This window comes from Salvelinus fontinalis, chromosome 16 (assembly GCF_029448725.1).
Source record: "Salvelinus fontinalis isolate EN_2023a chromosome 16, ASM2944872v1, whole genome shotgun sequence".
In the NCBI taxonomy this organism is placed as follows: Eukaryota; Metazoa; Chordata; class Actinopteri; order Salmoniformes; family Salmonidae; genus Salvelinus; species Salvelinus fontinalis.
Genome location: NC_074680.1, coordinates 18,633,288 through 18,777,466, shown reverse-complemented (window position 1 = coordinate 18,777,466; position 144,179 = coordinate 18,633,288). Strand labels below are relative to the sequence as shown.

The following is a 144,179-nucleotide window of genomic DNA, read 5'->3' as shown; positions in this document are numbered from 1 at the left end:
GTTCCCAACCAGGGGTACCAGGACCCCTGGTGGTACTTGGTCTATCCACAGGGGGTACTTGAGAAGACTCATGACACCATAGTTCTGCTGGTTAAATGTACATGAGTGGGTACTTCAGGGGTACTCCAGTCAGGGCAAAATTAAGTTGGTGGTAGAGTAACTGAAAAAAGGTTGGAACCCCTGTCCTAGACATTTCCACTTCACATTAACAGTACTTACAGTTGACCGGGGAAGCTCTAGGAGCAACGGGTGTGGCTGAAATAACCAAATCCATTAATTTGAAGGGGTGTCCACAGTGCATTCGGAAAGTGTTCAGACCCCTTCACTTTTCCCACATTGTTAATTACAGCCTCATTTTCAGACCCTTTACTCAGTACTTTGTTTTAGCACCTTTGGCAGTGATTACAGCTTCGAGTCTTCTTGGGTATGACGCTACAATCTTGGCTCACCTGTATTTGGGGAGTTTCTCCCATTCTTCTCACAGCTATTTTCAGGTCTCTCCAGAGATGTTCGATCGGGATCAACTCCGGGCCACTCAAGGACATTCAGAGACTTGTCCTGAAGCCCTTTGCCCTGTGTTGTCTTTGCTGTGTGCTTAGGGTGGTTGTCCTGTTGGAAGGTGAACCTTTGCCCCCAGTCTGGTCACTCAACCATGAAGGCATAATTGGTAGTGTTGCAGAGGTTGTCCTTCTGGAAGTTTCTTCCATCTCCACAGAGGAACTCTAGAGCTCTGTCAGAATGACCATTGGGTTATTGTTCATCTCCCTGACCAAGGCCCTTCGCCCCCAATTGCTCAGTTTGGCCAGCTCTAGGTGTCTTGGTGGTTCCAAACTTCTTCCATCTAAGAATGGAGGCCACTGTGTTCTTGGACCTTCAATGCTGCAAATTTTTTGGTACCCTTCCCCCAGATCTGTGCCTCGACACAATCCAGTCTTGGAGCTCTACGGACAATTCGGTCGACCTCATGGCTTGGTTTTTGCTCTGACATGCAATGTCAACTGTGGGACCTAACAGACAGGTGTGCCTCTCCAAATCATGTCCAATCAATTGAATTTACCACATGTGGACTCCAAGTAGTTGAAACATCTCAAGGATGATCAATGGAAACAGGATGCACCTGAGCTCAATTGAGTATCATAACAAAGGGTCTGAATACTTAAGTAAATATAAACTAAATGTAATTCTGAAAATCAGTTCTGTCATGAGGTATTGTGTGATTGAGGAAAACTATTTAATTTATTTTAGAATAAGGCTTTAATGTATCAAAGTGAACGGGCCTGAATACTTTCGTATATATAGTGTATGTTAATTTGGGCTAGGGGGCAGTATTTTCACATCCAGATGAAAAGCGTGCACAAAGTAAACTGCCTGCTACTCAGGCCCAGAAGCTAGGATCTGCATATTATTAGTAGATTTGGATAGAAAACGCTCTGAAGTTTCTAAAACTGTTTGAATAATGTCTGAGTATAACAGAAGTGATTTGACAGGCGAAACCCTGAGCACAATTTGAGCTCAATCTGTTCTCCATGGCAATCCCTTTTTAATAGAAATATGCGTGCAGTTCCTATGGCTTCAACTAGATGTCAGTCTTCAGAGATTGGTTGATGTTTTTCCTTTGAGAAATGAAGTACGGCATTTCAGAATGAGTGTCAAGCAGACTCGTTTGGGGCGCGCGACCTGGAGCCCTCTCCACTTTGATTTTACCCGCTATAGAACAGAGTATATTCCGTCTTAAATTGTATCTATTACTTACGTTTTAGGATACCTAAGGATGGATTAGGAAAGTTGTTTGGACCAAGTTTACAGGTAACTTATTAGATAATTTGTAGTCATGTTGGGCGAGTTGGAACCTGTGTTTTTCTGAACCAAACGCGCCAAATAAATTGACATTTTGGGGATAGAAAGGAGTTTATCGAACAAAAGGAACATTTGATGTTTCTGGGAAACATTGGAGTGCCAACAGAAGATGATCTTCAAGAGGTAAGGCATGAATTATATCGTTATTTCTGACGTGTCGCACCTCCCTGGTTGAAAACTGTTTGTCATGCGGGGTGCTGTCCTCAGATAATCACATGTTTACGTTCGCCGTAAAGCCTTTTTGAAATCTGACATGGATGGATTAACAAGTTAAGCTTTATTTTTATGTATTACACTTGTGATTTCATGAAAGTTAAATATTTATAGTAATTTTATTTAAATTTGGAGCTCTGCCATGTCACCGGATGTTGTCAAATCGATCCCGCTAAAGGGATTTGATCCCTAAGAAGTTTAACTTAAACTTCTTTGCCATGTAAAATGAGCAACAGCCATGCTGATAACTAGCACACTGCACCTGAAGATGTTTTTGAATTAACAATATGACATTCAAGCATATTTCTGTAGATGAAGACTAGTAGATTTATAGCATAGTTTTTATTGGTTTCTAAAAGTAGTCAGATTGTGTGGTCCTTCATATTTGTATGAAGTTCACAAGCACTCCCCCCAATTTTTTTCTTCATTTTTGCAGAATAAAATCACATATCCACACAACACTGAATGTGTCCATTTTTACTTGGCTAACTTTACTAACGTGTTGTGGCATTACCAAAATACTGTTGAACATCCCGTTCCAAGTGAAATCTAGGAATACCGTTTTCATTGAAATGCGGGGATGACATGGGTCCTAAACAGTACTAAACAACCTCTGAAAATACCAAACTACAATACATGGATGGAAGGCATTCACAATTGTTTTGTCACATACTGTAGGAGCAGTATTCTATATTGTTAATCTGGGTAATACAGAACGAATACATCTTTGAGAAGTGGACCTAATTGTCATAACTACATTTCCGAAGGCACATGACAAGTGGGACTAAATACAGAAGTGGATTAAATAAATTAAATCCAAAAGATATAAAAAGCGTAATAGTTCGTGCTAGGCCTTTAATATAGACTACAGAAATGTTTGAGTAAGAAGCGGTTTTCACAGGATAAAAAGATTCTAAACAAAATGGGCCTAAGCATACAGAACAGTACTTACAAATAAATCACTCCATTTGAATTTCAGTCCTTGAACAGAAACATTTATATGTTCTAGAAAAGACATTTAGCCCATTCCAATTTGAAGGAGCAGGATCTGTCATTAAAATGTATAGTCCTTTAGGGATATTCTTTGTAGCAGCCAGTAAAGGTAACTGCTCTGAAAAACAGAACTGGTACGATTGCTTTAAAGAGCTAGGAGCTCCTCACGGTGTCTTGGACTCCTCTTTTGGCCTGTCGGATAAACAGGGAAAATGACTTAGTCATCATTAAATTAGTTTGTAAAAAATCTGATACGACAAGTTTGAAATGTTTGCTCACCCCTTTGTGGATGTGTCCATTTTCTCCTCATCTGGCACCTTTTCTTCTTTTACTTCTATAATAACAAAGCAGCAACAAATAATCATCCTCACATGTTCAATGGGATGTGGTACGTCTGATATAGAACGAAGTAATGATTTTGATACCTTTCTTCTCATCAGCTTTCTTTTCGTCACCTGCTTTCTTCTCCTCACCCTCTTTGTCTTCCTCAGTCTTGGTCCTCTTGGCCTTCTTGAAGCTGGCTGCATTTCTGCGTCCGCCCCCTTGACCCTCAGCCTCATCCTCAGAGTCGGAGAACTCCTCGTCACATGCTATCCTCTTATCGTGGGCACGGACTACACAAAAGCAGAAGACAGGAGTATAAGCATCCCCGTGTGTGTGACATTACACACACCAACTGCATACACCGGGCAGATTACGTATGATACTCACAAACTATAAACATAACATGTAAAGTGCTGGTCCCATGTTTCATGAGATGAAATATCACATTTTCCATACGCAGTGTATTTCTCATAGATTTTGTGCACAAATGTGTTTCTCCCTTCCCTGTTAGTGAGCATTTCTCCTTTGCCAAGATAATGCCTCCACCTGACAGGTGTGGCATATCAACAAGCTGATTAAACAGCATGATCATTACCCAGGTGCACCTTGTGCTAGGGACAAAGCCCCCACTAAAACATGCAATTGAGTCAACACAATGACACGTCAAGTTGAAGGTGCATGCAATTGGCATGCTGACAGCAGGAATGTCCACAAGACTTTGCCAGGGAATGGAATGTTCATTTTTCTACTAAGCCGCCGCTAACGTCGTTTCAGAGAATTTGGTAGTACGTCCAACTGGCCTCACCACATGCCGATGTCAACATTGTGAACAGTGTCCCATGGTGGCGGTGGGGTTATAGTATGGGCAGGCTACAGACAAATACAGAACTGCAATTTGAATGCACAGAGCTACCGTGACGAGATCCTGATCATTGTCGTGCCATTCATCCCCCGTCATCACCTCATGTTTCAGCATGATACACGGCCCCATCTCACAAGGATCTGTACACAATTCCTGGAAGCTGAAAATGTCACCAAACATGTCACCCATTGAGCATGTTTGGGATGCTCTGGGTCAACAGTACAACAGCCTGTTCCTACCAATATTCAGCAACTTCGCACAGCCATTGAAGAGGTGTGGGACAACATTTGATTGGCCACAATCAACAGCCTGATCAACTATGTGAAGGAGATTTTTCACAATGCATGAGGGAAATGGTCACACCAGATATTGACTGGTTCTCTGACCCACGCCTCTACCTTTAACAAACAAGATATGTGCCCAACAGATGCAAATCCGTATTCCCAGTCATGTGAAATCCATAAATTAGAGCCTAATGCATTTAATTCAATTGACGGACTTCCTTCTATGAAGTGTAAAATCTTTGAAATTGTTGCAAGCGTTTACATTTTTTATTTAGTGTATTTGCAAACTGGGCAAAGAACTTACGCAAGATGTGTTTGCAATGAATCATAACTCAATAAAAATAACTTACTGGAGATGCGTTTGTTCGGGTCTTCCTCCTCCTCGTCTCCACTGTCCTCCTGCACAGCATCTTCTGGGATGGCCTGCATCTGAACACCCGGGGCATGGGGCAGCATGCGCATGTTCTCAAACAGACGCTGCCTGAAGTGACACACATACAGGTGACATTAAACTAAATGACATCTCAACTATAATAGTGCCAAAAATACACTCAATGACTCACATCAAGGATCACATGTATAACCTAAGTGCAGTAATATGACATTTGGTAAGTGAAATTACCTGATTAACATAAATAAACTACACAATCAAAGGTATGTGGACATCTCTTCAAATTAGTGGATTCGGCTATTTCAGCCACACCCGTTGCTGACAGGTGTATAAAATCAAGAACAGCCATGCAAGCTCCATAGACAAACATTGGCAGTAGAATGGCCTTACTGAAGAGCTCAGTGACATTCAACGTGGCATCATAGGATGCCACGTCCCCAACAAGACAGTTTGTAAAATTTCTGCCCTGCTAGTGCTGCCCTGGGCAACTAAGTGCCGTTATTGTGATGTGGAAATGTCTTGGAACAACAACGGCTCAGTCGCGAAGTGGTAGGCCACAAGCTCACAGAACCGGACCAGAGTCCCGAAGCGTGTAAAAATCTGCCCTTAGTTGCAACACTCACTACCGAGGTCCAAACTTCCTCTGTAAGCATCATCAGCACAAGAACAGTTCGTCGTGAGCTCAATGAAATGGGTTTCCATGGCCGAGCAGCTGCCCACAAGCCTGAGATAACCATGAACAATGCCAAGCGTCGTCTGGAGTGGTGTAAAGCTCACTGCCATTGGACTCTGGAGCAGTGGAAACGCGTTCTCTGGAGTGATGAAACACGCTCCATCTGGCAGTCCGAAGGACAAATATGGGTTTGGCGGATGCCAGGAGAACGCTACCTGCCCCAATTCATAGTGGCAACTAAAGTTTGGTGGAGGAATAATGGTCTGGGGCTGTTTTCATGGTTTGGGCTAGGCCCCTTAGTTCCAGTGAAGGGAAATCTTAACACTAAAGCATAAAATGACATTCTAGATGATTCTGTGCTCCCAACTTTGTGGCAACAGTTTGAGGAAGGCCCGTTCCTGTTTCAGCATGACAATGCCCCCGTGCACAAAGCGAGGTCCACAAAGAAATGGTTTGTCGAGATTGGCCATGTAGTGTAGCTTATATCTATCTATACTAAAAACCAAATCTAGAGACGTCACTTCATGACAGGAAAAAATATTTTTCTAATGATGTACAGTAGGTCTAAAGAGCACAGTAAAAGGTGTGGTCAAGGACTCACTTGATCTTCTCCAGGTAGTCGTTGGTGTTCTGGTTGGTCATGTTAGAGGGGCTGATGTGCAGTTTGAAGTCCGGCCCAAAGTACTCAAAGTAATCATTGTATGGAAGCTCTGTGGAGAAATACGAATGTGTTATCAACACGGTGGGCAATGATGTCTGCTTTAATGGAACCTATCCTTAAACACTCATGCTCCTCTGACCTGTCAAAAAAAACTAACTGTAAAAGATAGTAACACTAGAAAGTAAAAATACACAAATCAAATGGTGCAGCAGGAGAGATCACCATTGGGTATGGCGCTGTCCAGAGCCACGGCTGTCTCATAGGTCCAGCAGCGGGCCACGTTCCGGATGGTGTAGCCTCCACCACCCAGCATTAGCAGGGGCAGGTTGAAGCTCTTCATGTACTCCACACACTTAGCATGGCCTTTGATGGTGAGGTTAAAGCAGCCAAGCCTGTCTCCTGAGAGGGAGTCGGCTCCACACTGAAGAACCACAGCACTAGGCTGGTACATCTCCATCACCTTAGCCATGATCTACACAGATATAAAATTACAAGATATGTTTGGCTAAACGGAAACAGGGCGGTCTATTTGAGTTACAGGGAGGAAAGATGACACATTAAAGGCTTTTATTTATTTTTTTACTTACAGGTTTGAATATGGCTTCGTAAGACTCGTCATCTATACCATCTCTCAGAGGGTAATTCACAGCATAGTACTTGCCCTTCCCGGCGCCAATATCCTTGAGTAGAAATAACAGTCAGTCAACTACAAATGTGGACAGTTAATTGACCCTTAAGATGAATGAGAACATATATTTTACAGCAACAACCTGCGGAAGAGTTACAGGGGGGAGGAGACAAATCCACCAATAAAGCAAATGGGAAACTACAAACAGGCCATGAAATTTAAAGTATCCTTTGAATGCCATTTAATAAACAATGCCTGCCAATTCTCATCCACTGCCAATATCGGTAATATACTATTGCAATGCTTAAAAGCTAAATCAATGCCAGTGGGCTGGACAGATCATAATATTGTGACCATAACCATGAACACCAAGGTACCAAAGAAACCCCCTAGGATTGTGGTCAAGAGAAATTTTACAACATTTAATCATGAGCTATTTGTAAATGATTTGGCTGCTGTACCCTGGGAGCTGATTTATCTAGAGGATGATTTAAATCACGCTACAGAATGTTTTATTGATTTGCTCACTGAGGTAATGGACCATCATGCCCCTATAAGAAAGAGTACAGTTGGTGCTCGTCCATCTCCATGGATTGATGAACTGGGTGAGGCTATTTCTCAAAGATATGGGCAAAGTCTTAACAGCCAAGTCAAAATTAGAAATTGATTAACAGAATTACGTAATTATGCAGTTAAATTGAATCGAAAGAAGGCTTTTACAACAATGCTTTTGATTGTTAAAATGATTCTAAAAAGGTATGGAACACAATTAAGGGCTTACTTGGTACATCTCTCATCATACCCATCTAGTGTGGAGGTTGACGGGAGAATAATAACAAAACCAGTTGATATTGCCAATCATTTTGCAGATTTTTATTATAAAAATATTTTATTTACTGAGCAACAATATAAACATACATTCTCCCAAACAAGCTATTGTCCAATGGACATATTATGAGCAAGATCTGCTCTTTTAGTCTGCAAACAGTGTCAGTGGAAGAGGTGTTAAACCTATTGAAGTCATTACCTGATGGTAAATCTACAGGTTATGGTCTCATGGACAATTTTTTACTTCGCTATGCTGCTCCACAGATAGCAGTTCCACTGAGATACATATTTAATTGGTCACTGGAAAAGGGGATGTTTGCAAATGTATGGATTAAACCGGAATGGCCGATTAATTAGGACCGATTTCAAGTTTTCATAATCGGGAATCGGTATTTTGGGGCGCCAATTTCCCTTTTTTTTTTAACTAAGCAAGTCAGTTAAGAACACATTCTCATTTTCAATGACGGCCTAGGAACGTTCTGCCTTCAGGGGCAGAACGACAGATTTTTAACCTTGTCAGCTCGGGGGATCCAATCTTGCAACCTTACAGTTAACAAGTCCAATGCTCTAACACCTAATTACATTGCACTCCACGAGGAGCCTGCCTGTTACGCGAATGCAGTAAGCTAAGGTAAATTGCTAGCTAGCATTAAACTTATCTTATAAAAAAAACAATCAATGACTGTCATTGCTCCAATGTGTACTTAACCATAAACATCAATGCCTTTCTTAAAATCAATACACAAGTATATATTTTTAAACCTGCATATTTAGCTAGAAGAAATCCAGGTTAGCAGGCAATATTAAATAGGTGAAATTGTGGCATTTCTCTTGCGTTCATTGCACGCAGAGTCAGGGTATATGCAACAGTTTGGGCCGCCTGGCACTTTGCGAACTAATTTGCCAGAATTTTACGTAATTATGACATAACATTGAAGGTTGTGCAATGTAACAGGAATATTTAGACTCAGATGCCACCCGTTAGATAAAATACGGAACGGAATAAACGTTTTGTTTGAGGTGATAGTTTCCGGATTGGTCAAAGGTATATGGTTTAGAGAGAAATAGTCGACGCGTTATAATTCCTGTAATAACTTGCGGCTGAACTTGAAAGGGGTTCCTTCGTTATTTCACGGTTCATGTCTTCCATAGAGAATGTCTTGATCTACTTCAAATAAGGTCTGTGTTTCGGAGGAGCAGACTGACAGGGGACCATGCAGACAAGCTCTGCTTTCTGCACTACAACCTAAAACTTAACTGGGAATATTGAAGACCCATGAAAGCTGGTGGTTCATTTTAACATATGTTCTCATGTTATTTGAGACTAAATTGATTTTATTTATGTATTAAGTTAAGTGTTCATTCAGTATTGTTGCAATTATTACAAAAATGTGTGTGTGATATATAAACACATGTTATTTAATTTATAAATCTGCCGATTAAAAAAATAATAATAAAAAAAAAAAAAATCGGCATCTTTTTCCCTCCAAATAATCGGTATTGAAAATTCATAATCGGTCCACCTCTAGTATGGAAGCATGCGAAACGGTGTCCTATTCCGAAGGGTTACTCCTGCCAATAGTCGACAAATTAGTCTACTCCCGACACTCAGTAAGATATGAGGGTATTGTGAGAAGACAAATATGGGAGTACATGGAAAAGAATGATCTGATTACAGTCAGCTTGCTTATCTCAAAACATTCCACTACATTGGTTGACATGACTGACCAGTGGCTCAATGCTATGGATAATGGCAAGTTTGTGGGTGTACTATTTTTAGATTTCAGTGCAGCATTTTATTTAGTGGATCGTGATTTAATTGACAAAATTAATGCATTATGTTTTTAAGGAGGTAGCATTGAATTGGGTACAGTCATGTCTAACTAACAGGAAACAGTCCACCTATATCAATGGTTCATTTTCTACCCCTCATGTGTTAAACTGTGGAATACCGCAGGGCAGCTGCCTAGGCCCACTTTATTTAATATATACCAACGACCTTCCCTATGCCATAGCTGAAACTCAAGCTACTATATTTGCAGATGATACTACAATGTATGCAGCAAAACAATCGGTTCAACAGGTACAGCAAGCTTACAAGGAGATTTGGAGAATATCAGGGAGTGGGTTTGCCAGAACAAACTTTTTAACACCAAGAAAACCAAAGTTATGTTGGTCTGTTCCACTAGGAAAAGGCCAAAACGGCATGGGATACAATTAAGTATGGGGGGAGTACAAATTGAAGTGGCAGAAACCAAACTATTGGGAGTGCAGCTAGACAACTGCTTATCATAGTTGTCTCAAATAACTAATCTATGTAACAACATTTATTAAAAATGCATAATCAGAAGGATAGCTAAAAATTTACCAGGAAATATTCTTAAGCAAATAACACAGGCAATAATTGAGAGTCAGGTGAACTACTGTTCTGTGGTCTGGGGAAATGCATCGTCAAGTGAAGTTAGGAGGCTGCAGAATGCCCAGAACAAAGCAGCAAGGATTGTTTTAAGGTGAAGATATGGTTCTTCTGTTGCAGTCACGCGCAATGTTCTTGGTTGGTCATCAATCGACAACATGCTTATTTAATTTAATAAAATACATAATTTAAAACGACCAAGTTCTATTCACAACGGTATTCAGTTCGTAAGAGACAGACATTCCGTAAATACTAGGAAAAGATTGTCCACCATCTATGCGTTGTCCAGACAGAAAAGAGAAAGGCAAAAGAACATTGATATAAAGCAATAAAATTGAATAAATTAACTGATACATAAATGTTGTGGGACTATAGTAGATGAAGAAGCAATATTTTTTAGATTGAGTTTATTGGGTCATTATATTATGTATGTTTGTAATAGTGTGTTATATGTGAAAGTGTTCGTATTATAAAGTTTAAGGACTCTTAGACGATTAGTCCAAATGGAGACTAAAAGAGATCAAATATCAAACTCACCCTCAGGTCTCCGGTGCCGGGGAAGTACTCTCCATACTTGTGGAAGGATACGGTCATGACCCTGTCTGTGGTGTAAAACGCCTCCTCCACTCCATCTCCATGGTGGATATCAATGTCTATGTACAGGACTCTCTGGTGGTATCTGGGGGAGAGAAGATTCAGCATCAACAGAATGAATGATACTTCTAAATGTGGTGTACCTATGGGGTCCCAATGTGAAGTTACTATTTAATTCAGTAGGCTACAATATTTCCTACGTAAACTTGATTAAGTGCTGTGGGCCTGTTTGACTCACTTCAGTAACTCCAGAATGGCGAGCACAATGTCATTTACATAGCAGAAACCTGACGCCTCAGACTTCTTGGCGTGATGGAGGCCTCCAGCCCAGTTAATGGCAATGTCTGTCTGCTGTTTGTTCAGCTTCACAGCTCCAGCTAAAAACACAGGACAAGAAGTCAATCGGAGAATCAATATCTATATTGTGTTTTGTCAATTACAGGACGAGGACAAGTAAGCCAGAAAAATATTCCATCTATCCAGGCAAAATGTGTCATCCAACGGGGTAGCCTACACATCAGGGTTTCCGGTGAGAAAATGTGTCCGGGAATATTTTAAATAAATCGTCCATTTGAGAAATTTAATCAGACCCATATGTAACCAATTAAGGTATCCACTCAGTGCTCAAAATGACAAATCATATTAGATTATGGCAATTAATCTTAACATGCAACTCCTGTAATGAAGCAGCCAAAAAAAATGTCAAAATCATTTGCCAAAATGCAATTAGCAGGAAAACACCACACCTGAGAGCAGCTCCATACATAAAATTAGAAAGAGGGCGAATCTAAAGATGCGCCAGCTAGGATGGGTTGCTAGTGACTAGAATTGTGCCTGAAAACCAATAGAACAGGAGAGAAACGGCATAGCGGTGGGTCCAATAGGGAAGTTAATTGAAATAAACTTGCCAAATCATAGTTACTCCTGTCTATACAGAAATAAATAAAATACTTCACCAGAACGCTTGGGGAAGGAATAGGCAAGTGTGGCAATAGGCCAAGCTGATTCTTGAGTTGCAGCTGTTGGTGAAAAGCATCTACAATGTGTGAAAATAATGCGTCTTGAGTAAGTTGAGACAAGGGGAGGGGTGTGTAGCGAAGACACAGGAGTCTCTCTACAGAATGGCTCAGCTGTCCTCCGCCAATTCATTGTTTTATTGTGTGAAATGTTCACCCTTTGATTTCTATTAAATCAATTCTCCATTACATGTCACCAGTAGAAAATGTAACGTTATTCCCCGTCACTTGGTTACATTAATGTGTTACTGCATTGTATTAAAACTAGTGAGAAACAAGTTTGGGTTCATTTCATAACCATCATTTACAAGACTTGTCAATGTTTTCATTGTCTTTTGTTTGGAGTGCTCCATGTGCGCAGTGAGTATGTGTCTGGTTTCTGTCTTGATAATGTTGAGGGAGCGTGCGCACCCGAGTACCTGGCCTGCTGCGCAGAAATGTAGGAAAGTTCCCATTTGGGGATGTCTGTCTTAACTCACTACTACATCCACCACTAATAAGTGAAGCTTCTAAGTCATTTTCTTTACCACACAGTAAATTTATATATTTTTTAAAGTATTCCTTTTTTCAGGACACTATCTTAATTTGTAAAAAAAGAAAAGGACCTCACAGATCTTCACTGTAAAGGGTTTAAACACTGTTTCCCATGCTTGTTCAATGAACCATAAACAATTAATGAAGATGCATGTGGAACTGTCAATAAGACACCAACAGCTTACAGATGGTAGGCAATTAAGGTTCAGTTATGAAAGCTTAGGACATTAAAATTCACCAAAAGAAAGATGCCCAGGGTCCCTGCTTATCTGCGTGAACGTACCCTAGGCATGCTGCAAGAAGGAATGAGGACTGCAGATGTGGCCAGGGCAATAAATAGCAATGTCCGTACTGCGAGATGCTTAAGACAGCGCTACAGGGAGACAGGACGTACAGCTGATCATCCACACAGTGGCAGACCACGTGTAACACCTGCACTAGGAATGAGCGTTACACCGAGGCCTGTACTGTGGAGCGGGATCGATTTGGAGGTGGAGGGTCCGTCACTATCTGGGGCAGTGTGTCACAGCATCATCGGACTGAGCTTGTTGTCATTGCAGGCAATCTCAACGCTGTGCTTTACAGGGAAGACACCCTCCTCCCTTATGTGGTACCCTTCCTGCAGGCTCATCCTGACATGACCCTGCAGCATGACAATGCCACCAGCCATACTGCTTGTGATTTCCTGCAAGACAGGCATGTCAGTGTTCTGCCATGGCCAGCGAAGAGCCCGGATCTCAATCCCATTAAGCACGTCTGGGACCTGTTGGATCGGAGGTTGAGGGCTAGGGCCATTCCCCCAGAAAAGTCTGGTAACATCCCACAGCAAGAACTGCCAAATCTGGTGCAGTCCATAAGGAAGAGATGCACTGCAGTACTTAATGCAGCTGATGGCCACACCAGATGCTGACTGTTACTTTTGAATTTGTGTGGTGCGTGTGTAACCTTTAACTTGGCAAGTCAGTTAAGAACAAATTCATATTTACATTGACGGCCTACCCCGGACGACGCTGGGCCAATTCTGTGCCGCCCTATGGGACTCCCAATCACGGCCTGATGTGATACTGCCTGGATTCGAACCAGGGACTGTAGTGACTGCTCTTGCACTGAGATGCAGTGCCTTAGACCGCTGCGCCCATGTGTGTGTTAACTATTTAACTGTACTAGAATGCTTAAAAGGCCTCAAATTGTAAATACTGGTTATCAGTATCAGGGTTTTTTTTGGCAAGGAAAATATTGGATATCTGTCAGAAATGTCATATCGGTGCATCACTAGTTCAACCCACTCCTTTCTTTAGCCACCAATGGATCACAGTGTATCAATGTGTCCATATAGCAGAGGCGGGTGATCTCGGATTAGTTTAATTGATAATTTAAAAATTTTAGCATTTTAATTCAGACTTTTCTGATTAACCACCTGACAATGGTTTTGAGAAACTTTGTTATTGAAATTAAACAGTTCCACGAAAATGTGCATGTGAAAATCATTACTGGCACACAGATCGGTAGGATAAACTGAAAGCTTCCCCCAACTTGAAACCCACACACCATCTATGATGTCTTTATAAAATAATTGCCTCCATGTTGTCATGGTCAGATTCTGGCTACTTTGAAGTAAGGCAAGACAAGCCTCATAATATGAAATAAAACATTTAGTTTTCAAACAATTAAGTATGTTTTTAAAATCCATACTGCATCCAGCTCACATTGTAAAGTGGTGGGTAACATCCTGTTGCCTGCACTTGAATGGGAGGCCTGCTTCAAATACCAGGTGAGAAATCATATTTAAAAAAAATAGCCCTTTTAATTCAGGCACCAAAACTGTTAACATGCAATTGCATTTATAATTGTTGCACAATAAATGGGGTTTATCAAAAGCATGTTTAAGTCCAGCAGTAAGTGGCTGAGGAGCTGCAGCACAAAGGCTCTGTATGCTGTGCGCGCCTGTTATAGAGAAATAAAGATGCATGACTAACAAAAATACACCCGCCAATGTAATTCCACTTAAGTATGCATATTAACCTATAGACCGATAAACAAATGGTCATATGCATTGCCATCAATGATTAAAAGCATTATTTTGCAATGGGATATTTTAGTCAGCAACAGTATTATTCAAAAATCGGCTTTGAATTTTTTTGGGCCCAAAGGCCAGTACTTACGCCTAACAGAAACTCCGCTAAACGTGAATATGACAGATTAACTTACCAACAGAGCCTCCTGTTGAGAGCTGGCAGAACTCAAACAGGCCATCAAACACAGGGCAATCCTCTCCAACGTTAACTGTGTGGGAATTGCAGAAAATGTGTTAATTTACAATCCATGACAGCAGCAAAAACAATGACAACGCTTTACTAGATGCTTTCCCCCCCAAAAGTGTGACTTTTCATGGACTACATCTAAAAGGTATAGGTATATTGAGACATGACATCTCTGCCCCGAACTCACATCTCTGCATCTGTTTGCTGTACTCTGACATGTTGTCCGGCCGAATGGAACGCAGGAACTTGATGTAGTCGTCACTGTGGTACTTGGTCATCTCCTCTCCATTGGCTTTGTGAGGTCGCTGTACAGAGACATGGAGAAGACCAATTACTGACACCTTAAAAACCAGGCACTACATTTTCCAATTGGGAACTATTGAGTTGCAGGCTTTCTGCTGCGCTTACAAATCTTTAAGGTTTTCAACATACGTATATCTCCATCTTTCTGTAGAGACCATAGTTCAGCAAGAGGTTGTGTGTCATGCGGATACGGTGTGGCTTCATGGGGTGGCCCTGGCCATAGTAGTAATTCCCAACATCACCTTTGAATGAAGAGGAAAATAGTGAACATAAGCAGACATACAATGAATGCATCATCCTAGCTTGTTGTTCAGTACAGCATAGTCTGGCTAACGTTAGATTGCAAACCTTTAAAGGCAACATTGCAATGGAACTTTTGCGTTGATTTATAGTAACAATTCGGACCACAACATATGCACAGCCGCAGACAATGGACGGCCACTAACGTGCAAACAATCTGGTAATGCAACGGAACTGAGTGCATTTTTTATAGAGACTCGCCATGATGGTAGCAAGCTTTAATGCGTCCAGGAAGTGAAATGGGTAACGTTAGCTAGTAGTAGCTAACGTTGCTAGCTATCTTAGTGGTTTGTGGATTCCAATGCTTGCATAGCTAGCTAATGGGTCCTGCCAATGTGTTCTCCCTTTGTCCAAGCTATCTAACTAGGTAGCAAGCTAATCGACGACGTGGACAAGTAACTTGACGTTACTACACATTGGATGATAATGCGGAATTAGTGAACATTTTCTGAACGATCAATTTAACTTACAGAATTTGAAAATGCCTCGCTCTTGCACAAAGGGAATCTGCACGTTTGCACATCGGAGCTAGATAACGTTAGCTGGCTAATCTGACCACAAATTGAACCATTTGCACCACTCTAACAAAGTACAATTAGTCAATGTATAGGCAAATCAGTACTTACCATCATAATAGTAGCAAACTTTTTTCTTTGTTCCTTGAGAACTCAGCGCCATTTTACCTTATTTTACAGCACAGACTACAATTAGCGAAAAGCGGCAGCTGTACTTCGGAAAACGGATGGATACAATCGGATAATTTGTAGAACGTCACTTGAACCAATCAAGTAGTAGTTTACAATGTCGAGGGGCGTTGCAAACAGATCCCGCCACAATAAGCACTGTTTTGGATTCCAGGTTGGGAAACATGTTTTACTTTTGCCACTTATTTGTTAAGAGTCTTTTCTATGTTTTACATCACTTTTTATTGCATGGTCATCATCGACATCTCATATGCATTTCGGGTAAGAAGAAGTATCAATGGCACTATAGATACATGAGCAGAGTAGGTCTAACATTTGTGTTTTTTGTAAGGGCATCATCATCCATGGATTTATAGTCTTCAAACGCATAGAAAAAATATACAAATAGAATATAGAAAAATCTAAACAGTACAAATCGAACAAAAAACATGAAATGACAAAGGAATGAAAAGTATGTAAAAGTACAGTGGTATCTTCCTTGAGTTTAAAAAAATGTCACACTATAAATGCTTTAATTACATCCTACAAATGTTTAGGTGTGTATTGAAAGTAGATCAGGTATGGTTCTCAGATAGAGAGTATCAAAAGCATATAAGCTGGGACCATATCTCTCTGTGTCTTAACGGTTAAAGTTAATGTCCTTAATGACCTCTCCTCTCCTTTCCCCATGTCTGTCTGTCTTATGGCTGTTCCTGGTACTGCCCCTCTGTGGCTGTGAAGAAGTCCTCCAGAACACTTCTCAGGTACTCAAAGGTTGGCCGGTTCTCTGGGCTCTCATTCCAGCACAGGTTCATGATGTTGTACAGACCCTCAGGGCAGTTCTCAGGTCGGGGCATCCGGTAGCCTTTCTCCAGGTTTTGGATCACCTCTGGGTTACTCATTCCTGACAGTGGGAAGAGACAAGAGATGGGGATGCAGACTTGTTAATAATGTGGCCAATGTGTTGGGGTTTTGCGGGCAACACCTTTGTAGAGAGTATGTGATGTTTGTGGATTATACAGGTGCTATGTGGAGAATGTGTGTATGTGAAGTCTACATGCATTGCATATGAAATAGACATGTATAATATTGGATTATTGTGGAGGTGCATCAGTGAAATACCTGGATATGGGATACGGCCATATGTCACTATCTCTGTCAAGAGGATCCCAAACGACCACACATCTGACTTGATGGAAAAGGTTCCATAGTTTATAGCTTCAGGTGCTGTCCATTTTATGGGGAATTTGGCACCTGATAAGGAAACGTGACATGGGTTTAATTTTGGGTTCATGTTCATTTCAAAAGCACCCAATGGATTGTACATGAACACTTGGTGGGGCTATAGTATATAGAGCGCATGGCTTTGCAGAAAGCACTTAGAACATTCAAGCACATCCATTTTTTTCTAGTTTAAAGGAAAGTCATGCTACCCTCTCTGGCTGTGTACTCGTTGTCCTCAATGAGTCTTGCGAGTCCAAAGTCAGCGATCTTACAGATGAGCTCATCAGACACCAGGATGTTTGCTGCTCTCAGGTCCCGATGGATATAGTTATTCTCTTCAATGTAGGCCATTCCCTCAGCCACCTGCAGAAGGCAGTACATCATAAAGAATTCATCATACTTGTTTAAAAAATATATATTTTACCTTTATTTAACCAGGTAGGCCAGTTGAGAACAAGTTCTCATTTACAACTGCGACCTGGCCAAGATAAAGCAAAGCAGTGCGACACAAACAACAACACATTGTTACATATGGAATAAACAAACGTACAGTCAATAACACAATAGAAAAAGTGTCTATATATAGTGTGCAAATGGCTTGAGGAGGTAAGGCAATTAATAGGCCATAGTAGCGAAGTAATTACAATTTAGCAAATTAACACTGGAGTGATAGATGTGCAGATGATGATGTGCAAGTAGAAATACTGGTGTGCAAAAAAGTAAATAAAAACAATATGGGGATGAGGTAGGTAGATTGGATGGGCTATTTACAGATGGGCTGTGCACAGCTGTATTAGTCGTATAGGGTACACATGGTATACACTGTCCAATGAAATGCTTACTTCCTTCTCGACAATGTAACAACAATAAGAAATAATAAAAGATAATAGGAACATAAAGTAACTGGCTCAGTAGAAGAGAATAAACATTTTGGCATAAGTATAATACAGGAAGGCACAATTTATGAAGGATACATACTGTGTGTGTATAAGAGACAGACAGGACAGCGGTAGATTCCTGTGACAAGGAGGTTCCCACTTCCCCAGGTCAGATCTCTGCTTCTCACCTCAGTGCTCCACCCAGTTTTCACAGGCAGGTTATGAACCCCTAACAACCAGCTCTCTTTCCGGCCCACCCTAATGCCCCAGCTGTGCTATCTACATCTCGTGTGTGTGTGTGTGTGTGTGTGTGTGTGTGTGTGTGTGTGTGTGTGTGTGTGTGTGTGTGTGTGTGTGTGTGTGTGTGTGTGTGTGTGTGTGTGTGTGTGTGTGTGTGTGTGTGTGTGTGTGTGTTTAGGAAGACATTAGTGCATATTTCAGATGTAAGAATCTCACAGATACGTGTCATGTGGCTCCGAATCCCTTGGCAGAAAACCGAGAGGTGCGTATGTGATATGAACTTCATATCATCATTATGCATCACTCTGGAAGTTTAAAAAATCTACATTTTCACTCATTAGCTCTTGAGGTCATGTTGTTTCAGTGTTCTTACTAACTACATGCTTACAGCAATGTATGGTGCTGAATGCCATTCAGTGTTCTTGCCATTACTCAGGAACATTCTTTTGCCGTAATACGTTCACAGTTCATCCATAGAGTAGGCTGTTCTTTTGCCACAGGCGGCTTTGACAGCTTTGTTAGTTGAAATCCCTGTAACCCCATTACACATCTATGTGGCTCAATGTCCATTACTGTAAATGAGAGTTATATAATTTAACCATAACATTACGTTAGTGTAGCCCAATTAGATAAGATGTTGGTGTAATTAGATGTTCTCCCATCTTTGGCCCGATATTTGGCCCCATCTTTGGCCGTAAACTACTTCTAAGTAAGTTGTTCTTCTAGAACGAGAGGCTCAAACAGCAATACAACTGCTTTTTTGATCTTATGAAGCTTGGTGCAAGTGTGATTTAGAGTAGGCTGTAGGTTTGTTTTATTATGGAATATGCATTACGTCTCTCAGGTATCAGGATATCTGTCACTTCGATTTGTGTTACACCTATAGCATTGCACTGTGATAGGGGTGAGCACCTCAGTGGTGTTGACACAGTTAGATTTGTGACAAGGTGTATAGACTTATGTTTGTTAGTAAACCTCACACAGTGGTCTCCATTGTTACCGGGAGATTATAGTTAGCCTCATAATAGCAAGAGCTGTTTCCTGTAGATGAGGGCCATACAGAGAATAGAAACTGAAAGAGCGAATGGAGGGGAAAGAGTGAGAGAGAATTTTGGAGACAGACACTCGTTAAAAGTGTAGAGAGCTATTGGGATTGACGTAAAGAGCAGGGAACTTGCCTGAGAGGCCATATCTATGAGGGTGTTGATGGGTATGTTGGATCCCTCAGACGACTTGAGAAAATCTACCAGAGCGCCTGTAACAAAATGTGATCAAGTTATTAAAATGACATATGTTTTGAGCGGCATTACATCAGATCTCCTTTGTTTAATTATAAACAGATGTTACCAGTCACCAGCACTTAATGCAATATTGATGGAGGTGTAATTATTTTAAGATACAAATACTTTTAAGTCAGAAAACTCTATGTTCAGTGAAAGGCTTTGTGAGAAAGATTAATGACACTGCAATTAAAACTATATTTAGATATGTCTCAGACATACTGTAAATAGCTGGCCTTAGACCCAGAATAGATGTTTAAATTAGGAAAATAACATTCTCAGGAAGTGCGTTCACCGTCAGTCAATGTGATGCATGGCCTCTATTCGACAGGCCATGGCTCCTCCGTCTCTACATTGTGTTTGATTAAAACCGAACAATACCACAGGACCTCAGCCAGCCAAGGCAAGCAGCAGGAAATGCCTTAAGAAAAGAGGATTGACTCTTCCAGGAAAGAAGGGCAACAGGCTCCTGTGCTTTAGTAAAGAAGGACTCCTTTGATGTCTGTGTGCCAAAGGAACGGTATAAGCCAAGGTTGCGAGGAAAGTTAAGCGTGCCACACCTGTTATTTTCCAGTTGTATTGTCTTCAATGATAAAAAATGAGGGACAAATTGAGAGGATGGGAACATCAAGCCTTACTTTCTAGTGACAACAGAGGCAACAATTGTGTCTGTGCATGTGAATCACAAACAAAGAAACAGTTCATGTTAAGGCACTGTTGGTGCTCTACAGGCCTCTCATAGAGGACAATACAAAGGCCCTCCATTCACTGGCTCAGAGCACTTACATACTGAAGCTGTTGTTGCACCAGTGACAGAGCCTTTTCAATGTTCTTTGTTACCGTCCCTCCTAATGTCAGGTCTTCAAAAAGGCAACAACAACCTTTGAAGGGAATGTGGGATCACATTAAAAAACATGCAGGTGACATAGTAACTGTAGTCAGAGATTATGACCAAAGCTTTTGGAGAGAGCATACTGGTATCAAAATAAGTTGTTGTATTAAGCAGGGGCGTAGGCACCGGTGGGACCAGGCCCACCCACTGAGGAGCTAGGCCCAAACACTCAGATTGAGCCACGAAAAAAACGATATATATATATATATATATATACAAAAAATAATAATCCAAACGGGACATTATTTGTCTTTTTGCCTAAGCATGAAAACACCATCAGATATAATTCATAGCAAGCAGTGCACTGGTTTAGTCAGGTTTGATTAAATATAACAGAACCAATGATGTATGTTAACCCTGGATTGCTGCATTGTTTCACGTCAGATGGCGTCACTCATCCACAACGCTCGTCCCTCAACCGATCTTTATTGTTGGACGTGGAACTGATTTTCACATTTGAATGTTGAACATTCTAAAAATGAAAACATAGTTCCTAATTCCTAATCACTGCGCTCTCGTATGACTTTCCATCGAATAGGAATAATAACTAGCTAGTTAAATGTTTACAAATGTTGTGACAGTGATTTAATAGTTTGAAATTGTGATAAAATAAAAAACAAACCGGTGGCTTTCGCCTGCACAAATTCTGTGCAAGGACGTTGGTCGTCTGTGCATTGACTTCATCAGCTGTGTAGCTAACTGTTGTAGCTAGCTAGCTTACTTCCTTCACTCACATAAAAAGCTTGCTTAGCCTGTTTAAAATGCCCTGAAGTTGTAGAAATGCAGCCCCACAATTAAGGGGAACTGAATGTTATCAGAAATCAGTCCGTAGATAGATCAGCATGCTTCTCAACAATCTTATCGTTGGGTCTGCTGAACACAGCAGCTGACTTGGGAAGCTACTGCAATGACTCGTGGCAAGAACAGATGCTTCATGAAAACTCATAATAATATAAGCATTAGCACTACTAGCTACAGTAGCTTGCAAGCTAGCTTTTGTTGGAAGAAAAACATTGTATGTGGAGCACGAAGCAGGTAGCTGGTAGGTTAGCAGCATCGTTTCAGTCAAAGATGATTTCAGTGACTGGTTCAGCAAGCTAGCAAACTAACGTTAATGTTGGACAAATTTATGATAGCTTTCATGCCCGTCGTCAAACTTCAGAAATACTGCTCATTGAAGCACAATAATCCTTAGCTAGATTTAAAATGGGGCGACTATGACTTCCTCACCAACAAAACATAAACATTATTGACATATTTATTGTTTTAGCTTAGATTAATTCAGACCATTTTGAGGCAGAAATTGGGTTCAGCAGACAATGTCACCTAGGTAATATTTTCTAATGTTATGGCAGCCCATTGTAGCTCGAATACTTTTGATCTATACCATTAGCCTTTGCAAGATATGCGACAGAACAGTGCGTGCAGAATCAACGTGCTATCTGATGGAAGACAATGTGGATTGCTGATGATATGTATTGGCCATTGAGAGGCTTTGAAGCCACCAGCCATCTTGGCACTCCCCAGTAGGAGCAGTCCGCCATAGGAATGAATGGAATTCTATAGTAGTTCAATTAAATGTTTTATGGACAAAATTTCATGTATTTAATGATGTATTTGATGATTTTGTTGTTGTAGGACAGATTTTGTTGTTGTAGGACAGTAACATCAGTAATCTCTACAAATTATACATTTTAAGGAAAAGGTTTTATATCTTTAAAAAAAAGTTTTTTATGTTTACCTCACATGTCTACGTGTCACGTTCCTGACCTGTTTTCCTTGTTTTTGTATGTGTTTAGTTGGTCAGGGCGTGAGTTGGGGTGGGCATTCTATGTATTGTGTTTCTATGTTGGGTTTAATGTGTTGCCTGATATGGTTCTCAATTAGAGGCAGGTGTTTGACGTTTCCTCTGATTGAGAACCATATTAAGGTAGGCTGTTCTCACTGTTTGTTTGTGGGTGATTGTTGCTGTGTCTGTGTTTGTTGCACCACACGGTACTGTCTCGTTCGTTCGTTTGTTCGTTCGTTCCTGTTCGTGCGTTCATTGTTTTTTATGTTCACAGGTTCAGGTCTGTTTAACGTTGTTTGTTGTTTTGTAGTTTATTCAAGTGTTCTTCGTGTTTCGTCTTCATTTAATAAATCTTTATGGATTCAACCTACGCTGCATTTTGGTCCGACCCTTACTCCTTCTCCTCGTCCGAGGAGGAGGCATTAGACGATCGTTACACTACGTCCCTTCCCCCCCTATTTTTGCCTAAAATGACATACCCAAATCTAACTCCCTGTAGCTCAGGCCCTGAAGCAAGGATAGGCATATTCTTGGTACCATTTGAAGGAAACACTTTGAAGTTTGTGGAAATGTGAAAGGAATGTAGGAGAATATAACACAATAGATCTGGTAAAAGATAATACAAAGAAAAAACTAACCATTCTTTTGCATCTTTGAAATGCAAGAGAAAGTCCATAATGTATTATTCCAGCCCAGGTGCAATTTAGATTTTGAACATTAGATGACAGCAGTGTATGTGAAAAGTTTTAGACTGATCCAGTGAACCATTGCATTTCTGTTCAAAATGTTGTATCAAGACTGCCCAAAATGTGCCTAATTTGTTTATTAATAACTTTTTATGTTCAAAATTATGCACTCTCCTCAAACAATAGCATGGTATTATTTCACTGTAATAGCTACTGTAAATTGGACATTAAAAAATGCATTTCTATAGCTTCCAAAATATATTTTACAATAGTGGGTGAGTGCCAAGATGGGGCACTGTGGCTTCAACACAGTGCCCTATATCAGTCATCTCGTCTTTATATAAATGATTGAACAGAACCGATGACCTGTAATGACATTCACTATCATGGGATGGGTTGCCAAAAATAACTAACTTAAAGCCACACCCCCAATAAGCTACAAATGTGACCGCATTGAGGATATGTCACTGTGCTTCTATATGCTAGTTAAATAAAGGTTAAATAAAAAATATGCACCATGCCACTGCTTATTTAATTTCTTCATTTAGCAAACAAGACAGCTCACAATCCAGTGCCTTTGTCAGTAAACACACCTATATGTTAGCTTTAATTAGCTTAAAAAATGTAAAATTGTCTCTCAGCCTCATGGCAAAATGTGTAGTATAGAATTAGATGATCTATAAATTGCAGGAAGTTTGTTGTCCACCAGAAATTTTTACAGGCCCACCCACCAACAAATTTCTGGCTACGCCACTGGTATTAAGACTTGTGTTTTCAATGTCAGCTAGTCTGTGTACAGGGCAGTGCACCTGTAACCATGGTGCCATTTTTATTGGTCTGGCTTTGCTTTGCTCCCCGTTTACAGACAGCCTCTCTCTTTCTTGTGTGAAAAGAGAAAGAGAGTAGTCACTGGACAGTGGCTGAATAGCCTAGTCTGACTGGGGGAATAGGGGGGCTGTAGGGGGGGCTGTGTTGCGGTCTGTCTGTGCTGACACTGGAATGGAGCCACGTGCTCATGGGGGTGGACACAGGTCCCATCACTGAACAATGAGACAGTGAATCACCACTCCCCTATTTGACGTCTCTCTTTTCCAGTCAGAACGGACTTCCCTTTGGTGTGTTGACATTAGAGGCACCGGCCAATACGGGAAAAGAGAATTAAAGTTCACGTTTGCTGATTTGATTATTTAAGTTGAGGAAAGTGCAGCAGGGTCACCAAAATAGGCTGAAAATAGCCTCTAAGAAGATTATCCACTCTAAAGAAGGAGATGTATGGAAAAACAAGGTTAAATTTGTACTGCGTTTCTGAAGATCACATGTTCCATTTAGAATGAGCGTTTAAGTAAATAACCGTTAAGCCATAACTAGGAGTATTCATCTTATAATTGAATAAGAAAACATTACATTTTAATCTTGCATCTATAATAAAATGCTTTTTTGGATCATTTAACATTGTCAGTGGACTGCAGCATGCCTGGGAAAAGACTCTGACTCATGAAACGCATTCTGGTAAACACCCAAGCCACTCTTTTGTTACTCTCACTCTTATCAACATAACAGTTTAACATGTTTGATCACGAAAGCCGATGACGATATCCTGGCTGAAAACACTCTTTTGTCTCCTCCAGGTGTTTCGCTAGAATCTCCCTTGATGACTCTGTCTTAGCTGTTCACTCTTTCAGCGCCCGGGATTGAGAGTCATCTAGGTTGACAGGCACAGACATAGGCATAGGCTTGCTGAGCAGCTGTCATGGAATAGAGTACAGTAGAATAGAAGAACAACTGAATAGAATAGGATCAGACCATTAGCCTAATAACAATGTAATCCTAGACAGTGACACCCACCGTTCTCCATGAACTCTGTGATGATGTAGATGGGCTCCTGGGTAACCACGGCGAAGAGGCGCACCAGGCGCGGGTGCTGCAGCGCTTTCATCAGGTTGGCCTCGGCCAGGAAGGCAGCCATGGACATGGTGCCCACCTTCAGGTTTTTAATGGCTACCCGCCTGTGGTTGTTGTACAGACCTGCAGCATGGAGGAAGGCCATTGGTGATACAGTAAATATACAATTTACTGCAGTAATATCACAGTGATATTACTCAGTAGTATAGTATACAATGTGTAAGATGGAGTGATTTGAGGGCACTCAAGTTTGCAATAGGTCACAATTTGCAGAGTTATAGCATATGCTGTTATGGTGAGAATGAACTTTATTTGTTATTGAAAGCATTCTTCCCTACTTTTATCTATAACTGAAATAATTTCGGGAAAAGGAATGGTGGTTTGTTTTTTCCAATCTGACATGCATGGATACTTTTTGTTGTTGTCAAACAACAATCCCCCCTATATTGTTGGTGTATTCATTCGCTGAGAGAAACAAATACTGTATGTTGCCAAGATCGCATGAAGGAGGAATTTGGAAAATACAAAGTCCCATAGCAGGATAGTTTTGAATGTTGCTTTGTGTTCACACACATGGAGCTGGACAAAAGGAAGATCTCCCCCTCCACTGGAAAACTAGTGTGAAGTCATCAGATTACATCAGCAGATATTCTCAACATCAAAACACTGGAGTTTATTTTTTAATGGTTGATTTTAGGGTCACAGTGGGAGGTGATAGTAAATATTGTAATATGAACTAATATAGAGAGAGCCTCTGGTGTGGCTAGAACTTCAGCCCAGCATGCTCACTGGCTCTCTTGCGTAATGCAGCTAATACCTGACATCAATCCCAAACGGGCCCTACCAGCTCAAACAAGCACTGCAGTGATGGCAGTATTTAGGAAATTACACACAATGCAGAACTAAAGCCTAAACTAAAGCTGTTCTGGCAGACATAGAGAGAGACAGGACCAATTGAGCAACTGGTTGCTATATATCTAGTGCATCTATGCAAACCAACACACGCATTGGTAATCTGAAAATATCAACCACTGTGGTTGTACATTGCCTTCAGAATGTATTCACACATTTTGTTGTATTACAGCCTGACTTTAAATTGTTTTTTCCCCCTCTCACCCATCTACACACAATACCCCATAATGACAAAGTGAAAACATGTTTTTAGAAATTTTTGCACATTTATTGAAATTGTCAGCAAGACAATAACCTAAAACACAATGCCAAATCTACACTGGAGTTGCTTACCAAGACGACATTGAATGTTCCTAAATGGGCTAGTTACATTTTTGGATTTAAATCGGCTTGAAAATCTATGGCAAGACTTGAAAATGGTTGTCTAGCCATGATCAACAATCAAGTTGACAGCGCTTGAAGAGTTTTTTTTAAAGAATAGAGGGAAAATATTGTACAATCCAGGTGTACAAAGCTCTTAGAGATATACCCCAAAATTCTCACAGCTGTAATCGCCGCTAAAAGTGCTTCTACAAAGTATTGACTCAGGTGTGTGAATACTTATGTAAATTAGATATTGCTGTATTAAATTTTCAATAAATTAGCAAACATTTCTAAAAACATGTTTTCACTTAGTCATTATGGGGTTTGTGTGTAGATGGGTGAGAACAAATCTATTTAATCAATTTGGAATTCAGGCCTAAACTAAAGGCAAAATGTTGAATAAGTCAAGGGGTATGAAAACTTTCTGAAGGCTCTCACCCATCCAGACTTCTCCAAACTGCCCAGCCCCGAGCCTGCGCTCCATTTTGAGGGACTCCCGGGGGATCTCCCATTCGTCCTGCCACCAGGGTTTCTGGGGCACGCGGGACTGGCACGGCTTCATCAGCCGGGTGCACAGACCATCCGCCTCACCTGCAGACACACACAACACAGGCAGGGTCAAAGGTTGAATAACGTCAAGTTATACAGTTCACATTTTGAGAAAGACTCTGCTAAGATGTGCTAAGGTGCACTATGGATGGTATGATAATGGTATTTGGTACCAATGCTTTCTGTATTGTTTGGCTGATGTATTGTGTTCTGACTGGAGGCATCGCTCCAGGAGTTCAGACAGGATGTGAGTCATAGCACATACGTGAGTGATGCTGGACCAGCTCTTTCAGGGAGTTGAAGGATATCTTTGCGGTGATGTAGAAACCACCATCATCCAAGTTCCGGATTCTGTAGTGCTTGACCGTGTCTCCAGTGTCGGGATCCAAGTCCCTGACAGATAAGGAGAAGGAGCCTTGGGTTGTCTCACTCTCTCTGACCATGAAGGAGCCCTGTGTATTCCCCGGAGCTAGCAGGAGCCTCATGGCATCGTTTCTGGAGAGGTTCTTGAAAAACCATCTGAAGCACAAAAAACAGGCATAGAGCTTCAAACATAACCACATCCCTTTCCCTTGAAGGTTGTTGAGTATGGGGAGATGGTGTTGGTTGAGTGAGACGATGTTGGGTAATGTATGTGTGTGCTTCCTGCATGACTTAAAGTGAAATGAAATACAGTTATTTGAGTTTGAATTGAATTCAACTGAATTGACTTACGTCTCCATCTCCATTGAGTTCAGGGGGGCAACAAAGTTGTATGGGATGAATCCCTTCTGGCCTGTGATGAGAGACTCTGCCATGAACCACTCCGGGTCATCCCTGGACCGCAGACATAACAGTAACACTTGCTCACTATCTCATACTTTTCAAGCACTGGCAATGTGTCATGCTCCATCAAACAACTACACACTTTTGCACAACTACACAAATATATCACATCCTCTAAAAAGTAAATTGCATCACACAACCCTCCCATCCCTATTCTTACTTATTGAGGATTTTCAGCTTGTCTCCCTTCTCAAAGCCCAGGTCATCATTGTGGTTTGGTTCATAGCTGTATATGGCAATCACCAGGCTATCTGTACAACCATAACCAGCATGGGTGAGGAAAACATAAACAATAATGATTAGATTTGATCCACCAGAAGAAGGCACATCATTACCCACATATTCATTTACAAGAACATACCTGGTAGAGGGGAAGAGGGAGGCGTGAGATGAGAGGGGTAGGGGATCAGTTGATCTGTGTACTGATGATACCAAAGCAGGGTATGGGTTAGTAAAATAACCTGGGTTTCCACATCTGAATTCAAAGATTCTCATTCAGAGTACAAACTATGGAAGTTCAAGTTGTTACTTGCATGAAAACAGTAAAGAGAAAAGTTTGGGGGTTTACACTATCATGATAGGAAACTTGACTTAAGGTAAAAAACATAAATTCCTTAAAGTGAGGCACGATATTAAGAGAAGATTTTTAAAGACACCCTAGCTTCATGTTTACTTTCTGCTGACATACTGGCCAACAACAACATTCACATGTGCTATTCTCCTCTACTTCCAATCTACTAGTATATCTCCTGTAATTCAGAGGGAGGAAGTGAAACAGAACATTTAGTGAATGGTTACAGTCCCAATTAATTGCACACACAAAAGCCAACTTCCCCCCAAATTATGTAAATTGCCAATTCCCATTTTTAGCTACCCAGAATCATTGAGAGAGTTTGATTAAGTACAGCGGGCTATGGCCCGTGATGTGAACGGACAAAAGTGGTGAGGGAGGAGGGCCCTTCTCAAATCTAACAGTAATCTGCACCGCTCGGTCATGTTGTCAACAAGGCAGCATCGTTCAGAAACATGCAACATCTCGTTTCCATAAAATATATGTTCAAATTCTCAAACTAGTTTTCATTGGGTCGACAGATAAAGCCTTTTTTATCAAAATCAATCACTTCTGTATGTGAAAACACAGAATCCTACTTGTTACTCCACATGCTTAACCTACATGACTTTTGTTTTAAGCCGACTTCGCCGTCAGCCAAAACGGGGCACCTAGCTCACGCCATAGAGGCATCTTGGTTCCAGTAGGGCTGGGAATTGCCAGGGACTTCAGAATACGATATTAACATGATACTTAGGTGCCGATACGGCGATTTTATTGCGATTTTCATGTTCCAAACATATTGCTCACTACAGTGCCTTCAGAAACTATTCACACCCCTTGACTTTTTCCACATTTTGTTGTGTTAAAACCTGCATTTCAAATTGATTAAATTGAGATTTTGTGTCACTGATCTACACACGATACCTCACAATGTCAAAGTGGAATTATGTTTTTAGAAATTTGTACAAATGAATTAAAAAGGAAAAGCTGAAATGTCTTGAGTCAATAAGTATTCAACCTCTTTGTTATGGCAAGCCTGAATAAGTTCAGGAGTAAACATTTGCTTAACAAGTCACATAATAAGTTGCATGGACTCACTCTGTGTGCAATAATAGTGTTTAACATTCTTTTTTTAATGACTACCTTATATCTGTACCCCATGCTTTTTCTGTAAGGTCCCTCAGTCTAGCAGTGAATTTCAAACACAGATTCAACCAGAAAGACCAAGGAGGTTTTCCAATGCCTCGCAAAGAAGGGCAGCTGTATTGGTACTGTCTTGGGTGACGTTATTAAATTTCACTTTGAATGGTGTATCAATACACCCAGTCACTGCAGAAATACAGTTGTCCTTCCTAACTCAAATACTAACCTAAATGACAGAGTGAAAATAATAAATAATATTCATCCTGTTTGCAATAAGTTACTAAAGTAAAACTGCAAAAAATGTGGCAAAGAAATGTACTTTATGTCCTTAATACAAAGCGTTATGTTTGGGGCAAATCCACATCACTGAGTACCACTCTTCATATTTTCAAGCATGGTGGTGGCTGCATCATGTTATGGGGATGTTTGCCATCGGCAAGGACTAGGGAGTTTTTTTTTAGGATGAAAAGAAACGGAATAGAGCTAAGCATAGGCAGATCCTAGAGGAAAACCTGTCTCAGACACTGAGTGACAAATACACCCTTTAGCAGGACAATAACCTAAAACACGAGGCCAAATATGCACTGGAGGTGCTTACCAAGACGACACTGAATATTCCTGAGTGGCCTAGTTACAGTTTTGACTTAAATCGGCTTGAAAATCTATGGCAAGATTTGAAAATGGCTGTCTAGCAACTTGACAGAGCTTGAAGAAAATAATAATGTGCAAGTATTGTACATTTCAGGTGTGCAAAGCTCTTAGAGACTTGCCCAGAAAGACTCAGTAATCACTGCCAAAGGTTATTCTAACGTATTGATTCAGGGGGTTGAATCCTTATGTAATCAAGATATATTCGTGTTTTATTTTTACAAATGTTCGAATTTTTCTTTCACTTTGACATTACAGAGTATTTTGTGTAAATTGTTGACAAAAATTCATTTTAATCCTTCTTTGTAACGCAATTGTTTTGGTAAAAAGTCAAGGGGTGTAAATACTTTCAGAAGGCGCCGTATATGTCTGATGCAGAGAGACGAGAGAGCATGCGGCAGGTAGCCTAGCAGTTAAGGGTGTTGGGCCAGTAACCAAAAGGTTGCTGGTTCAAATCCCTGAGCTGACTAGGTGAAAAATCTGTCGATATGTCCTTGAGCAAGACACTTAACCCTAATTGCTCCTCTAAGTCGCCCTGGATAAGTCTGCTAAATGACTAAAATGTAAAAACTAGTTTTGATCAGTCAGGGAAATAAAAGTGCTGAAAACATGTTGGCTCACTATTTAAAAAGAAGATGGAGGACAAGCTATTGGATGAAAAATACTTTTTTGGAGCAGGTACAGCCAACTAGCGCAATCTAACACTACCTAAAAATGTATACTCTGAGTCAACTATCAATATAATATCGTCCAAAAACAATATTACAATCTGATCCTACCCCCTCCCCATCACTAAGTTCAAAATAAATGCAATCAATGCTAACCCGCATTAATAGAACTCCCTCATTGTTCCGGCCAAACGCCACGCCCACAAACGTTGGTTTCTTTTTCGCAAACTCCTTTCCTGATCCCTCTAGAATGTGAACACATTCTGACTGTCTGATTGGTCCCAGAATACAATCGGTTGGGCCAGAGCCAGCAGTGTTTTCGAAGTACGCAATTGGCTTTGGATACTCTGATTGGTTAGAGACAATCTAATTGCTGATTACTTTGTTTTCATCGCAAAGATGTTACCACAAACGACATTCAATCATGGCAGATTCAGACTGAAGTATGTAACGAACGATAGAGCAGCGAAATAATTCAGTGTGAGTCATCAGGCAACAATTCCCAAGCATTGACTTGCACAACACTCTTTTAGGTAGACCGTGGTTGCAATAAGTTATATTCATTGATATGTCAATTAAATGCATATCGGAGATGTTTGTGTGTTTTTCTTTTTTTTGAGACCACGTAAAACTATCACACCCTTTTCCTCGCCTTCCACACTACTTCCCCAGCCACGTTCAGACGCTATGCCGCTGTCTACACACACAAACACACACACGCTCACCGGGTTAGCCGACTGGGTGGGAATCGGGCAGTTGCAGTTGTCACACACTTCGTCTAGGTTCTCTACCCAGTCATCATCATAATCTGAACTACAGTTGCATCCCATTTTACCTGAAACATAGTCAAGAGTTTGTCAGTTTACATCACTACATAATAGAAGAGATTGATTGACAAAGTATGAGAAAAAAAAATGGTGCTTGATTGAAACAAAATAGTTGCTTAGTGCCCCATACTTAGACTTGGCTCCCAAGAGAGTTGGTGAACTACATAGCTGTAGCTTATTATATTACCTTCTTAAAAAGTGAAAAGCTGTTCAACCTCAAATCACTTGGAAATGTAAACTCAAATCAATCAAATGAAGAGTGTACATAAACAAATGAATTAACATTAATAAGCAGAACTTTTTGCCCAGAACATGTCTTTTATGTTAACATCCTGTAAACATCTAATATCCCTTAAATCCCCAGCCCTGGAAAAACAACTCAGGATGTCCTGATATGGCTAAATCTTTGAAGTGAGAAAATAAAGTAAAAATCTTGGCCAGACAAAAATATGAAATTGTGTCAGGATGTAAACCTACATTATTGTGTCTGTGTAGCTTCACATCAATACACAACAACCAGCGGAGTTTAGCAGGATGTCAAAAATCGCCCACCGCAAATTAAAATACGCCAACACATTGGCATGTACGCCTCGTCTCCTAGTAGTGTGATGAGGATCTGCATGGCACTAAGAACTGATCCATAGACTGTGCAGCTTGCTGGGATATGACAGACTTAAATCGGTAACAGATACAGTGAAGAGAATTGCAGATATAATTCAATGTGACCTTTTTTGTTGAGAAACCAAATTGCTAGACGTTTCACAAAGTAACCTACATTTCGTGTTATAGTTATTTGTCTTCATTTGGGAATGAATCATAGTCCAGATAGTCCACTCTACCCCTCAGCAGTGCAGTATGACCCTGTGTTCTCAGGCCCGCTCCAATCCCATTGGTTGGCTCACGTAACAGGGTCAGTGGGCTAGTTGGAGTCGCCGCATGTCCCGAGGGCACAAATCCGTGAGAAAATCTGACGGGTCCGGAAAAGCCTGACCCCGTTAGCAACAGTCCACCCCTGCACTGGGACGGAATGGAGGGGGACGAGAGGGGTCGCTTTTGGGTGACATCTCTCCTGCCTTTGTCTGACAGGCTCTCAGAGAAAGTAATCTAAACAAAGTCAATATTTTCCATTGAGTGGATGCCCTCTTGATTTAATCTCTTAATTATATTCAGCTGCTGAGGGGCTGCCCTCCTCTCAAGGCCCAGTGTGTAGGCTTTGGTTGGTTGACTTTATTATCATTATGTTGTGCTGCATTTGTTGAGGCATTGATGTTTCTTTCACATGAAATGCTATGTGTGGTGTGATCCACCCTGAAGGTCATTTATAATGAAGGTTGGAGAAGGGTTACACAGAGGTAGACACTAACACTGCTCTTTAGGCTACATTTTAGTGGTATGACTAACCTGTATTAATGCATTACATCAACAAGATGTCCTTCCATCTGTCAAAATGCTCTGAAAATAGTAGCCCTCTTGAGCGTTGCTGCTTTCATGAAATCATCAAATTTTCCAAATGCATATTAAAAACCTTAAACAATTGTCTGTCAAACTGTAATAAAAGCATAATAACCACAAGAATTGCAATTACCTAACCAGATGTTAATTTTCCTAAATTTTTCCTAAATGACTTGTTACCCCCTTGTATTTTGTATTGCCTTTTAAGCTAAATGTAATTTTTTATAGTACATTAAACATCTTCTCAATATTGACTATAGCCTAAACATTTGTGACTGCTCATTTACTGTAAAACACAATTGTATACATTGTTGCACATCCTGATTCAAATTACGCTCTCAAAGGGAGACCACGTCAATATAGATGCATATAGAAAGTTTAAGACCTACCTCATTAAACTTTAAGCCCAATATAATGCTCTTCAACAGGGTGTCAGCGATGTCACTGGTCTGCAGCCAGAGCAGCTTTATCCATGACTAAGAGACCTCGTCTTCATCAAATATGAACATTATCAAAAAAAGCAACTAGAAATATAACGTTACTTTTGGAGAGAAAATAAACAATAGGATGTTGAGTGAGGTTTTCAGGCCGGGAGTTTTGTATGTGAAGATCTCATCACTTACTCATGCAGTACCTTCAAAACACGCACACCACGCACACACACACACACACACACACACACACACACACACACACACACACACACACACACACACACACACATACACATACACATACACATGCACGCACGTACACACACCTCAGTGGAGAGAAAGCCACCCAAAGGGCTTCCTGTCGTTGAAAGGTTGAGGGTTGTTCTGCAGTGGCTCTGACAGGTGCTACCCATGCAGCTGTGTGTTTAACAGGGAACGTTGGGCTCCTCTGTAAATGGGTCAGGACAGTACCTCTCTCCTAGTTTGTGAATACGTGTGAATGTTCCATCAGTCACAATTGGGTAGGATTGGTGAAGTAGAGTCTCAGGCAGCTGATAGACTCCATTTTGATTCAGATCTTTGTATCTGCGTATCGCAATGAGACTGTGATTACGGGGAAACCTGTGTCATCGACATTAAGTTGTAATTGCCAAATGAGTCATTGCCTGCCACCCCAATTGACTATGCAGAAAAGTGTTGTCATGTTCATTTTCAAATGGAGAGTGATTCCCTGGGAGTTAGAATACATTTTACTTGATTCTAAATGTCCTCTGAGAGGACAAAAGCTATAAAACCCATCAATTGTTTGGTTTGTTTAGTCTCAGGAAATCAACAATGACATTCAAGGCCATTTTGTTTATTTTATAATCACATCATATTTTCTGTGCTCTGGTCTGGGATGACAGATGTTATTTCATGTTATTTTGGTCAATGGTGTGGTTTATCACTGATCTACAGACAGTCAGTTGTTGATTGGTTTACTTGGTCACAAAACAATCTGAAAACGGCTTTGATTTTCACCATTCATTTCTTGGTTGATATGCTTACAAACATCCACACACCTACACAAACCCTCAGGTGATCTCTCATAAATAATTATTTACACACCATCTCTGTGATGTGCACGACTGTGGGCTGTAGAAGACCACAGCACGACCCTGTTCCACTGTCAAATGACAAAGGTGTAGAAGCATGTGATGAATATGAAGCTCCAGTCACATCCCCCTCTCTTGCAGGGAGTGTTACGGACCACATAGATCTTTGTTGCGGTGGCAGGCTGCAGCTCTAGACTCTATAGCATGTACTGACAGGAAGTCAGCCCAAACATGTACAGGAAGTGCACTGAAATAGGCGCAAGTGTGACTGCTACAGGAGAGATTAATACACACATTAAACCAAATTAAAATTAAGGAAACATCGTTTTGTAGTTTTACTTTCAAGTTCTAAGGTGACCTGTGTGGCTGGCTTCTTTTTTGTGTGCCGGTTTATCAGAGAGAAGCAGATTTGTGCTCATGGGTCTTTCTATAAAGATGTGTGACATTGGGATCAAAATTCAAAATGGTTTGAAACAAAAATAAAAACGATTTTCATGCAGCTCCACATTTGTACTCAGAGGAATAAAAGTGAATGTATGCAAATTGGAACAAATTGGAACATAACTCGACCTAAACAACAACAACAGGCCTAGGTCTATACATCCTTTAAGCAGGGTTCTTAAAGACATTGGCAAGTCAAATCCAAGGACTTTCAGGAACTTTTATAAAGCACTTCATTGTAATTTTCAAGGATCTCAATGTAATACAATTGTATTATTGATATAATTGTACACATAGGGCCTAATATAGAACCCCCCCCCCTAAAAAAAAAAGCATGCAAAAAGTTTCAAGAAATTAGGCCATTAACACATTAAGAATAATTTAAAAAATGTAGGCCTTGTCAATGCGTTGATATTCAAATTATTCGTACATTCTAATATATGTGAGCATAATGTGGACATTGCCTGACTAAATATATTGGATGCATACATGGCGATTTCCTGTTGCCTATGTGGCGGACGCAGGGACACATTAGCATTCATCTCACCATCGCTGTTTTTATAATGAGAAAGTGATCAAAAAACAGGTAAACAGTATTTGTATGTAAAGCCATGTTGAAGCCAACAGATGCTGTCTTCTTCCTCATAATAACCACACATGATTTTACCGCAACAGAGTAGCGCAATACCCTTCAACTGAAGCAGCGGGAAACAAACGAAAGTATCCACGTCTCTCACAAAAACATATCACAAATTAAATCGCGGTTAATTATAAGGGAGTAGGAGACTTATAAATTGTCTACAATAAGGACTTCTCAAGCACCAAATTGAGGATTTGATTTTCAAGATATGCCTAATCCAGTAGCCTAATGTGTTGTTGTCATATCTGGAATAATTCATAGGAATAGAATTGGGTGTTGCGCAACAGTCTATCCTACACGATTGTGCACACTAGACTCGGTGTTCAGTCCTAGGCACAGAAACATGAACTAATTTCCTTAATAATGCTTTCTCTGTTAAATCTAATGAGGCCCTGTTCTAAATCAAGCAGACAACAACAGATGATCAACATCAATTTGCTAGGGATATTAGATCCAACCTGGATCCAGGCACAACTGTCTTCACCAGTGTAATGAATGAGACACCAACATGTTCTTGCCATTTCCTCGTGAACATCTTTTTTACAGCACTTTGGCTATCACAACAGCTGTTCATCACTTCACTGTCATTTGGAAAATTCCATCCGCAATCAGATGATGTGTGAAAATATCACACCTTAACTAATCAGATGGATACCAAATGTGCATTAAAAAAGTATTATGCATACTTAGCCACGGGAAGTAGGGGTGCTGAGGGTGCTGCAGCACCCCCTGAAAAATGAGAATATTTAAATATATATATATATAATAAAATAATCACAGAAGTAGTGCACTGGGTCTTTACTAGTCCTGTATAAGCAGGACAGATATAGCCACCTGTAGCCAGGGCAAAACATTTCTGAGATCTCTACAAAAAAACTGTTCAACAGCTAGATCCAGGATTTTTACAGGGTTCAAGTTCAATGTAATTTAACTGATTACTGCTTAATATATTATATAAACAATAACTTACACTGCCATAATTGCAAGGACAGACAAGTAATGTTTTATGTCACATGATTTTTTGACAAATCCTTCTTGACATGATAAAGGGTTAAACATAGGTTTTAAATCAACTCGTTAACTTGATTGAATATAGCTATGATCCCCCCCAATATTTTCATGTAATGACATGAAAAAATTTGGCAGATTATTATCAATGACTTATCAACAGCTGGAACAAGTTGTCTAGTGTAGGAAATCCTCACTGGTACCCTCGTTTATAGAAAGACCCTCATACAGACACACCATGTACATTTTCAGTTAAGAGTAGCAGTTTTCAGAAGAGTAGGAGTCATTGATTCAGTGTAAACATGTTTAATCAGGTTTATGTGGAGACAAGTAACATGCCTGCAGTAGCCCCGAGAAGCAGAAATATCAGCCAACAGAGATTGAACTTCACTCAACTTTCAAGAGCTGTGTTCACCAACCGGTTGATTTTCTAGGGGCTGTTGGAGGTAGTTGCACCTGATTCAGATGCCCTGCGCGCCGGGTTAGTCAAACTGTTGCAATTTTGAACCATTTGATGTGTCACGTTCCTGACCTGTTTTCCTTTGTTATGTATTTGTTTTAGTTTGGTCAGGGCGTGAGTTTTGGGTGGGCAGTCTATGTTTTCTATTTCTATGTTGGGTTTTTGTGTTCGGCCTGGTATGATTCTCAATCAGAGACAGGTGTGTATCGTTTGTCTCTGATTGAGAGTCATACTAAGGCAGCCAGGGTTTCACTGGTGTTTTGTGGGTGTTTGTTTCCTGTGTTAGCGTTTGGGCCACACAGGACTGTTGCAGGTTAGTCACGTTTGTTGTTTTGTTAATTTGTAGTGTTTGTTGGTTTGCCATTAAAATCATGAATACCTCCTACTCCGCATCTTGGTCCGATCCATGCTCCTCCTCGTCTGATGAGGAGAACGACATTGTGCCTTCAGACACATCATGTAAAGGTTGTCAATCTCTGCCTTCCCGGCAGGTCCAGAGAGCAAATCAAGTGCACTGTAGGCTATAGGCCTACCGCTGGCCAATCGGGTGGCTCAGATGACCGTGTCTGCAGTAATGTACTGTAGCAGGCATAAAAGAAAGCTACAGCAAAGTTGATACTGTGAGATTTCAAAACATTTAATATAGGGCTGTCAAATGATAAAAATAATTAAATCGCATTAAATTCTGTAGTTAATCGCACATTGGACTGAAACACAAAAAATATTCTATATGTCACGGCCGTCGTAAAAAGCGGACCAAGGTGCAGCATGGTGAGCGTACATATTCCTTTTATTAAGAAGGACGCCAACAAAAACAATAAACAATACAAAAACGACCGTGAAGCTTAAGGGCTATAGTGCTACAAACAAAGACAACTACCCACAACCAAAGGAGGGAAAAAGGGCTACCTAAGTATGGTTCCCAATCAGAGACAACGATAGACAGCTGTCCCTGATTGAGAACCATACCCGGCCAAATATAGAAAACCAAATCATAGAAATAAAGGACATAGAATGCCCACCCATATCACACCCTGACCAAACCAAAAAAAGACATAGAAAAGGCTCTCTAAGGTCAGGGCGTGACAGTACCCCCCCCCCCCCCCCCCCCTTCCCAAAAGGTGCGGACTCCGCAAAACCTGAACCTATAGGGGAGGGTCTGAGTGGGCATCTATCCGCGGTGGCGGCTCTGGTGCAGGACGTAGACCCCGCTCCACCACTGGCCCACCCCACTTTGGTGGCGCCTCTGGTGCGGGGACCCTCGCTGCGGGCCCCGGACTGGACACCCTCGCTGCGGGCCCCGGACTGGAGAACGTTGCTGGATGCTCCGGACTGGAGACCGTCGCTGGAGACTCTGGACTGGGGACCCTCACTGATAGGAGGAGACGTATAGACAGCCTGGTGCGTGGGGCTGCCACAGGGCCCACCAGGCTGGGGAGACATACAAGAGGCCTGGTCCTTAGAGGAGGCACAGGATGAACCGGGCTGTGGGGGAGCAGTGGAGATCTGGTGCGTAGCCTTGGCACCACTCTTCCAGGCTGAATGCCCACTTTAGCCCGGCACCTCCCGAGCGCAGGCACAGGTCGAACCGGGCTGTGGGGGAGCACTGGAGATCTGGTGCTTACCACGTGCACCTCTCCTTTTGGCTGCATGCCCACTTTAGCCCGGCACGTGAGGGAAGCTGGAACAGGCCGCACTGGGTTCTCCTGGCGAACTGGGGAGACCGTGCATAGAGCTGGCACAGGATAACCCGGGCCGAAGAGACGCACCGAAGACCAGGAGCGCTGAGCCGGCACAATCCCTCCTGGCTGAATGCCAACTACCACGGCAACTGCGGGGAGCTTGCAGAGAGCGCACCGGGCTATGAGAGCGCACTGGAGACACACGGCGCAGAGCCGCATAACCTGGTGCGTGACTAGTCACTCTCTCCCCACGGTAAGCACGGGGAGTTGGCTCAGGTCTATAACCTGACTCCGACAATCTCCCCGTGAGCCCCCCCCAATATTTTTTGGGGGTCTGCCTCTTGTGCCTGCTTTGCTGACTTGCCTCATATCGCCGCCGCTCTGCCTTAGCTGCCTCCAGTTCCTCCCTTGAACGGCGATACGCCCCAGCCTGCCTCCAGGGTCCCTTACCGTCCAGGATCTCCTCCCATGTCCAGGAGTCCCTTTCACCACGCTGCTTGGTCCTTTGGTGGTGGGAAGTTCTGTCACGGCCGCCAAAAGAAGCGGACCAAAGTGCAGCGTGGTAAGCATAAATATTCCTTTTTATTTTGGAATGTCGCCAACAAAACAATAAACAATACAAAAACGACCGTGAAGCTTACAGGGCATAAGTGCCACTAACAAAGACAACTTCCCACACAGAAAGGAGGGAAAAGGGATACCTAAGTATGGTTCCCAATCAGAGACAACGATAGACAGCTGTCCCTGATTGAGAACCATACCCAGCCAAAACAAAGAAATACAAAAACATAGAAAATAGAACATAGAACATAGAATTCCCACTCAAATCACACCCTGACCAAACCAAAAAGAGACATAGAAAAGGCTCTTTAAGGTCAGGGCGGGACACTATAGCTTTCGGCAGCTTTCGTCTTTGGTTGCTCTGACTCTGTTGCTTCATCAGGTTGCTGTGCAGGCCTCTCTTCCTTCATCAAGTTGCTGACCAAAGCCCACATCTCACCCCTCTCAGGTCTGGGAAGGCAATTCAGGTCCTTAAACCTTGGGTCGAGTGCCGTGGCGATCTTCAGCCATGTGAGGTTGGTGTCTTCTCCACTTGCGTTTCTCCAGGTCTGTTGTGAATGTCAGCTTGAATCTTACCATTTAGACAGGGTCATCATCGGAGCTCTCCATTACCTGAAGGAGATGGCAGAAAGCAGGCAACAACACTGAGCAGGAAATGTACTTCTCTCCTCCCAGAAGTTCAGGCAAGTACCTGCAGTGAAAGATCATTCAAAATCACTTCAGTTAATTGTGAAAGACTTGTTATACATTGTCATGACGTTGGCCTATTTGGGTACAGCAAGCCACATCCCCCTCTCCCTGCCTCTCCCTGCCCCCTACAACTACGCTGCTGTGGTCAGAGAGAGGTCGTAAATTCCTGAGGAGAAGACCCTGCCACATGGCCACACAGTATAAGAAGCAGAGTAAATTTTAATAGAGAACAAGGGAATTTCTTCCATCTCACAGAACTTGAGGTACAAATTTCATGTTCCGGAGAAAGTATAAAAGATCGGTGAAGAATCCAGCTACGGGCCTCCCGGGTGGCGCAGTGGTCTAGGGCACTGCATCGCAGTGCTAACTGCGCCACCAGAGTCTCTGGGTTCGCGCCCAGGCTCTGTCGCAGCCGGCCGCGACCGGGAGGTCCGTGGGGCGACGCACAATTGGCATATCGTCGTCCGGGGTAGGGAGGGTTTGGCCGGTAGGGATATTCTTGTCTCATCGCGCTCCAGCGACTCCTGTGGCGGGCCGGGCGCAGTGCGCGCCAACCAAGGGGGCCAGGTACACGGTGTTTCCTCCGACACATTGGTGCGGCTGGCTTCCGGGTTGGAGGCGCGCTGTGTTAAGAAGCAGTACGGCTGGTTGGGTTGTGCTTCGGAGGACGCATGGCTTTCGACCTTCGTCTCTCCCGAGCCCGTACGGGAGTTGTAGCGATGAGACAAGGTAGTAATTACTAGCGATTGGATACCACGAAAATTGGGGATAAAAATTAAAAAAAAAAAAAAAAAAGAATCCAGCTACGAACTGGTCCGTTTGTTACAACTTGGGGAAGCTCATGGGAGACGGTGTGGCCACATTACCATAACACTATTTATATAATAGCCTCAGATATGAGGTTTACATCTAATTGTTGTATAAGATGAACGAGTGAGTATGATACTGTTTGTAAAATTGTGTAATATGATTTTGGACTGTTTAATGAAGGAAAATCCAATTCCCTTTTGATTTGAACTAAATCAGAGGACCGCCCCTGAGCCCAGTTAGGGTCAGGCATCCTGGGACAGCCCCTTTTCTGCAATTCCGAATAAAACCCAACTTTGAGAAATTATCACCAGACCATGTTTTTCTCCATTAGGAGGGGACGAAGGTTGCAGACCATTGCTGAATCTTTTAACCATACCACGTGGTTAAACTCTTAGACTATCGATACCGACAGAATAAGAACAAGTCTTTGATATTGATTACTAGTCTGCAGCTAGGAATTCGGTATCATTGAACACGAAGAACAACAACCGCCGAAACATCCATTCTACAACAACACGAATGAATGTCACTCTGAACTATCCACTCTAACCACGACAGAGAGAGAGAGAGGACAGAAACTCTCCAACAGAAACTAACTTTTCAACAGCGATCAAGACGACACACTGAGCGTAAATATACGTATATATTGATTGCAATTGTTCCCAAATGAGTGAGCGTTCATGTGCAAAGGATTAGCATTTCAATTGTTATAATTATTAACTCTGTAGTGACTTCTCAGTCGACCCCCACTTCCCTTTGGTCTAACAAGCCTCCATGCCGGTTTAGCCCACTAGGGCACATTCTCCTATCATTTCTTGTAACCATATTTACTTTATTTGTTTATGCATTTCTGTGAATTACTTAGTTAGTAATAAATAAATGATTTAAGACAATTGATGTATGGATGACTCATAGTGAAGACTGGGTTCGTGCAGATAACCAACAATTTACGGCGTTTGGAATGAGACTAATGTGAGGTAAAGTAAATAATAAATTAAGACTATTAATCAGATATGAAAATATCTGAAAGGTTATATTGGGAAATTATAACTCATACGTAACTCATACGTTTAGTCTTTTGATGCTATCCGAATGATATCCCCCAAGCATTTGTTCTCCACGATGTGGACTGGCCAGCAAGACGAAGCTATTGCTTGTGTTAGCTTGCTGCTCCTCGACTTGTCCATAGGCCGCTCGCGCGCACACTCTTCTAGCTTAACCTGCCAAGATGTCCTCCATTGCTACTTGCAACGTTACTTATAACGTACCAGTCAAAAGATTGGACACACCTACTCATTCAATGATTTTTCTTTATTTTTGCTATTTTCTACATTGTAGAATAATAGTGAAGACATCAAAACTATGAAATAACACATAAGGAAAAATGTAGTAACCAAAAAAGTATTAAAGAAATAAAAATCTATTTTAGATTCTTCAAAGTAGCCACTCTTTGCCTTCATGACAGCTTTGCACACTCTTGGCATTCTCTCAACCAGCTTCACCTGCAATCCTTTTCCAACAGTCTTGAAGGAGTTCCCACATGCTGAGCACTTGTTGGCTGCTTTTCCTTCACTCTGCGGTCCAACTCATCCTAACCATCTCAATTGGGTTGAGGTCAGGTCATCTGATGCAGCATTCCAACACTCCTTGGTCAAATAGCCCTTACACAGCCTGGAGGTGTGTTGGGTCATTGTCCTGTTGAAAAACAAATTATAGTCCCACTAAGCGCAAACCAGATGGGATGGCATATCACTGCAGAATGCTGTGGTAGCCATGCTGGTTAAGTGTGCCTTGAATTCTAAATAGATCACTGACATTGTCACCAGCAATGCAGCCCCACACCATCACACCTCCTCCTTCATGCTTCATGGTGGGATCCACACATGCAAAAACCAATTCTGTGTCTCTCAAAGTAGTGGTTTCTTTGCAGCAGTTCAACCATTAAAGCCTGATTCATGCAGTCTCCTCTGAACAGGTGATGTTGAGATGTGTCTGTTACTTGAACTCTGAAGCATTTATTTGGACTGCAATTTCTGAGGCTAGAAACTCTAATGAACTCATCCTCTGCAGCAGAGGTAACTCTGGGTCTTCCTTTCCTGTGGCGGTACTCATGAGAGCCAGTTTCATCATAGCACTTGATGTTTTTTTGCGACTGCACTTGAAGAACCTTTCAAAGTTCTTGAAATGTTCCAGAGTGACTGACCTTTGCGTCTTAAAGTAATGATGGACTGTCGTTTGCTTAGTATCCTGTATCCTTAGTATCCTGCATCCTGTAGCTCTAACTCCAAAAAGTTCTGGGACACTAAAGTCCATGGAGAACAAGAGCACCTCCTCCCAGCTGCCCACTGCACTGAGGCTAGGTAACACGGTCACCACCGATAAATCCGTGATAATCGAAAATTTCAACAAGCATTTCTCAACGGCTGGCCATGCCTTCCTCCTGGCTACTCCAACCTTGGCCAACAGCTCTGCCTCCCCCGCTGCTACTCGCCCAAGCCTCCCCAGCTTCTCCTTTACCCAAATCCAGATAGCAGATGTTCTGAAAGAGCTGCAAAACCTGGACCCATACAAATCAGCTGGGCTTGATAATCTGGACCCTCTATTTCTGAAACTGTCCGCCACCATTGTCGCAGCCCCTATTACCAGCCTGTTCAACCTCTCCTTCATATCATCTGAGATCCCCAAGGATTGGAAAGCTGCCGCGATCATCCCCCTCTTCAAAGTGGGAGACACCCTGGACCCAAACTGTTACAGACCTATATCCATCCTGCCCATCTAAGGTCTTCGAAAGCCACGTCAACAAACAGATCACTGACCATCTCGAATCCCACCGTACCTTCTCCGCTGTGCAATCCGGTTTCCGAGCCGGTCATGGGTGCACCTCAGCCACGCTCAAGGTCCTAAACGATATCATAACCGCCATCGACAAAAGACAGTACTGTGCAGCCGTCTTCATAGACCTGGCCAAGGCTTTCAACTCTGTCAATCACCACATTCTTATTGACAGACTCAACAGCCTTCGTTTCTCAAATGACTGCCTTGCCTGGTTCACCAACTACTTCTCAGATAGAGTTCAGTGTGTCAAATCGGAGGGCCTGTTGTCCGGTGTAACGGCAGTCCTCCTCCTTTTCATCAGACGAAGAGGAGGAGTATTGAGGGAACCAAGGCGCAGCGTAGTGAAAAGACATATTTATTTAACGAAAACACGAACTTGATAAACTAACAAAAACAACAAACGGTGTAGACAGACCTAGACGACGTACTTACATAAAACAAGAAAAAACGCACGAATAGGAACATAGGCTACACAAACCGAACAAACCGTAAACAGTCCCGCGTGGTGTACAAACACAGACACGGAAGACAATCACCCACAACGAACACTGTGACAACGCCTACCTAAATATGACTCTTAATTAGAGGAACGCCAAACACCTGCCTCTAATTAAGAGCCATACCAGGCAACCCAAAAACCAACATAGAAACAGAAAACATAGAATGCCCACCCAAACTCACGTCCTGACCAACTAACACATATAACAAACTAACAGAAATAGGTCAGGAACGTGACATAACCCCCCCCATAAGGTGCGAACTCCGGGCGCACCAGCACAAAGTCTAGGGGAGGGTCTGGGTGGGCATCTGACCACGGTGGTGGCTCAGGCTCCGGGCGAGGTCCCCACCCCACCATAATCAATCCTAGCCTCCATCTCCCCCTAAAAATGTCCACCCTCATTCTACCCCCACAAAATCCTCTTGGTAACATCACTGATAGGGACAACACCGGGACAGAGAGATAGATCAAGACAGAGGGATAGCACAAGACAGAGGGATAGATCAGAATATAGAGGTAGCTCAGGATAGAGAGGGAGATCAGGATCGAGGGGCAACTCCGGACTGAAGGGCAGCTCCGGACAGAGAGACAGCTCTGGACTGAGGGGCAGTTCTGGGTATATAGCCGTTTCTGGCTGAAGAGCAGCTCATGGCTGACTGACGAATCTGGACGCTCATGGCAGGCTGACGGCTCTCGACGCTCATGGCTGGCTGAAGGCTCTGGACGCTCATGGCTCACTGACGGCTCTCGACGCTCATGGCTGGCTGACGGCTCTCGACGCTCATGGCTGGCTGACGGCTCTCGACGCTCATGGCTGGCTGACGGCTCTCGACGCTCATGGCAGGCTGACGGCTCTCGACGCTCATGGCAGGCTGACGGCTCTCGACGCTCATGGCAGGCTGACGGCTCTCGACGCTCATGGCAGGCTGACGGCTCTCGACGCTCATGGCAGGCTGACGGCTCTGGACGCTCATGGCTCGCTGGCGGCTCTGGCTGCTCATGGCTCGCTGGCGGCTCTGGCAGATCCTGGCTCGCTGGCGGCTCTGGCAGATCCTGGCTCGCTGGCGGCTCTGGCAGATCCTGGCTCGCTGGCGGCTCTGGCAGATCCTGTCTGGCTGGCGGCTCTGGCAGATCCTGTCTGGTTGGCGGCTCTGGCAGATCCTGTCTGGTTGGCGGCTCTGGCAGATCCTGTCTGGCGGGCGGCTCTAGCGGCTCCTGTCTGGCGGACGGCTCTGTAGGCTCATGGCAGACGGGCGGCTTTGCAGGCTCATGGCAGACGGGCGGCTTTGCAGGCTCATTGCAGACGGATGGCTCAGATGGCGCTGGGGAGACGGATGGCTCAGATGGCGCTGGGGAGACGGATGGCTCAGATGGCGCTGGGGAGACGGATGGCTCAGATGGCGCTGGTGAGACGGATGGCTCTGGCCGGATAAGGCACACTGTAGACCTGATGCGTGGTGCCGGAACTGGAGGCACCGGGCTAAGGACACGCACCTTCATGCTAGTGCGGGGAGCAGGGACAGGGCACACTGGACTCTCAAAGCCTACTCTATACCTGGTGCGTGGTACCGGCACTGGTGGCACCGGGCTGAGGGCAAGCACATCAGGATTAGTACGGGGAGAAGAAACAGTGTGTACAGGGCTCTGGAGACGCACAGGAGGCTTAGTGCGTGGTGCCGGAACTGGAGGCACCGAACTGGATACACGCACTACAGGGAGAGTGCATGGAGGAGGAACAGGGCTCAGGAGACGCACTGGTAGCCTAGTGCGTAGTGTAGGCACTGTAGGTACTAGCCTGGGGCGGGGAGGTGGCGCCGGAAATACCGGACCGTGGAGGCGTACTGGCTCTCTTGAGCATTGAGCCTGCCCAACCTTACCTGGTTGAATGCTCCCGGTCGCCCGACCAGTGCGGGGAGGTGGAATATCCCGCACCGGCCTATGTAGGCGAACCGGGGAAACCATGCGTAAGGCAGGTGCCATGTATGCCGGCCCGAGGAGACGCACTGGAGACCAGACGCGTTGAGCCGGCCTCATGACACCTGGCTCAATACCGAATCTAGCCCTACCAGTGCGGGGAGGTGGAATAACCCGCACTGGGCTATGCACTCGTACAGGAGACACCGTGCGCTCTACTGCATAACACAGCGCCTGCCCGTACTCCCGCTCTCCACGGTAAGCCTGGGAAGTGGGCGCAGGTCTCCTACCTGCCCTTGGCCCACTACCTCTTAGCCCCCCCCCCCAATACATTTTTGGGTGTTACTCACGGGCTTTTTGGGCTTCCGTGCAAGACGCGTCCCCTCATAACTCAGGTTCCCTTCTCCGGTAGCCTCTGCTCTCCTCAGTGCCTCCAGCTGTTCCCATGGGAGGCGATCCCTACCAGCCAGGATCTCCTCCCATGTGTAGCAACCTTTCCCGTCCAATATATCGTCCCAAGTCCATTCCTCCTTCTTTCTCTGTCCCTTACTCCGTTTACTCCGCTGCTTGGTTCTGGAGTTTTGGTGGGTGATTCTGTAACGGCAGTCCTCCTCCTCTTCATCAGACGAAGAGGAGGAGTATTGAGGGAACCAAGGCGCAGCGTAGTGAAAAGACATATTTATTTAACGAAAACACGAACTTGATAAACTAACAAAAACAACAAACGGTGTAGACCGACCTAGACGACGTACTTACATAAAACAAGAAAAAACGCACGAATAGGAACATAGGCTACACAAACCGAACAAACCGTAAACAGTCCCGCGTGGTGTACAAACACAGACACGGAAGACAATCACCCACAACGAACACTGTGACAACGCCTACCTAAATATGACTCTTAATTAGAGGAATGCCAAACACCTGCCTCTAATTAAGAGCCATACCAGGCAACCCAAAAACCAACATAGAAACAGAAAACATAGAATGCCCACCCAAACTCACGTCCTGACCAACTAACACATATAACAAACTAACAGAAATAGGTCAGGAACGTGACATCCGGACCTCTGGCAGTCTCTATGGGGGTGCCACAGGGCTCAATACTCAGGCCAACGCTTTACTCTGTATACATCAATGATGTCGCTCTTTGTTACGCACACCTCTGAGAAGAGGGAACGCAACACCCTGCTACAACTCAACTCCCCGTGAAGTGAAAGAGGTATGGACTGTAGGTGCGAGTAAGGATGACAAAAGTCAGAATTTACCGTTTACTAGGATTTATTTCCTTAAACGGTAATATGGGGAAAAGGGGCTGGACGGAACCAAAGCAAAGAAAGTAAATATCTAAGCTTCCCCCTCTCCTATCTAACCTGCCTACCCACTACTTACCTATCTTAGCACCACCTGGTGCCCTAACCAAAATACAGGGGGTGGTCCGCCCAGGTTTTACCTAGTGTGCCTAGACAGTGAATATACTACGGGTATATGTATGCCCGCGGGCCTCTTGCCTAAGCACTCCCAAAGTGCCTTCTCCTTCCCCCCTGAGAACAAATGAAACAGAATAATTATTTAACAATTTTAACAAACAACACAAACACTTTACAACAAAACTGAGTAAACTAGCTCAGGCCACTAAAGAAACTTTGACAAAGCAACAAACACTATATCATAATCTAATTCTCCAGCAAGGATATATATATATATCTGTCTCTGTCTCTGCCCCCCCCCCTCCTCCTGAACAGAACACTGGCTTTTATATAGCTTCATGAGTCTAATTGGATACAGCTGCATCTTGACGAGGGGGCGGGGTTAGCTCTCTAATCATCCATTATCCATTGAGTCGACCAATCAGCTGGTTGGGGAGGCTTCCAGGAAGCCATCTCCTGAAACACACACACTCAAATACAACACAGAAACTGGGGAATGTAACACTCTTGCTGCTGGTGATTCTCTGATCCACCTCTACGCAGACGATACCATTCTGTATACTTCTGGACCTTCTTTGGACACTGTGTTAACAAACCTCCGTGGCCTCCAACTGCTCTTAAATGCAAGTAAAACTAAATGCATGCTCTTCAACCGATCGCTACCAGCATCTGCCCGCCTGTCCAGCATCACTACTCTGGACGCTTCTGATTTAGAATATGTGGACATCTACAAATACCTAGGTGTCTGGTTAGACTGTAAACTCTCCTTCCAGACTCACATTAAGCATCTCCAATCCAAAATTAAATCTAGAATCGGCTTCCTATTTCGCAACAAAGCATCCTTCACTCATGCAGCCAAACATACTCTTGTAAAACTGACTATATTACCGATCCTTGACTTTGGCGATGTCATTTAAAAAATAGCCTCCAACACTCTACTCAGCAAATTGGATGCAGTCTATCACAGTACCATCCGTTTTGTCACCAAAGCCCCATATACTACCCACACTGCGACCTGTATTCTCTCGTTGGCTGGTTCTCGCTTCATATTCGTCGCCAAACCCACTGGCATCTACATCTATAAGTCACTGCTAGGTAAAACCCCGCCTTATCTCAGCTCACTGGTCACGATAGCAGCACCCACACGTAACACGCGCTGCAGCAGGTATATTATACTGGTCAACCCCAAAGCCAATTCCTCCTTTTGCCGCATTTCCTTCCAGTTCTCTGCTGCCAATGACTGGAACGAATTGCAAAAATTACTGAAGCTGGAGACTCATATCTCCCTCACTAACTTTAAGCACCAGCTGTCAGAGCAGCTCACAGATCACTGCACCTGTACATAGCCCATCTGTAAATAGCCCATCCAACTACCTCACCCCCATACTGCTATTTTTTTTCTATTTCTTTGCACCCCAGTATCTCTACTTGCACATTCATCTTCTGCATCACTCCAGTCTCTATCACTCGTGTGTTTATTACTAAAATGTAATTATTTCGCCACTATGGCCTATTTTTTGCTGTATCTCCATTATCTTACCTAATTTGCACACACTGTATATAGGCTATTTTTTTTCTATTGTGTTATTGACTGTATGTTTTGTTTATTCCATGTGTAATTGTGTGTTGTTTGTGCCGCACTGCTTTGCTTTATCTTGGCCAGGTTGCAGTTGTAAATGAGAACTTATTCTCAACTAGCCTACCTGGGAAAAATAAAGGTGAAATTATTTATTTATTTTTTTAAACTGCAAGCGTTGCAAAGCAATCACTAGACTGCTATTCAGTGGAGTGGGTGTGTGGTCCAAGTCTGGGTTTAAGGGTCTCTTTTCCAGACTTAAAGGATACACATTCAGCATGATGGGCCAGAAAAGGTTGAATACATTTGCCATTCTGGCTTGTTCAAAACAACTGGAAACTCGGAACTGGGAAATATTAGACTTCAGTGAGTACAAGACAACTGGGAACTCGAAGAAAAAAAAACGAACTCCAACTGGGAAAATACGTTTTGAATGGTCATCCAACTCGGAATTCCAAGTCGGGAATTCGGGGCTCTTTCTAGAGCTCCGATCCTGAAGATCACTGTCGTCATGATTCAACCCTGTTTTTTTCCAGAGTTCCCAGTTGTCTTGAAAGCACCATAAATCCAGAGATTGACAGACTTTAATGACAAAGTTTGATGACAAAATTTGCCCACGAAGGACCGCCGCACCACCATCCTGTTCAAGTGAGTACAGCATAACAAGGTGAGTCCAAAAATGTATTGTGTGCGGCTGCATAAATGATGTATTATGCCAGGGAGATATGTATATTGTATATAAGAAAGTAATACTAAGTGCATGTTGTGTAGAAAGCTGTTAGTAGCCCATGTGCATCACCCTAATAATATGGTCCCCTTCCCACTCCTAACTTATCCTACTGTTCTGACTTGGTGGTGCACATGTAGCCTATAGCCTGTTTTAGAGAAATGTCATCATCGAATATTGTAAGAGCTTTCATTGTCTGCTTATATTCCCCCTTTATTCATCCTACAGTTCTGACTTGTGTACAGGGAGATTGCTGTAAGAATGGCCCATGTTCTGAATTCTGCCACTGTACATTTCAAAAGTGCTGAACAAATAGGTATATTGACTACGTCCATCCTAGCATGCTCATTAATATCTTAATCAAACTGACTGGTTGCCTCTTATCCGCTCGTCGTCCCCTTATGCCATAGTTTGTACATCTCAATTGTCAGTAGAAACCACATTTGTTTAAGCAAGTCAGCCATATCAGTTATGTTTTTTTTTTAAACGGCAGTAAATGAGGCTGAATTAACTGTTTTGTTGATAACCAGGTGTAGCAGTGGCTGAAAAGAAGGCCCTAACAGTTTGTGAGCACCGTTTGTCACCGTTATAGTGCAATTAATGTATTGTTTAGTGTTGTGTTGTGTAGTGGCTTTGCTGGAAAGCATCGAAAACCATTTTTGCAGTTTGCTCCACCAAGATTTGCATGCGTTAACTTCGACAGCCCTAGTTTAAAACCATGACAAGAGAGACTGTCAACGAATACAACAAAAGAGATGCTGTTTTTATGAGTGAGTTAATGTTTAAAGTTCTTACTCAGTACTGTCAACACTTTGTATTCAACATTTGTATAAGCCATAAAATGCACGTTCTTCCTATTTCCACTCAGTGCTAAATAAAAATAAAAAGGGAATTATTTGTATGCTTACTCAGCTGTGCTTCACAAGTAATACAACAACAGATCTATTACCGGTGTGATCATATAGCCAGGTTTTCTCCAGATGTTACGCTTGCTATTCAGGCCAAAGAGTTCCATCTTGATTTCATCAGACCAGAGAATCTTGTTTCTCATGGTCTGAGAGTCCTTTAGGTGCCTTTTGGCAAACTCCAAGTGGGCTGTCAAGTGCTTTTACTGAGGAGTGGCTTCCGTCTGGCCACTCTACCTTAAAGGCCTGGTTGATGGAGTGCTGCAAAGATTGTCTTACTGGAAGGTTCTCCCATCTCCACAGAGGAACTCTGGAGCTCTGTCAGAGTGACCATCGGATTCTTGGTCACCTCCATGATCCATGATCAAGGCCCTTCTCCCCCGATTGCTCAGTTTTGCTGGCAGTCCACTCTGGGAAGAGTCTTGGTGGTTCCAAACTTCTTCCATTTAAGAATGATGGAAGCCACTGTGTTCTTGGGGACTTTCAATACTTCAGAAAAGTTTTGCTAAACTTCCCCAGATCTGTGCCTCAACACAATCCAGTCTCTAGATCCAGCTCTACGGACAATTTCTTCGACCTCATGGCTTGGTTTTTGCCCTGACAAGCATCTTCAACTGTGTGACATTATATAGACAGATTTGTGCCTTTCCAAATGCCTTTCCAAATCATGTCCAATCAATAGAATTTATCACAGGTGGACTCCAATCAAGTTCTCGAAACACCTCACTGATGATCAATGGAAACAGGATGCACCTGAATACTTGTATAAATTAGGTATGTTTTATTTTTTTTATACATTTGCAAACATTTCTAAAAAACGATTTTGGTTTGTCATTATGGGTATTGTGTGTAGATTGATGAGGATTTTTTTTATTTCAACCATTTTAGAATAAGGCTGTAATGTAACAAAAATATGTAAAAAGGGAAGGGGTCTGAATACTTTCCAAATGCACTGTATATCCTATAATTAATTAAAATGGTTCCAATTGGCCTAGTTATCAATCTCTCTCTCACGTCATTCATGAGGTAATCTCAGTGTAAACTAGTATGTCATGTCACCCATTTTGTAGAATAATTGATGACATCGTTATGAATTCATCCATTTATGCTGTACCCCTTAGGGCAGGGATCATCAACTAGATTCAGCCGCGGGCAGATATTTTCTTGAGAGGAAGGTAGGGGGGTCGGAACATAATTACAAATAATTTGTAGCCTGCAAATGGAACGCAAGAAGCACAAACCGATATAATATTTGACTAAAACGTAATAATTTCAAACCTTTGCATATGATCACGTGTCTCTCTATAATGGGTGGAAATACTTGGGAACAGATTTCCCAAATTAAAATCACTTGGAGCTGATTTCCTGGGTTTTTTACAGTTTATGTGCAACAATGGAAAAAAACTTTTTTTTTTTATGGCTCAGAAAACTTGGGGGCGCAAATAAAACAACCAGTTGGGGAACCCTGCCTTAGGAGGTTTTCTAATAGGATCAGCTTACACCACGTAATTTTTAAGAGACAAACGCCTGATGTAGTTGAGAGGAAACGGCTGCATTGAAGCTATTTCTGGATGTGAAAGGTTATAGCTGACTGAGCACTCAGTGAGGTCTCAGGTAATGACTCAGGTCATTTACCCTGTTCTAACTTTTTTTAACCTTTAACTAGGTAAGTCAGTTAGGAACAAATTCTTATTTACAACGATGGCCTACCTTAATTGACAGACAGACAACAATTTTCTTTTCTCAAGTGTATTTTCAAGTTTGTTGCAATTTTTTGTGCATTTAAACAAATACATTGAAAAACAAGCATCTTGAAAACCGCTCTAGTCTGCCTCTAGTCATTTCCCTCATACATTAAATGGATGGCCTTGAGATATTCCTGCATTAGCAGAGTAGAACTCAGTACGTAATCAATATAAAGCACTTACAAATCTACATTTTGCTTTGTGTATATTCAGCAAACATTTTGTAACATCAATTAACACCCACCAAATCCTGTTCAACATTCACTCCCTCAAATGTCCCCCCAAAATTCTTTCAGTTTCTCCCCTCTCTTCCTGAGAACAATATCTTTAAATACATCTAAAACTTTGATACAGTTTTTTACTTGGACAACATTGCAGTAGGCCAAGCCTATAATCTACTGTAAAGCACAATGACAGCACATTGGGCTGTGATCTGTCTACAACATCTGGATCATCTAAAGGAAAATAAAAAGCATGGAGTACTACATAAGGCATCGCCTCCAATAATGTCCTATCACTGAAGCCATGACCCCATGGAGGTCCTTGCTATTTTTGGTCTCAGAAGAAGAGGTGACAGAATGCTGGAATGTGACCTACAGCTTCCTGGGGAGTGTGGACTGGGACTCTGCCAATGCAGAGGGGAGAGAAATGCTTCCCATTGGGCTGTCAAATGTCCCTGGTGGTGTGACTAGTGTTAAGGTGTCTGTATGAAGAGATACATACTTCCTCCTGGGTTGTGATTAAAGTATGGGACTCGTGTTAATGAGTGTTAGCGCTGTGACCATTTTTTCTTTCTCTGAAGAAAGACAATTCCCCTGTGCACCGCTCAAGAGACATCTCTAGTTACAGTACCACTATGGCAGTCAGGCCTATTCTATGTCAGTGGGTCATCATATCTAATTATCTGAATACAGTGCAATTGATCTGACACCATGGCAATCCAAACTCAAACTATATCCATTACAGAGCCACAACTCATCACTATCTTCCCTGTTCATCTACTCTGACCTATCAGTCCGCACCTTCCCTGAGGTGCATTGGAAAGGTGCAGCTTTGCTATGGGTGTGTGCCGTGCGCCTACAGGGCTCTACTATGGAGGCCTGTGTCTCTCTCACGTCAGGGCTAGGGCACGGATCAGAGGAGTCATTTCCATTTCCTCCCACTTGGCTAATTACAGTCTGCATGCTCTGCCAGCCATTCTTCTTCCCTCATGTCATAACAGAAACCTGTGCAGTGGAAAACCCCTGATTACCCTGCATAGATTAGATAGAGGCTTTAATACAGTAAACCAAGCCTCGCAGGGTGGTATGTGTTTTAACAGAGGGAGAAGCGTCGGGAGTTGATGTTCATCTTGGTGAGGCCAAGGTGTTTGAGGGGGGTGGACAGAGCAAAGGCAGCCTTCATGGGGATGTCACAGAGCAGGTCGGACTCCTCTCCACACTCCTCCAGCTCGTAGGTGGCGTCGTCCAGCATCTCCTTGTGGCGGTGACACACCTGCTCCACCTTCAGCCGGTGGATCTCTACGCGCAGACGGATCAGCTGGCGTGCCAGACGGTTATCCTGGAACCGCATCTCCCTCTGAGTATGAAAGAGAGAGGGAAGAGATTAGCAATCAAATATCAATTCAAGCACTCAATCCCTTGGATTAGGTTTTCGTCATTGATGTGTGTAAAGACACCAACACATGATCTGTGTAAAAAATTATTTGTTCTATTTTAGGATTTTTCAGCTCTGAAATTAACACAGGGTTCATGTTGTTTTAGAGTGTTTGCATTGTTTTGGATGCAAAGATAGCACAAAGTCATGCTGAAATCAGAGCTCAACCTGAAAACAGGTTTATTTTCCATAGATGTCTCCATCACATGACACTGGTGGCTGACACATAGACCCTGCACTATGGCACACTTGCGTCATGAGGATGCACAAACCAGGCAAACCAAACCAGTGAAACTACCTACCTGGTAATTATGTTTGCCAAATAGTCTAATTGTGTCCGAGTCAAATTGACTTGAGTATTTTCATTGTATATCTGATTCTAAATATCTAGGACGTTATGCAGAAATATTGCAGCCTTATTAATTTCTAACATGTCCAAGTAAAAATAACTGAGTCAGAGTTGGAGAAAAAAAGAGACAATATCTGCATTAAAATAAGTGCACTCACCAGCTCTTTTCTAAGAAAATCCAACGCATCATCAATGGTATCGAAGCCACAGATATTGCGGATGGTTAGATCTGAGTTCTCATCCCGCATAATTTCAGGCAAAAACACATATTTCTCTGCAGTCTCTTGACTATTATCTAAACCATTTGGGTTCTCCTTCCACGGTCGGCTCTGCAAGCGCTCCTGCCATTCAAAGTAGGATGGTCTGCGGGTTTGCAACTTTAGTTTTTCGGTAAGTACTTTCACATTGTTCAAATCCTCAGCGTTTCCCTCTGCATCTCCTTCGCTGTTGTCCTCGCCTCCCAGCTCCTTGAAGTCCATTGCAAGTGCACTAGACGTTTTAAATGGATCTGCGTAAAAAGACATCATAGAGGCTGCAAAAACTTTTGAATGAGTTATTCACAGAGCAGGATATGTCCCTTGAGTGTTCAGTCAGTGGGCTTGCCAGTTCTGGATTGGAGTGTACTCGTGATCCTTACTTTATTTATAGAGTGATAAGGATAAACAAAAGTTACCGCCCCTTATTGAGCGAGGCTGCGAGGGAGAAGAGGTGTAGGCCATGCAAGTGTGCAGCCTCCCTCAAGTATCCATGTGACCACACGTTGGTGAAAGAAAGAGTTAGCGGTGTCTACTTATGGCAGCACTCAGGTGCAACTTTTAACATTGGAATGCAATGATTTGATTTGACATATCTATGGTTCAAAGGCTTTAAAAAATCCTACTGGAAAATGGCAATGGGATAAAAGTGACATGGATTTATCCATATCTCTGAAACTTGTGAAGTTAAGATGACACCTAGATATATTTAGCATTTATATGGAATGTTTGTAATTAAAATATTTCTTATCTGATTAGATTTGAATTCTTTTGGTGTTACCAATTCATTTTTATTAGGACAGGTACAGTAGCTATACATACAAATTATGTATCAGTGCATGATCCTGGCTGGAACAGCTGACAAACTGTATAAAGATTTCACTTACTAGGACTGTGATATGTGGTTGTCTTACTTAGGTTGTATGTCGCTCTGGATAAGAGTGTCTGCTAAATGACAAAAATGCAAACGTAAACTCAGAAATAGGATTGGAATGTTTTCCTTTAGGGCAATGTCTCCATCTAGTGGTGATATTCTAACACGCACAGGGAATCATTTTGACTTGCTCAATAATGGGCTGCTGGTAAAATGGATGGGATAGCAAGCAGCTTGCTGCATGTTTTACACTATATGTGAGTGAAAACATTACTCTCTGCCACCTACTGTTTGACCTCCGGATGATCAATTTTCTATCAAAGACTAGGTCAACACACAGGAAATGAGAATGGTATTCACAAATGTTGACCAATACAGTGACTTGCTTTAGGTTGGTGACCTGAAGTTACTAGATGAGTAATGTAAACTAACTAGTCTGGGATGGTTCAACAACAGCTTGAAAGAGACAGCTGATTTCACTCATAAAATCTAGTATGATTTTTATACATACCCAACTCCAATGGTCGAATTAAGCAATAAGGCCCGAGGGGGTGTGGTACATGGCCAATATACCAGGGCTAAGAGCTGTTCTTAGGCACAGTGTAAAACACGCCCCAACCACGAGCCGTTCACTCCTGTACCGTCGGGCACACTGTATGGGAGTATGAGGTCTGATGCCAACAGGCTCAGAGACAGTTTCTATCTACAAGCCATCAGACTGCTGAACACTTGAACTGGACTGACCACCTGCACTGACTCTCTGCACCTCAGCACACATGCACTCACGCATACTGATATACACTCACGCATAATGAAATACACTCACGCATACTGATATACACTCACGCATACTGATATACACTCACGCATACTGATATACACTCACGCATACTGAAATGCATACTGACATACACTCACGCATACTGACATACACTCATGCATACTGACATGCACTCACGCATACTGATATACACTCACGCATACTGATATGCACTCACGCATACTGACATACACTCATGCATACTGACATACACTCACGCATACTGATATACACTCACGCATACTGATATACACTCACGCATACTGAAATGCATACTGACATACACTCACGCATACTGACATACACTCATGCATACTGACATGCACTCACGCATACTGATATACACTCACGCATACTGACATACACTCACGCATACTGATATGCACTCACGCATACTGATATGCACTCACGCATACTGACATGCACTCACGCATACTGATACACACTCACGCATACTGATATGCAGTCACGCATACTGACATGCACTCACGCATACTGAAATGCACTCACGCATACTGATATACACTCTTATTATGATTGCTAAATGCTGCACAATATAAACACTTGCCCCCTAAAACGTGTTAATATTGGACTATAAATTAATTTGTTTATTCTATTGTGCTATTTACTTTATGTTCCTATTCTTATCTTTTATTTTCTCTTATTGTTGTTGCATTGTCGAGAAGGAACCTGCCAGTAACCATTTCGTTGGATGGTGTATACCATATGTATCCTGTAGGTGACAGTGTTGTAAGTTGAGCTTCACTCCGTCAAAGGAAATATAGTATTTTTTCAAGCAAAGTTATCTACATATATTTCAGGATTTCCTGTATCCCTGGAAATTATCAGAATTTCGTGTAAACGTAGTTTGGAAAACATAGCTCGTCCCAAAAAAGTGGTCTCGGCACAACTTACCCCGGGTATGGGATAAGTTGAGCGGCGGGATAGGGTAAGTTAAGCCACCTACACATTTCTGTACTGAATGAATTATTACCATTAACTTTTTAAAACCATATCTATCTTTAGAACAGAATGGCTGCGGTTCCGGATGTTCTGGAACCTGACTTGCCGTGGCTATTGTTACGGAGATTTCTGAGCATGTGCAGGATTTTTGTTTATGTAGCTACTGCTCCTCTGCCCATCATTGACATGGCTGGACCCTTCTAGCCATGACCCATTGAGATGCAGTGGGAAACTTCATGTTGTACACTAAAGATATAAACTCAGCAAAAAAAGAAACGTCCTCCCACTGTCAACTGCGTTTATTTTCAACAAACTTAACATGTGTAAATATTTGTATGACCATAACAAGATTCAACAACTGAGACATTAAACTGAACAAGTTCCACAGACATGTGACTAACAGAAATGGAATAATGTGTCCCTGAACAAAGGGGGGGTCAAAATCAAAATCAAAAGTAACAGTCAGTATCTGGTGTGGCCACCAACTGCATTAAGTACTGCAGTGCATCTCCTCCTCATGGACTGCACCAGATTTGCTAGTTCTTGCTGTGAGATGTTACCCCACTCTTCCACCAAGGCACCTGCAAGTTCCCGGACATTTCTGGGGGGAATGGCCCTAGCCCTCACCCTCCGATCCAACAGGTCCCAGACGTGCTCAATGGGATTGAGATCTGGGCTCTTCGCTGGCCATGGCAGAACACTGACATTCATGTCTTGCAGGAAATCACGCACAGAACGAGCAGTATGGCTGTTGGCATTGTCATGCTGGAGGGTCATGTCAGGATGAGCCTGCAGGAAGGGTACCACATGAGGGAGGAGGATGTTTTCCCTGTAACGCACAGCGTTGAGATTGCCTGCAATGACAACAAGCTCAGTCTGATGATGCTGTGACACACCGCCCCAGACCATGACTGACCCTCCACCTCCAAATCAATCGCGCTCCAGAGTACAGGCCTCAGTGTAACGCTCATTCCTTCGACGATAAACGTGAATCCGACCATCACCCCTGGTGAGACAAAACCGCGACATGTCAGTGGAGAGCACTTTTTGCCAGTCCTGTCTGGTCCAGCGACGGTGGGTTTGTGCCCATAGGCGTCGTTGTTGCCGGTGATGTCGGGTGAGGACCTGCCTTACAACAGGCCTACGAGCCCTCAGTCCAGCCTCTCTCAGCCTATTGCGGACAGTCTGAGCACTGATGGAGGGATTGTGCGTTCCTGGTGTAACTCGGGCAGTTGTTGTTGCCATCCTGTACCTGTCCCGCAGGTGTGATGTTCGGCTGTACCGATCCTCTGCAGGTGTTGTTACACGTGGTCTGCCACTACGAGGATGATCAGCTGTCCGTCCTGTCTCCCTGTAGCACTGCCTTGGGCGTCTCACAATACGGACATTGCAATTTATTGCCCAGGCCACATCTGCAGTCCTCATGCCTCCTTGCAGCATGCCTAAGGCACATTAACAGAGATGAGCAGGGACCCTGGGCATCTTTCTTTTGGTGTTTTTCAGAGTCGGTAGAAAGGCCTCTTTAGTGTCCTAAGTTTTCATAACTGTGACCTTAATTGCCTACCGTCTGTAAGCTGTTAGTGTCTTAACGACCGTTCCACAGGTGCATGTTCATTGTTTATTGTTCATTGAGCAAGCATGGGAAACAGTGTTTAAACCCTTTCAATGAAGATCTGTGAAGTTATTTGGATTTTTACGAATTAGCTTTGAAAGACAGGGTCCTGAAAAAGGGAAGTTTATTTTTTTGCTGAGTTTAGGTGGTGGGTGACGGCGAAAACAGTGAAGCTGATCGATCTACGTTGAAGGAGGAGCTGATTTTTTTTGTTTATGACAATTACATATTCTTATGATTACTGTCAAATTTGGAAGCACCTTCAATTTGTGCACATATTCTCTGAAAAAGTATATTTCAACACAATTTTTTTTAGTAAACCAATCAGAACTCCCGTATTTTTTTCTCAAAGTTGCCACGATGTCACGTGTCCTACTTATATCAGTACACTCATAACAACTTAACCATTCCGAAACCTCTATTCGATCAAAAAAATCTCACATAGCAAATAAGCCATACATTTTTTGTTGTTGACCAAATTCGACACTATCTCATTGACCTCCACAAAAAAACTCCTTGCTTGGTGGGCGAAACACTAAAAGAACACCACCTGCTGGAGGGAGACACATTTTCCGCTGAGTTGGGCCTCGCTCTTCCTCTTCGTTATCAGTGAATTTCAGAGGTGGGACCAAGTCACAAGCAAGTTTCACGTCGAGTCAAGTCCAAGTCGTGCATTCTAAGAGCAAGTCATGCCAAGTCGCGTATACAGGTAATGACTTGTTTAACTACAAATCTTGGTCTATTTATTGAGGATACCAGACAGCCCTTTTCATTATTTTGTCTACAACACATATTGATTATGTAATAATTAATTTGAACAACAAATGCCAAATGCAAGCTTCATAAGTAAATGATCAATTTCAAGCTATTTTGACATACCAAAAGACCAGTAGGCCTAAGCTAGTAATTGTTGCTTGATGCCCCATTGCATCCAAACCTTTTGGGAGCTTCATATCCATTTATGGCAATTATCTCTCCCTACAGTTTGATGTTTGCGCTGCACCCGATATAGCTGTACAACAAATCAGCAATCTGTTTGCTAGCTCAGTGGTTTTCAAACTTTTTGACCCCTGATCCCCAAAAAGGAGCGGTTCAAAGCTTGCGAACCCCGCGTACGCACAGGGCAAACACAATCGCTGTGCAAATGTAGCCTGTCATTACAGCCATTAACAGTGATGCCTTTTCAAAACGCAAGATACAGAAATGAACTACGTTTTACATCTGCATTTTGAGCTGAAAGTCATTCATGTTAACAGTCAATATCAACTAGGGATATCATGTCTTACATTGTCACTTCTCTGGAGTACAGAGTAAGCAGGATCATACAGAGACCTGCCTTGCTGTTGACTGCCATGGTGTGCTTCTTTTTTTGTGCTTTTTATTTCGAGATTTGCTAAGCACAATTATGTCTATGTCCAGTTTGAAGGAGCGTCTGTGTGAGCTGTTGAGACAATACGAGAACCTTTACAACTCTTCGATGCGGTTGTATACGGACAAGCAAGCAAAAGTCAACAGCTGGAGGGAAATATCACACAATTTGTACACCGATACTGATATCAAAGAAACATGTCTACTTTGCGTTTGTATGTACTCGTCATGCAGCCGAGTTAGGATAGCCTGAACATGTAAAAGTTGTGATGGTGTATCTAGCTAGAACGGTTCAAGAGTTTTTAAATTATTATTGGTAGTAATTATATGCACATTTTTGCACATTTAAGTAGTAATAATTTTTAGTGCAGACCAGAGCTGTGTAGTTGTGGTCATTAGTTGTGTGGTCAGAAGTTGTGTGGTTGTGGTCAGTATTTGTGGTCCCCAAATGTGTTCAGCAGTTGGGTGGTTGTGGTCAGAAGTTGTGTGGTTGTAGTCGGTAGTTTGCGGTTGTGGTCAGAAGTTGTGTGGTTGTGGTCAGTAGTTGTGTAGTCATGGTAACTAAATGTGGTCAGCAGTTGTGTGGTTGTGGTCAGAAGTTGTGTGGTTGTGGTCAGTAGTTGTGGTCCCCAAATATGTTCAGCAGTTGTGTGGTTGTGGTCAAAAGTTGTGTGGTTGCAGTCGATAGTTTGTGGTTGTGGTCAGAAGTCGTGTGGTTGTGGTCAGTAGTTGTGTAGTCATGGTAACTAAATGTGGTCAGCAGTTGTGTGGTTGTGGTCAGTAATTGTGTGGTCAATAGTTGTGAGGTTGTGGTCAGTAGTTGTGGCCAGGTGGTTGTGGTCAGTATTTGGGGTGGTCAGTAGTTATGGTGATTTAGATGTGTGGTCAGATGTTGTGGTCAGTAGTTTTGTGGTTGTGGTCACTAGATGTGGTCAGCAGTTGTGTGGTTGTGGTCAAATGTTGTGTTGTTGTGGTCAGTTGGTGTTTCAGTCTAGCTCAGTGTTTTCTGTGGTGGTGGGACAGCCAGCATAAAATACGTAGCATAGGGGTTGGTAATGTTCTCTAGTTGCGCTGTGATTGGCTCAGTGTTCTGTCACTCATGGGAACACTACGTCACCGCAAACTCTAACGCTTCAAACACGCTGACAGTGTCCTTGCGCAAAATAGTATGCAGCATCATCTGGATATGTATGCAACAAAAGTTCAACATTCACCTTCTGCTACCATTTCTGTCAAGCCGTCTACATATACAGTGCATATGTTTGATAAATCCAACTTATGCACCACACCGAACGCACTGCAACTGTCTCTGCAACGCAACGCTGCAAGGCAAACTCAGGGTTTTATTGGAAATGAATGTTATTCTGGGTGTACCAAAATGCAATGACGCTGTCGGTGTGTTTGAAGCGTAAGAGTAGAGCTTGAAAATTCAAACCCTTCGGTGCTGCCGTAGAGTTACATAAGAAGTGCCCATCCAAGAAGGCTCAAGGTCATTGGCCACAGATAAAATGACGTCAAATCACATTGTATCTACCGTAGCTTTGATTGGACTGATCATGTCAACATCATACTTTCAAAATCTTAGCTAGCAAACTCGCAGTCATCATCTTGAATCAAGTCAACAATCTACTGGCAAATCCTTTTCATTCCTTGTCATATGAAGAGAAATTATAGATAAAATGTATCGCTGCTCATCGGCCATTGGACATAAACAAACATTACATGTAACAGTTTAACTTTAGTCCGTCCCCTCGCCCATACCCGGGCGCGAACCAGGGACCCTCTGCACACATCAACAACAGTCACCCACGAAGCATCGTTACCCATCGCTCCAAAAAAGCCGCGGCCCTTGCAAAGCAAGGGGAACCACTATTTCAAGGTCTCAGAGCAAGTGACGTCACCGATTGGAATGCTATTAGCGCGCTCCACCGCTAACTAGCTAGCCATTTCACATCCGTTATATACACAACAAGTTGGAAATCGCAAATTCAACAATGAGTGGTTTGGAAGGAATCAGTGGCTAACTGCAAGCATTGCAAAGCAATCACTAGCCTGCTATTCAGTGGAGTGGGTGTGTGGTCCCAAGTCTGGGTTTAAGGGTCTCTTTTCCAAGCTTAAAAGGATAAACATTCAACGTTGGTCATGCTGTCAATCCAGCATGACTTCTGCCGCTTTCAAAACAACTGGAAACTCAGAACTGGGAAATCTGACTTCAAGTGTGTTCAAGACAACTGGAAATTCTGAAAAAAAAACGAGCTTAGACTGGGAAAATACTTTTTCAACGGTCATCCAACTCGGGAATTGCAAGTCGGGAACTCTGGCCTCTTTCTAGAGCAACAACTTGAAGATCACTGACGTCTTTGATTCAACCTTGTTTTTTTCAGAGTTCGCAGTTGTCTTGAAAGCACCATAAATCCAGATAATGCCTGACTTTGATGACAAAATTGGCCCACGAACGACTGCTGCGCCACCTTCCTATTCAAGTGAGCACACCAAGGTGAGTACAAAAATGTCTTGTATGCTGCTGCATAAATTATGTAATATGCCTGGGAGATACACACCTACACCCAAACAAGGGCACTGCGTTCATCCACCTCTGGCCTGCTCGCCTCCCTACCTCTGAGGAAGTACAGTTCCCGCTCAGCCCAGTCAAAACTGTTCGCTGCTCTGGCACCCCAATGGTGGAACAAACTCCCTCACGACGCCAGGTCAGCGGAGTCAATCACCACCTTCCGGAGACACCTGAAACCCCACCTCTTTAAGGAATACCTAGGATAGGATAAAGTAATCCTTCTAACCCCCCCCCCCCCCCCCTAAAAGATTTAGATGCACTATTGTAAAGTGGTTGTTCCACTGGATATCATAAGGTGAATGCACCAATTTGTAAGTCGCTCTGGATAAGAGCGTCTGCTAAATGACTTAAATGTAAATGTAAATGTAAATACAGTTGAAGTAGAAGTAGATGTCCTAACCGACTTGCCAAAACTATAGTTTGTTAACAAGAAATGTGTGGAGTGGTTGAAAAATCAGTTTTAATGACTCCAACCTAAGTCTATGTAAACTTCTGACTTAAACTGTATATACACTTGTTCTGAAAGGCCCCAGAGTCTGCAACACCACTAAGCAAGGGGCACCACCAAGCAAGCGGCACCATGAAGACCAAGGAGCTATCCAAACAGGTTAAGGACAAAGTTTTGGAGAAGTACAGATCATGGTTGGGTTATAAAAAAATATCAGAAACTTTAAACATCCCACAGAGCACCATTAAATCCATTATTAAAAACATTTAGGGAATTACTTTATAGGCCTAAAGACTTCCTCATGTAATTTCTCTCCTGTTCTATTGGTTTCATATCAACTTTCTTTCTTTGTCCAGAAGGCATAATCCTAGTCATATTAGAAACTTATCCTAGTTGTTGTGTCTTCAGATTTCCATAATAATCTATATTAAGCATTTGGCTGACCAGTGGGCAAAGGCTGGGCCCCTACGAAGATGGGTCGGCCCGGTTTTCTGATTGCCTGAGCTGAGGTGGCGCGAATTAACATTCAAAGTAAAGCACACATAATCAAAGAGAGTGAGACCCGCTCTGACTCTCCGTCAGTCACTAAGTCAGAACAGAAAAACAGAAAGGTACAGTAGCGAAAAAGTTAGAGACTAAAAAAAGGGCTTTTGAGGCCGAAGCTGCTAAATTTGTGAAATGAACCGACTTACTTGCTAAAAGTTCTGGTTCAGCAGGTCCTAGTGCTGTGTCTGTGAGAAATGACAGATCAGCTACTGTGGTGCAGAAATGACAGATCAGCTACTGTGGTGCAGAAATGACAGATCAGCTGCTGTGGTGCAGAAATTACAGATCAGCTGCTGTGGTGCAGAAATGACAGATCAGCTGCTGTGGTGCAGAAATGACAGATCAGCTGCTGTGGTGCAGAAATGACAGATCAGCTGCTGTGGTGCAGAAATGACAGATCAGCTACTGTGGTGCAGAAATGACAGATCAGCTACTGTGGTGCAGAAATGACAGATCAGCTACTGTGGTGCAGAAATGACAGATCAGCTGCTGTGGTGCAGAAATTACAGATCAGCTGCTGTGGTGCAGAAATGACAGATCAGCTGCTGTGGTGCAGAAATGACAGATCAGCTGCTGTGGTGCAGAAATGACAGATCAGCTGCTGTGGTGCGGAAATGACAGATCAGCTGTTGTGGTGCAGAAATGACAGACCAGCTACTGTGGTGCAGAAATGACAGATCAGCTGCTGTGGTGCAGAAATGACAGATCAGATCAGGCCAAGTGCACTTTTACAAATTAATATTCGTTTTTAATTTGGAATTTTCTGGTGGTGCTGCAGCACCCTGCGACCCCTTACTTCCCATGGCTATGCGTAAGTGGGGTGGGGCCAATAGGTGCCTGCTTGTTCATGAAAGTATAGCCAGTGGTGGAAAAAGTACTCAATTGTCATACTTGAGTAAAAGTAAAGATACCTTAATAGAAAATGACTCAAGTAAAAGTGAAAGTCACCCAGGAAAATACTACTTGAGTAAAAGTCTTAAAGTATTTGGTTTTAAATATACTTAAGTATCAAAAGTAAATGGAATTGCTAAAATGTACATAATTATCAAAAGTAAAAGTATAAACCATTTCAAATTCCTTACATTAAGCAAACCAGATGGCAACATTTTTTATTTGTTTTATATAGGCAGGGACACACTCCAATACTCAGACATAATTTACAAACAAAGCATTTGTGTTGGGTGAGTCCGCCAGATCAGAGGCAGTAGGGATGACCAGGGATGGGGCGGTAGCTTAGCCTAATGGTTGGACTAGTAACCGAAAGGTTGCAAGATCAAATCCCAGAGCTGACAAGGTACAAATCGTTCTGCCCCTGAACAAGGCAGTTAACCCACTGTTCCTAGGCCGTCATTGAAAATAAGAATTTGTTCTTAACTGACTTGCCTAGTTAAATAAAGGAAAAATAAATAAATGTTCTCTTGAATTGGACCATTTTCCTGTCAAAATGCAACGAGTAGTTCTGGGTCTCCAGGGGAAATGTATGGAGTAAAAAGTACCTTGTTTTCTTTTGGAATGTAGCACAGTAAAAGTTGTCAAAAATATGAATAGTTAAGTACAGATACCCCAAAAAACTACTTAAGTAGTACTTTTTACTTAAGTACTTTACACCACTGAGTATAGCCTACCAATATTCAAAGGTGGATTGATGGACCATATAGCCTAGAATACAGAACTGCTGCCATATTGCTTAAACCCCATATTTCAACGTGTTGACAGCCAATTGTCATATTGGGCATAGGTCTACTAATAGTTACTAATAAAGTTTAACATGTTAACATTTTCCCATCCTATACACAGGGCCGGATTTCCACATTTGGGGCCCTGGGGCACTGACTCCGGGGTCGTTCTATTCAAATAATAGAAGAAAACAATATTATCGTTTTTTTTTTTTTGTAAAACAGTTTTTGCCATAGTGCAGAGAGAAATATATGCAGTTATATAATGCTATTTCTACACATTCTTTCATGAGGCTTAGAGAAAATGTTGCCGTTTTAAAGCAAATTTTCTGCAATTCTACACATTTTGCCATGAGGCTGAGAGAACATTTTGCGGTTTCCAATCTAATTTCCCGCAATTCTTCACATTTATCAAAAATAAATAAATTGGGGGGGTTGGCGGCCCCCTGGAGGCTGGGGGCTCCAGGGCACGTGCCCTGCCTGTCTGTTCTGTAATCTGGCCCTGCCTGTCTGTTCTGTAATCTGGCCCTGCCTACAATCACTCAGTGAATGTTGCGTCAGGGTTTCTGTGTATGCATGCATGGCTGTAAGTCGCTTTGGATAAAAGCGTCTGCTAAACGGAATATATTATTATTATTATTACTGTTGTTATTATTTTTTTTTATTATTATTAAGTTTGCTGTATATAAGGATGTCTCACTAACCAAAGCCCCCTCCTAACTCTCTCTCCTTCCCTGCCCATTATGGAAAACCTATTGGGCTATTCCAGCCTCTTCTCTAGTACAGGCCAGAGACAAAGGATTGACATAATTGTGAGATACCTTGTGTGTGAGTCTGTATGTGTTATTTTGTGTTTCGCAGTATGCTGCTATCCATGTCCGCAGCACTGTGCGAAAGGAACAGAGGATTCTTATTGTTTTCCTCCACATGCTTTTTGTCATGAACTGCAAAGAATTGAGGACTTTCAGCATTCATTTGCAGCAGTGATGAATCTGGTTCAGACAGTACATTTGGAGGTGTACTGCAGACAACGAGTTGTAATGGAGGGGACATGTGGGCCTCACATACTGTCACTTAGAGAAATTCCACTCCCACCAGCTGCTTTGCTTTTTCATGCAGTTCTTTGGGGGGAGGCAAGACTTTCTTTTTCCGCCCAGATCATAGAACCCTGAGGGGTAGTGTTGAGTGTAATGTGTAGGGTGAGACAGGCCCTTATAATGGTGTGTGTGTTTCATATCAACGCCATCCGGGTCCTCTGGAACAATCACCCTCAAGTGTAAGGTACTGTGTGTTCTCTAGCTGGACATTGAGGTACAGTAGCAGGGTGGTAGAATACACACAGGCTCTACATACACACCCAGCATTTTATTTTGGCTAGTTAGTGACTTTTTGTCATTCATACATATCCCCCTCTGCTCTCGCTCGCTCCCCCCCTCTCTCTCTTGCTCTCGCTCTCTGTGGTCTCTCTCTTCTCTGGTAAGTGTGTCCGAAATGTATACATTTTTCTACAGATCGCTTAAACTCAGTCTGCAGGACCAGTGGGGTCTCTCATCGCCTGCACACAACTACGCTCAAATGGAGGAGCTAGTAAGTGCCACACACACACACACACACACACACACACACACACACACACACACACACACAGATATCCTGTCGTTGTTGCATTAAATCTAAAAATCAGAGACAATCATCACAGACTATAATCCAGGTCTTCACATGTGACAGGAAAACAGAGCGCTGGGATCAGGAAGTCCACAGAGGGGGTTGGGAACAGAGCAACATGCCTATGGGTCACTGGGCAGACACAATGGAAGGGTCAAGATTCAGATCAATTCATCCTGCTGAGACCACAATACCAGCCCTGCAGCCTAGTACATGTGGTTTCACTTACTACATTATGACTGTGTAGTGTATACAGTATATGTGGGAAACAACATGAATCCCTGCTAAGCTATATAGTCAGCTTCCTGTGAAACCCTTGACATGGTACATTTAGGCTACTGTAGTTCTAAAACATATGATAACCTGGGAATCGCTATGTCAAGACAACCTAATGGCACTGTTAGAAGAAATCATATTATTTCAAACCAAAAAGGGTTCAATGGCTCGCTTCATATATGGCCCTCAAAAGGTTGTATATATAGAACCACAAATCACCCTCATTGTTTAGCAGTGAACAATATGTATCTGTGTTGTGTCTTCCGACTCATCTCCCCCTGCAGCAGGACAGGTAGAGACTGAGTCATGTGAACAGAGACTACTCTGTGTGTCTTAACCTTTAACTAGGCAAGTCAGTTAAGAACAACTTCTTCTTTACAATGATGGCGTACGCCAGCCAAACCCTCCCCTAACCCAGACGACGCTGGGCCAATTGTGCGCCGCTCCATGGAACTCACGATCACGGCCGGTTGTGATACAGCCCGGGATCGAACCAGGGTCTGTAGTGACATCTCTAGCACTGAGATGTAGTGCCTTAGACCGCTGCGCCACTCGGGAGCCCACACACGCACACAAATGGAGTTGCAGTCACACAGATACGTTCATGTCACTACAATGCCATTAATGTTGTCATGATGCACTTTTGTCTTTAGATGGCATCTACAGTATCAAATAGCAAAATTGTGTTTCCCAGGTCATCATGTGCAGCAGCCGGACCCTGAAGGGAGCCAATAGGAAACGCTGTTGGGAGGATGCGCTCCTCCTCCAGTTGGTAATTGACATTTCTGGGCTGGGTTACATCGTTGACACCCGTTCCAAGCAATATGCTCAGCAGACCAGGATGACAGAGTGCAGGTTCGAGTCCAGATCTAGCTACAGCTGTTGGAAGAGACTGCACTGCCAACTGGAAAGGTGTCTGTGTGTTTGCCTGTTGTGTGTGAGTTCTTTCATGTGTTTGTGGCTACGTATGTCTAACGTAGTTGCCAGGCTGTTTCTGCTTCAGCCAACCCCTTTTTTTGTCATGCCAAACAATGCCACATTTGTTTGGCTGAATAGCTCTATACCTATTGACTGAATAGTTGTATGAGTGTATCCCCAGGAGAAAGGTGCTCCAGGAGAGTCTGATAAAGCTGGTGGAGGCCTGTGGGGATCCCTCCCACAGTGTGGACTGCTTACTGAGCAAGCTGGAGAACTCCCAGTTCTTCCATGGCCTGCATAATCACCCATTGAGCATGTTTGGGATCCTCTGAAAACGACGTGTACGAAAAGCGCGTTCCAGTTCCCGCCAATATCCAGCAACTTCCCACAGCCATTGAAGAGGAGTGGGAGAACATTCCACAGGCTACAATCAACAGCCTGATCAACTCTATGAGAAGGAGATGTGTCACACTGCATTAAGCAAATGGTGGTCACACCACATACTGACTGGTTTTCTGTATTCCCAGTCATGTGAAATCCATAGATTAGGGCCTGATTTAATTTATTTCTATTGACTGATTTCCTTATATGAACTGTCTATCCAGTAAAATATTTGAAATTGTTGTGTTTATATTTTTGTTCAGTGTATGTTATGTAACCCTCTATAGTGCTCTGTGTGTGTCCAGGAATGGCCACACTGTTCTAGTCCATGGTTCAGAGGGCACAGACACCACCCTTCTGGTGAGCTCTTTGGCCCAACTCATCCTGGACCCAAATACACGCACACTGGCCGGCTTCCTGTGTGTGTGTGTGTGTGTGTGTGTGTGTGTGTGTGTGTGTGTGTGTGTGTAAGGTTGGCCATGCGGTTGGATTATAACAGTGAGGAGGCAACAGCAGATATTGACTTATCTTTTCCAGAGTGAACATTTTTATTTGTAGATGGAGAAAATAGACTGGCGAAAACTGTATTTACAAAAGAAAATAACAGTGGTTGATGATCAAAGACAATCTGAATCAAAATATGTGGAACTCTATTAAAGAAAAACCCAGGTGTCTCAAGTATAGCTTTAAAACTGGCAGCATGCTGACCTGTTCCCTGCCTCTCTCAAACAATGAAATAGCAGGGTTCTTATAAGGATACCCACAATGCATCCGCCAATGGGAATACGTTTCACACAATGATTAATTAACAATCAAATCAAATTGTACTCGTTACATGCTTTGTGAACAACAGGTGTTGGTTAACAGTGAAATGCTTTCTTACGGGCCCTTCCCAACAATGCAGAAATAATATAAAAGTAAAACAGAAAAATAAAATCAATAATACTGTAAATACACAAACCCAAGGGGCACCAGTACCGAGTATATGTGCAGGGGTAAGAGGTAATTACGCTAGATATGTACATATAGGTAGGGGTAAAGTGACAGATAGTTAACAGTAACAGGGGCGGCAGGGGCGGGGCGGCAGGGTAGCCTAGTGGTTAGAGCGTTGGACTAGTAACCGAAAGGTTGCAAGTTCAAATCCCCGAGCTGACAAGGTACAAATCTGTCGTTCTGCCCCTGAACAGGCAGTTAACCCACTGTTCCTAGGCTGTCATTGAAAATAAGAATTTGTTCTTAACTGACTTGCCTAGTTAAATAAAGGTAAAAATGAAATAAAACAGCAGCGTAAGTGATGAGTCCAAGTTACTGCAAATATGGTTAATGCAGATATTCCAAGTTGCTGTTTGATTAACTATTCATGGATTGGGGGCAGACTTGATGCATTGGTACTGCTTTCCGTGTGGTAGCAGAGAGAACAGTCTATGACTTGGTGGCTGGAGTCTTTGACAATTTTTCGGGCCTTCCTCTGACACCGCCTGTAATAGAGGTCATGTATGTCAGGGAGCTCAGCCCCAGCGATCAAACAGGCAGAGCGTCAATACACAACTAAGATCGAATCCTACTACACCGGCTCTGACACTCATCAGACGTGGCAGGGCTTGAAAACTATATTGAACAAAATTAGAAAGTGTTTCATGAGCCATATTTCATGAGCTGAAATTGAAGATCCCATAAATGTTCCCTATGCACAAAAAGCTTATTTCTCAACATAAAAAATGCCACAATTTGTTTACATTCCTGTTAGTGAGCATTTCTCTTTTGCCAAGATAATCCATCCACCTGACAGGTGTGGCACATTAAGAAGGTGATTAAACAGCATGGTCATTACACAGGTGCACCTTGTGCTGGAGACAATAAAAGGCCACTAAAATGTGCAGTTTTGTCACACAACACAATGCCACAGATGTCTCAAGTTTTGAGGGAGTGTGCAATTGGTATGCTGACAGCAGGAATGTCCATCATAACTGTTGCCAGAGAATTTAATGTTAATTTATCTACCATAAGCCTCCTCCAACTTTGTTTTAGAATTTGGCAGTAGGTCCAACTGGCCTAAAAACCACAGACCATGTGTAACCACGCCAGCCCAGGACCTCCACATCCAGCTTCTTCACCTGTGGGATCATCTGAGACCAGCCACCCGGACAGCTGATGAAACTGAGGAGTATTTATGTCTGTAATAAAGCCCTTTTGTGGGGGAAAACTCATTCTGATTGGCTGAGCCTGGCTCCCCAGTGGGTGGGCATGGATCCCAAGTGGGTAGGCCTATGCCCTTCCAGGCCCACCCATGGCTGTGCCCTTGCCCAGCAATGTGAAATCCATAGATTAGGCCCTAATGAATTTATTTCAATTTACTCTTTGAAATTGTTGCATGTTGCGTTTAGATTTTTGTTCAGTATATCACAGATTACAAATGGAAGTCGGGAGCTGCCCAGTAACGCGAGCCTACCAGACGAGCTAAATACCAAATATGCTCACTTCGAGGCAAACAACACTGAACCATGCATGAGAGCACCAGCTGTTACAAATGACTTTGTGATCACGCTCTCTATAGCCGATGTGAGTAAGCCCTTTAAACAGGTTAACATTCGCAAGACCGCAGGTCCAGACAGATTACCAGGATGCATACTCAGAATCAAGGGCAACCATTACAATATACACCTGTTCATATTATAAACATAAATGTATTTCCATAGTGCACACATTTTAATAAAGATTCTACACAATGCTTTAAGCATAAATAGAACCAGGGATATAAACATGTACTGTACGTCCCCATGGGATAAGCTACTACGGCAATACTAGTAAGAAACTATGCGCTCAAACACGCCCCATTTTCCCGTCAATTCTCAGACCAGGAAATTAACAGATAACCCTCTTCAATTAATGAGGAAAACAAGGTAAGCAGCTACATTTCTTAAGCTTAACCCTCATAATTTAATAGTCAAACATGAATACATCAGTTGTACTTCCTGATCATAAATACATGAACATAGAGTTACATACTGGGCAACGCACAACAATGGGTTTTGAGCGCACAAACCTATTGACAGCGTTCGACCATAAACTCTCATGTCTGCTCTCGTTTGCAGGTGATCAGCAACAATCAAGAGGACATCTCTACCCCACATTATTATCAATAAAGAAATGTGCTTCTCATCATCCGTAAATCATCGTCAGTGTCTGGTAATTCATAATTTCTTTAGATCAAGTGATGGAGCACATGGACTGTGTGTGGCAGCTGGCCCGGCAGTTCCCCCTGGCCGCGGGTTTCTCTGAGCCTCTGCTGCTGCGGCTGGCCAATGAGGTCTACACTTCAGACTATGGCACCTTCCTCTGCAACAGCGACCAGGAGAGTTGAGACGTGTGACACCTGGATTCATCCGTTGTCCAGACTCCTTATATCCACAGTTCTTGTCCAAGCATATAGTGTATCCACACTAAATCCGCATCTGTCTGTACCTTTCCACTTGCTCTTCATGTCTATTGTTAGGTGTGCTGCAGGGGCGAAGGAGAGAACCCACTGTCTGTTCCAGTCCCTCCTGAGGCCCTGTGAGAGGGAGCGTTACTCTAACCCCCAGTATGAGCCCACTGAGCTGGTCATCTGGCCCTCCGTCCAGCCACAGTCCCTGCAGCTCTGGAGAGGTGAGTTACAGTAATACAGGCAGATCTGGGGCTGCTCTCCCCTTCAGCAGCCCTCTGACATACGCTGAATGTTGGATGGGTGAATCGAAATAGCTATTACATTTAGAGTATTTACTAAAACAGTTAATCGATGAGTAATACACACCAAAAAATATTTAATTATTCCCGAATAACATGTCTCTTTCTGGATGTGTCTAAGGTCTGCTCCTGAGGTGGACCCAACATGCTCTTCACCTGAGGGAACATCGGGGGAGATACGAAACCTTGTCATTGAGTGCCGTGAGGAAAGTTGAAAACATTGATGAAGAGAGGATAACAATACAGTGACACACAGAGACACTGGAGGCTCATCCTGGTTGATAGACTGTTGAGGGAGAGAACAAATCTACTTTTATTGCAAGAGATTTCTGCTCCTATGGACATCAAATTGCATCGCATACTGTGAAAGTTCCTCATTGTTAAAAATGTTTCTCTCATGATGACACATATCTACTCTAACTACCTTTTTTATACTGTTTTCACTGCAAGTCCAGATTTTGTTTTCTAGAATTAAGAGATCAGGGAAAATGTAATGTGTATTATTGTTCACTATCACACATTTCACAAGATGAATTCAAACGATTTCATAGCTTATTTCTTGCAGGACTAATGTGATGTCCTTTTAACCTTAGCCTAGTACTATGATGCATTCCAGGACAAAACACATATACACTACCGTTCAAAAGTTTTAGAACACCTACTCATGTTGCTTACAGTATCAGGCTACCTACAACACATACAGTACCAGTCAAATGTGTGGACACACCTTCTCATTCAAGGTTTTTTTAAAGTTTTTTTTTTACTATTTTCTACATTGTAGAATAATAGTGAAGACATCAAACTATGAAATAACACATATGTAATTATGTAGTAACCAAAAAAGTTCTAAACAAATCAAAATATATTTGAGATTTGAGATTCTTCAAATAGCCACTCTTTGCCTTGATGACAGCTTGCACACTCTTGGCATTCTCTCAACCAGCTTCACCTGGAATGCTTTTCCAACAGTCTTGAAGGAGTTCCCACATATGCCGAGCACTTGCTGGCTGCTTTTCCTTCACTCTGTGGTAGAACTCATCCCAAACCATCTCAATTTGGTTGAGGCAGGGGGATTGTGGAGGCCAGGTCATCTGATGCAGGACTCCATCACTCTCCTTCTTGGTAAAATATCCCTTACACAGCCTGGAGGTGTGTTGGGTCATTTGCCCTGTTGAAAAAAAAATGATAGTCCCACTTAGCCCAAACCAGATGGGATGGCGTATCACTGCAGAATGCTGTGGTAGCCATGCTGGTTAAGTGTGCCTTGAATCATAAATAAATCAGACAATGTCACCAGCAAAGCACCCCCACAACATAACACCTCCTCCATGCTTTTTGGTGGGAAATACACATGCGGAGATCATCGGTTCACCCACACTGCGTCTCACAAAGACACAGCGGTTGGAACCAAACATCTGCAATTTGGACTCCAGACCAAATTACAAATTTCCACCGGTCTAATGTCCATTGCTCGTATTTCTTGGCCCAAGCAAGTCTCTTCCTCTTATGATGTCCTTTAGTATTTTAGTTTTTTATTTCACCTTTATTTAACCAGGTAGGCCAGTTGAGAACAAGTTCTCATTTACAACTGCAACCTGGCCAAGATAAAGCAAAGTACTGCGACACAAACAACAACACAGAGTTACACAAGCGTACAGTCAATAACACATTAGGAAAAAAAGAAAGTCTATATACAGTATGTGCAAATGGCGTGAGGAGGTAAGGCAATAAATAGGCCATAGTAGCGAAGTTATTACAATTTAGAAAATTAACACTGGAGTGATAGATCAGCAGATGGTGATGTGCAAGTAGAAATACTGGTGTGTAAAAGAGCAGAAAATTAAATAAAATCAATATGGGGATGAGGTAGGCTTGGGTGGGCTGGGCTATTTACAGATGGGCTATGTAAAGCTGCAGCGATCGGTTAGCTGCTCGGATAGCTGATGTTTAAAGTTATTGAAGGAAATATAAGTCTCCAGCTTCAGCGATTTTTGCAATTCTTTCCAGTCATTGGCAGCAGAGAACTGGGAGGAAAGGCAGCCAAAGAGGTGTTGGCTTTGGGGATGACCAGTGAAATATACCTGCTGGAGCGCGTGCTACGGGTGGGTGTTGTTATCGCAATAGTTTCTTTGCAGCAATTCTGTCACGGCATTCAAGAGAAGAAGATGAGGACCAAGGTGCAGCATGTTGCGTGTTCATATTTAATTAAATAACAACCGAACACTAAACACGAAAATGACAAAAGAATAACCGAAACAGTTCTGTTTGGTACAGGTACGAAACAAAAAACAACTACCCACAAACACTGGTTGGAACAGGCTACCTAAGTATAGCTCCCAATCAGAGACAACGATAGACAGCTGCCTCTGATTGGGAACCACACCAGGCCAAACACATAGAAACACAACAACATAGAAAAAAGAACATAGACTGCCCACCCTAGTCACACCCTGGCCTAAACAAAATAGAGAATAAAAAGCCTCTCTATAGCCAGGGCGTGACAAATTTGACCATGAAAGCCTGATTCACACAGTCTCCTCTGAACAGTTGATGTTGAGATGTGTCTGTTACTTGAACTCTGTGAAGCATTTATTTGGGCTGCAAATTCTGAGGCTGGTAACTGTAATGAACTTATCCTCTGCAGCAGAGGTAACTCTGGGTCTGCCATTCCTGTGGCGGTCCTCATGAGAGCCAGTTCCATCATTGCGCTTGATGGTTTTTGTGACTGCACTTGAAGAAACTATCAAAGTTCTTGAAATGTTCTGTATAGACTGACCTTCATGTCTTAAAGTAATGATGGACTGTTATTTCTCTTTGATTATTTGAGCTGTTCTTGCCATAATATGGACTTTTACCAAATAGGGCTATCTTCTGCACAACCCCCCTACCTTGTCACAACACAACTGATTGGCTCAAACGCATTAAGAAGGAAAGAAATTCCACGAATTAACTTTTAAGAAGGCACACCTGTTAATTGAAATGCATTCCAGGCGACTACCTCATGAAGCTGGTTGAGAGAATGCCAAGAGTGTGCAAAGCTGTCATCAAGGCAAAGGATGGCTATTTGAAGAATCTCAAATATAAAATATATTTTGATTTGTTTAACACTTTTTTGGTTACTACATGATTCCATATGTGTTATTTCATAGTGTTGATGTCTTCACTATTATTCTACAATGTAATTTGTAAGTCGCTCTGGATAAGAGCGTCTGCTAAATGACTTAAATGTAAATGTAAATGTAGAAAATAGTAAAAATAATGAGTAGGTTTTCTAAAACTTTTGACCGGTAGTGTATCTTATTGTTTTTGTTAATACATTTTTCTTTATTCTGATTTGGTTGATGTGTGTTTCTGTTGGGTTTTAAAGACAGGAATCATCAGTCCTCTTCCCAGCATTTGACTTATACACCACACGCTACACCTGAGGTGACATATATTACACCAAACTGTAATAAGTAGCATAATGCTTGTTGTCACTTGTCAAATATATTTTGATCCCTTCTCTGACTCTGAAGTAAGCCTCTACGCTCCAGTCCTGCTCAAGCCAAACTCAGCTAAACATTTCTACACAATACAAATACACTGTGAGCAGCTAGTCAGCATGTTTGCCCACATGTATTGCCTTGCAGGCTGGATATTGTAGTCCTTTACAATTGAGTCACGCCCTCTTGCGCTCTTACATCACAACAAGGAAAACCACATATCCCAGCATGACTTTCATCAGCCGTTTATCTAGCTTTACCCAATGGATGCTTGGTGCGCTTAATCTGTGACCAATCTGTGACCAATCGGAGGGTAATCTTTTAATTCTAAGAGTTAACTACCATGAAAACCGTTTTACCAACGCAATTTTCATAAATTCGTTTGTAACATAGCGTGAAATGCGATTGTGCGATCTGTAAAGTCTTCAGTTTGGGCAACAGGTGGTTGGCATAAACAGAGACTTATTGCAGGTTTTTGTCAGCACACAGGTAACATGTTGTTTTGTATCCATTCTACTTCTGAAAGATAACGCGTGGTGTTTCAGTCAATATGAATTGTATAAAGTTTATGTTTTAAAATGGGCTAAACAACAATGTTACATAACTAACCTATAGCCTATCACGGTCAACTAACCTCTTCATTGTTGTACGGATGTGTAACTGAAAAACAGCTTCTATCTCAAGGCCGACTGTTAAATAGACCACTAGCTGGCCTCCATCCAGTACCCTGCCCTGAACTTAGTCGCTGTTACAAGCAGGGTACCACCCGGTTACTCACCCCTGCACCTTCGAGGCTGCTACCATATGTACATAGACATAGAAAACTCGTCACTTTAATAATGTTGACATACTGTTTAACCCATTTCAAATGTATATACTGTATTCTAGTCAAGGCCATCCTATTCAACTATTGCTGTACATTTACTATTCTATCCACGTATTCTTCAGATATACTACATATTCTATCCACACTAGGTCCATAATGTCTATACAGCCCATCACACACAAACACAGACACACACACATATATACATATATATATACACATATATGCTTCACCCCCACCTACATGTACAAATTACCTCAACTAATATGTACCCCTGCACACTGACTCGGTACCGGTTCCCCATGTATATAGCCTCGTTATTGTTATTCTTATTGTGTTGCTTTTTATTATTACTTTTTATTTGTCTACTTGGTAAATATTTTCTTAACTCTTCTTAAACTGCACTGTTGGGTTAAGGGCTTGTAAGCAAGCAATTCACGGTAAAGTCTACACTTGTTGTACTTGGCGCTTGTGACAAATACAGGTTGATCTGATATATATATATATAAATACACTCTGGACTCCTGCATTGCTCGTCTTAAAATATTTCTATATTTCTTAATTCCATTATTTTACTTTTAGATTCGTGTGTATTGTTGTGTATTGTTAGATATTACTGCACTGTTGGAGCAAGGAACACAAGCATTTTGCTACAACCGCAATAACATCTGCTAACGTTACATATGTGTATTCGACCAATAAAATTTGATTTGATTTTTCCATTGCACTGTTCAAATTGTAATTTTTGAATTAATCCATAGAATGAACCGTGGCTATGGCCTAAATGGTGTCATTCCTACTAAGTGAGATTGATTTGCCGGATGAAATAGATAACATAGCCTATTGTCTTTGATCCAACTTTTTCCACAGGGGCAACAGCTCCCCATGCTACCGGGTTTGCGGTTCTGTATGCCCTCCGCGGCAGCTCTATTCGGATCGTTCTGCCATGGCTGTCGCAGCCGGGCGCGTAGTTTGTCATTCCGCGGCTTTAGTGGGTCACCCCGACAGAACAGCCGGTGGAACAGTCAGGATTCAATTGACCTACCTACTGCGGAGAACCCACGAATTCTCATCACAGGTTAACTATTTTTTATTATCTCAAGTAGCAAATAACACTTTATGGCCCATAGTCTATAGATAGGCCATATAGGATGTATATGTGTTTATGAAATTGTGTAAAATCTGTATTTTTTTAATTATACAAGCATAGGCATGCTGTCATTCTAGTTTTTGTCATTTCGAGTTGTTTTCACTGTTCCGTAAGTGGCAATCCTCTTTTCCTTAGTACAATAGGCTGTGAGTAGACTGGGGACAAAAAGGCCCCAGCAAGTGACCACGGGCAGAATAATAGACTGAGGCCAGTTTTTGTCTGTACATAAAGCTTTGGTGAAAACAAAAAAGGTTGCAGCCTGGTTGAAGCAGAATATGACAAAACATCCAGCCCTACTTTTTTCTGAAATTGTACATAAGAAACACATTTTCACCATATATTCTCTGAGACCTTTTAGCAAATACAAAGTGACAATTGAGATGGTGTTGCTTCATGAATGCTTATGAATTCTGCATTGTATTATCCATTATTTTTCTCTTCATGGTTAAGGCGGCCTTGGCCAGTTAGGTGTGGGGCTTGCAGAAATCCTGAGGTAAGAAAAAACTAAAGAGCAATCTTTTCTTCAATGCTGATTTCTTCGATGTTGATAGCCTGAATATTCCACAGATTGTAGAATTCTCACTTAACATCTAGTTTACCTTCTGGGGTTGGGCTCCTATCCAATTAAATTCCGTAAATTCCAGGAATTAACTGAAATGTCATTTTTTAATTGAATATCAATGTGTAGGAATCAGTACGGAACAGAAAACGTTATCCTATCGGATATTAAAAAGGCTCCACCAGAAGTGTACAGAAGTGGTAAGTTTTCTTAGTTGGACCGATCAACAATTCTCTATTGATCTCAATGTTCATGCACATCTCCATACTGCGCTTCTCAAATCCTCTTCTTTTCTGGAGAAAATAACATGTCCCCTGCCTTGAAGGGGAAATCTGTAGTTTGTCAATCTCTTCTCCTCTCCCTCAGGCCCGTTTGTGTATGCTGACGTGTTGGACTATAAGAACCTCAGAGAGTTGGTGGTGAATAACCGCATCACCTGGCTGGTGCATTACAGCGCTCTACTCAGTGCTGTGGGAGAGGCCAATGTGGCCCTGGCACGCAAGATTAATATCACAGGTCAGCTCCAAATTCACACACACACGCTATTGCAGTATCCAGGGCAGTATCACAGTATCCGTTTTTGCAAGGTTTGTATGTTTTTGTCTAAAGCTTCACTCCTTGCTGTTCTTTCTAGGCCTTCATAATGTGCTGGACCTGGCTCTGGAGAGCTGCTTACGTCTCTTTGTCCCTAGCACCATCGGAGCTTTTGGCCCTTCTTCTCCCCGTGACCCCGCACCTGACCTGTGTGTCCAGAGGCCTCACACCATTTATGGGGTTTCCAAAGTGCACGGTGAACTGATGGGGGAGGTGTGACCTGTTATGTTCACACACACAAATATACACACATCAACACACAAACAGTCATAGATGCAGTCATAATGCGACCACATTGCTGTCAAATGCACACTCTTGCATACACTCAACCTGCCGGTCCTCTCTTAAAGCAAGAGCACACAACCTGCCGGTTCTCTCTTAAAGCAAGAGCACACAACCTGCCGGTCCTCTCTTAAAGCAAGAGCACACAACCTGCCGGTCCTCTCTTAAAGCAAGAGCACACAACCTGCCAGTCCTCTCTTAAAGCAAGAGCACACAACCTGCCGGTCCTCTCTTAAAGCAAGAGCACACAACCTGCCGGTCCTCTCTTAAAGCAAGAGCACACAACCTGCCGGTCCTCTCTTAAAGCAAGAGCACACAACCTGCCGATCCTCTCTTAAAGCAAGAGCACACAACCTGCTGGTCCTCTCTTAAAGCAAGAGCACACAACCTGCCGGTCCTCTCTTAAAGCAAGAGCACACAACCTGCCGGTCCTCTCTTAAAGCAAGAGCACACAACCTGCCGGTCCTCTCTTAAAGCAAGAGTTTTCACATGTATATTTTTCAGAGAAAGTAAGTCAATTAATTAACGTAGTGCAGATAAAGTGAAATATGCTTTTGCTGGTTATTTGCTTTGATTGTGTTAAATCTCTCTCTGTTAGTATCTTCATCACAAGTATGGACTGGACTTCCGCTGCCTACGCTATCCTGGCATAATTTCAGCTAACACACAGCCTGGGGGAGGAACAACAGGTAACCCAAATTTATCATATAATCATTTATTAAAGTATTAATGCCATAGGGATATATTCCAATACATTCTGTGTACTTTTTTGCTCTCCTTTCCCATAGACTATGCTGTCCAAATTTTTCACGATGCACTCAGCACAGGTCACCACGAGTGCTATTTACGCGCTGACACACGTCTGCCCATGATGCACATTGGTGACTGCCACCGTGCGACTGTGGAGTTCATGCAGGCCCCGGAATTCCAACTGTCACTGCGCACATACAACATCGCTGCCATGAGCTTCACCCCTGAGGAAGTTGCCATGGAAATCCGCAAGCACCTGCCCCACCTCAAGGTCACCTATAACCCTGACTCTGTCCGCCAGACCATTGGTATGTTCATTGTTCACCTTATTGGTGTGTGTCTGACTGTCTGTGGAGTGTTTTTAATTGTTATTGAACCTCAAGATGTGTGATTTGAATTAAGCCATAACAGAAGTATATGGAACGTTTTCTCCTTCATGGTGTATAGGCTAGAGTAGATATACATTGTATTTTTGTAGTAGTATTAAATATTGTACGCCTTACATGTCAGCCTTTCTCTCATCCTTGACCTCCTACAGCATTGCTATTTCAAATCGAATCAAATCAAATGTTATTTTATTTGCTCTGGGTTTGCTTCACACGGTCCCCAGTCATGAATCATGTCATTATTGGGTCTTATGAAAGTTGTGATGTGTAAAATAACTCTTGACCATGATTGTTCCCTGGTGTGTAGCGGACAGCTGGCCAGTGAGGTTTGATGACTCCAATGCACAGAGAGACTGGGGCTGGAAGTCGACCTATGGGCTTGAGGAGCTCGTCTCAGACATGCTAAGCTCCATCCGTGACAAGAAGACCAACGCCGGACTGCCAGTCAGCTAGCGGGCCCCACTCACAGACACTGACCTGCCAATCACTATTCCCTTAAATCCACTTCATTCTGGGTCTGCCTATCACAACAGACCCTCTTTAACCATAATTTCCAAACCAGGAACCTTTTGTATGTCAGCAATATTCTACAAATAAACCAGGGACTATTTTCAAACCAGGAGTCTTCAGCCAGAACCACTCAACTTGCCACGACAGTGGACACTGAAACCACACACGCACACACACACACACACACACACACACACACACACACACACACACACACACACACACACACACACACACACACACACACACACACACACACACACACACACACACACGGTAGGCAACAAGCACACGCTCTCATAATAGCAGCCTTACTCATTTTAGGGAATCATACTGTCAATCATTCTCTTCTGTTGTGACTTTCTTCAGTTTATGTTGTTTTAATTGTGATAGCGATCATTTAAGTACCATAGCAGGTTTAACATAAGCCTCAAACCTCTGGGGGAAATAGGCTTCAGGCAAATAATTGTACATATAGTTAAGTCAAATCAAATCAAATTATATTTGTCACATGCGCCGAATACAACAACCTTACAGTGAAATGCTTACTTACAAGCCCTTAACCAACAATGCAGTTTTAAGAAAAATAAGTTTTAAGTAAAAAAAAAAAAAAGTTAACAAAAGTAAAATAAAAGAAAAAAATAATTAAACAGCAGCAGTAAAATAACAATAGCGAGCCTATATACAGGGGGTACCGGTACAGAGTCAATGTGTGGGGGCACCAGTTAGTCAAGGTAATTGAGGTAATATGTACATGTAGGTAGAGTACCCCTACCATCAGTTTACAGTATCTCAAGGGGTTGGCTTTCATTTCCCTCTTGGCCTGCTGCATTAGGGTAGTATAGAGGGCACAGTGAAATGACACAGCAGCAGTGAGAGATATAGGGAAACCTATCAGGCATAATGGATGCAGAAGAAACAGAAAATCCACAATGTTTATAAAAAGGCCTGCCTTTACAACACAACTTCAGAAAATGTTCAAATATCTTCATATTTCTTTACAGGCACAGTGTTATTTTGGGTACAAATGGGTACCAAATATATTCAGAATTGAAGCCTTATTTTTAATGAAAGACTTATTAGAAATATATTTGTGGGTAATGAACAAAATTGCAGTGTACTTTTGATCAGAAATTGAATAAATCTCTTAATTTGCTCATTCTGTTTTGTTATTTGCTGTTGGGGGACTGATTTATTATGGCAGTATTCTAGGCTACTAAGCGGTAGGCCTACTGTGTGTTGATGAACAGACCTTGGCCTACAAGCATTTCGCTACATCTGCAATAACATCTGCTGAATATGTGTGTGTGACCAATAACATTTGATTTGATCATTCAATAATTTTGAATTTCATCATAGGGTTTCATAACTCCAGCAATATTTTGAGCTACAATCCAAAGAGAACTGTGGTGAAAAATATATTACATTTCATTAGGTTTGATTGATACATAACATACATTTGATTGTTAGAATGTAACATTGAGATAGAATGTTGCTTACAGTATCAGCCTACCGACAACACATACAGTACCAGTCAAAAGTGTGGAACCACCTATTCATTCAAGGTTTTTTAATTTATTTTTACTATTTTCTACATTGTAGAATAATAGTGAAGACATCAAAACTATGAAATAACACATATGGAATTATGTAGTAACCAAAAAAGTGCTAAACAAATCAAAATATATTTTCAATTTGAGATTCTTCAAAGTAGCCACCCTTTGCCTTGATGACAGCTTTGCACACTCTTGGCATTCTTTCAACCAGCTTCGGGGAAGGTATTGGTATGTGTTAGTTGTAGGTGTGCCCATGGGGCTGGGGATCAGAAATGTCCTGTGCAAGAGAGGCAGTTTGATGTTTCCAGGGTAAGAGTAGTGCAGAAGTTGTCATATGCTGAGGCAGTGAAGAAAGTAGAGGAAAATGGGTCAAGGGGGAGGGATCCTGAGAGGAGTGGTGTGAGTAGTAGATCTGTACCAGTACAGAGGATTAACCAACAAGTGATATATGTTTCAGTTAAGATGAGATTTTTTGCATTTATAGAAATGGTTATCAACTGTACTGCAAGGATGGAACGTAAGTCACAGAAAATTGAGGTTGTGGTGGCAGCTGCAGAGAGGTATTTAGGTGTGCGAGATTTTGCGTCAGAAGAGTTACAGGGTGTGTTAAGTGGTGGTGTTCCATCCTTTCAGGCTGTAGGCCTGAAGTAGGACTAAATAGATTAAAATAGTGGAGTAGGGTGGTGTTTATTTTTGTATTTTATTATTAGTATATATTTATTTGTGAGTGTAGTTAGATGGTAGGGTATTTATTTATTTTTCAAGCAATGTATAAGGGAGTTATACTCCAGTCTAGTAGGTGGCGGTAATGCAACATTTATTGGATGTCAACAGCCGTTAAACCTCATCGAAGAACCTGTTTTTATTATTATTATTATTTTAATTAACAATTAATCAATACACAAAGTACATGGAACACAAGTATATGTAAAGAATATACAAAGGACAATTGGGCTAGGGGTACAGTATCACATTACACAAGGACCTAAAGGAACATACATACACTTATTCTAACAGCTTTTTTGTTGGTAGAGTATTTAATTGTCTTAAAATATAGTTACATTTTTTTTTTGTAAGGTAATAAATCGTGGTGTTTTGTTAGTAAATTTACATTTGTGAATATGAAATTTGGCCAAAAGAATAATGAAATGAATTACATAAAATAGTTTCAACTTATTTCTATTGTAGGAAAATAATCCAAACAGTGCATCTCTCCACAATAGTGTAAAATCTTCATAAACGTGTTCAATTATAAATCTACTGATGTCTTGCTACAGTTTCCTTACATGAATACAATGCCAAAAAATATGCAACACTGTTTCGGGGTGGTCATTACAAAAGGTACAGTTTGAATTGATGTTTTTCTTAAACTTCTTCATTTAGTGGTTGACAGGATAATATTTATGAATACTTTTAAAATAAATGTCCTTAATTTTGTTATTAAGTAGGTATGTGTGTGGCAACATGTAAAACTTTTTTCCAAAATATATTGTCAATAAAACCATTCCAATAAGGCATGACATACGGTAAAGATACAACATCCTGTTGAAACAAGACTCATATAGCTCTATTGTTGTTGAATAGACCAACAACAAAAAAACTTTCATAATGATGAGTCAACAGGGTTAATCGTAGTCAGGTCCTGAGGGTCAGGTCTTGACACGTTCCTGAAAAATAAAGCAACACCTGAGGGAATGGCATCTTAAACAATTGCAAAATCTTTAGGTGTTACAGGGATCTTGTAAAGTGAAAATAATTTCTTATAATTGAGTAAAAGACCCTCTGCATTTACAAGTTGGCGCACCAATAGGATATTATTTCAGAACCAATATTCTAAAAACAAAGAAGTATTTTTATACAATATATCCTGATTATTCCATATATAATATCTGTGTGGAGAAAAATGATGCTTAGAAATTAAGGACCATGACAAGAAAACCTGCCGATGAAAAACAGTTTCACTGGAACTTTGTCAATATTATAACTGCAAACCAACATGAAGTAAAGGCCACCAAAAGTAGAGAAGACATGAAGAATAAAGTTCCACATAGACTTGTGTCTTCTTAGGACTTGTTTTATCCAATTGATCTTAAAGGTATTATATAAGGTAGTAAAGTCCAGAAAATTCACCCTACCAAAACTCATAAGTGTTCATTACAGCAGTTTTCCTAATGTAATGGGTAAGGTTTCTCCACAGACAGTTGAAAAGCATCTGGTCTATCTCTTTACCGTCAAGATATAAAGATAGAGCGGCATATGCTAGCCTACAGTTACCCTCAGCCTTGGTTATTAGGACTCTTCCTTTCAAAAATAAGTCCCTCTGTAGCCATTGATTAAGCTTCTTCTGGGGGTTTTTAATAAGAGGGTTAACATTTTGTAAGCCTCTAGACTTCTAGTCCTTAGTAATAGTTATGCCTAAATATGTAAGTTCTTCTTTCACTGGAATACCATAATATTTATTTATTTCACAAGGCAAGTTCTTATTTACAATGACGGCCTATCTCGGCCAAACCCTCCCCTAACCAGGACGACGTTGGGCAAATTGTGCGCCGTCCTATGGGACTCCCGATCACGGCCGGTTGTAATATAGCCGGGGATCGAACCCGGGTCTGTAGTGACGCCTCTAGCGCTGTGATGCAGACCAGATGCATTGGGAAAGGATTCTATCACATTAATCGTTATGGGAATCTGACTAGCGTCTTTCAGAAAAAGTGTAGAAGAACCTGTTGTTCTCGTCATCGCTGCTTCCGTTCTGCTAAGAAGGAGGAGCCCTGTCGCGCGCTGTATCTTGGGGTTTTGTTAGCAGGTCCTGGACAGCGCTGTGAGCACGTCTTTTTCCAGACTCCACCAAACACCCACTTTTACATCTTTCTCAACTTATAACATGGACGCGGGGTTCTTCCGCGTAAGATATTTAAAGTTGTACTATTACTCGTTAAATGGTGTTCCAAATGTATAATATATTCGTTTGTATTTGTAAGTATGTGCCATTGTAGACGGACGAGCTCGTGCGCCATTCCGCTGCAATGTAAAGATGGCGGCTGCGTTAGCTAGCAAGTTATCCAGCTAACTGTTAGCTAACTGTTAGCTAGCTAACTAGCTTAGCAATATATACGTTGGATTGAAGCTAGCCGATAAATTGTGCGAATGTTGTGTGTTCCCATTTTCAAATGATTGTCATTACTGATGTAGTTAAGGGTGATAACTACAATCATGTGTTATCTAGTATAAGACTTGGTTGCAAAATGGCTTTGTATAATTCTAGCCATACTACTGTAACGTTAGTCGGGCTGTGCATGTTACAGTGCTCGTACTCGGGCCTTATCGCACATCGCGAATAACACTAAGGTTAGCTAGCAACATAAACTGACGTTTATTCTGGCTAATAAGTGATCATATTATGGACTTAATTTCTACATAATTTACTTGTATATGTGTCATATGTTTCTAAAGTCGGCTAACGTTATGTTTAACTGTTGTGACGTAGCTAACATTAGCTGACGTTATCTTACATCGAGGCGGAATTGAGTGTTGCTGGTGGCGCGATTTAACGATACTGCAAAAAACATCGAGTCACCATCAATAGATAATTGTAAGAATGTCAATTCTGAAAACGTTTACCTGTAAATGTTTGTCCAGTACAACTGCTGTCCTTCCGCGCGATGGTGAAATTCATACTTTGAATAAAACATTTCTAAAATATAATTACCGCCTTTTCCCTAATTTTAGCACAAATTTGGAAAAAGTCTGTTGTATTAAATTAACGTTTATATTAAAAGTAGGAATTTCAGCACCCCGTTTATGGACCGCAGTTGTACAGGAAAGCCTATTGACCGATTGTGACTCAATGAGTACGGTTAACGTTACATGCCCACAAAAATGCGATTATTGTGGATAGTCAGATTAATATATATTTTTAAACGATACCTTACTTTGCAAGAAGAACGGATTCCCTAACAATCCTCTTTACATGGGCACTTCTGAAATCAAGCTACCTGGTGGCACACTGTTAAATGCAGAAAATTGCCACTCAAAATTAACGTTATACCACAGTGACCAGGTTATTTTTGGGAAGTATGTATGATTGAGTTAAGACATAGAAATAGTCTCCACATACAAACTTAAGAGTCATCCATTGTTCCGAACTCCCTAAACGTGTGCTAAAGAGGCAGGCTTGCACAACTGTGCTGGGCACATGGGCAGATCAAATACACTGCTGGAGCGCTGATTTTAAGGTGTTTACATGTCCTAATAATTTGAGATTGCTTAGAAAACCAGTTTAAATTGGTGTATGCGTAGTTCGATTTTGACCGTACGCCAATTTAAGATGAGCAAAGTATGTTTACATGACTTGCATAATCCGCCTACTGCCATAATCGGTTGGATATAGAATTATTCCTGTGCGTGTACATGTAGGACAATGTTGTTGCTAGCAAATCGCGTGGCCAGTTATCAATACTCTACGCTGCCTCGATATAAGAAAACGGAGTTTAGCGTTCCTCAGCTAAGTGTCTGAGGCAAGGACAAGAACAAACCTGTATTGTAATAGTTGAGACAGATGTTTTGTTCTTGTTTCTTACAGGGCACAAGTGCAGAACAGGACAATCGCTTCAGCAACAAGCAGAAGAAACTTCTAAAGCAACTGAAATTTGCAGAATGTCTGGAAAAGAAGGTATAAACAACACTCATCAAAGCACATCTTTTAATTGAATTGAAATGCCCCCACAAGTAAATATGGTAATTTCTATATTGCCTAATTTGGTTTAAAGGAATGCCCTTTACCTACTTCCCCAGAGTCAGATGAACTGGTGGATGCCATTTTTAAATCTGCATGCAGTTTAAAGGAAGTTGCTAAATAGCGCTGGCGGAATGACTGGTTTTCTATGGGTATCCATGCTAACAGATACCCATAGACTTCCAGTCATTGCACTATTGCTAGTTAGCATTGGCTCACGAAACTACCCCAAACTTACTTCGTACTAGACTCTGAGACATAAAAATGGAATCCACAAGTTCATCTGACTCATTGCCAAAATCTCTACATATCCCTTTAAGTGTGCAATGGGTTGAAGTTAGGCATGTGTTTGAACTACTTCCTGATTCTTCCTCCCCTAGGTGGATATGACCAAGGTGAACCTGGAGGTCGTCAAACCTTGGATCACTCAGCGAGTGACGGAGATCCTGGGGTTCGAGGATGACGTCGTCATAGAATTTATATTTAACCAGCTGGAAGAAAAGGTAATACTATTGACTCCAATTCCTCCCTGTTCTTGTATGTACATCAGATGTTATTTATATTAACTTAATACAAGGCAAAGAGAGGTTGATTTAATAAAGTGTATTGATAAGACACAATATAAATGCAGATGGGGAAAGAGCGACCACCGGTGTACAATATACATAATTTGAATGACCCAAAGTTTTTGCTGTGATATGTGACAAAAGTGCCTTTGTGCCACAGTTTTCTAATGATGATGTGATTTATGATTCAAAAGGCCTGAACCATTATGGATGTTATACCTTGCATCAGAAGTATAGCACCAACACCTTATTAGCTCTCTGCTGAGCCCAAAGTGTCACTGAGCCCAACTCTCCCTGATGCAGTGTGTGGTTTGAGGTGAGTTATGTTCAGGGATCAACATGCTAGTGATAGAAACACTTGGACAATGCCATGCCATTTTCTCCATATACTTTTGAATCGCACCGCTAGTTTTTCTTTATCTCCTCTAGCCTGTCTTTGGATGGTGAAAAAAATTGGCTGAGAATAGAGTTGAACTGTTAGACTATTGATCGTCATTTAATTAGTTCATATTAAAATTACATCCGTAGTATCTTCAATCTGGGCTGTGGCAAAACGGTGCTTTAAACATTATTACCTAGCCCACTACGTGATTTTTGAATACTACATTGCACATGGACCCTGTTCTGCATAAATAAATCAGTGCACTAGATGTCCAAGTTTTCCTTAGTTTGTTACATTTCATTGCCCCTCCTTGAAATTGTCACGTTGGGAAATCTAATCTCATGGTTAAAATTATACTCGTGCATTCTACCACATTGCCCCCCCCCCCCCCCAAGCTTAAATAGCATTTGGCATATAAAACATTACTTCAAGGGGAAATTACATATAATTAACTGGATGAAACCCCAGACATAGGAAATGTTGAAGGGTATTGATAGCCTTCTAGTTATTCCACAACTGTTTTTTAATGAACATATGACTCCCAACAACCCTAGGATGCTTTATGTTCATACAAAGGTGTTGCTGGAATCCTGTAAGTTCTCTTACTATTTGTTTTAGTGAACCTAGCCTAATACTGGGAGGGAAAATACATTCAGCTGCCTCTTACCGATTTTATTTAGTTTCTGTGCTGTTATTTTTTGGGGGTGGGTTTTCTAAGCTAAATGCTTTAACCTCTCTAGGCTAGATGGGACGCTACCGTCCCACCTGACCAACATCCAGTGAAAGTGCAGGGCTCCAAATTCAATCTACAGAATTGTAAATATTTACATTCTTAAATATACATGCAATATGTCAAAATAAAGCTTAACTTCTTGTTAATCTAGCCACGGTGTCAGATTTCAAAAAGGCTTTATGGTGAAAGCAAACCATTCTATATCGGTGGACAGCACCCCATCAAACACAGACAATCATATTTCATCCCGCCAGGCGCGATACAAAACTCAGAGATAACGATATAATTCATGCCTTACCTTCTGTTGGCACTCCAATATGTCCCATAGACATCACAAATGGTTCTTTTGTTCGATTAATTCTGTCGTTATAGCTCCAAAATGTCAATATATTTTGGCGCGTTTGATCCAGAAAATCACTGGTTCCAACTCGCGCAACATGACTACAAAATATCTAAAGTTTCCTGTAATCTTTGTCCAAACATTTCAAATAACTTTCCTAATAGAACTTAAGGTATTTTTTAACGTAAATAATTGATCAAATTTAAGACGGGATAAACTGTGTTCAATACCGGACGAAAACAGTGGGGCAAACTTTCAGGTGGCGCGCCCCAACCACAACAGTACAATAGACCCGACCCTCGTTCTGAACAGCCCTACTTAATTTCTCAAAGGAAAAACATCAACCAATTTCTAAAGACTGTTGATATCCAGTGGAAGCGATAGAAACTGCAAGCAAGTGCCTTTTAGAAATCTAGATCCACATAGAAAACCCATAGAATAGAGTGACTTCCCCCAAAAAATTCTGGATGGTTTGTCCTCGGGGTTTCGCCTGCCAAATAAGTTTTGTTTTACTCACAGACATCATTCAAACAGTTTTAGAAACGTCAGTGTTTTCTATCTAAATCTACTAATAATATGCATATCCTAGCTCCTGGGCCTGAGTAGCAGGCAGTTTACTTTGGGCACGCTTTTCATCCGGATGTGAAAATACCGCCCCCTAGCCTAGAGAGGTTAAATCCACAGTAATGATAAGAAAAGTCCTTAATTATCATTGTTAGTGAGCTAAGGGGGTATCTAACTTTTAATTCTTGACCTACATGTTGAAATAAAACCCCTTTCAAATGTCTTGTGCACTCATTATTGCTTGTTCGTCTCTTGCAATTTAGATAAATGATATAACAATAAACTCAAGGTGGTTGAGTCTCAAGCACTAGGGAGTCGGAAGCAAGCCAAGGGAGCGTCTCTTTCTGCAGGAGACTCGGGCGCTCCATACCCACTGATCCTGCGGGACACGCTGAGGACACCGGGACTGTACTCGCAGTGTTGGGTTTTGATGCACTCTGTTTTGTGGATATCTGTTCATCTCTCAAAGAGTAGACTGGGGAGACCGAGAACAATAGGGCAGGGAAACTAGTGGGAAGACTGGCAGGGAAAGATATCTGGTCAGTTATTTTCTATCATAATTGATGAAAATGTTAGTGATGGCTGGGGGATTTATTTTTCAGAGTATTTTAAGGGAAACTGCCTTAATGCATGCAGTGGGGGTGCTTATACATGGATGATGTTCTAGTTTTGTCTCCCCTCAGCTATTCTCAGTTTCAGGTTTCAATTACCTAACTAATGGGGTGGCGATAAAGATTTTGAATTGCACAATTTTATCACAGCCTCAAGTCAACAGAACAAAGTTTGTTTCCATGAAGCAGTCTGTGTTGGGGCACAAGGGTCATACTGTAGCTATTGTTTTGTTATGAAGATGGCTGCTATTATTTAGCAGGCAGGTGTAGCTTAGTAAGGAAACAAGGGGGGGCAGTCGCCTGAGCGAGACCCCCCTCCCCCTCCTTTTACTCTTGTGAGTTCTTCCTCCGTGTTAAATTGGTGTTTTGTCTTTCTCTCTCCCTTGGTGTGTGTGTTGCAGCACCCGGACAGTAAGATGATGCAGATCAACCTGACGGGCTTCCTGAATGGGAAGAATGCCAGAGAGTTCATGAGGGACCTGTGGCCTCTGCTGCTCAGCGCTCAGGACAACATCGCCGGTATCCCCTCCGCCTTCCTAGAGCAGAAGAAAGAGGAGATCAAACAGAGACAGGTAAGCAACCAATCACAACCTTGTCAGGCACGTGTATTTGTACTGGGCTGAACTTTTTAGACACGTGATAATTTTTTGCAAGATATTGACATTTTCTAACACTGGTTATACTTAATTCGTGGTTAAAACAAGTGTCGGGGTAGAGAACATCACTTCTAAAATGAGATCATATGGGCCTCCCGGGTGGCGCAGTGGTCTAGGGCACTGCGTCGCAGTGCTAGCTGCGCCACCAGAGTCTCTGGGTTCGCAGCCGGCCGCGACCGGGAGGTCCGTGGGGCGATGCACAATTGGCCTAGCGTCGTCCGGGTTAGGGAGGGTTTGGCCGGTAGGGATATCCTTGTCTCATCGCGCTCCAGCGACTCCTGTGGCGGGCCGGGCGCAGTACGCGCTAACCAAGGGGGCCAGGTGCACGGTGTTTCCTCCGACACATTGGTGCGGCTGGCTTCCGGGGTTGGAGGCGCACTGTGTTAAGAAGCAGTGCGGCTTGGTTGGGTTGTGCTTCGGAGGACACGTGGCTTTCGACCTTCGTCTTTCCCGAGCCTGTACGGGAGTTGTAGCGATGAGACAAGATAGTAATTACTAGCGATTGGATACCATGAAAATTGGGGAGAAACGGGGATAAAAAATGAAAATAAAAAATGAGATCATATGAATGAATACATACTGTGCTAAATAAACACAAAACTAAATGAGAAATATTTTCCAACATTGTTGTACTTATGATAATAGATAGGATCATTACACCTACTCTACCATTCAAACGTTTGGGGTCACTTAGAAATGTCCTTGTTTTTGAAAGAAAGCACATTTTTGGTCCATTTAAAATAACATAAAATTGATCAGAAATAGTGTAGACATTGTTAATGTTGTAAATTACTATTTTAGCTGGAAACGGCTGATTTTGAATGGAATATCTACATAGGCGTACAGAGGCCCATTATCAGCAACATCACTCTGGAAGTGTGTTTGTGTTCCAATGGCACGCTGTGCTAGCTAATCCAAGTTCATAATTTTAAAAGGCTAATTGATCATTAGAAAACCCTTTTGCAGCTATGTTAGCACAGCTGAAAACTGTTGTGCTGATTAAAAAAGCAACAAAACTGGCCTTGTTTAGACTAGTTGAGTATCTGGAGCGTCGGCATTTGTGGGTTTGATTACAGGCTAAAAATGGCCGGAAACAGAGCTTTCCTCAAACTCGTCAGCCTAGTCTTGTTTTGAGAAAGGAAGGCTATTCAATGCGAGAAATTGCCAAGAAACTGAAGATCTCGTACAACGCTGTGTACTACTCCCTTCACAGAACACCGCAAACTGGCTCTAACCAGAATAGAAAGATTGGGAGGCCCTGGTGCACAACTGAGCAAGAGGACAAGTACATTTGTGTCTAGTTTGAGAAACAGGCGCCTCAACTCAACTGGCAGCTTCATTAAATAGTACCCACAGAACACCAGTCTCAACGTCAACAGTGAAGAGGCGACTCCGGGATTCTGACCTTCTAGGCAGAGTTGCCAAGACTAAGCCATATCTCAGACAGGCCAATAAAAATAGAATATTAAGGTGGGAAAAGAACAGACACCGGGCAGGCCAGCATCCTGGAGACTGGTGTTTTGCGAGTACTATTTCACAGGAGTGACGGTTGCTGAGAATGGGCCTATGTAGATATTCCATTAAAAGTCAGCCGTTTACAGCTAAAATAGTATTTTAGAACATTAGCAATGTCTACACGGTATTTCTGATCAGTTTGATATTTTACTGGACAAAAAATTTGCTTTTCTTTCAAAAACAAGATTTTCTAAGTGACCCTACACTTTTGAACTGTAGTGTACATATTAACATACATTTTTAATATGAGCCTCAAAATAGTGTGCTATAAGCGCAACACTTATGAATTAATGAGTTCCTATTTTACCATTAAATAATGAACTTAGGTTATTTAAGTTAATTATTTATACAGGCAGCCATAGGCTGCATATTGAATTGGAAGGAAGCTTATGATTGTGTAATTATGTATAAGTAGGATTAATCATTATTTTAATTGAAATTCTAAGTCCAAGTGCCTTAACATATAGCCTACCAATTGCAATTGGCTGTGTCCAAAACATTGGTGTCTAGTTGTCATTCAATACGATGGCCTTGACAATGTGTGTGCCATTATCGTTGTGCACACTTGCTGCTCCTCATTCAGGCGGCTAAAGCTTCTCGCAACACCAGAGCGATGTTTTGTCCTGTGTGATCTATGGGATGTAGCCTATGATGTTTACAAGCAAAGACCTTTTAAGTTGAAACTCCTCTTCAATAAAGTGTACTGTCAAACGAATCTAGGGGGTCGGTTGTTCTACTACCAAAGGTCTGCTGTAGTCGTGTAATAATTATGTGTGCGATCTGTTTCAACTTCATTTTGTTATACAGTGTTGGGATGGAGACTTGGGAGAAATATGTGCGAGATGGAATCTTGTATCTCCTGTCTAGCTTGTTAGTCATCTTCTTGAAGCAGTCTTTGCTGACTGTGTAAATCGGAATCATGTCTTTGTCTATGAGTACCTCAGTGATTTCTATCACAAATGTGGCTGCGGCATGGTGTCCGTTAACCGGTTATGGTCGGCCTTTGGCCTATTAAAAAATTTAAATAAATAAAAAAGCCAATAAATAATAGTTTCTGGCCAAATTGCAAGGGAGAATGTAAAAATCCGTTGCAAAATAAGGCTTTTTATTGATGGAAATGCCAGTCGATGTGCTCAAACTTCAAAGGCAGATATACTTGAGGCTAATAAATCCTCAAGCTGTTTGGAAATTTGTGTGTTTCTATTATTACTCACGCAAACGACGCACAGTCTTCATGAGGAACTTCAGCTAAGTGTACCCTGAAAAATTGGCAAAGATTGAGTTGATTATCCCTGTTTCCGGTGTACCCCACCGAGAGAGGGATTCTTTATCCAAAACGGAGTACAGGCGTCCTCAAGAAGTGTTTGTCAGGCCTGGTCCGAGAAGTTCTGCTGCTGCCCTAGGCAAAATCAACACATGCCGCCTTTGTCGTGTATAGTATGAAGATTTGGAATGGATTGACAGAGTAATGTGTGCATTTGTTGAGCTTATTCAGTTGCACTTGGAAACGAAACATGGTTGTCAACTATTCACATCGGCGTTGCAATCACTAGGCAGCCAACTGCCTATAGTCGGTAACAGAGTTATCAATAAGCCACGTTTATCACATACCACACGAGCCATGACCCCCACGATAGTTCAAATTACAATAAACAACATATATAAACGTCATCCTGTAGAACTAAGAAGAGAGAATTTCGGCTTTCGAAATGAGTACTTTTATAAATGCATGGCGCGGGCCTTTTTTCAGCCTTATGTAAATTAACATTTGTTATCAAATTTGATTGTCCAATGTCAGCTTTCTAGTTTCTTCAGTTTGTGGCTTCCTCGAGTGTCCTCTTTCCACTGCTGTGGAGCTGAATCGCAGCGGTAGTGAGGCGGGCCGGCCCGGTCATGGCTAGACGAGATCCAGCTTTTGTCAAAATAATGGCAACGGCGGATTTTTTTCAATTTTAGCTAAACCTAACCCTTTTCCTAACCTTGACCTAATTCTCCTAACCTGCTACATTCAGCTAACCTGCTATGAAAAGTCAAGTCTGATGTTAATTAGACAAAAGTTGGATCTCTTCTAGCTGTGACTGGCCGACCCTGATATTCGTAGACAGCCATGTTTTTGTTATTTTATTAGGCCTAATTAAATTGTTCATGCCTGGGCTAAATTAAATTAGAGGCCTAGATTGAATTTGAAAACAGCTGTTTTATTTATTAACATTTTCATACAAATAGTCTATAGGACAGGTCACTCGCAAATTATATTATATAAATATATTTTGAGTTTGTTTACTGTGTAGGCAACTTGTTCTTCTAGGCTAAATTATTTTTTATGTTCTCTTATAATTTATAGCAGGGATGAAGACGTAACAGGCTATGTTTTGCTTTTCAATTAAAACCTGTTATGGTGACATAACATCGTTCTACTTTATTTTATTACCACGTTACAGGATAATTACAATAATCTAAATATGCTTTTAAGCACCGTGGGTGGATGCCCTAATAATTTAAGCACACAATGCACATGGATGTCCGGTAAGTTAAAATCTTGCCGGTTGCCAAATTTTCCTAACGACAAACCCTGGTCTACGGTGGGGTGTTTTCTTTTCGTTAGCACTAGCAGCACTCATGTTTCCAACACACTTTGGAGGGGAAGCACTTTCTCTCCTCACCTGCATCTAACTGTGCTTTAAGGGGACACTTGTGATTGACCAGCATGTGTGAGTGAGCACAAGCTTGTGATTGGTCAGCATCCTCTGCGTGTAAAGCGTGAACGGAGTCTAGCGCATCTCATTGGAGAAGGCACCATAGTCTAGTTTTTGTTGTATCAAAGAATCTCAGCTTCATGCGAGATAGATGTTGCACATGTCAATATTGCTATTTTGAATTGATTTCGATTTAATCGTGCAGCCCTAATTTGTACAGTGTTTTACTGCTTTGGCCTCGCATGCTGTTGTCTGTTGCAGATTGAGCAAGAGAAGCTCGCCTCTCTGAAGAAGATTGATGATGAGAAGAAGGAAAAGGAAAACAAAGAAAACAGAGAAAGGGAGAGCCCCAGAAGGTGAGAACCGCATTAAATAAAAGCACTTGAAAGTCGACCTCAATCAAAATGTGAAAGATAGTTCATATGGCGTTGGCTCTTATGGATCTCTTTTGGTACAGGAGGAAGTCAAGGTCACAGTCTCCACGGAGACGATCTCCAGTGAAGAGGGAGAGGAAGCGCAGTCACTCCCGCTCACCGAGGCGTAAGCCAAGTCCCAGCAGCTCCCCTCCACCACCAGCCCCAGCTGTCACCCTTGTCAGTGTTACCCTGCCCCAGAGCACTGAGGAGCCCCAGCCTGAGCCAGACACCTCAGAGAGCACCATACCTGAGCCAGTCATTCAGGAGGCCTCCTCCACCAGGTAAGGGAAAGGTTTGGGCACCAACTGTATCTGGAAATATGCAGGGATGGGGATTTGTCCGGATTGTTGATTCCATTCTTGACATCAAATTGTAATCTAATTTGTATTATGTTTTAATTTTCCAGTGATGTGGTGAAGCTGGACACTGTGGTTGTGGTACCTGACTCTGTGACTGAGGTCAAAGAACCCTCCCCAGATAAGGCTCCTAAAAAGGAGAGGCCCAAGCCCAGGGAAAGGGAGAAGGACAGCAGGAGAGACAGGCCCCACCACCGATCTCGCTCCCATTCCCGCAGACGACCCAGATCACGCTCCAGATCTTACTCTCCCCGGCGGAGGCCGAGCCCCAGGAGACGGTTGTCCCCTCGTCGTAGGAGCCCCCCCAGACGTGGCCCCCCAGGCCCCAGACACAGGCGCAGTCGCTCCCCTGTCCGCAGGTGAGTGGAGGGCCATAGAAGTGTAGCAGAATTGCCTGTCACTGAAGCTGTCATTAACAGCCTTTTGGAATTAACGAGCTACCTTACCAAACAGCAGTTGTGGTTGATTTGTTCTGTTCGTCTCCCATAGACGGCGCTCTCGCTCCCCATCATCCTCTGGGAGCAGCTCTACGTCTCGTTCACCTCATAAAAAGGCAATGAAGAGAACGTCAACCACACCACCCAGGAAACAGCCCCGCGGCCATGCAGCTGACCCCTCCCTCAGCCCCTCCAGGAGAAGAGCCCCTAATGGCAGCCCCTCTGGGAAGACACAACGCTCTGCCTCCCCGCGGGCCAGAAAGGGCCGGGCCTCCGCCTCCCCATCCAGATCAGCTGGTATGTTAGCTCTACTTACTTTTCTCCATTCCATAATGAACAAAATTATAATTGCTGCATGTGAAGTGTTGGTCCCATGTTTCATGGGCTGAAATAAAAGATCCCAGAATTTTTCCATACGAACAAAAAGCTTATTTAAAATGTTGTGTACAAATTAGTTTACATCCCTGTTAGTGAGCATTTCTCCTTTGCCAAGATAATCCATCCACCTGACAGCTGTGGCATATCAGGAAGATGATTATACAGCATGGTCATTACACAATAAAAGGCCACTAAAATGTGCAGGTTTGTCACATTACACAATGCCACAGATGTCTCATGTTGAGGGAGCCTGCAATTGGCATGCTGACTGACACAATCTCCTAGAGTTGTTGCTACAGAATTTAATGTTAATTTCTCTACCATAAACCGTCTCCAATGTTGTTTTAGAGAATTTGGCAGTACGTCCAACCGTCCTCACAACTGCAGACCACGTGTAACCACGCCAGCCAAGGACCTCCACATTCGGTTTCTTCACATGCGGGATTGTCTGAGACCAGCCACCCAGACTGCTGATGGAACTATGGCTTTGCACAACCAAAGAATTTCTGCACAATCTGTCAGAAAACGTCTCACAGAAGCTCATCTGCATAATCGTCGTCCTCACCAGGGTCTTGAACTGACTGCAGTTCAGCGTCGTAACTGACTTCAGTGGGCAAATGCTCTCCTTCGATGGCCACTGGCACGCTGGAGAAGTGTGCTCTTCATGGATGAATCCTGGTTTCACCTGTACAAGGTCAGATGGCAAACAGCGTGTATGGCTTTGCCTATGTGAGTGGTTTGCTGATGTCAACGTTGTGAACAGAGTGCCCCATGGTGGAGTTATGGTATGGGCAGGCATAAGCTACGGGTAAAGAACCCAATTGCTCTTTATCAATGGCAATTTGAATGCACAGAGATACCGTGACAAGATCCTGAGGCCACTTGTCGTGCTATTCATTCGCCGCCATCACCACATGTTTCAGCAAAATAATGCACGGCCCCATGTCGCAAGGGTCTGTCCACAATTCCTGGGAGCTGAAAATGTCCCAGTTCTTCCATGGCCTGCATACTCGCCAGACATGTCACTCATTGAGCATATTTGGAATGCTCTGAATCGACGTGTACGACAGCGTGTTCCAGTTCCCGCCAATATCCAGCAACTTGGCACAGCCATTGAAGAGCAGTGGGACAGCATTTAACTGGACACAATTAACAGCATGATCTACTCTGCGAAGGAGATGTTGCACTGCATAAAGCAAATGGTGTTCACACCAGATACTGACTGTTTTTCTAATCTAGGGGCCTTCCTTTTTCTTAAGGTATCTGTGACCAACCGATGCATATCTGTATTCCCAGTCATGTGAAATCCATAGATTAGGGTCTAATGAATTTAAACTCAGCAAAAAAAGAAACGTCCTCTCACTGTCAAATGCATTTACTTTCAGCAAACTTAACATGTGTAAATATTTGTATGACCATAAGATTCAACAACTGAGACATGAACTGAACAAGTTCCACAGACATGCTGACCAGACCGGACACGTCGCAAAATAATTTTAGAAATCCATGTTATTTAATTATTGCCCCCACACTGCTCGTGCGCGCCACGAGCGTCTCCGTTACCAAGGGCTAAAATAGAAGTCGTTCCTATTTCTGATGTAGATCGCACTGCAAGTCCTGCCTCTCCCATCTCCTCATTGGTTTAGAGAAGCAGGTACCCACGTGCCATCTCCTGATTGGTTATACCCACGAGATGATTGAAAGACGAACTGTTTTGACGGTAGTCGTGGTAATACTATGAAAGTTTAGATGCGATCACCATATAAGTTCAACGATGAAAAGGCCTGGAAGGAGGAGAGATGACTAGAAACGATTCTGTTGGCTGTTTTATGTGTGGATTAATTTGTCAGAGTAGAGGACCTTCTGCAGTTCAGGTAAAATAACAACTCAATGTTTATATCCCAGGACAAATTAGCTAGCAACAGCAAGCTAGCTAAATAGGACAAATTAGCTAACTAGCTAAATTGCCGTACATGTTTAATGCTTTTTGACTTGTCCCCAAATTAATGTCATTGGTTCAGAGTTTGTTTTGATATTTTAACCTGCGTGTCGTGATCGCGTTTGGTGTAGGGGGACAAAATAAATTTATGCACGATGGCGCACGCGCGCAGCCGGTTTGGGTTCCGTGTAACAGAAATGGAATCATGTGTCCCTGAACAAAAGGGGGTCAAAATCAAAAGTAGCAATCAGTATCTGGTATGGCCACCAGCTGCATTAAGTACTGCAGTGCATCTCCTCATGGGCTGCACCAGATTTGGTAGTTCTTTCTGTGAGATTTTACCCCACTCTTCCACCAAGGCACCTGCAAATTCCCGGATATTTCTGGGAGGAATGGCCCTAGCCCTCACCCTCCGATCCAACAGGTCTCAGATGTGCTCAATGGGATTGAGATCCGGGCTCTTCGCTGGACATGGCAGAAACCTGACATTCCTGTCTTGCAGGAAATCACGCACAGAACGAGCAGTATGGCTGGTGGCATTGTCATGCTGGAGGGTCATGTCAGGATGAGCCTGCAGGAAGGAGGAGGATGTCTTCCCTGTAAGGCACAGTGTTGAGATTGACTGCAATGACAACAAGCTCAGTCCGATGATTCTGTGACACACCACGACGGACCCTCCACCTGCAAATCAATCCCACTCCAGAGTACAGGCCTCGGTGTAACGCTAATTCCTCGGTGTAACGCTAATTCCTCGGTGTAACGCTAATTCCTCGGTGTAACGCTAATTCCTTTGACCATCAACACGAATCTGACCATCACCCCTGGTGAGACAAAACCGCAACTCGTCAGTGAAGAGCTCTTTTTGCCAGTCCTGTCTGGTCCAGCGACGGTGGGTTTGTTTCCATAGGCAACATTGTTGCCGGTGATGTCTGGTGAAGACCTGCCTTACAACAGGCCTACAAGCACTCAGTCCAGCCTCTCTCAGCCTATTGCGGACAGTCTGAGCACTGATGGAGGGATTGTGCATTCCTGGTGTAACTCAGGCAGTTGTTGCCATCCTGTACCTGTACCGCAGGTGTAATGTTCGGATGTACCGATCCTGTGCAAGTGTTGTTACACGTGGTCTGTGGACGATCAGTTGTCCATCCTGTCTCCCTGTAGCTCTGTCTTAGGTGTCTCACAGTACGGACATTGCAATTTATTGCCCTGGCCACATCTGCAGTCCTCATGCCTCCTTGCAGCATGCCTAAGGCACGTTCACGCAGATGAGCAGGGACGCTCATCTGTGTGAACGTGTCTTTTTGCGAATTATCTTTGAAGGGCAGGGTCCTGAAAAAGGGACGTGTCTTTTTTTGCTGCGTTTATTTAGACAGATTTCCTTATGAACTAACTTGAAGTCTTTGAAATTGTTGCGTGTTCAGTTTTTTTTTTTTTCAGTGTAAATGTAGCTACAGTGCCTGCAGAAAGTATTCATACCCCTTGACTTATTCCACATTTTGTTGTTATAGCCTGAATTCTAAATAGATTTAAATGTTTTTCACCTATCTACACACAATAACCCATAATGACAAAGTGAAAACATTTTTTAGCAAATTATTAAATTATAATACAGATATCACACCCCTGAGTCTATACTTTGTATAAACACCTTTGGCAGCGATTAAAGCAGTGAGTCTTTTTGGGTAAGTCTCAGAACTTTGCACACCTGGATTGTACAATATTTGGTCATTCATTTTGTAAATATTTCGAGCTCTGTCAAGTTGATTATCATTGCTGACAGCCGTTTTCAAGTCTTGCCATAGATTTTCAAGCTGATTTTTAAGTCCGAGCTATAACTTTGCTGCTCGGGAACATTCAATGTCGTCTTAATAATCGACTCGTGTCTATTTGGGCATGTGTTTTAGGTTATTGTTCTGCTGAAAGGTGAATTTGTCTCGCAGTTTCTGTTGGAAAGCAGACAAACTGTTTTTCCTCTAGGATTTTGCCTCTGCGTATAGCTGTATTCTGTTTATGAAACGCTTAAAAATAGTTATTGCTGATTAATAAGAATACCCTAACAATGCAGCCACCACCATGCTTGAAAATATGAAGTGGTACTCAGTGATGTTAGATTTGCCCCAAACATAACGCTTTGTAATAAGGACAAAAAGTTTGTTTCTCTTCCACATTTGTTGCAGTATTACTAAAGTGCCTTGATGCAAACATGATGCATGTTTTGGAATATTTCTATTCTGTACAGGCTTTCTCCTTTTCACTTTGTCATTTTAGGTTAGTATTGTGGAGTAACTACAATGTTGTTCATCCATCCTCAGATCACAGCCATAAAACTGTAACCGTTTTAAATCATCCTTAGCCGCATGGTGAAATCCCTGAGCAGTTTCCTTCCTCTCCGGCAACTGAGTTAGGAAGGACACCTGTATTGTTTTGTAATGACCAGGTGTATTGATACACCACCCAAAGCCTAATTAATAACTTCACCATGCTCATAGACATATTCAGTTTCTGTTTTTTTATTTTTTACACCTACCACTCGGTGCCCTTTCCAAGGCATTGAAACACCTCCTTGGTCTTTGTTTGAATGTGTGCTTGAAATTCACTACTTGATTGAGGGACCTTACAGATAATTGTATGTGTAGGATACAGAGATTGGGTAGTCATTCAAAAATAATGTTAACCCATTATTTAACATGTAATGAGTCCATGTAACTTATTATGCGATATGTTAAGCACATTTTTACTCATGAACGTTAGGCTTGCCATAACAAAATGATTGAATACTTGACATTATGGGTTGTTGTTTATAGATCAGTGACATCTACATTTTAATCAATTTTAAATAGTCTGCAGCACAACATTTGGACAAAGTAAAGTTTTTTTAATAGCTTCTGAAGGCACTGTATGCCCCCTTCTCTTTGATCCTTGCCCTAATGTGTATTAAAGCTGCAATATGTAACTTTTTGGGTGACCAGACCAAATTCAAGTAGAAATGTGAGTTATAGCCAGTTAGGGGACAACGCACCCATTTGTCATACTTGAGTAAAGATATAGATACCTTCATAGAAAATGACTCAAGTTAAAAAGTGGAAGTCGCCCAGTAAAATATTACTTGAGAAAGTCTAAAAGTATTTGGTTTTAAATGTACTTGAGTATCAAAAGTATAAATAATTTTCTTGTTTTTAAAATGTACCGATTGCCAGGGGGCACATTCCAACACTCAGACATTATTTACAGAAGATGCATTTGTGTTTAGTGAGTCCACCAGATCAGAGGCAGTAGGGATGACCACGTGTTCTCTTGATAAGTGTGTGAATTGGACCATTTTCCTGTCTTGCTAAAAGCATTCAATATGTAATGAGTACTTTTGGGTGTCAGGGAAATGTATGTAGTAAAAAGTACATTATTTTCTTTAGGAATGTGATGAAGTAAAAGTTGTGAAAAATATAAGTAAAGTACAGATAACCCCCAAAAATTACTTAAGTAAAAACACTTCAAAGTATTACATAAGTAATTTACTCCACTGGTTATAGCAGTGTCATTCTCATTGAAAGCAAGTCTAAGAAGCGGTATATATGTTCTATGTGCGCCATTTCTATGTCAAGTTTGAGTCTTTTACTTTCAGTTTTGTACACCAGCTGGAAATGCTTTTGTTTTGTTTATGGAAAATATATTTTACAGCAGTTTAGATGGTTCAATAATTCTCTACACTATACGTGTTTGTTTTCTCACACAACCTGAAATTAGGCGAACTATTCCAATTTTAGCAACCAGGAAATGACGGCACCATTTCTGCATAGTGCAGCTTTAAACAGTTTCCGGGTGGATATTCTATATTTTGGTATTTTTTTAATTAGTCCACTGTTGATACAGTCCCGGTGTTGTGCATGTCAAGTTTTAAAGATATTGGCATTTTGCATTATCATGATGTGACCAGTGACAGTTTAAATTTTGTTTTGTTTTTTTGTCTGATATCTTTAACGTGACTGCAGACATGCAAAACATTTTGGGACTGTATCGACAATGGTCTGTAATGAACTCAGCCCTATCCAACTTCCTCACCTTTCAAACATGGGATTCCCTCACCTCATAGTGACTGTCTTGTCACATGATCAGTCAGTGGGAAAGTGATACACAACCATTCCTGGATGCTCTTTTAGAGGATGGATTTATGTCTATACAGTCAGTGACCTGGAAACTGTTTACATCATCTCAAATCCCTGGATAGCTTTATTCCTAGGCAGGCCTGGTTACAGAAGTGAGACACTTTGTGAGGCCTTACTGGCAGGCCTTGGCTAATGGAAACTGCTGAATCATAAACCTATTTTCAGGCTGCAGCAAGCATCCTCTTCAAGCATGCCGTCACTCCTACTACTAGTGTTATACAAGCATCCTCTTCAAGCATGATGTCACTCCTACTAGTGTTATACAAGCATCCTCTTCAAGCATGCCGTCACTCCTACTACTAGTGTTATACAAGCATCCTCTTCAAGCATGATGTCACTCCTACTACTAGTGTTATACAAGCATCCTCTTCAAGCGTGACGTCACTCCTACTACTAGTGTTATACAAGCATCCTCTTCAAGCGTGACGTCACTCCTACTACTAGTGTTAAACAAACATCCTCTTCAAGCGTGACGTCACTCCTACTACTAGTGTTAAACAAACATCCTCTTCAAGCGTGACGTCACTCCTACTACTAGTGTTAAACAAGCATCCTCTTCAAGCATGACGTCACTCCTACTACTAGTGTTATACAAGCATTTGTAGAGTTCTTGCTGGAAAGATTCTGGCAACTAAAACAGTTTTGATTTTCAGGTTCAAAGAAGAAACCAGGAACGCGAAACAATTCACCGTCTCCTGTTCCGAAACCCAGGCAGTCTGAGGCATCAGAGTCAGGTGTGTTTGCCTTCTAGTGCCTGTCTGTCTTGGTCTGGTGTGATGCACCGTGGGTGAGGGTGGATATTATTATTTTTTTGCGGTTTTCCATAGCTCTGAATGGAGACTCACTGCTTTGCGTTTCAGAGGGGGCTACAGCCGATTCTGTGCAGCAGCGACGTCAGTATCGCAGGCAGAATCGGGAAACGTCTTCAGGTTACAAGCGTTTTAATTTTGTGTTCCCCACCTCACCCCATCTCTTTTTTTCTAACCCACTCTGTGTCCGTCTCGTCTTGCACCCTCGTCTTGTGGGTCTTGAAGTTGTGCCCTAATCCCCATCTAGGTGCTTTTTTTTGTATATATATAAAATAAAACATCCACATGTTGCTGCTGGGAAATGACGTGTGCTGTTTTCTTTCGGATTGGTAACAGAGGCTGGATCATCATCATCCTCAGAAGGTGAGGGGTCCAAGAGGCCGGGTGGGGGGCCAGTGGCGAGGAACGGGGATGTCAGGCGGCGGCGCAGTCACTCGCCCTCCCCCAGGAGACGACACCGGGACGGCTCCCCCAGGTCAGCTACGGACAGTTCTCGCATGCAGTCATGAATATAGATTTCGGACCTTTTTCCCATACCAACAAGACACACACACACACACTGTCTGTCCCACATGCATTCCTCATGTAAGTCTTTGTTTTCCCTCTACAGAAAAAGACGCTCTCCTTCCCCCGGAGGACGCAGATCTCCCCCAAGACGTCGCAGATCTCCCTCTCCTCCTAGGCGCAGGTAAAAGACTTAACGCCGCCTTGTTTTAGGTTCCCTCATTACTGAGAATTCTCCAGATTTCAGTGCACCACACCTGAGATTCAAAGAATAACTTGTCTCTCTGTTTCCCCAGGTCTCCCTCTCCACCACCTCGCAGACGCTCCCCCTCCCCCAGACGGTACTCTCCCCCCATCCAGCGGCGATACAGCCCCACTCCCCTGGGCCCACAGAAAAGAAGGCTATCAGGGTCTCCCTCTCCCAAACGCCTATCCCCGGTGCCCAAGCGCCGTCCCTCCAGGTCCCCTAAGCGCAGGAGTCCCCCTCCCCAAAAGAGACGCACACCTCCCTCATCCACCTCTCCCCCCAGACACAAGAGAAGCCCCATGCTCCCATCCAACCGACCAGGCCGGGACACTCGCTCCCCCCCTCCTGCTCACAGTAACCGCCTGTCCCCTTCCCCTGCCAACCGTGGCCGAACCAGTCCTCAGGGGCGCTTTGACACCTCTCCACCTGGCCAGAGGCCCCCCTCACACGGCAACAGGGCAATCCGCAGGGTGTCCCGGACACCAGAGCCCCGCAAGAACCAGAGGTAAGCAGCCTCTAATTGGTCTTATTAGCGTAATAGCTTCTGCTGCACAACAATAACTCCCACCACTATTTTTAGATGTACGCTGAGTGTACAAAACATTAGGAACACCTTTCTAACATTGAGCTGCACCCCCTTTTGTCCGCAACCGCCTCAATTCGTTGGGGCATGGACTCTACAAGGTGTTGAAAGCATTCCACAGGGATGCTGGCCCATGTTGACTCCAGTGCTTTTCCATAGTTGTCAAGTTGGCTGGATGTCCTTTAGTTCATGGACCATTCTTGGACCATTCACATGATACTGTTAAGGATGAAAAACCCAGCAGCGTTGAAGTTCTTGACACATTCAAAACCGGTGCGCCTCACACCCACCATACTCCGTTCAAAGGCACTTAAGTAGTTTGTCTTGCCCAGTTACCCTCTGAATGGCACACATACACACTTCATGTCTCAAATGTCTTGAGGCTTAAAAATGCTTTAACTTGTCTACTCCCCTTCATCTACACTGGTTTAAAAAAAAAAAAAAAAGGAACAAAAGGGGGATTAAAGCTTTCACCTGGTCAGTTTGTCATGGAATGAGCAGGTGTTCCTGATGTTTTGTACGTTCAGTGTACGTTCCAGATATATCACACGTTTTCTCTCCGGTTTCTCCTTATCAGAGTCTCTCAGAGCCCCCAGCCGATGAGGAGAGTGTCATCAAGGTCACTGTCTGGTTCCCCTAAACCAGGAGCCCTGAAGCGGCCAGCTTCAGGCTCCCCCTCTCCAGGCCACTCAGCCAGTGGATCCCCACCTGCACCCCCGGCTAAAAAGGCCAGCAGTGGCTCTGGCAGCCCTTCTCCAAACAAGGTGAGTCTTTTAAAGCTGCTATCTGTTAATAGTATGGCGTGAGATTAAACATTTTGTTTGACCCAACTAAGTGGCTAGATAGAGGATTTCTCCTGTGAGTAAAAGCTGGTGTGTGTGTTTCTGGGCACCAATACCATAACTTGTTGGAAGACTGAAGAGGTTTAACCAATGAAGGTCATCATGCCTTCTGCTTGGCCCCGCTCACTAAATGCCAACGAAATACTTACTCACTCGTGGTATTGCTTTGTAATCCCCATCTCAGAATTCTGACACCGAGCCTGGAGGAAAGAAAAACAAGAAGAAGAAGAAGGAAAAGAAACACAAGAAGGAGAAGAAGCATAAGAAGCACAAGAAACACAAGAAGGAGAAGTGTGATATGCCGGTTGCTGCTGGGGATGACCAGGAGAACCAGGGGATGGAGGGGGATGCAGACTCCAACCCAAAAAAGGTGAAGTCTACTCTTCTGATTTACTCAGGGGTTTTAGCATGCTTCACATATCATCTGCGCCTTGCATCTAAGCATTTCATTCAAGATTAACAAAGTCAGACAAGGTTGTAGAACTTCACTTGTGCACCATCAGCTATTGTATTCCTTTATTCTGTTACTATGATGAAGCATGCTGCAGCATCATACCACCTACCTTGCAACGTAACCGAAATATGATATAATTAATGCTACCTTTCCTTAAGGAATCAGACAGTGAAGTAGAAGAGTGTCTGGACGACCTGGAGAAGCACCTGAGAGAGAAGGCACTGCGTTCCATGAGGAAAGCTGGAAAGCTGTCCCCTCCACTGTCCTGAGAAGCCCGGTCACTCCCCTCCCTCTTTCTCCTCCCTTTTTCTCCTTTCCTGATTTTCCTTTCCCTTTGTTTAGAATTTTTCGTTAACCTTGTTCAGCTTTAGAATGTACAAATTGTTTATTCTTTAGTTTTTGTTTTCCTTTTACGGGTTTGGTAATCTATTGAAATATATTTTTTATCAAGAGCTTGATATGTCACGTGAGATCTCCCAATTAATATTATTTTCTAATTGTGTGTTATTGCTTATATCCAAACTGTAAAACTATCTTTGTTGGACCCCTTAATTTTCAAGATAAGATCAGGGATGGGAACGGTTTAATTATGATGCTTGCATTGTACAAGTTTCTCATACTACGACATGCAAAAGATTTGACTTTGGGAATTTAGGATTGCATGTGCAGCTAGCGTGACTCTGCTCTGATGTGCATGAAATGGACTGTAAACAAAAGCAAATACACAGATCAAAGCTGTCACTTTTCCCTTTTGTCAGCAGGCATTGTATCGTATTGCTATGCTGTTTGCTCTCTAAAATGGGGAATGAATCCAAACAGTCTTTTTCCCTTTTTTGTTATGTAATAGAGGTGTTTGGCCTTCCAGAAAATTCTGGCTTTGAAAAAGTCTACACAAGTTTAAAAAGAACTGGATTTTTCATGAGGATTCTGACCTCACCAGAGAGCCGGGGTTTGATTTCCCACATGGGTTGATATGCAGTCATACTTTGAGTTCACACTGGTCCACTCTTTTGCGTTGATCTATCCAGTTTTGTGGGACTGCTATTTGACTTGTATTTAAAAACTCCTGCTCTTGTCATCCTTTCAGAATTAAAAGATTTTTTTATATTAAAACTAAAGTGATTGTTGTATATTCTAAATTCATGGTTAAGGCCTGTCTCAGAAAACAGGGTTGGCCACTTAAAATAAATCTCTTAGATATATAAAGTCCCCTGTTTTTAGAGGACCTACATGGGTCTGGTACAAGTTCCCACTGACATTTTCGCTTATAAATTGATCTGTGGGCACTGTAGATCAAAATGGCTTGCATTGAGCGATAGCCCTGGATACCACTGACACGCTAGTCTATTTTTTGCGTAGGATGCGAAATCTGAAACCAGTTGGGGATGTCCACAGATCGATGGAATGTCCCTCGCAGCAGGAGCGAATTTCATCACTAGCACATTCAGAGATTGATTTATAGCCATTAATCTAAAATTGTATTTTTTTTTTTTAGCAGGAACACTTTCATAGATGGACAAGATTTGTATGAGATTGAAGGTGAGTTCCTAATGAGTTCAGGAAGCCAAGCTAGAGCTTAGATGCGGGCAGATATTTTGATCAAGAGCCCTTAAGAAAATATGCAAATTTTCTCTAAACATAATTTGTATTTTACAGTTAAAAGGAACATGAACTCTTATAGTTAGTGGTTTTATAATTTGATTATGCTATTTAAAAAGCATATGAAATGCGTCTATTTTTATGCAGTTGAAGTGGGAAGTCTACATACACTTAGGTTGGAGTCATTAAAACTCGTTTTTCAACCACTCCACAAATTTCATGTAAACAAACTATAGTTTCGGCAAGTCGGTTAGGACATCTACTTTGTGCATGACAAGTCATTTTTCCAACAATTGTTTACAGACAGATTATTTCACTTCTAATTCACTATCACAATTCCAGTGGGTCAGAAGTTTACATACAGTAAGTTGACTGTGCCTTTAAACATCTTGGAAAATTCCAGAAAATTATGTCATGGCTTTAGAAGCTTCTGATGGGCTAATTGACATCATTTGAGTTAATTGGAGGTGTACCTGTGGATGTATTTCAAGGCCTACCTTCAAACTCAGTGCCTCTTTGCTTGACATGGGAAAATCAAAAGAATCCGCCAAGACCTCAGGAAAAAAAGTTGTAGACTTTCACAAGTCTGGTTCATCCTTGGGATTCATTTCCAAACGCCTGGAGGGACCACGTTCATCTGTACAAACAACAGTACGCAAGTAAAAACACCATGGGACCACGCAGCCGTCATACTGCTCAGGAAGGATGAGCGTTCTGTCTCCTAGAGATGAACTTTGGTGCAAGTCAATAACAACAGCAAAGGACCTTGTGAAGATGCTGGAGGAAACGGGTGCAAAAGTATCTATATCCACAGTAAAACGAGTCCTATATCGACATAACCTGAAAGGCCGCTCGGCAAGGAAGAAGCCACTGTTCCAAAAAAGCCAGACTACTGTTTGCAACTGCACATGGGGACAAAGATCGTACCTTTTGGAGAAATGTCCTCTTATCTGATGAAACACAAATAGAACTGTTTGGCCATAATGACCATCGTTATGTTTGGAGGGAAAAGAGAGAGGCTTGCAAGCCGACGAACACCTTCCCAACCGTGAAGCGCGGGGGTGGCAGCATCATGTTGTGGGGGTGCTTTGCTGCAGGAGGGACTGGTGCACTTCACAAAATAGATGGCATCATGAGGGAGGAAAATTGTGGATATATTGAAGCAACATCTCAAGACATCAGTCAGGAAGTTAAAGCTTGCTCGCAAATGGGTCTTTCAAATGGACAATGACCCTAAGCATACTTCCAAAATTGTGGCAAAATGGCTTGAGGACAACAAAATCAAGGTATTGGAGTGGCCATCACAAAGCCCTGACCTCAATCATATAGAACATGTGTGGGTAGAACTGAAAAAGTGTGTGCGAGCAAGGAGGCCTACAAACCTGACTCAGTTACACCAACTGTGTCAGGAGGAATGGGACAAAATTCACCCAACTTATTGTGGGAAGCTTGTGGAAGGCTACCCAAAACGTTTGACCCAAGTTAAACAATTTAAAGGCATCGCTACCAAATACTAATTGAGTGTATGTAAACTGACCCACTGGGATTGTGATGAAAGAAAGAAAAGCTGAAATAAATCTTTCCCTGCTATTATTCTGACATTTCACATTCTTAAAATACAGTGGTGATCCTAACTGACCCAAGACAGGGAATTTTTACTCTGATTAAATGTCAGGAATTGTGAATACTAAATGTATTTGACTAAGGTGTATGTAAACTTCCGACTTCAACTGTATGTACTGTGTACTTGAGCTTGTGTCCTCAAGTGACTACACATCAGCATTTTATAACTTTTTTTACCAGAAAGGTGAGATTTTAAGCTTTCTTGGAGTATGCAGCATTACTAGTTAATGTTTATGGTACACTCGTGATAATTACTTTTGGGGATTACATTTTAGATTAAGAGGATAAAATTATATCTATTTTATATGTAAATTCGAATTGTGCAGCATGAAATAATAGCAGGGGTACTGAGTGGTGTGCATTGCTAATAATCATCCACCACACTAAGGCCATGGTGTGTATTAGTAAAGACCGCCAGAGTAGTGACTGCTGCTCCCTTGGCTTAATTTTTGTCCTGTTGGGATGCTTGATGGGTCTGTGAGCAGCTGCTCTAGAGTTTTGGCGAGTCCTAGGTAGAAAGCACCTTCAAGCATGCTGGGGGCAGATGCATTGAATGGTTTTACAATCAGCACTGATATGTAGGCAAACGGGATAGGCACACCATGTCATAGTAGACCTATTAGGCACCTTGGCCAATCTGCTTGTCCTGTCCAATACATTTTTATAAATTGTACAGTACTATTACAGTTTTACAATGCCATGCTGTACTAGTTCAACTCGAGATTGAAACCTATCCACTGTAGAGAGCCTGATTACCTGATAGTGCCATTTTCTCTCATCTCTCAGAGCAATGACTCATATGACCTTATTACAAATGTAATAAATATACCATAAATGGACAAAAGTCTATTCTGAAGTTGTTAATATAATGTACTAGATGTGAGTCATGTAAGTGTTTAGTTACTGTGAAACCAACTTCTCTGTTATGGGTAATGCTTTTGTTGTAACACCTGCTCCAGAGGCGGCCCGACACAGGCAGTGTGAGGACATTGAGCAAGCTGCTGCTACACCAGCATTGCTGCCAGGGGGAGTTGAGCCAGCTACCCAGTCTCTTATAGGTTATCAATAAAATGTCAGGTCACTGGCCATTTCTGAGAGGATTCTAACTGGAGATATATCTCAGGTCCTTCTATACTGCCACCTACTGGTTGGATGAGTTTAGACATCTCAGGCCCATCATCTCTCAGGCAGGCTCCTCCAATGCCAGGGCCTTCACTTCCAGGCTAACCTAATGTACCAGGCCTAAACAAAACGCCTGAGCAGCGTGTCCTGACGAGAGGCTGGCCGGAGGTTATCTTCTGTACTGTTCAACCAATCCAGTAAATATGGAGGAGTTAAGGTCGACTGTCGCCTGGTTAATGTACAAAAGCAGAAGGATCTCTTCCACTTCCCCTGAACTGGTTTTGGTCAACCCTGCTGAGGGTGCATCGGGCCTAACACAAGGAGCAGAGTATTTTTTTCCTTCTGTTTACCACAGAGAGGATAGCGTCCAAACGACTGACAACTCACGAAATGAACCGTACATAGTGTTGCTTGGCGAGCACTGTTTCCCCACGGTCCTGTTAAAGTTACGGCAAAGGAAGTGTCTAGCTAGGACCCTAGCTCTGCAGTTTACATCTGCTATCCAACACAACAGATTACAAATACATTTCAAGCTAAAACGTTGCACATGAATTATACTAGAATGATAGTTTAAATTAAAAAGGTATACTTTTATTTCCCTTTTGACCCACATTTTAATCGCATAGACAATCAGGGGAAATCCAGAATATCAGTGTCAGTTAAACACAAGCACTACGATCCCTGCAAAAAGTGTAATACCACAGATAGAACGAGATAAAAAAGATATTAAAAAATCTTTGGTAATACTATGCTACACATTCATTCTGCCATTTTCATTCAACGCTGAAAACTCGTCCCACCAGTAGGTGGTAGTATACTCAAATCATTGAGGGGCCCTGGTATTGGAGATTGTCTGCAGTTAGACTATTGATTTTAGATATAAATATTGGGAATACTGGACCGCACCATGTCTATTGCAATGATATTTTATGTATATTCAATTCAAGAGCCTAATCTCAAGACCTGGATGTCAATAGGTAATGTGTTCTGTTTGAAGGGAAATTGTGCAATTATCCACCCAATTCTCAGACCATGCATACACAGTACGCACAACTTCTAGTTGATCAACTGTATTGCAAAAAAAAAAAAAAGTGGGGACATGGAGGTGTTTGATGAACTGGAATTATAATAATAGTAGGCTAATAAAACAACGTAGGCCTAATGATAAAACAGATGCCTTTGCCATTGGTAAGGAGATCACATAGCAGCATATAGCCTATATATATATTTTATTTTACTATACAATGTGTACAAAATATTAGTAACACCTTTCCCCTTTTTGCACGCAAAACAGCCACAATTTGTCGGGGTATGGACTGTTGAAAGCGTTCCACTGGAATGCTGGCCCATGTTGACTCTAATGCTTCCCACAGTTTTTTTATATTTTATTGATGTAGTTCTGTCCTTGAGCTGTTCTTGTCTATTAATGTTTTGTATTATGTAATGTTTTGTGTTTACACCAGGAAGAGTAACTGCTGCTTTTGCAACAGCTAATGGGGATCCTAATAAAACACCAAAAAAATACCAATACCAAAATGTGCGGCCAGCGTTTGGAACTGGCTATGTGCATGCACTTTTTTTGAAGTAACTGAAAAGGTGTTATACATTCGGCCCACACCTCTACAGAAAAGTAAAACATTTTGCCATTGTGCTTTCTTTTAGAAACGGTCATGGCCCAGTTCCAACATCTACAAATCATACAGTAAATGAGGGCGTTTTTGTTACCATAAAAGGTGACTGGAGGGCGTTTTCCATGCGGGGTTGTAACGGTCATTCACGAGGGCAGAAATATAGTGTGCCTCTGATTTATCAATGATAATGTTGCGTGCAACAGTTTGATAAACGACAATAATTTGTTGTGCACGGAAATCCTGTAGAGATACCGAAGAGTCAAAGGGACGGGCTGCACCAATAGCACACTGCTCTTGCCATCTTTTTTGCTTGACTTTCTCCTCCCACCACTTTTGTGTGAGAATTGCAGCGAGCCACCAGCCTAGGAAAATCGGTTATCCGAATACTCCGTGGAAAGGGGGTGGCAAAGAAGAGCGATTAGGCTGAAGATAACTGTTTTGTGGGGAAAGACGATTTGGTTTGGAGAAGTTTCTAAAGTTTAGTTCACAATGTCTTTGTCGGTACCCCAGAATGGAATCAAGGCGGATAACGAGCCCGTTATCGAGCTCTTTGTGAAGGTACGTTCCAGAATAGATTCTCCAGCAGGCTGTCTGTCGCATTGGGAAAAGTTTGTTCTTGACTTATTATCTAAATAATATTTTAACGTAGATATTAGGCCTAAATTAACAAATGCATTTAGTCGGGCACGTTTTGGGGGGGGGGGTACCGGTATAACGTGAACATATAAGTTACTTTTCTTTCTTGGAATACATAGGACAGTGAATACGTGTGCTGCTGTCGTTATTGATGTACCAATTGGTTGTATTATATTGTTGCCATTTGCTTTCAAAAACTGTTTCTTGAATTACTGCGCATACAGAAGTCAACTACTCTTTCAAATTGCGCAGGGGATCAGTTTTCCCAAACGTTTTACGATTTTTAACAATTCGAGTATAGGTTGGTTTTTGAGACCATCCATGGCCATGTGGGTTTGTCAGACGTGTAGGGCGGATACCGCGGCTCTGTGCTCTTCCCATCATCTTGAGAAGGAGAAAAAGCAACCATCCTACTTTTTAAATGTGCCTCGATTTTATGTATAGAAACTAAGCGTGAGTTATACATGTAAAGATTAACGATAGTTTATTAAACAGTGCAACATTGTAGCATTCACTCTTTCGAAACGATAGTGTAGCACCGCCACCGGGTGGTCGCACGCTGGTCGAAACAATGTATCCGCCCTATTGAAATACAATATTTCCAGCCTGTCAAAAAGGGGATATCTGTAAGGTTTGGAAGGAGATGGGAGATGGAAGAAACACTTTTGATATTTGTCAATTGGAGAGAGTTGCAATATATTTACAATCATTGGCCTTTTGTCCTGTTTAGGCTGATAATGGTAGGGGTGTGGTGCGATGAAACAGGCTTTCCCCTCAAGTCTATAAGAAATTGGTGACTCAATAGCTTGGCAATTTCACAGAAAAGACTCAGAAGTATTTGGCTTCCAGTCTTAAATGTTTCCTTTTTCTCCTTCTCCAAGTCTGCCAAAATGAGGATACCTCCCCTTTAGTTGGCATGTATTGGGGATGAAGTAATACAGCTTGTTGTAGTGATGGTCTCTGTAAGCAAGCTATAGCTAGCTCTTTGACGTTGCATTTCAATATTGTAAAGTTACTCAATTTAAAAGGGTATATTATGCACTAGAAAGTTTGGGACATCACAGGCTGATATCTGACCTGGAATAGGACTTTACTGTTTTATAGGGTGTTTCTCAATGTGCCTACTACCTGCTCCACACTCTCATGCTCCAAGTGCATTCTCCAAGGATGTTCTCTTGAGTAAGTTCTTTTTTTATTTTTATTTTTGAACCTTTATTTAACTAGGCAAGTCAGTTAAGAGCATATTCGTATTTTACAATGACGGCCTACCCCGGCCACACCCTCCATAACCAGGAAGACGCTGGGCCAATTGTGCGCCGCCCTATGGTACTCCCGATCGCCGCCTGTTATGATACAGCCTGGGATCGAACCAAGGTCTGTAGTGACGCCTCTAGCACTCAGATGCAGTGCCTTAGACTGCTGTGCCACTCAGCAGCCAGCTTGTTAGCTAGCTTGTTAGGACAAGGGCGTGGAGAACGCATAAAACATTTAATTGAGAAGCACTCACACTCCCCCCTACTGTATTACCTCACACTGCATCTCCCCATTCACTGAACCGTATTCCAGCCACGACAATGGCAACAATAGAGACTAAACAACATGTACACAAAGCAAAAGTTTTACTTCATAACGATCTGCTAGCTACTGTATATGTGAATAGTAATAATGTAGCTAACCAGCTAGTATAACAGGCATGACCTAAAACCAATGTTATCCAAGGTCCATTCTTCATGGGTAGCTAGCTAACAATTCTTTGTGCCTATCTGGCTAGTTAACAGTGATAGCGAGCTAGTTAGCTCTATTATCTTACTATGGGCTTACGACCTACAATGAATATTGTAGGCAGGGAACCATGACAAAATTAACACAGCATGTATTTATTAACGTAGAAAGATAAAATATTGTACTCAGGCAACATACGAGATGTGAATAGGCAACATTTCATTCTCAAGTCTGAGTAAATTTTCTTTCGCTTCAGCTCAAGTAATGGCCACTGTTGATTTCAAGAGAATTTGCATAATTATATAATTTTTTACGTGGCTGCATTATATTTCTTTGTATACTTTCCATTGAAGCTTGCATCGATGCATGCTGCAAAATATGTAAAAAATGGAGTAACATTTGATAAGTGCCCTCTGTGCTCTGTTTCGCACACTTTGATTTGGACTTTCCTGTGCTCCAATTTGGGTGCTTGGAGCACAGTAGTATGCATTTTGAGACACCTATTGACTCCCATCAATCCTGTTTGTGACCCGGGAAGCTTTTTATTTCCTTCTGCCTGTTGCTTGGCAGAGTAGGAGAGGGAAAACAGGGTGAGGTGGTGGAACATCAATGGGGTGAGGGTGTTTGGGAGCCTGAATTAAATTAGGAAAAAAAAAACTACACGAGGCCTTGATCCTGAAACCAAGCTTTGTTGGTGATGTAAACTCACTGCCCCCTTCTGAGCAGTATTTCACTGGTGATTATGATCATCTCTGGTTATGATGCTGACAGTGTGATCTAGATACATGTGGCTCTGTTCTGCGTCATGCTACAGTTCCCTTGGTGTGCCATAGGCCCATTTGAAGTCCCTGTCCTGTGACTGTCGAATTTGTATAATCTCTTCTCTTTATTTTCAACTCTTAATTTTGCAGCTTTTCTCTTATTGAATTGAACTTTGACATTGTCCTTTTTGCCAGTGTATCTTTTTGCCTCAGTGGATAGACATGAACTTTATCTGCCCGTTCCCAAAAGCATTTGGCGATTGACCCTAAGCCAGCCCGCTTCGAGGACATAACCTTGGAGTACTGCGTGTTTTAGGAGTCAACCAGCGCACCACTAACAGGGAGGTGTTAGTGATAGCTAGCTAGCTACCTACCTCTGTCAGCCATCCCTCGCTGCATACAGGAGCAGTTACATCATCCCAGGTGACTTTATATGTTGCTACAACCGCTTCCCAGCCCAACCATCTCTTGTGCTATGTGTGCTCTCTCTAGTGCTTGTGTACACAAGATCGTCCCCCATTGTCTGTGTTTGTTTCTGTCAGCGTGTGCGCACAGCAAGGGAGACTTTGATAGATGGCACGTTCTCTCCCTACAGCCTATCCATTGCTCTGTGTAGAGGCAGACATGTAACTCACCCATTATTGATGCTCCAGGATGTCCATCATTGTTCCCGCTCTGCTGCTTTAAACACAGGCAGGCATCTTAGGCAATGAGGCAGGTGTGCACGTTGCCATAGGCACCACACAAACGGTGGCCACTGGGAACAGCTGATAAGGCTCACTGTGTGCTCTCTGCATGGACTGGCGCAGTGGCTCCTGATCCCCATTCATCATCATCCTGCTAGCGTCTGAGGGGAGAGACTTTAGTGCCTTTTGAAACTAGCTGACCCATCTAGATTGTGATGATGATATAAGGTTATTGCCCGCTTTAAATCTACCTGCTGCAGTGTGTACTGTTGTCTTACAAGGTTTCTATGGAAACAGTTTTGATTGTAGAGGTGAGTTGTAGAAGTGAGTTCAGGCCTTGAGGTTTTATTAAAGGGGAATTGCAGAATTAACCTGATGTAAAATCCACCCTTGAGCCCCTGCGATGGCTGATGGCCTGGCTGGTGCCAGTCTACAATTTGAAAATCCATCAGTAAAGAGGATCATTTTTGTCCGCTCATAGAAGCAATACAGTTTTATATTATTTTTATTTATCAGGGGGTGCTGCAATTCTATCCATTTTGCTGTAGGGTGGAGATACTTATTTGCAGTTTTAAAGCTAGTTTCGTGCAATTCTACACCATTTGCCATGCCTTATGCATTGTTAATATATCTGATTGAGAGTGACTAACAAAATCGAAAGCCCTGCGTGCCCGGTCAGTATTCGGCCATGATAACTGGCTAGATTAACTTAACAATCAAAATTGTTAGCTGACATGGCTAATTGAGTGACTGTCTGTAGCTAGGTTTCCTTCCAATTGGTGACAGTTGCCTATTCTGGAAGGCACATTTGCAATATGCGCTCTAGCCAACAGCTCATAGATACTGTGCGGGTAGGTTAGTCTACATGATGAGATGATTATGGACAAAAGAGAGATTAATTTTATTTGTCAAACGGCAGTCCAACATCGCTCATCATGTCACCAGAATAAGACCGTCGATATTTATATTGGAAAAGAGCATCAAGCTCATCAAATGAGAAAAGAGCTTCAAGCTCATATTCAATCTGTAGCCCAATAAACTGCATGGTTTTCAGAGTCGCAGTGGGAGGACCACACAACATACAGTAATATCGTTTGACTCTAAGTTTACTTCAATATGATGGTTATATCAATATTAGTGCTTAATTGTGTTTCCGCCGCCATTTTCCACATACTTATTTTACAGACACAAAAAAATCCCATGTCGAACAATATAGTGTGTGTGTGTGTGTGTCCCCAGTATGACTTTACTCACATAACTGGATGGAGATAACAAGAGAAACTGCTGATACACAACTACATTTTGAAATTGCACTTTGTGTGTTCTATTCTAACTCTCAACCGTAAGTTGAAACCCAGATGGCGGGCCTACAAAATGGGGGCATGGGCCACAAGTTGCCCATCACTGCTCTGTGGGTGTATATCAACATTCCAATATGTCATCTCTGCTAGTTTTCAAGTTATGGGCCATTGTGTACAGAGAAATTGGCATAGTAGGCAATTTAACCATTCACAGCCTTTTTACTTGCATTCTTGCACATATTGCAAATTATCAGCAGTGATAATTTTGAATCCATTTTCACATTCACTCTGTTGGAAATGCTTACAAATTGGAACATAACTCAAACTAGCAGAGATCCCACTCTAGAACTTATGATATGCCAAAATCATGCTCTTGTTTTGTGAGGAATCACCCACTAGCTAATTTAAACTGACTAAACGTTCTGGGTGAAGGAGTTGTAGACTGTAAAGGTTTTCTTTGAACGCATTGACAGATGGTGCTAGAGTAATGACTATGTGACTATTATGAAGTTCCTTTAAGGAGACTGCACTGTTCATCATATGCACTAATCACTTTGGTTTGACCCTCCAGCACTGGACAGGAAGTGTGGTAATCTTTCCTTGATGACCCATATTACCATAAGACTTAAGTCATCGCTCATCGATAGGCACACAAATGCACAATGACCCAGCACCCCAATATCATGCTAAATTACTGTATGGAACAGGAAGCAATACAGAACTCCACATATGAACTCCGAAAGGACATGCTTTCATCTTTAGTTTGTATGCTGTCTCTCTGCCAGCAGGTGTGCCAAGGCTGGGATATTGGCACACCTCCACCTCCCACCAATGAGGAAGGCATAGAATCCATGGATTCTATTTCCATGGATAAAAGCATTGCAAATAAACATCGAAAGTAATCCATTCTTATGTCCCGTGGCTGGAAGGGGGTCCGTCTGTATTTTTGTGTTACTCAGAGAGAATCACATGGAAACTATGGCGACAGAGCCCAATTATGTACCAGTCACTGGTTTTTAAAGAACCCCTTGCAGGGATGTCCACCCAGGACAAAATCCTAAAGGTCAACACACTTCTCCCTCAGTCTCAGGCCAGAGAGACATCACGAAAAGAGCTGCTCACGTCCTATACTTCCCTCCCTGTACTGTCTGGCTGTGTGACTCCATGTCATGTGAGATATGCCATCATAGGATAATAATAGTTTGGTATGAGAATTATTAGGAACAGCTTGTACACGGGCAAAACCAGGATATGTTTAGTTGACTTTTTCTTGATGTCTTGGCAACTCTGTCCTCTTTTGCCTCTGCTTAGTCATACCTTTCTGTTGTAATTGTCTAAAAATGCAAGATCCACAGTTTTACACGCTCTGGGTTAACCATCAATACGTTGTTTGTGTCGCTGCAGTAACTTTAACTTGTGTCACAAGTATATACCTGTATCAACTTGACTTCAGCTGGTAGCATTCTACATGTCAATCTCCTTTTGCCTCTTGTTTGCATAATTACTTTGAGTATAACACATTCTTTCTCCCCAGAGTGGCACAAAGGCAAATGAGTAGCCCGTTTTACAATTTAATTTTTTATAGTAAAATCAATATAGCAGTTTATTCTCTCCAAGCACTATTATGCTGCAGTCAGCATCATGAGTTTAATGGTCTGTAACTGGTCTGTTGTGCAGTACTGTAGCTGTGAGTGCTTCATCATCAAAAACTGTTAGGACTGGGCCTCGGCCAAATGGACACAGCAATGTAACACAAGATGAGGGGGGTATTATAATCAGGGCTGTCCCCAACAAACAAAAAAATCTTTGTCGACCGAAAGTCATCTGTTCTTTCGAAAAATGTGAACTTGTATTTTTTTCGTATACACTCCCCATGTTTAAAAAATCAAATCAACTATATGCATTGAGCTTATGGTTTGATGAAATAAGAAAAATGCCTCGAGGGCACCAGAAATATAGATAACCTTAACCTGAGCCAACTATTCTCCTGCTGGCTTTGGCAGATTCTGCCATTACTCTCCTGAAGTTGCAGGTAATAGTCTACACGAGGAGTCGGCACCCTTTCTCATGTGGAATGACCATTTATCTTACCATTTCTACCGACCTGCGTGTCAATTAAGGTTTTCAGATGCACATTTATAAGAATGTCTTCATATCTCAATCATTGTCATGTGGTTAATAAAAATAGATACCGAAAAGTAACTTCTCTTGCAACTATGTAAAAATAGCCTACATAAAGCAAACAAATAAAAACATTGCAGCCTGCAGGTAGAAAATATCCTGATTTAAAAAAATAAGTATATATATTTATATATATATTTTTTTGTGTGTGTATATACATGTTCTAATAATTGAGCCAACAGTTGTTGCCTTCTCACCAAGCTGCTTGCCTATTGTCCTGTAGCCCATCCCAGCCTTGTGCAGGTCTACAATTTTATCCCTGATGTCCTTACACAGCTCTCTGGTCTTGGCCATTTATGGAGAGGTTGGAGTCTGTTTGATTGAGTGTGTGGACAGGTGTCTTTTATACAGGTAACGAGTGGAGAACAGGAGGCCTTCTTAAAGAAAAACTAACAGGTCTGTGAGAGCTGGAATTCTTACTGGTTGGTAGGTGATCAAATACTTATGTCATGCAATAAAATGCAAATGAATTACTTAAAAATCATACAAAGTGATTTTCTGGATTTTTGTTTTAGATTCTGTCTCTCACAGTTGAAGTGTACCTATGATAAAAAATTACAGACCTCTACATGCTTTGTAAGTAGGAAAACCTGCAAAATCGGCAGTGTATCAAATACTTGTTCTCCCCACTGTATATATATTTCTATAAGTCACATTGGCTGCACATGGCCTGTCTGCAATGAATTTGAAACATTGTATCAACTTTTAACTTCTTGGTCCAGCCCAACCTTGCCTAGCGAACTTGCAACATTGTGTAACAAATTCTGGGCCCTCAGTTTCCCATGCCAGTGAGCTTGGGACAGACACAGCTGTAAGCTATTTGCGCAAAGTATACGAAGCAGCGCTTGACTTGGGCAGGAGCTCACCGGAGCTGAGTACCAGCACCTCATTTTCTAGTGCTTGAGCTCCTGTTCCTCTTATAGAATACTAGCTCAAAATTATTGTCCTGCACCTAAAATATATAACAGTAGCAGCACCCAAAATGAGTACCGGAACCTATTTCAGTCCAAGTCAAGCATGACATTTTCCACTTTCACGCTGAGTGGTTATCGAAAGGGAGAGCGCGTAACCATTTTTCAAATGCATTGAGAGACTATTGTAATTCTCAATGGATGTAAAAACTGACTTTGCTTGCTGTTTTGAAGAGAATAATAGTGAAGACATTAACTACGAACTAACACATGGAATCATGTAGTAACCAAAAAGTGTTAAACAAATCAAAATATACACTGCTCAAAAAAATAAAGGGAACACTTAAACAACACAATGTAACTCCAAGTCAATTACACTTCTGTGAAATCAAACTGTCCACTTAGGAAGCAACACTGATTGACAATAAATTTCACATGCTGTTGTGCAAATGGAATAGACAAAAGGTGGAAATTATAGGCAATTAGCAAGACACCCCCCCAAAACAGGAGTGATTCTGCAGGTGGTGAACACAGACCACTTCTCAGTTCCTATGCTTCCTGGCTGATGTTTGGTCACTTTTGAATGCTGGCGGTGCTCTCACTCTAGTGGTAGCATGAGACGGAGTCTACAACCCACACAAGTGGCTCAGGTAGTGCAGTTCATCCAGGATGCCACATCAATGCGAACTGTGGCAAAAAGGTTTGCTGTGTCTGTCAGCGTAGTGTCCAGAGCATGCAGGCGCTACCAGGAGACAGGCCAGTACATCAGGAGACGTGGAGGAGGCCGTAGGAGGGCAACAACCCAGCAGCAGGACCGCTACCTCCGCCTTAGTGCAAGGAGGTACACTGCCAGCGCCATGCAAAATGACCTCCAGCAGGCCACAAATGTGCATGTGTCTGCTCAAACGGTCAGAAACAGACTCCATGAGGGTGGTATGAGAGCCCGACGTCCACAGGTGGGGGTTGTGTTTACAGCCCAACACCGTGCAGGACGTTTGGCATTTGCCAGAGAACACCAAGATTGGCAAATTCGCCACTGGCGCCCTGTGCTCTTCAGATGAAAGCAGGTTCACACTGAGCACATGAGCACATGTGACAGACGTGACAGAGTCTGGAGACGCCGTGGAGAACGTTCTGCTGCCTGCAACATCCTCCAGCATGACCGGTTTGGCGATGGGTCAGTCATGATGTGGGGTGGCATTTCTTTGTGGGGCCGCACAGCCCTCCATGTGCTCGCCAGAGGTAGCCTGACTGCCATTAGGTACCGAGATGAGATCCTCAGACCCCTTGTGAGACCATATGCTGACACATGCACATTTGTGGCCTGCTGGAGGTCATTTTGCATGGCGCTGGCAGTGCACCTCCTTGCACTAAGGCGGAGTTAGCGGTCCTGCTGCTGGGTTGTTGCCCTCCTACGGCCTCCTCCACGTCTCCTGATGTACTGGCCTGTCTCCTGGTAGCGCCTGCATGCTCTGGACACTACGCTGACAGACACAGCAAACCTTTTTGCCACAGTTCGCATTGATGTGCCATCCTGGATGAACTGCACTACCTGAGCCACTTGTGTGGGTTGTAGACTCCGTCTCATGCTACCACTAGAGTGAGAGCACCGCTAGCATTCAAAAGTGACCAAAACATCAGCCAGGAAGCATAGGAACTGAGAAGTGGTCTGTGGTCACCACCTGCAGAATCACTCCTGTTTTGGGGGGTGTCTTGCTAATTGCCTATAATTTCCACCTTTTGTCTATTCCATTTGCACAACAGCATGTGAAATTTATTGTCAATCAGTGTTGCTTCCTAAGTGGACAGTTTGATTTCACAGAAGTGTGATTGACTTGGAGATACATTGTGTTGTTTAAGTGTTCCCTTTATTTTTTTGAGCAGTGTATTTTATATTCAAATTGCCACCCTTTGCCTTGATGACAGCTTTGCACACTCTTGGCATTCTCTCAACCAGCTTCATGAGGTAGTCACCTGGAATTCATTTCAATTAACAGGTGTGCCTTCTTAAAAGTTAATTTGTGGAATTTCTTTCCCTTTTTAATGTGTTTGAGCCAATCAGTTGTGTTGTGACAAGGTTGGGGGTGGTATACAGAAGATAGCCCTATTTGGTAAAAGACCAAGTCCATATTATGGCATGAACAGCTCAAATAAGCAAAGAGAAATGACAGTCCGTTACTTTAAGACATGATGGTCAGTCAATATGGAAAATGTCAAGAACTTCAAAAGTTTCTTCAAGTGCAGTTGAAAAACCATCAAGCGCCATGATGACACTGGCTCTCATGAGGACCGCCACGGGAAAGGAAGATGAAGAGTTACCTCTGCGGCAGAGCATAAGTTCATTAGTTACCAGCCTCAGAAATTGCAGCCCAAATAAATGCTTCACGGAGATCAAGTAACAGACATTTCAACAACTGTTCAGAGGAGACTGTGTGAAATCACGCCTTCATGGTCGAATTACTGAAAAGAAACCAATACTAAAGAACACCAATAAGAAGAAGAAACTTGTTTGGGCCAAGAAACAACAAGCAATGGACATTAGACTGGTGGACATCTGTCCTTTTGGTCCGATGAGTCCAAATGTGTGTGTTTTGGTTTCAACCGCTGTGTCTCAAATAACTTCTCTTCGTCATTATTGTGTGTAGATCCATGAGGAGGAAAAAAATGTTTAATCAATTTTAGAATAAGGCTGTAATGTAACAATGGAAAAAGTCAAGGGGTCTGAATCCTTCCCGAATGCACTGTGTGCATATTTATTTTATTTGTTATTGCTCGACTAAAAAATAATATTGGTCGACCCAACAGCTTAACGATCAAACAATCGACCAGTTCACTAATTGGGGTCAGTCCTCTGATTCAGAGGGGTTGGGTTAAAAGCGGAAGACACATTTCAGTTGAAGGCATTCAGTTGTACAACTGACGAGTTATCCCCCTTTGCCACTGATTAGAACTAGGGGAATCTCCTCTTTTTAATTTTTTAAAATTTATTTTTTAAACATGTAAATCTTGGTGAGGTAAAAAAAAGTGGCATGCGTGCCAGCAAAGCCACGCGATCAAAGTCTGTCATTCTCTGGATTTATGGTGCTTTCAAGACAACTGGAAACTCGGAAAAAAACAGGGTCCAATCATGATGACGTCATTGATCTTCAGGTCGTAGCTCTAGAAAGAGGCCCGAGTTCCCGACTTACAATTCTGAGTTGAATGACCGTTCAAAACATATTTTCCAGTCGGAGCTCGTTTTTTCCGGAATTCACAGTTGTCTTAAACTCACCGAAGTCTGATTTCCCAATGCCAAGTTTCCAGTTATGAGCACAGCACAAATCATGCTTAATTGACAGCATGATGGTTTATCATTTTTAAACTTGGAAAAGAGACACTTAACCCCAGATTTGGGACCCCGCAGCCACTCCACTGAATAGCAGGCTAGTGATCGCTTTGCAATGCTTGCAGTTAGCCACTGTCACTGATTCCACTCAAACCACTCATTGTTGAATTTCCAATTTCCAACTTGTTGTGTAATGTTTGTGCGATGAGCACCGATACGTTTTATCTATAATTTCTCTTGATATGACAAGGATTTGCCAGTAGATTGTCGACTTGATTCATAATGACTGCTAGCTAAGATTTTGTAAGTATGATATTGACAGTCCAATCAAAGCTAAGGTAGATATAAACGTCATTTTATCTGTGGCCAATGACCTTGAGCCTTCTTGGATGGGCACTTCTGATGTAACTCTATGGCAGCACATAAGGGGCTTGGATTTTCAAGGTCTACCCTTAGACTTGGCGGTGACATACTGTCCCCACAAGGGACAGAACACAGAGATAATCATGGTGCAACTAGAGAACATTACCAACACCTACACTAGGTGGAACACTATGTTTCCACTGGCTGCCCCACCACCACAGAAAGCATTGATCTAGGCTGAAACACCTGAATGACAGGTTGCCACTTATATAATGCACTATATTAGTGATGTTTCAAGAGACCTGACCATATACACTGAGTGTACAAAACATTAGCAACACCTTCCTAATATTGAGTTGCTTTCCCTTCGAACAGACTCAATTCGTCGGTGCATGGACTCTACAAGGTGTCAAGCGTTCCACAGTGATGCTTCCCCATGTTGACTCCAATGCTTCCCACAGTTGTGTCAAGTTCGTTGGATGTCCTCTGGGTGGTGGTGGACAATTCTTGAAACTGTTGCACGTGAAAAACCCAGCAGCGTTGCAGTTCAAAGGCACTTAACGTTTGTCTTGCCCATTCACCCTCTGAATGATACACAATTCATGTCTCAAGGCTTAAAAATCTTTCTTTAAACTGTCGCCTCCCCTTCATCTACACTGATTTTTAAAGTTGATTTTTAAAAAGGGATAATAGCTTTCACCTTGATTCACCTGGTCAGTCCATGTCATGGAAAGAGCAGGTATTCTTAATGTTTTATACACTCTGTGTCGTACCGGATAAATATTTTATTTATATTGAGTTTCAACAGTCACGTTTGTTTAAATGTTCTGGACACTTAACTCTCTTGGTGAATGAAAAGCATGCTGTGTGCTCATGCCATTCTGTTCCGAGGAAAGGCTTGGTGCCTGTTAGGAAGTTGACGTATTAATCCTTCTGCTCCCAAGGAAGCCCTCTGTTAATGAGGCATTTCTCCTGTAGACCAATGACAGGAAGTGAGACTGACTTGAATGACAAGGAATGAGATAGAAGGATGGATGGATGGATGGGCAGTGAGAAAATGGAGGAGAAAGGTGGAACATAGAGGGGTTCAGGATGTGTTGGGATAGGGCAGGCAACAATTCGGACAGAAATACAACTTTTATAGATCAGTTATAATCAGGTTTACAGATGGGCATTGCTTCTGACATTTATCTCTCTGGTACATCAACTTGGCTAACAGGGTGCTCGAGTGCTGGACCTCAGGAATGTAGGGAATCTACCCTGAGGGCAGGCAGTGTAACCCAATTCGATCCCATCTGCTTATGTTTCACATCCCGCTTTACACTGGTAAAATGGGGGATAGCGAGCCATGCCTACTGTAGTTTAAATGTCAAATGAGGCTGGTGTTGGTTTATGGCGATGGTGCAGGCTTTGCTGCCATGTGAACTGACTTACACCTATAGCACAATGCTGGAGCCAAGGGGTTGTTCAGAATGGTCTGGACTTCAGTGGTCTTTTGAGGGAATCACTGCATTTAGTGTTAAAGTTGCCTCTATCAGATTGTAGAAGGCTAAATGGGGTATTTTACGTGTGTGTGTGTGTACACGTGTACAGAGTGAGGGGGAAGGTGAGGAATGCAGTGTATGTCTGAGTCACCTGTTTGGGGTCTGTTTGCGTCGAGGTGGAGTGTCACAGTACACCCAGACCTCGGTGTGAGCCGGCCAGGGCAGAGTTTGTGTTGGAACACACTCTTTAAACAACCGTCACACAGATCAGCAGGAATTGTTTCGTCTTTACTTCTCCTGCACATCTGCCTGTCTTTCTCCCTTCCCTGGTTTCTGTCTTATTTGCTTCCAACTTTACCCGAATCATGGTCCACTCAAATTCATACCCGACTTTGTTATTGTTCTTAACCTGGAGAGAGTAATGGGTCACATTGTTGATGACTCAGAGTGAGCTAAATCTTATCCCTTTCCACCCCTTGGTCAGTGTCCCAAAGAAACGTAAATGTTGCAAGTTTGAAGTCCTCTACCTCTGTAGGCCTGTCTGTCTGGGAGACGTTAGGTTTCCACTCCATGTCATCCACATGAGTCAGCGCCACACCAGGGTGTGACGCATTTCCTTTCCTGTAGGGCCGGACTTCTCCACACTCATCCTTCTGACCACAAACCTAGCCCTAGCCAAGTCAGCATCAGTCCCTTCCCTTCAAAGTAACAGCTTTACATCAGCCAGCCCAACTCCAGCCAGCCCAGTCAGTCCCAGCTGCCCCAGTCATCCCAGCCCAGCCACACCTAGTTTGCATGCTTGTCCAGCCTAGGGGAGGCGTGACATAACGTGACCCTTCCCAGAGGACATTCCGCCTGTGTCACGGGGCGAGAGGAGAGCAGCGGAACACTTGTTGGCTGACCCCCACCAAGCTCCTTATTCGGTAAAAGTGTGGCCTGAACTCGAGCCCACCCAATTTAGAATGTTAACTGTGAGTGGAGGGGAGGACATGACCATCATGTTACTAAAATTAGGCCTGGATCAGACCGGGCAGAACTCTCCAAAGGAAAAACAATAGACGTGTTACCAGTCCTGGTCTGAAGCGTTGATCAGCCACCACTCTGGTGGAGCGTTTTGGCCTCTGAGGACTTAAAAAGGTTAGGTAGATCTTTATTACAAAGGCACTGAAAACTGGTAATTTATACATTCCCAAACGTGTGTTTGTGAGAGAGGGAGGCAGAGTGGGACAGCTCATGATTCTATTGCTGGGATGTTCCTAGCCATAAAATGTTATGGGACATGAGGAAGAATAGACATTTTTGTTAATGGCAGTTAAAATGCCGAGTAGCCAGTCTATTACAACATCAATCAATCAATCAAGTTTATTTTATATAGCCCTTCGTACATCAGCTAATATCTCGAAGTGCTGTACAGAGACCCAGCCTAAAACCCCAAACAGCTAGAATGCAGGTGTAGAAGCACGGTGGCTAGGAAAAACTCCCTAGAAAGGCCAAAACCTAGGAAGAAACCTAGAGAGGAACCAGGCTATGAGGGGTGGCCAGTCCTCTTCTGGCTGTGCCGGGTGGAGATTATAACAGAACTATGCCAAGATGTTCATAAGTGACAAGCATGGTCAAATAATAATCATGAATAATATTCAGTTGGCTTTTCATAGCCGATCATTAAGAGTTGAAAAACAACAGGTCTGGGACAGGTGGCGGTTCCATAACCGCAGGCAGAACAGCTGAAACCGGAACAGCAGCAAGGCCAGGCGGACTGGGGACAGCAAGGAGCCACCACGCCCGGCAGTCCCGACGTATGGTCCCAGGGCTCAGGTCCTCCGAGAGAAAGAAAGAGAGAAGGAGAAAATTAGAGAGAGCCAATATTTTCAAAATGTTCATAAATGACAAGCATGGTCAAATAATAATCAGGAATAAATCTGTTGGCTTTTCATAGCCGATCATTAAGAGTTGAAAACAGCAGGTCTGGGACAGGTAGGGGTTCCGTAACCGCAGGCAGAACCGTTGAAACTGGAATAGCAGCAAGGCCAGGCGGACTGGGGGCAGCAGGGAGTCGTCATGCCCGGTAGTCCTGACGTATGGTCCTAGGGCTCAGGTTCTCAGAGAGAGAAAGAAAGAGAACGAGAGAATTAGAGAAAGCATACTTAAATTCACACAGGACACTGGATAAGACAGGAGTACTCCAGGTATAACCAACTGACCCTAGCCCCCCGACACAAACTACTGCAGCATAAATACTGGAGGCTGAGACAGGAGCGGTCAGGAGACACTGACACCTGATGCTTAAAACCTAGTGTCATCAGACTTGACATGCCTCAAGATGGTCATTTATAGAAGTAGCTCCATGAGGGTGAAAGTGATATCATGATCTGAGGTCACAGCAACACTGGTAACGTGGCTGTGCTTGTCTCCTGTAGATGGGTGATGGAGGGGGATGACTGAGGTTCCATTGTGCTCCGATGGGCCTCCCTGGACCTTCAGTGACTTTGGCATGAGTCATCCACTCCACTGGACGGACAACTCTGTCTCTTTGTTGAATCAGGTAGCCTAGTGGTTAGAGCGTTGGGCCAGTAACCAAAAGGTTGCTGGATCGAATCCCAGAGTTAACAAGGTCAAAATCTGTCATTCTGCCCCTGAACAGGGCAGTTAACCCACTGTTCCCCGGTAGGCCGTCATTGTAAATAAGAATTTGTTCTTAACTGACTTGCCTAGTTAAATAAATATCAGAAGCTTTTGTATCAGAAGCCTAATGTTCTAGTAGCATGTATTGCTTGCTGTAAGTAAAATAGGAACATTGGCACAATTTATTTGGAATATGATGCAATCATCATCTCCTGACTAATTTTAACCTGAAAATGAATAAGATAAATGGATAGGCTAAATCATGTCGTGAATAATGGCCGACTTGTTAAGTAATATTTTTCAGTAAGTACTGTGGGATTGCAGTTTTCTTACCACATATAAAATTTGAAATTATGATCACTGCTGAATCACTGAAAATAAACGTACGTGTGATCTCATGACTATATTAGGTGCTGGCCCAAAATAATTTCTTACCTCATTAAATTTTATTGGTCTTTTTTTAATTATCCAGTAACATGCGCAGAATGGTCCACAAACAGTTTCTGCTGGGTATTCCCCAAAAGGAGCTCTGTATTCACAATGCTGAATGCAACGGTTCTGGGACACTGCTCAAAGCAATGGATACTTGAGAGAGAGAACCGTGTTGGAGGGCCTGTTACACCACTGAGAGATGGAACTAAGCCATGATTTAGTTATGACAGTTAACAGACACGACTAGTGTCACAGCTACAGTGTCTGTCAAATACACCAAAATCGGATGGCTTGTATTTTAAAGTTTGTAGCTCATAAATGTTTTTTTAAATAATAAGTAATCTTATTGATTTGAATGTCTTCAACCTTTTTTTCTGTTGCTTTGTGACTATCTACACGACTTCACTGTAAATCAGCTTCTTCATATGTCTTAAGACTGTTTCTTTGTGTGTTGAAGATACAGCTGTGTCCGAGGGGACGTACAGCAGAAATGCACCGCTACAAGCATCCTCATTTCCGGACTAGTTTCTACCCCCTGCCCCTAGTGAGGGGCCCAGGATGGGGGGGGGGGGGGTGTGAGGAGAGCACCAAGCAGCCCGCTAATAATGCTTGGTTGGCTTGCGCTCTGCTTGTTTTTCCCCTAGACCCTTTTCTAATTCCACCAGTCTATTTCTGTCTTCCCTTATTCTCTACCATTTCTCTCTCCCTCCCAACCTCCATCTCAGAGAAGGCAGGGCTGCAGGGAGTTTGTGGCAGTAACAGACTAGGGCTTGGCTCTCTGCAGCTCTGATGTGTACCTGGAAGATCAGACCGAGGCCTGTTTTTGATGTCTGCTTTAGCAGTCTGCAGCCTCCAGTGGACAAGATCCCTGCCATGTTCTGACTGATATTTTCTCATCTGTTCTACTGTGGCTGGACATCTGAGCACTGGCTTTGTTTGAGCTCACCCCTAAAGCTGCTGCTTACTCCATTCATACAGAGCATTTGGAAAGTATTCAGACCCCTTGACCTTATCCACATTTTGTTACGTCAATGCTTTATTCTAAAATTAAATAAAAACGTTTCCTCAGCAATCAACACACAATACCCCATAATGACAAAGCGAAAACAGGTTTTTAGACATGTATTAAATTGTTTAAACAGATACCTATTTACATAAGTATTCAGACCCTTTGCTATTAGACTGGAAATTGAGCTCAGGTGCATTGTGTTTCCGTTGATCATCCATGATGTTTGTACAACTTGATTGGAGTCCACCTGTGGTAAATGCAATTGATTGGAAAGGCACACCTGTCTATGTTAGGTCCCACAGTCAGAGGAAAAAACAAGCCATGAGGTCAAAGCAATTGTAAAGCCCCTGAGACAGGATTGTGTCGAGGCACAGATCTGGGGAAGGGTACCAAAAAATATCTGCAGCATTGAAGGTCTCCAAGAACACTGTGGCCTCCATCATTCTTAAATGCAAAAAGTTTAGAACCACCAAGACTCTTCCTAGAGCAATCGGGGACGAAGGGCATTGTTCGGGGAGGTGACCAAGAGCCCGATGGTCACTCTGACAGAGCTCCAGAGTTCCTCTGTGGACTCTGCAGCACTCCGCCAATCAGGCCTTTATGGTAGAGTGGACAGACCGAAGCCACTCATCAGTAAAAGGCACATGCCAGCCCGCTTGGAGTTTGCCAAACTGCACCTGAAGACTCTACAACCCTAAGAAACAAGATTCTCTGGTCAGATGAAACCAAGATTGAACTCTTTGGCCAGAATGCCAAGTGTCACGTCTGGAGGAAACCTGGCGCCATCCCTACTGTGAAGCGTGGTGGCAGCATCATGCTGTGGTGATGTTTTTCAGTGGCAGGGACTGGGAGACTAGTCAGGATCGAGGGAAAGATGAACGGAGCAAAGTACAGAGATTCTTGATGAAAACCTGCTCGAGGGCTCAGGACCTCAGACTGGGGGCAGAGGTCCACCTTCCAACAGAACAACGACCCCTAAGTACATAGCCAAGACAACGCAGGAGTGGGTTCGGACAAGTCTCTGAATGTCCTTGAGTGGCCCAGCCAGAGCCCGAACTTGAACCCGATTTGAACATCTCTGGAGAGACCTGAAAATAGCTGTGCAGCAACGCTCCCCATCCAACCTGACAGCGCTTGAGAGGATCTGCAGAGAAGAATGGGAGAAACTCCCCAAATACAGGTGTGCCGAGCTTGTAGCGTCATACCCAATCAAACTTGATGCTGTAATTGTTGCCAAAGCTGCTTCAACAAAGTACTGAGTAAAGGGTCTGAATACATACGTGAATGTAATATTTCAGTTTTATTTTTAATAAATTAACAAACATTTCTAAACCTGTTTTCTTTGTCATTATGGGGCATTGTGTGTAGATTGATGAGGGGGGGAAAGGCACTGTATTCTAAACATGGCTGAAATCCATGTCTTATGTCTACTTAGCATTTTATTCTCAGATGCCGTTCACATGGAAACTACTGAAATGATAATCACCTCTTTATTATGGACTGCTTGTCATGCGAGTCTGTCCTCCATCGTCATGGGAACAGTCACCATTTCATACTGTCATTCCTGCCCCTGACACATTAACCAACAATAACTAATCTCTCTGGACTCTTGATAGCTAACAATTACCTGAGATTTCAAACAGAGCAATACGACGATTTGATAGCAAACCTTTCATACACAGGACAGTAATGTAATCAAAAGGAGGGGACATTGAACAAAGGCTGTGATCGAATACAATCTTTTTGAGATATTGAAGAACAGAACAGCAACTCCAGCCTCTAGCAGCAGGCAGATCAAACGGAGAGAACACACCGGACCTCCACACCAAAGAGGGAGCGAAACAGCAGGGTGCTGCTAGCTGGACACACTGCCTGGAATAGTCTGGAAAGTCCCCTATTCATTCACAGCATAACTTTAGGCCAAAAAACCCCCTAAAATAAATATATTTTATATTTTTGGCTACGTGTTTTTGACGTAGGATCCATGTGAAGTAATACGATTTTATTCATGTTCCAGAAAGCCCGATCTCGGCACAGGTCCATCAGTCCATAACTCAAGTCTGTGGTATGCTATTTTAATTAGTGTATGCATGTCTTTGTTGGAATGGGGCTGAATCTGAGAGGAGATTTCCTCAAGATACTCTCTGCGCTGGTCAGAGGGAGAGAGGGCACAAGAGAAAGAAATATGAAGAGGATGGATAGGCGAGAGGATATAGACAGATACAAAGTGGCTGAAAAGTACACCGATCCAAGAGGGAATGTGCAACCATTCAGTTTAGTGAAGACTTGTTACACTTGGAAAGGGAAGAAATTCATTTTGTCAATGCTCTGATGACCTTCAGTCCCTGCCCTTCTGAATGGATGAATACTGGGCATTCTTCAGAATGAACTGGCTCTGAGAATGGCCTTCCTCTGAGCTCACTGTCTCTATGGAGCACTCCATAACCAGTTGTGTAAATCTGGGAAGGGGGAAGATTCGGACCATGTGGAAGGGGCTGCGACTGCTTGAGTTGATCCGCTTAAGAGGAAATAACATAATGAAGTTGGACTGATGTCAGAAAATAGTTGTCGAGCGATCAATAATGAGAGTAGCAAGATGATGTGAGTAGTATGGTATTGCTGTCAATGCCAGAAATCAAAGCACAAACTCAGAATGAGCTGGCATTAACTGAAAATACTCTTATTTACTAGAGTGAAATCAAAGGCTACTGGCTACTCTAGCTATACCATGTTTGCTTACACAAGATCTTTACTCATGAGTATTTTAATTTCACTTTCCAGTTACACTTTACTTGGATAGACAATCTGTTGATAAGCAACTGCTTGATCAGGTTACGGTTTAGAATAAAGGCTAAGTGTTACGTTTGGGGTTAGGGTTAGTTAAAATGTTACTGATAGTTTGTAGAACATCTACAGATGGACTATCCAAATGAAGTCTTGCCCACTTTCCTAATTTAGTAATTACTGTACACGTGTAACATATTAATATTACATGAGGAGAGGTTAGTTGCATTAAACTCCTCTTCTTCTCTCCCACATCTATTACCCCACTCACTCTAAGCTGGATACTGGCATTTGCCTGTACTGAAGAGCCCTATTGATATGGAACCACTTGAGGAGGGGGTGTGGGTGAGGGGAGTGTTTGCTAGCAATGGTAGCTGGAGATATATCTGGTGTGTGTTATAGGACACTGTCTGCCAGTGGAGTGTTTAGTATATTCTGCTCACTGCCTCCTTTTTACTGCTTGGACTGGAGGTCTGTGTGTACATTCTTCCAATGCACCCTAGTAGTTTGTATTTCAGTGGAGGTAAAAGTAACAGATCTATTTGAGGAAGGGAAAAGCCCCTGGGTGGTGGTGGATCTCTACTGGTGGGTAGTTCCTTGTTTTTCCCCCATGTCCAGAGATGGTCTGATAACAGTTCTAAGAACTAAATATTGTTTTACAACTCAAAATATGTGAAGGACAAGCAGGCTGACAAAGCACTGTCAGACATATCCTCCTTCCCCTCCCACTCAAATACATGGTCTAATGAAATGCAAGAACGCTGTCCTGCTCCGTCTTAGTCACATCTGGGCTTTGTGTTCCACTTGGCTGACTGCCAGTGTGGAAGAATGGAGGCTGCTGTGGAAGTGTGCTAAAGTGTTTCAGACAAAGGTCAGCCTGCTCTCTGGGTGTCAGGGAGCTAGTCTCTCAACTGTGTGGAGGAATCATTTTCTGCTCAAAATAGACCTGTGCTGGGTCAGTGTAGTAAAACACCACTGGTCATTGGAAATTGTACAATCGAGGTCTGATAATATCAGTGTTCCAAGACCCTTCTGCATTTAAGGCTCAACCTTGACTTTATTGGGACCCTGCTTACAAGACTCATTTAGATCTGTCAGTCATGTTTGGTTCTCTGCCTCTATTCCAGTGGTTATCAAACTGGGGGCCCTGAGTGTGAAACATAGTATTTTAATAGGCTTTATACACTGAGCATACAAAACATTAGGAACACCTTATTATTGAGTTGCACCCTGTTTTTGCCCTCAGAACAGCCTAAATTGGGGCATGAACTCTGGAAACTGTTAGTGAAAAATCAAGCAGCGTGGCAGTTTTTGGAGCACTCAAACTGGTACGCCTGGCACCTACTATACCCCGTACAAAGGTACTTAAATCTTTTGTCTTGCCCATTCACCCTCTGAATGACACAATCCATGTCTCAAGGCTTAAAAATCCTTATTTAACCTGTCTCCTCTACTTCTACACTGATTTTAAAGTAGATTTAACAGGTGAACAATAAGGGATCATAGATTTCACCTGGATTCACCTAGTCGGTCTTTCATGATAGAACAGGTGTTCATAATGTTTTGTACACTCATTGTATATTTATTTTATATTCATACCTTTGCCTATTCGATCTGGCTAATAACATTGAACTACGGTACTGCACCAAATTCATGTAAAAAAAAAACATCTGTGGTTCAGAACCGTATCTGGACTGTTATCCAGATTAGTGACCAGAAAGCACTCGTTTCAGTCTGCTACAGATGCATCTTTACCAGAACAATGGGGTACCTTCCACTTTTTCATTGATCATTTTCATAATTCACATATGTCTAAAGATGTCTGTAACATCACACTGCCTTCAATAATTATGGGATGAAGACGTAAACATTCTTGTGAATGTATTATTTGTGAGGAAGAAAAAGGCTACAGACAGTGCTTTCTGTCTGATCCTGCTCTGGACTCCAGAGAAGTGACATCCCTAGTTGATATTGGCTGCAAACATGAATTAAATTCAGCTCAAAATGCAGGTGTAAAACAGTCTATCTTGTTTTTTGAAAATGCATCACCGTTAGTTATGACAGGCTACATTTGCGCAGAGATTGTTTGCGTGTGCGGTGATTGTGAGGTTTGAACCACTTTTTTGGGGGGGTTGTGGGTCAAGTTTGAGAACCACTTCTCTAATCGATTAAGCCTGGTGCATTTTATTTGGTTTTACAGGAGCCTATCATACAAACACAATGTCATTCGAGTGTCATCCATTATCTGTAAATAATGCTGACGCTAATCTGACCTTCTTCCCTATCTCTCTCAGGCGGGAAGTGATGGCGAGAGCATCGGGAACTGTCCGTTCTCACAGAGACTCTTCATGATCCTGTGGCTAAAGGGAGTGGTGTTCAACGTCACCACAGTGGACCTGAAGAGGTGAGGGAGAATACACACCACCACGTTACACTAGCCTTCTCGCTCACTCCACCACCACGTCACGTCACGCTAGCTAGCTCATTCCCCCAGAAGGGGTCAGCCTTCTACACTTCCTCTGCTCCTGGAGAGCCAGGGGAATGTTCTCTCTCTCTCTCTCTCAGAGCTTTTCTGGGCTCTCCACTAACACTCTGATCCAACCCCACCTCAAACATTTTCACCACCCTTACTGCTTATTTGTTTTTCCCATGACCTTTCCCAACCCGGAGAAATCTGGAAAATAAACAAGCTGCATTCTGGAGAGGCTGTTTGAGGTTGTGCTCACTTCCTCCCTAGATTTGTGGGTAAATTGTATTTTTCTTACTCTAAAATCAAAGCAGAATCTAAAAGGATCAGCTTCCCCTCCCAAAGTCATTTGAAGTCTATTTAGTCTTGGCTGAAAGTGCCGTAAATGTTCTGTAGAAGGCTGCCTGGCAGCTCCTTGCACAACCATTATATTCCTCAATGCATCATCTGAACACTTCCTGATTTTGTTTTTCCTCTTCCCAGGCCAGGGCTATTGCCATACAGTATGTGTGATTATTTTCAGATATAGTAATGGACTTGATTTCCATGGGCCTTAAATCATTGCTGTCTGACTGACAGTATAGTATACAGGAGGCTCTGAAGTGTTGTAGAGGGTATAGCTCAGCCATGCGGATACTTATGCATCGCTTAGCATCTCTTCTCCTGAGAAAGCTCAAACACTGCTACCTCTGCCAGGGTTGGTCCTGTGGGTAATCTAGAGTTGGAAACAAAACAAGACTGGGTAGTACACAGAGCAACCTTCTCTTTTACATTTGGAAGCACAGGGAAGTTGTCTTTGGCTATCTGTGAAATGTATTTGCATATGTATCTATAACTGTGTGTGAGGGTGTGTAAGACGAAACGAGCTTCCAGAGGTCTTGTAAAAGGCAGTGGAGGATGTCCGCCCACTTAAGTGTCTGTTTTCCCCTCTTTTGTCAAACATGTCTTTGTTCAGTTCTGACCACATACTGCTTTGGCCTTTTTTTAAATGACTGATAAAGGCTTCACTTTTTCCACACAGTAGTGTGGTCACTCTCCAGTCAACAGAACGAGGCAAAGTATTGCACAAAATTGTCTTATTTAATCCTGTTTTATTGCTGTATGGAACTTAAGGACAGTACAATTTCTAACCTTAATGTTATGACCTTGCTTTGGAAAACTATTCAAAAAGCCTTTTTGGCTGAATTTGAATAACACATGAATGCATTTTTATTTATCTTTTTGAGAGTACACTTACCCCCTTCCACTGTTCCTTAATGTTGCCATGGGGCGTGGGTGCTTCCTGTGCTCATGCCAAAGGATTGAGGTCACTTCCTGTTTTGGTGCCCCTGTGACTAGTTGGTATTGCGAGTCTGTTTTGCACAGCTCCCCTTGTAACCACTGTACTTTGCACATACCATTGCATGGTGACATGGCCTGCATGTGAAGCGGTTTCTATGGCTAGATTAGTGGTAGGCTGTTCTCTGCATCAAAGGTAATTTGTGCCTCACTTTTTTTGGTCAATTTTGCTCAGACATGATAACCCTGATAATTAGCAGACACTAATTGTTTTTCTTTCTGCTTTTTTACTTTGTAATTGTGTATTTTTGTGTGGATGATTATGGAACAATGCTCTAGGCTATGTGCTGTTGATTGGTCATTCATCACTCACTCATTATGTTCTGTGTGTTCATCATATCTCACCTCCCAGAGACATCTGGAACAAACCAAAAAAAGCCCTGTGGACAGAAGAATGCACATGGACACGCGCGTACATGACCCTGTTGAAAATAAAGTTCAACCCAGGGTGTGTGAGAGGGGAGGACTGTAGAGGGACAGAGTGGTCTGGAACAGTCTAGCATGAGACGGGGACAGGGATTTGTGTGCTGTCTATTGGCCACAGCCAATTCCACTGATCTGCAATAGAACTGAGCCCTGGGAGACACAGAATAACGCTTTAATGATTATTTAGGATTTTAAAGAGTAGATAGACTAGATGGATTTTAGGGATATAAAATGATAGATTAGTGAGTAATCCGTGATGGCTTAGTTTTGTAGTATGAAACTTTATTATCCCTAGGTGAAACTTGGTTTTGCAGTGAAGTCATCCATACAAACAAGACAGACATTTCAACAACATCAAGGAGAGGGAAAGTGGGATACCTTGTCAGTTGTACAACTGTATGCATTCAACTGAAATGTTTACCACATTTAACCCAACCCCTCTGAATCAGAGAGGTGTGGGGGGCTGCCTTATTTGACATCCATGTCATTGGCCCCTGGGGAACAGTGGGTTAACTGCCTTGCTCAAGGGTAGAATGACCGATTTTATTTTTTATTTTTATTTTTTTATTTTTTTTTTACCTCGTCACCTCTGGGATTCGATCCAGCAATCTTTCGGTTACTGGCCCAACGCTCTTACCTGCCAGGCTTTCCCTTAACACAGTATAAGATAATCATTTGGCTGATTTGAAAATGTACCAGTGCGTTGTGACATCCCCACTAAATCCCCTCTCTTCTCTGCTCCCTAGGAAGCCTGCAGACCTCCAGAACCTGGCCCCAGGCACACACCCTCCCTTCATCACCTTCAATGGGGAGGTCAAGACCGACGTCAACAAGATCGAGGAGTTCCTAGAGGATGTCCTCAGCCCACCCAAGTGAGTCGTCTGGTTGGCAACAGCATTTCACACCCACTAGGCACTTCACATCAGACTCCCTCCACAAGTATATACCTACGGTACAGTATACACTCTGCTTGTCAGATCTAACCAGGTGTATCATCGGTTTGTGTGTGTAGGTTCACCAAGCTTGGCACCAGACACCCGGAGTCCAACACAGCTGGGATGGACATCTTTGCCAAGTTCTCAGCCTTCATCAAGAACTCCAAACCAGATGCCAACGAGGGTGAGCTTACCATCCCTACATGACAGATGGATAGATAGATAGATGTGTGTGTATATATAACCCCATATTTAACCCCATTATATATACATACACATTTTAGTTCCAGGTTACTACTCAGAAGTCAGTGGACAAGCAATACTTAGAAATGGAGTTACACTTGTGGTGCAGGAAGAGTTCTGTGGTTGCTAAGTGACAGTGGTAGCCTGAGGTGATTGGTGGCTGGGTGAGAGTGGGGGTCTGACATGGGAACACAGGGCTTTTGTTCTCTGGGGTGGCCTCTCTCTGTCCCCAGGCCCATTCCTTCCCCTGTCCCCCATGTCACCTGGCTCTCTTTAAAACAATTGTTTAACCCCATCCAAACAGCCTGGTAAAAACAACCGAGAGAGATGGACATGAGCTCAACACACCTCTCTTCCCTATCATATTGTGTTATGACCATGGGAAGACATGATTTGTACAAGACACCAGGAGATGGTATACTGTAGCTTTGCCTCGGTCATATTGGCTAATGTTTCTCTGTCTGTATGCCATGTTAATCTGGGGTCAGCTGTTTTATGACATACAGTATCAGTTCATGTCCTTTGGTATCTTGGATGGTTTCTATTCTCCACCCTGCTGTAATATTGACCCATCGTGATGGTTGGCTTTGAATTCCTTCTGGGCTATGTCAACACTACTGCTGACAGTCCTATCTGAATGATAAGCATGCCCTGTTTTATAAGACTTTAAAATGTAAAACACATGCCTCGTCACACACTCTCCAACTGGCTACATACTCTACAATCAAATGAAATCAGTAGAATTTGCTCAATAAACCACAATGAGTCCAACCCTATGTTGGCTGCATGGACCATGCCTTATTTGGGGTATCAACGAAATGCTAAAAACTGTCAGTGAGGAATGTCTGTGAAAGTACTTATACACGCAGCTCTAGTTCTGCCATCTTGCTATGAAATGCTGCCCTCTGCTGTGTGTTTCTTGTAGTGTCTGTTTGGGAAGGGGTCCAGAATATTCAACACAAGGCAGGCTGGTTTGTGAATGCTATAATGCAGTTGACCGTTGCGATAGTGTAATGAGAGATGATGAATGTTCCTTTTTGTGCTGTAGGTCTGGAGCGTGGGCTGTTGAAGACCCTGCAGAAGCTGGATGAGTACCTGCGCTCCCCACTGCCTGACGAGATCGACCACAACAGCATCGAGGACATCAAAATCTCCACTCGCAAGTTCCTGGACGGTGACGAGATGACACTGGCTGACTGCAACCTCCTGCCCAAGCTGCACATCGTCAAGGTGAGACTGAGGGTATTAAACAGGATATTCTATACACATTAGCAGAGTCCATGTAGTCCATGAGCCAGACCCCCAAATTTGGGCCTTTGGGCTCACTTGGGGTTACAATGTCTCATAGTGAGTTCTTTGAAGGTCTATGGTCCTAGAGTTGGAAAATGTCTGGTAGTCGTTGCGGGAAGTGGAGCTTTCTCCGGTTATCACTTTCTTCCCTCCTTCCCATTCGTTTTTCCCTATTACGGTCAATGTCAGTATACAAGAAGTTGTTGGTCACGTGTACCCTTTTTAACCATGTCTAATTGGAAAGTTTTGATTCACAGCTATCCATCAGAACAATTTTTCTGAATGTTCAGGTCAACAGAACTTTGACCTTTGACCTCTAGGGTACATATCAGAATTACCAGTATACATTGCTTTAAAAATGAACCCTTGATACATTGTTTCACAAGTGATTCTGAAAATATAACCAACTTTGAAAGCCACAGCTATAACTATTTAAAAATCACCCATATTATGCCACTGACAGAATAATTTAAGCTTAGCCATAGAATTCCATGTAGTGGGGCAGTTATGTTTTTGTGTTGCAACTTTGGTGATCGAGGCACCACATTTCACACACACTGCTAAAACAGTTTTTTATTTTTATTAAAAAAGGTTTGTAGATACACAGCCATCCCAGGCTTCACACAATCACACAGAAGTATTTTTCCAATATGGCCACCAAACAACTAAATGGGGTCTTGTTGGATCATGACCATACCTGTGTTAAATATAATTGTAGTATGCCCAATATCTTAAGTTCATAGTGATGTAGAATATACAACCAAATGAGCCAGGAGTGTGTGTGAGTGAGAGCTGTTGCCAGAGAATTTATGTTAATTTTGCTTCTATAAGCTGCCTCCAATGTCGTTTTAGAGAATGTGGCAGTACGTCCAACCGGCCTCACAACTGCAGACCACGTGTAACCACACCAGCCCAGGACCTCCACATCCGGCTTCTTCCAGATGGGGGGGGGGGATTTCTGTCTGTTATAAAGCCACTTTGTGGGGAAAAACAATATATATTTGGCTGGGCCTGGCTCTCCAGTGGGTGGGCCTATGCCCACCCATGGCTGCACCCCTGCCCAGTCATGTGAAATCCATAGATTAGGGCCTAATGAATTTATTTCATTTGACTTATTTCCTTATATTTGTATTTATAATGGATCCCCATTAGCTGCTGCTTTGGCAGCAGCTACTCTCCCTGGGGTCCGGCAAAATTAAGGCAGTTTAAAAACATTACAATACACTCATTACAGAATTCACAACACACTGTGTGCCCTCAGGCCCATACTCCACTACCACATATCTACCACGATAAATCTGTGTACGTGTGTATAGTGCGTATGTTATCGTGTGTGTGTGCATTTCACAAACTCGGTCTTGCGCCCCCCCCACATTTTGGTTTTTGCCCTAGCATTACACAGCCGACTCAAATAACCAACTTATCAAGCTTTGATTATTTGAATCAGCTGTGTAGTGCTAGAGTGGGGGGGGGAGAGGGGCAGGACTGACTTTGGGAAACCCTGGTATAGGCTACTGACATTGTTTGTCATAGGGTAAAATCCATATGGGGGAAATGAATGGGATGGAGGGAAGAAAGCATGATAACCAGAGATTGTTCCAAATACTGCACTGCTATCATAAATTTTCCAACTCTAAAAAAAATTTGCTGTCAAATCGTCACCCATAATCTATTTTTATTTGTCACAAGCGCCGAATACAACCGGTGTAGCCCTTACCGTGAAATGCTTACGTACAGAATTGGTTAGGAGCCCGTAAAACGTCAGCCATCTCCTCGGCGCCGTTATTCCCCAAGTGAGCCTGACCGACTATTATAGTGATCACTTATCAAAGCTACCTTTGCTGATAAGGTAGCGGAATGCTGGTGTTTGCAAAACATCTTATGTATGGGAATCTTGGTAGCATATGCCATTCTGCTACCAAGTCATGTTGTACCACTTTTGTCCTGTAGAGGGATGCATTCTCTAGACGTTTGTTCTGAGACGGATGAAGTAAGTTAATGTCCACCTCCATCCACAGGTGGTGACCAAGAAGTACAGAGGCTTTGACATTCCCAAGGATATGACGGGCATCTGGCAGTACCTGCAGAACGTCTATACGTGTGAGGAGTTCACCAACACCTGCCCCAGCGACAAAGAGATTGAGATCGCCTACCAAGACGTGGCCAAGAGGCTGGTCAAATAGGGCTATTCCACCCCCCACCCCCCCTCGGCACTGGGACTGGTCTGTTCAGACACGAGAAAGAACTATGGACTACCTTTCCTTCACTCATTTAAAGCAAACCTAATGCATAAATCTCTCTGTTCCTACCGTTCCCTTTTCATTTTTAGAAGATTTCTTGAGTACATGAAGCTCAAAGGTCCATTGGTTGTTACTTTTTTGTTTTCTTTTTGTTCTGATGATTGTTTCGGGGGCATCTGACTGGCGAGGCGGTCGAGCTACCTGCCAGATTGGACGCAGGCTGGTGTGTATCCGAGCTTATCAGTTTTGGAGGGCCATCGACACACACTATAAAGTGGCCTTCCGGCTGACACTGTTTCCACACGGGAATATGGTCACAAGTGTTTTTTTTCTTCTGTTGTCTGTTCAATATTGATATGCATTTCATGTTTGCTTTGAAAGTAACCATTACAAGACTGATTTTGTGTGTTGGCTAAGGAGTTGGTTTAAAGAGTGTTGAAAGCTTCAGTGTTTTTGGCTCTAGAGAGTAAATGAGGGCAGGTTTCACTGCATGTACTGCATTAGACGCTAGGCCAAACCACAGTTGACATATCAGCGCGATATGCTTCATTTTACTGTTGCGTTGCTTGAGTCAATTGGTATAACTATAATACAGGTAAGGCTACCTGTTGTACATGCTCTGATACCATTTACTCCATAACCTTGTATGTGGACACATGGGTGCAAACATCCATGACAATTATGCTACCTGAGCTCAGTCTACAGTAGGCTTAGATGTACCTGTGCCAGGTCCTTAGATGTTTTCAGCTCAGAACAAGGGAACCTAAGATGCTTGAAATATTAGATACTATGTAGCAAACAAAACCAACCATTTAGACTTGTATGGGAATACAAACTGTCCTTCATCACTGCATTGCCTCATATCACTGCTCCATATAGACACTGACTCGTATCACTGCTCCATATAGACACTGACTCGTATCACTGCTCCATATAGACACTGACTCGTATCACTGCTCCATATAGACACTGACTCGTATCACTGCTCCATATAGACACTGACTCGTATCACTGCTCCATATAGACACTGACTCGTATCACTGCTCCATATAGACACTGACTCGTATCACTGCTCCATATAGACACTGACTCGTATCACTGCTCCATATAGACACTGACTCGTATCACTGCTCCATATAGACACTGACTCGTATCACTGCTCCATATAGACACTGACTCGTATCACTGCTCCATATAGACACTGACTCGTATCACTGCTCCATATAGACACTGACTCGTATCACTGCTCCATATAGACACTGACTCGTATCACTGCTCCATATAGACACTGACACTCTTGGCAGTAATGCTCATTTTGCCCAAAATGAACATATTTTTTCTCTCTCTCCTGTACAGTATGAAGGGAAATGTTTAGCTTGTGTTGTGCTGGCAGCAGTGGTAGTTTTATATTACACTTCAGCCACCGAAAAGGGGACATTTTATTCGGGTCTCACTGTGGATTGAATGACTCCTGTTATCTAAACTAGTGAAGTAACAAAAACACACTCGCCATCTTTCTATCGCATACAGAAGACCCCCGATCAGCCATCAGAAATGGTGACACTAAAGATATTTATGAGAATAGGCATCGGTGCGAGGAGACAGTCATAACATTACCAATCATTTAGGATTTCATTTTCTCATTATTTAGAATGCTTTCAAAGGTAGTGAGTGTATTCTGTCATAGTTTCAAAATGCTTTAGTGTGGCTAAAGCAAAAATATGTATCGTTTTGTTTTTTCTCCCCTTTGCCATCCTTTCGGACATTTGTTGTTAAACAAATTTGATAAAAGGATTTGTAAATATTTGTTTTGATTATTCAGAGTTCAATGTGTAAATTGTATACATTCATTGGTTGGTTTGAATTGGGGGGGGTGGTGTAAGCCTTTTTTACCTGCTTGGGTTTTAGTACTAGAAGACATCTCCTCTGGCCTTTATTTGTTTTCTCTTGCTCAGACGGTTTTAAAAATCTCTGCAAATACGACATGTGTATGTCAATTTCAGAAGAAAAGATCCAGGCTATGTCATGGCTTTTTTTTAAACAATATTGACATTATTGAAATAAACCTATTATTGGCACTCTGGTTTGTGGGTGTGATTTGCCTGGGGGTTGTTCCAGAAAAGAGGATCAATGAGTTAGCCAGCTAACTGTCCTAAAAATGCAAAAAATAACCATATTTTTGAGGAATATAGATTTGTAATTGTAATGCTATAATTTACTTATTAATCAACAACCCATATTCAAGACAAGTTAAGCTTCCTAAATGAATCAGACAATCAAGATACACTGCTCAAAAAAATAAAGGGAACACTTAAACAACACAATGTAACTTCAAATCAATCACACTTCTGTGAAATCAAACTGTCCACTTAGGAAGCAACACTGATTGGCAATACATTTCACATGCTGTTGTGCAAATGGAATAGACAAAAGGTGGAAATTATAGGCAATTAGCAAGACACCCCCAAAAAAGGAGTGATTCTGCAGGTGGTGACCACAGACCACTTCTCAGTTCCTATGCTTCCTGGCTGATGTTTTGGTCACTTTTGAATGCTGGCGGTGCTCTCACTCTAGTGGTAGCATGAGACGGAGTCTACAACCCACACAAGTGGCTCAGGTAGTGCAGTTCATCCAAGATGGCACATCAATGCGAACTGTGGCAAAAAGGTTTGCTGTGTCTGTCAGCGTAGTGTCCAGAGCATGCAGGCGCTACCAGGAGACAGGCCAGTACATCAGGAGACGAGGAGGAGGCCGTAGGAGGGCAACAACCCAGCAGCAGGACCGGTACCTCCGCCTTAGTGCAAGGAGGTGCACTGCCAGAGCCCT

The 144,179-nt window shown here is 42.5% G+C and overlaps 6 protein-coding genes and 1 pseudogene across 10 annotated transcripts; 4 read left to right on the top strand and 3 right to left on the bottom strand.

Annotated features, from left to right (window-relative positions):
- Positions 1–2,393: 2,393 nt before the first annotated feature.
- Positions 2,394–15,903, bottom strand: LOC129812770 (histone deacetylase 1-like). Its single transcript, XM_055864621.1, has 13 exons — positions 15,765–15,903; positions 14,968–15,080; positions 14,723–14,840; positions 14,483–14,557; positions 10,963–11,101; positions 10,668–10,809; positions 6,846–6,938; positions 6,481–6,730; positions 6,199–6,307; positions 4,884–5,014; positions 3,489–3,677; positions 3,343–3,397; positions 2,394–3,255 (listed from the first exon to the last, which is right to left on the bottom strand). Exons 1-13 carry the CDS (start codon positions 15,814–15,816, stop codon positions 3,228–3,230), a joined length of 1,494 nt encoding a protein of 497 aa, XP_055720596.1. The 5' UTR covers positions 15,817–15,903; the 3' UTR covers positions 2,394–3,227.
- A 137-nt stretch (positions 15,904–16,040) lies between these two features.
- Positions 16,041–33,275, bottom strand: LOC129812769 (proto-oncogene tyrosine-protein kinase LCK-like). The gene is made up of 12 exons (XM_055864620.1): positions 33,042–33,275; positions 31,099–31,208; positions 27,723–27,783; positions 27,522–27,612; positions 27,251–27,352; positions 26,802–27,055; positions 26,426–26,578; positions 24,656–24,835; positions 19,342–19,418; positions 17,255–17,408; positions 16,944–17,075; positions 16,041–16,725 (listed from the first exon to the last, which is right to left on the bottom strand). The coding sequence occupies exons 2-12, from the start codon at positions 31,201–31,203 to the stop codon at positions 16,523–16,525; spliced, it is 1,512 nt and encodes a 503-aa protein (XP_055720595.1). The 5' UTR covers positions 31,204–31,208; positions 33,042–33,275; the 3' UTR covers positions 16,041–16,522.
- Positions 33,276–52,091: 18,816 nt separating this feature from the next.
- On the bottom strand, positions 52,092–54,797 carry LOC129812768 (protein FAM167A-like). The gene is made up of 2 exons (XM_055864619.1): positions 54,267–54,797; positions 52,092–53,681 (listed from the first exon to the last, which is right to left on the bottom strand). Exons 1-2 carry the CDS (start codon positions 54,633–54,635, stop codon positions 53,418–53,420), a joined length of 633 nt encoding a protein of 210 aa, XP_055720594.1. The 5' UTR covers positions 54,636–54,797; the 3' UTR covers positions 52,092–53,417.
- Positions 54,798–63,151: 8,354 nt separating this feature from the next.
- LOC129812494 (myotubularin-related protein 9-like) lies at positions 63,152–72,419 on the top strand (annotated as a pseudogene).
- A 4,975-nt stretch (positions 72,420–77,394) lies between these two features.
- LOC129813423 (L-threonine 3-dehydrogenase, mitochondrial-like) lies at positions 77,395–81,850 on the top strand. Its single transcript, XM_055865758.1, has 8 exons — positions 77,395–77,590; positions 78,113–78,155; positions 78,351–78,421; positions 78,588–78,737; positions 78,856–79,028; positions 79,696–79,786; positions 79,886–80,155; positions 80,541–81,850. Exons 1-8 carry the CDS (start codon positions 77,398–77,400, stop codon positions 80,684–80,686), a joined length of 1,137 nt encoding a protein of 378 aa, XP_055721733.1. The 5' UTR covers positions 77,395–77,397; the 3' UTR covers positions 80,687–81,850.
- Positions 81,851–85,080: 3,230 nt separating this feature from the next.
- Positions 85,081–107,340, top strand: LOC129812766 (serine/arginine repetitive matrix protein 1-like). 5 transcript variants are annotated; one of them, XM_055864614.1, is made up of 16 exons: positions 85,081–85,204; positions 86,882–86,971; positions 87,415–87,537; positions 90,632–90,802; positions 95,359–95,453; positions 95,555–95,794; positions 95,920–96,228; positions 96,359–96,603; positions 103,437–103,517; positions 103,644–103,712; positions 103,929–104,067; positions 104,203–104,280; positions 104,393–104,848; positions 105,504–105,690; positions 105,953–106,138; positions 106,381–107,340. In XM_055864614.1, the coding sequence occupies exons 1-16, from the start codon at positions 85,184–85,186 to the stop codon at positions 106,489–106,491; spliced, it is 2,601 nt and encodes an 866-aa protein (XP_055720589.1). In that variant the 5' UTR covers positions 85,081–85,183; the 3' UTR covers positions 106,492–107,340. The 5 variants fall into 5 exon arrangements, with proteins under 5 accessions (XP_055720589.1, XP_055720591.1, XP_055720590.1 ...); XM_055864616.1 differs by having other exon boundaries at positions 106,388–106,490; XM_055864615.1 differs by lacking the exon at positions 103,644–103,712.
- A 4,990-nt stretch (positions 107,341–112,330) lies between these two features.
- Positions 112,331–143,431, top strand: LOC129812765 (chloride intracellular channel protein 4-like). The gene is made up of 6 exons (XM_055864613.1): positions 112,331–112,755; positions 134,709–134,818; positions 137,392–137,517; positions 137,658–137,764; positions 138,872–139,053; positions 141,132–143,431. Exons 1-6 carry the CDS (start codon positions 112,687–112,689, stop codon positions 141,294–141,296), a joined length of 759 nt encoding a protein of 252 aa, XP_055720588.1. The 5' UTR covers positions 112,331–112,686; the 3' UTR covers positions 141,297–143,431.
- Positions 143,432–144,179: the final 748 nt, after the last annotated feature.

Excerpts from the sequence above, each read along its gene's own strand:
- LOC129812769 (XM_055864620.1), bottom strand. The coding sequence starts at position 31,203 with ATGGGATGCAACTGTAGTTCAGATTATGATGATGACTGGGTAGAGAAC. Across the intron at positions 27,353-27,521 it reads AAGCTGAAAATCCTCAATAA|GGATGACCCGGAGTGGTTCA; the intron begins GTAAGAATAGGG and ends TCTGCGGTCCAG. Across the intron at positions 17,409-19,341 it reads TCATAGATATGGCCTCTCAG|GTGGCTGAGGGAATGGCCTA; the intron begins GCAAGTTCCCTG and ends TGCCTTCTGCAG.
- LOC129812770 (XM_055864621.1), bottom strand. The coding sequence starts at position 15,816 with ATGGCGCTGAGTTCTCAAGGAACAAAGAAAAAAGTTTGCTACTATTAT. Across the intron at positions 15,081-15,764 it reads AGTTTGCTACTATTATGATG|GTGATGTTGGGAATTACTAC; the intron begins GTAAGTACTGAT and ends CTTCATTCAAAG. Across the intron at positions 6,939-10,667 it reads CCGGCACCGGAGACCTGAGG|GATATTGGCGCCGGGAAGGG; the intron begins GTGAGTTTGATA and ends TTTCTACTCAAG.
- LOC129812765 (XM_055864613.1), top strand. The coding sequence starts at position 112,687 with ATGTCTTTGTCGGTACCCCAGAATGGAATCAAGGCGGATAACGAGCCC. Across the intron at positions 112,756-134,708 it reads TTATCGAGCTCTTTGTGAAG|GCGGGAAGTGATGGCGAGAG; the intron begins GTACGTTCCAGA and ends TATCTCTCTCAG. Across the intron at positions 134,819-137,391 it reads ACCACAGTGGACCTGAAGAG|GAAGCCTGCAGACCTCCAGA; the intron begins GTGAGGGAGAAT and ends TCTGCTCCCTAG.
- LOC129812766 (XM_055864614.1), top strand. The coding sequence starts at position 85,184 with ATGGACGCGGGGTTCTTCCGC. Across the intron at positions 86,972-87,414 it reads CAGAATGTCTGGAAAAGAAG|GTGGATATGACCAAGGTGAA; the intron begins GTATAAACAACA and ends TTCCTCCCCTAG. Across the intron at positions 95,795-95,919 it reads CAGGAGGCCTCCTCCACCAG|TGATGTGGTGAAGCTGGACA; the intron begins GTAAGGGAAAGG and ends TTAATTTTCCAG.
- LOC129812768 (XM_055864619.1), bottom strand. The coding sequence starts at position 54,635 with ATGATGTCTTTTTACGCAGATCCATTTAAAACGTCTAGTGCACTTGCA. Across the intron at positions 53,682-54,266 it reads ATTTTCTTAGAAAAGAGCTG|AGGGAGATGCGGTTCCAGGA; the intron begins GTGAGTGCACTT and ends TTTCATACTCAG.
- LOC129813423 (XM_055865758.1), top strand. The coding sequence starts at position 77,398 with ATGCTACCGGGTTTGCGGTTCTGTATGCCCTCCGCGGCAGCTCTATTC. Across the intron at positions 77,591-78,112 it reads CCCACGAATTCTCATCACAG|GCGGCCTTGGCCAGTTAGGT; the intron begins GTTAACTATTTT and ends TTCATGGTTAAG. Across the intron at positions 78,422-78,587 it reads ACCAGAAGTGTACAGAAGTG|GCCCGTTTGTGTATGCTGAC; the intron begins GTAAGTTTTCTT and ends CCTCTCCCTCAG.